Source organism: Vitis vinifera, chromosome 9 (assembly GCF_030704535.1).
Source record: "Vitis vinifera cultivar Pinot Noir 40024 chromosome 9, ASM3070453v1".
Classification (NCBI taxonomy): Eukaryota; Viridiplantae; Streptophyta; class Magnoliopsida; order Vitales; family Vitaceae; genus Vitis; species Vitis vinifera.
Window position 1 is genome coordinate 6,218,682 of NC_081813.1, and position 128,819 is coordinate 6,347,500.

Here is a 128,819-nt window from a genome sequence, read left to right on the forward strand (position 1 = left end):
TTATTTGCATTTGTTTGCCTACAGGCATATCTGTCTCTCTCACCTATCTATCTCTCCACGTGCAGGTATGGGGCCGCACATGAGGGAGGGTGTTAAGGAGTATGTCATATTAACTCCAAATCATGCAAGCTTAAGCTTTTAGAAAAATTGGTAGTTCAATAGTTATCAATGTTGGATTGGAATTATAGACTGTTATCTTGAAGGTTAGCTGAGGACTAAATATTTTGTAGATTCTGTTTGTTTTGAGGAAAGATGGGTAGTTGAAGCTTTAGGAATTCACTTGTGCAAACTAGGAAGTTGTCTAGTGACTGTTTCTCCCTATCAGAATTGGCAGATTTCCAAGAAGCCACTTATTCTATTAAAACAGCAAGTCGGTATCTGAACCTGATACAAAAACCATCTTTGTTGGATAATCCAATGAGAACCTGAATTCAGAGGAGGTTGGACCACAAGAAAGGTGAGGGATTCCTATGAGTTAAGCCTTTGGAAAGACATTAGAAAAGGATGGGAAGAGTTCTTTCTTAGAACTAGTATATGTATTGGAAATGGTAGACGTACAAGATTTTGGTGGGACAGTTGGGTTGGGGAGTCTAAGTTGAAAGATGTTTACCCTACACTTTTTAGGCTACTTCCCACAAAAATGCTACAATGGCAAACTTATGAGGGAGGGAAGGGGGTGGAGGTGGTTGTTGGGAGGTTCATTTTAGAAGACCTTTCCAAGATCGGGAGTTAGAGGAGGTGACTCATTTTTTGGAACACATTTCTTCGTTAAAAGTGCAAGAAGGGGATGACACTTTAATATGGAAAGTTGATGGGAGGGGAAAGTATAGTGTCGAGTCTTATCATAATTCTCTAAGGGCTGAGAACAATTGATTATTCCCAGCTAAAGAGATTTGGTGATCATGTACTCCTCTTAGAACTCGTTGTTTTGCCTAGGAAGCAGTTTGGAGGAAGATATTAACTGTAAACATGTTAATGAAGAAAGGATGGTCCATGGTTAATAGATGTAGTCTTTATAAAGATACCGAAGAATCAGTTGATCATATTTTGATTCATTATGATAAGACAAGGGAGCTTTGGACATTGTTGTTAACAATTTTTGGTTTGGTTTGGGTGTTCCTGACTTCAGTGAGAAATCTTATCCTAGGATGGAAATTCAAGGGGTTAGGGAAGAAGAAAAGAGCAATTTGGCAGTTGCCTCCAATTTGTCTATTTTGGTGTATTTGGGGAGAGCACAACCGAAGGACCTTCGAAGATGAAGAATTATCATACCAAAGTTTGAGGGATCTCTTTATACGTTTGCTTGTAGAGTGGTCCCAACAGTTTTTGGATTCAAAAAATCCCTCTTATCTGAATTTTTTGGATGCTCTTTACTATGGCTAGCCTTGCTCTTTTTTAGGTTTTTTTTTTCTTTTATGGTGCTTGGTTTGGTTTTCTTTGTGTGTATTGCCTATATATGTCAGGTGTGGCCCCTGTTTTTGGCATCTCTTAATACAAGCCTTTGTCTATCAAGAAAAAAAAAAAGAAGGGGCAGACACATCTTAATCTGATGTTTGATAAAAACAGAATTCGTTGTCGTTTTGTTTTATGTAGATCAAGATATATAAGAACACAGGTGTAACTCATGACAATCACAGAAGACTTCCACTAACTTCAGATCACCATTTTGAAATTGACTGGTATATATTCATATCCACTGGAATTCAATCAGATTAGGAATCAAACAAACCTTTATATATCATTTTTGTCTCACTACCTAGCCATTATTCAGTTACTCAAACTTTTAACACATTTGGGCTTGGATAGTGTCGTTCATTCTGTTCAACCTCCAAATCCATGTGGCAGTTGTATGCTGACATGAGAACAATAAAATTTAATAATGTTGAGTAATTACTCTTTTTTCTAACATGGTCAGAAAATCCCAGAACAATACCAACTTATTGAAAACTAAAGCTAGTAATCAACAAACAACAGACACATCTGGAATTTAGTGTCCTGGGGGCATTTGAGTTTTGACTATAGAAACTGTAAAGTACAAATTTTTCTATTCAGCATCAGCCCTTTTTACCTCAAATGAATGCCCTAAGGTTGTAGCATCATGTTTGCATTTATTTTCTTAGCTCTTTGTAACCTATTTTGCAGTATCAACCCTATGATTTTGCTTCAACAACAGGATTGTATATGATGCAAAACACCAATTCAACAGATAAGAAGAATATACATTAGAAATATTGACAAAAAACACAAAGATTTGCACATGATTTAAGGGTACAAAAGCTTCCAGAAGTTGCATTTTCATTAGATTTTCACACATCTTTGCCTACAATATAGCATAAAAAGAGCATTTGTTTCTAAGTTTTACATCTATGGATCACTGGAATCAGAAATTTACATATGCCAGACAAGTAGTTTAGTGAGGCTATTCTCCATTTGCAAGTAACAACACTTGATTTTTCATAGAGATTATCAATATAATAACCTCACTATGTGTACCTTACGAGGCCAGCAAGCAATTGCCATCAATGTGATTCTGAATTCTTGCTAGTCTAAAAAAGATAATCCCTCAAAACAACTGAAGGAGAGATTTCAACTGTTAGGTCAGTCTGTGAGCTCCTCCATCAAGCCCTGTTGACCTCAGACCAGAATAAAAATGTAAGAACTTTTGAGGCCCATGTAATATGCAATGGAAGTTAATTGGTTAGCAAGACATCCTACCTGAGAGATGAACTGCTCAGCATCAATCCGCTTAAGAAAGTGCATTGAGTGGCAAGCAAGGTTGGCTGACTGATCACTAAGCAACACCTCACCAATGTCATCAAGGACTCTCACCTGGATGTAGGGATCTTTGGGCGGCACCATATCCTGGAAAACACAATATAAGGTACTTAAAAAAGTTACTAGTTTGGTTTGGGATGGTCAATCATGTTTTTTCACTGTGTGAACACATGCACTTGCATATATAAATAACTATGGGAATTTCGAGAAGTGGCATGTTTGTATCTAGTTTTTCCATGAAGCACAAGTGAGTGGGTTTCTTACATATGACTAAATCATTCACAACTGAGAAAGCATATAAAAGATATCACCATTAATGCTCAAGTATTAGTAGAATGTCTCAAATTAATCTAATAATTAATGTATTCCTTTTACAAAACAATGTATCACCCATTGTTTCAGTAAATTTCATTATAAACTTGCCAATTTATTATCATATTTACCAATTTCTAATATTTTAAATTATTCTTCACTCAAACTCCCCTACCTAACCTGTTAGATAGTGTACAATTATTTCAATTATTTACTTTTTCTTTTTTTTCCTTTATTGTGAGTCCCACTAATATGTATATATATATATCCAAGTCCAATGTGTATTAATAACAGTTTTTCAATAACAAAAATTAGGGATTCTCCATTTTCTTTCTTTTCACATAGTATCAGAGCCTAGGGAGAAAAAAAAAAACCTAATTATTTTCGATTTATCCGTGAATCAATTTTAGGAAACCTTTCAATGACCGTGTTTCATTCCGGTCACCTTTTCCATCTCCTAAAGCTTTCCGATCAACCGTATCGTCGTCAAAAAACCCTCACCGCCGGCAACTTTTCCGGAGAAGTCATTTTCCGACATCGACCATGCCATCAGGTGCGCAAGGAGGAGATCTTCAAATTTTGTCAAAGCACCGGAGGGAGATTCTTAACCACGTGTCGTCCACGTGCGTTTCTTCTCCGACGGCCTGAATCTCACACGCCGGCGTGTGAACTTTGATGCCAACAATGTTAGTTCAAGAACACAAAGATAAAACAATCACACATACGGTACACGAGGTTTTAACGTAGTTCGGCCAACCATGTCTACGTCCACGAATAAGAGAAAATGATTCCACTATACAATAGAGAATATTATAGAGGACAGAACCAGATACAACTATTGGGTTTCCGAAACATCCCATGTTTCCCCACTCCTTGTATCCACCTCTAGCCTCGCCTAATGCCGTCTAGCTACCCTTCATCTGTGCTTGTGCCATCCGAGCCCTGCAAGTGCATTTTTTAGGGTTTTTTGTCTCCGTCGACCCTCTAAATAGCCTTTCCGATGACTTCCTCTCCACCCCGAGCCCTGCACGTGTCTTAGGAAGTGTTCTTCCACCCTTCCAGTAGTGCCACATTTGTTTTTCTTTACTATTTGGTCTCTCACAACCGCGGATCCTTGGTTTTTTCTTCTTTCAGCAGCGATCTGAAGCCGTATTAGGGCTCTCTTCGATCCAAACATATTTCGTTCTCCAGATAAGTAGATATGGCTACTAAAAGTTCCATTTTTTCCTCTGTCACATCTAGATCTCTTATGATTACTTCGGAGAATTTGGTTAGTAGTGAAAATTATTTGTCCTGGTCTGCCTCTGTGGAGCTTTGGTTCATGGGTCAAGGTTATGAGGATCACCTTGTTACACAGGAGGCGGATATCCCTGAGGTTGACAGAGTATAATGAAGGAAGATAGATGCATAGTTATGTAGTGTGTTATGGCAATCAATTGATCCTAAGATTCTGCTTCATCTTCGAGCCTACAAAACATGTTTTAAATTTTGGAATCAGGCGAAAGGGCTATACACGAATGATATCCAATGTCTTTATAAGGTGGCTTCTTCTATTGTTAATGCTAGACAACAAGACATGGATTTATCTACTTATATTGGCTAGATTGCCTCTCTTAAAGAGGAATTCTTGACCGTGATGCCTCTTACTACTGATGTTGCGGATCAACGAACACAGATTGACAAGTTCTTCATGGTTCTTACGCTTATTGGCCTCCGTCCAGATCTTGAGACCGTCCGCGATCAGATTCTTGGCAGTTCCTTCATTCCATCCTTGGATGATGTGTTTGCTCGCCTCCTCCGTATCTCCTCCACTCAGACTTTGCCATCTAATAACACTTCAGATTCTTTTGTGTTAGTTTCTCAAACTAACTCTCAAGGAGGACGCAGTGGTAACTGAGGTAGAGGCCAACGTCCTCATTGCACCTATTGCAATAAGCTTGGCCACACTCGTGATCGATGTTATCAGTCACATGGGCGGCCTCCCCGCACTGCCCACGTGGCCCAGTCATCTGATCCTCAGCCACCTCAGCCACCTCAGCCTTCCAATTCCTCCACATCTCAGGGTATTTCCCTCACTGACAATGAGCATGATGACTATCTCCGCTATCAGGCCACTAAGTCAGCTTCTGTTGCTTCTGTTGCCCAGACTGGTAATGCTTCTGCTTGTCTTACCCACACATCTTCTCTTGGACCTTGGATTCTAGATTCTGGCTCTTCTGATCACACATCTAGTAATAAGGATCTTTTCTCTTTTAATAATACTACCTCTGCCTTACCTACTATTACTTTAGCTAATGGTTCCCAAACTATGGCTAAAGGTTTTGGTTTAACTCATCCTCTCTCTTCTGTCCTTTATGCCCCTGAGTGTTCTTTTAATCTTATTTCCATCAGTCAAATAACTCGCACTCTTAACTGTTCTATCACTTTCTCTGATAAATTTGTGACCTTGCAGGACCGGAGTACGGGGAAGTCGATTAGCATAGGACGTGAGTCTCAAGGCCTCTATCACCTCACCTCGCCTTCAATTCCTGTAGTTTGCATTTCCACTGATGCTCCCCTCCTCATCCATAGTCACTTATGCCACCCTAGTCTATCCAAGTTCCAGAAAATGGTCCCTCATTTTTCATTTTTGTAGTCACTTGCGTGTGAGTCCTGTCAACTTGAGAAACATACTCGTGTCTTGTTCCTAAAACGTTTGAATAATCAGGCAAAGTATCCTTTTGAACTTGTCCACATTGATGTTTAGGGTCCTTGTCGGACCGCGTCTACTTTAAGATTTCAGTATTTTGTCACTTTCATTGATGACTATTCTCGATGTACTTCGTTATTTTTAATAAAAAATCGAGCTGAGTTATTCTCTATTTTTCAGAAATTTTATGCTGAAATCCAAACTCAGTTCAATATTTCTATTCGTGTGTTACACAATGACAATGCCAGGGAATATTTTTCTGCACCATTTACTTCATTTATGTCCCAACATGGGATCCTTCATCAGTCTTCTTGTGCTCATACTCCTCAACAAAATGGGGTAGCTGAATGTAAGAATCGACATCTTATTGAAACGGCTCGTACTCTCCTTCTTCATGGTAATGTTCCTTTTCGTTTTTGAGGGGACGCTGTTCTTACAGCATGTTATTTGATTAGTTGTATGCCCTCATCTGTATTACACAATTAGATTCCTCATTCTCTTTTTTTCCTTGACCAATCACTTTATTTCATTCCTCCTCGTGTTTTTTATTGTACTTGCTTTGTTTATATTCTCATTCCTGGACAAGACAAACTTTCTGCCAAAGCCACAAAATGCATCTTCTTGGGATATTCCAAACTTCAAAAAGGTTATCGTTGTTGTTCCTCTGAGACTCATCACTACTTTCTCTCCGCTGATGTCACTTTCTTTGAGGACTCACCATTCTTCTCCACCTCTGAGTCTCTTCCTATTTCTGAAGTCTTAACCCTTCCCATTATCTCCCCACCTGATGCAGTGCCTTCTCACCCACTTCAGGTTTATCATCATCGGCATCATGTCGTTGTTCCTCCTTCTTTGGCCGAGGTACCTACTGACTCACTTCCTATCCCTTCGGCTTCTCTTACCCCGGCTCTGCCTCCTTCTGCTAACTTACCCATTGCTCTTCGAAAAGGTAATCGATCTACTTGTAATCCTCATCCCATTTACAATTTTTTGAGTTACCATCGATTATTTTCACCCTATTCTACATTTATTTCTTCTATATCTTCTGTTTCTCTTCCCAAGAGCACCCCTGAGGCTCTTTCCTATCCAGGCTGACGACAGACAATGGTAGATGAAATGGCTGCTTTACACTCCAATGGCACTTGGGATCTTATTGTTTTACCCTCCGATAAATCTACAGTTGGTTGTCGTTGGGTCTACATAGTTAAGGTTGGCCCTGATGGTCAGGTTGTTCGTCTTAAGGCCCACTTAGTCGCTAAAGGCTATACTCAGGTTTATGGTTCTGATTATGGTGACACTTTCTCTCCTGTAGCCAAGATAGCTTCTGTTTGTCTATTGCTCTCCATGGCTGCTATGCATTCTTAGCCTCTTTATTAGTTAGATATTAAAAATGTTTTCCTTCATAGGGATCTTGCTGAGGAATTTTATATGAAGCAACCACCTGGTTTGGTTGCTCAAAAGGAGTCTGGTTTAGTGTGCAGGTTACGTCGTTCTCTATATGGCTTGAAACAATCTTCTCGAGCATGGTTTAGCCGTTTTAGTTCTGTTGTTCAGGAGTTTGGTATGTTCCGCAGTACAGCAGACCATTCCGTTTTCTATCATCATAACTCTTCGAGACAGTGTATTTATCTGTTAGTTTATGTGGACGACTTCGTCATTACAGGCAGTGATCAAAATGGTATTCAAAAACTAAAGCAACACATTTTCACCCACTTACAGACTAAAGACTTGGGGAAACTCAAGTATTTCTTAGGGATTGAGATAGCTCAATCCAGTTCCAGTGTAGTTCTTTCCCAAAGGAAGCACGCTTTAGACATCTTGGAAGAAACCGGTATGTTAGACTGTAAACCGGTAGATACTCTTATGGATCCAAATGTCAAACTTATACCAAGACAAGGGGAGCCTTTAGGAGATCCTGGAAGATATCGGCGACTTATAAGTAAACTAAACTACCTCACCATTACTCGTCCAGACATTTCTTTTCCTATAAGTGTTGTTAGTCAATTCCTACAGTCACCATGTGATAGCCATTAGGATGTTGTAATCCGCATTCTTCAATATATCAAAAGCACACCAGGCCAAAGTGTGTTGTACGAGAACAGAAGTCATACCCAAGTTGTTGATTACACAAATGCAGATTGGGCTGGCTCACCCACAGATAGACGTTCCACTTCCGGGTATTGTGTTTTTATTGGAGGTAACCTAATATCCTGGAAGAGTAAGAAACAAGATGTAGTGGCTAGATCTAGTGCTGAAGCCAAGTATCGAGCTATGGCTCTGGCAACATGTGAACTCATATGGCTGAAACATCTTCTTCAGGAGTTGAGATTTGGAAAGGATGAACAGATGAAGTTCATCTGTGACAACCAAGCCGTTTTGCATATTGCATCCAATCCAGTCTTCCATGAAAGGACCAAACACATTGAAGTTGACTGTCACTTCATTAAAGAGAAGATCGCATCAGGATGTGTGGCGACTAGTTTTGTCAATTCAAATGATCAACTAGCAGATATTTTTACTAAATCTCTTAGAGGTCTTAGAATTCAATACATTTGTAACAAGCTTGGTGCATATAACATATATGCTCCAGCTTGAGGGGGAGTGTTAGATAGTGTACAGTTATTTCAGTTGTTTACTTTTCCTTTTTTTTCCTTATTGTATTGTAGGTCCCACTAACATGTATATAAATACCCAAATCCAATGTGTATTATTAACAGTTTTTCAATAACAAAAATTAGGGATTCTCCCTTTTCTCTCTTTTCACACAACCAATCCTTTCTCTTTGAAAAATATGATACATAGTAGAAAGATAATTTTCCCTCTACTATGGAAACATGATAAAGATGGAAACAGGTAGCTTCTCTTTGGAAAGCAAAGCTACTAGAAGTGAATTAGATGTGCCGCCAACCTGTTGAAGGAAACAATGACCTGCTAAAAAAGAAGAAAGATATTTTCTTCATTTTTTGGAACTATGGGTTTTCTTTTTCATATATATATAGTTTTTAATGCTTTAATTAAGAAAATCAGAGGGAATTCTTTCAAATCAAACCCACAATCTACGTTTCATACAAAAAATGTTAAGGACCACCATTCAAGTTCCCAAATTGAAGAATTGCACTGCGATGTAACCATACTTATTGGCTCTTATTAAAGAGTACAACTCATACAACAGGGAGAAATGGCTTACCACTGTCAAATCAAGCTCCAGTTCTGACATATATGATTCTAGAGCTGTAGAATGATTCTTGAAATACTCCTCCTCTGAGTAGCTAAGCTTCTCATGAATTTCTTGAGGGAGAACAGGCCCTATCTTCCATCTCAAATTTCTAATAATTTCTGCTCGATTATACCTACATAGATACAAAATCATGAACAACCTAACAAGATGATTAATCTCAAACATAAGAACTAGCTAGAAGCAGTTTGCTCAAGGAAACAACAATATCGCTGATGACAGATAATTACACATATGCCATAAGGCAGCGCTTGTTGCGCATTAAAGAAAGATGGTGGATGACCATCCCAAAGTGATCAGCATTTCTAGTTGTTTGAATGTCCATTCCTTCTTCCTGGATTTTCCTGTTATAGCATCAAACATGTCAATCACAAGACAAAATTGATGTAGCAAGCACTCATAACAAAAAAGAGAAAGTGAAATTACTAATGCATTAAATGAAATTCCTAAAGTAAACTAACTAGTGCAATTCAAATAGGTGCCAATGTAGCCTATATGATGATTTGTCTGTCAACCTTGACCATCAAATGCCATATGGCTGGGCATGTCTATGTCCATACGCCAAAAAGTTTTGGTGCGATTTAGTAGACTAGATGGTTCTATACACAGAGGAAGACAAAAAAAAAAAGGATTCAATTGCATGGCTACAGTACAAATAGTTGGAATAAAAGTGTTTACTTGAGTTTAGTTGTATTTTTTATTTATGAAGATGTAATAAAAGCTGAAGAGAAAGATAAGAGATCCTTCCCACAAAAAAACAAAACTTGATCAAAGTAAGATTAGACTCCACTATACAAGGAGAACTATACACATAGGCAGACACAAAATAACTTAGAAAATCGAAATCAACCCCTCTCAAAGTTATCTATACCTTTTGAATTACAAACCGAAAGCCAACTGAGTTGAACAACATTAAGTGGAACTATTCTAAAAGCAACGATACAAGAGGCCCAAAGGGAGGAAGAAAAATGAAGTAGATCTCACAATGTCCCTCCCGTTCTCCACTTTTCTTCAAAAATTCTAGCATTTCTCTCTTGCCACACAATCCAAAGTAGAGTGAGACAAGCTATTTACCAAGGAGTCTTGCCTCTAATTGAGTACCCCAATCCTCTAAATGAAATAATCATCATATCTCTGATACTCCTGGGCGACACCTAAACCATATTGGCTAAATTGAAGAGCTTATATGAAAGCCCCAATGTTATTAGGCAATGTAAAAAAAGATGGTTAATCGATTCTCCACTTCCTATGCATAAAATGCACTAATAAGGATTGAGAGATTTGTAGGGTCTTCTCATCTATAGCAAGCCATTGGTATTTACCTTGTATACCACTAACCAAATGGGCTTTTGATTTCCCAACAAAATTGGCCAAAAAGAACGGCATTGGATTTGGGAGATTGGATAAGACCAAGAAGGAAAATTTTATCCAAAATAAACCCAAGGATGATAAAAACCAAGCCCTTAAATCTACAGTAAAGGGAGACAAGTGCATTGGGGTAAGTGAAAACACAAGTCTTTCAAAAAAATCAATTTCACTATCAATCAAATTGCAGCAAAAGTTAAAAATTCCAAAAAAGCGGGTAGGAATTACCAAAGACAATTGAAATGGCGAGATTTTTCACTAAGATAACTCTATAATGTCCTAAAAATCTTCCCATAATTGAATTCTCTCCCCGTTCCCTACCACAAAGCGTGTGTATGAGGAGAAGTCCTGAAAGACTTGTACAATAGCCTTTCAATGACATCTGTATAACTAACTAACCAAAATGTCAGCATCCCATCCATTAGGATGTCCCATAAATGCTCGCAATAACTTAATGCCATAGACCACAACTTTCCCTAGGGAACCTCCGTATCCACTTTCCTTTAAGAGCACGATTTCTCAAGGCAATATTCCCAAACCCCAAACCTCCATACTCCTTTGGTCTACATACCACATCCCAATTGATAAGATGATCTTTCTTACCATCCCATGTCCTTGACCAAAGGAAGTCCCTTTGCATTTTCTCAATCTTTAAGGCTACTAAAGTTGGGATCTTGAAAAGGGAGGAAATAACTAGGGATGTGAGACAAATATGACTAAATTAAGGTTATCCTCCCCCCCACCCCCAAAAGACAAAAAAGTCTTTTTCCATCCATCCAACCTCCTCAATATTCTATCAGCCACTGAATCTCAAAACCCTGTTGTTTTTGGATTCCCTCCTAAAGAAAGACCTAGATAAGATAGTGACCATTCTGAAACCCCAAAATCAAGCGTTGAGGCCAACCTACATATCAACTCCTGCCTTACATTAGTACCAAAAAGAGTGCCCTTCTCTAAATTAATTTTCAATCCTGATAACTGCCCAAAAACGAAAAGGATCAACTTAAGATTTTGCAGAATTTCCAAAGAGGTTTTAGAGAGAGAAAAAAAATTGCTATATTTTAAACAGGCAAAACCTTTATGAATCTTTAAAAGTTTTCAAATGATAAACAATGATATTGAGTTCAATATTGTTTGGCTTCAGCTTCTAACAAAGCAGCCAAGGATTAATAATCTACCTGATCTTCTTAAGAGTGCATACCTGAAACAATTTGTGGTGCAATGGGTAAGTGTAACTGTGAAACTCAATAAAATGATGGATGAAGAATCAAAATTAGTGGTATCTGACTTTCAGGGTATTTAAAACACCATATTTGACAGATAAAAGGAATTTAAAAAAAAAACAAAAAACAAAAAAATAAAAGGAAGATGTAGCAGTACTAGACCAGACCTAATTGCATCACTTAAACAAAGTTGGTCAATAAAACAAAAACTGTAGCAGTAAAGGGAAAAAGAAGAAATTAAAATGACACATGCTTGGGCCCAAAAATGAGATTGAACAAGAATTCTGCTGCAACACTATACAAGAGAGCATAAATAAGTAACTAAATGAATAACAGGGAAAAAAACATATGGCAATAATAGAAACAGGATTACCTCATCAAAGATTGAAGTTCAAGGTAATGAGTACTGCATTCTTTGACTACTTGATCAAACATGTCACTCTACATGACCATAGAAACAAATGAAACATCATTGGCACCATTATATTAATTAGTAATTACTGCATATTATTGGCAACAGGAACCATAATTGGAGAAAAATAAAAGCAATAGAAATGAGTAATGAATGTATCCAACCAACAAATAGCAGTAAAGAGATTTAGAAAAATGAGAAACAGCAAAGGGAAAAGAAGGCATACATCACATATTCGTAAAAACATGAAAATCAATAACTTCGATAATGGAAAATAGAAATGAGAAATGAACTAAACTATCATTCATGAAAGGCCTCTGAGTCAAGTCTTAAGATTTTAGATTCATTGTAGAAATGCATAAAATGCCTTTAGTTCAAATCTTCGCCATCATTTGTGATTTTGGGTCCACTTATCTGTGATGGGCCCATTTATGATGATAGGTTTTGCCACAAAATTATATTCCAAAATGTGATAGGCCAATCCAATTTCCATCAGACATATAGAGACTCCATACTTCATTTTCTTTTTCTCAAACATTACCAAGAAAGTTGTATCTATATAAACTGTATTCTCAAGTTCAGTTTTCAGTTAGCAAACACATGAAAGACTATGCTTATTCATTATCACATACCCAAGAAAAGATTCACATTTGCAGCATAAAGACACAAAAAGGCAACTTTATAGCACAATAAGAGTTTAATTCAATGTGCAATGAACCTGAACCCAACTGTCATAGGAACAACACAGGCCAAACAGGCACAATTTCACATAAGAACTTGTGCATGTTAGAAGAAAAAAAACATTCTCCATCTGAGTAAATGAATGGAGAAAATGGAACTAATCTAATGCATGGATAACTACATTGCAAAAGGAACTTTGCTAGAGACAAGAACAAGAAAAGAAAAAAAGTTTCTTTTTTTTTTTTTTCTCTTCCAACTATGAAAAAAATTATTTTACCCTGCATAACAAAATTTTGAAAGGCAAAAAATTAAAGATTGATAATTGTTGACCATGGCTAACATCTTAAGCATGAATCTCATCAAAGTAACAGAAAAACAAACATCCCACAAAGTGAATTCCCAAATGCTAACTAAATAAGAATAATCATCATCCTTAACCCATCTCTTGCCAAAACTCTTCATACAATCAGAGATCACACAAAACCATTGAACAATTCATAGTAAGCTGTAAGAGCATCATAAGACAATCACCATCCTTACATTGAAACCAGTGAGCTGCCCTTTTTCAGCAGATGAGAATTCCTTTATCAGCTGACATGCCCTTCTTCCATACATCTCTCTGGCGTTCAAAATGTTCACCCCCCTTTAATCTCCAACTCCAATTTCCCTTTAAACAATTGCATTCTCAAGCATTTTTCAAACATAATAAATAAATCAAACAAATTAATTCAAAATCAAAAAGCTAAAGCTACATGAAAGAACAGCATCATCTTTGAGATTCTTAGCTTCCTCTTTGTGACTACATATGCTAGACCGAGAACAACCATAGTTTTTGCAAAGTTGAGGAAGATAGTTAACAGGTTTTGAGATTGGAATCATAAAGTACCTATTAGATTTTGACGGGAAGAAAAGTAGAGAAAGCGAAGAAAAGTTTGAGATCAAATTGAACCATCTTGTGTTGCTTTTGAGGTTTTGGCAGATAATTTTGCAAATTTTAAAATTAACCACTAAATTTGGTTGTAATAAAGTGTGGCTGGTGATTGTTTACTCCAAACAACCAGAGAGGTGATTGACACGTGACAGCCTGATTTTATCCTCAATTTGGGTCCATGGCTACTTAGTTTTTATTCCTTTTTTTCTTTTTTTAATTTTAAAATAGTGTAATTAAATATTGTCATATGTTTATAATTAATCCACTAAAATTAATTAATTTCTAATTTTAAAATATATTAGCTAATATAATTAGTAGTTTGATAAATAAACAAAATACTCTTATGGTTCTCATTATGAGAGACGTTACCTCACTCTTATGGTATGCAACACAAGCCATTTTGGTGTGTCTTAGCATCTGCACATTCATAGCGCCAACTCATGTTAACTACATCTTTACCCATTGCATGTATATCCATTACTCTTTCCAATTGAATAGTTCAATGATACCCATCGCTCTTACCAATTGAATAGTTCAATGAAGTTTTCAGATTATAATATGCAGTTTGTTCAGTGATAAGATAGAATCTATGCAGATTTTAAGGCATAGTTCACCATCTTTCAGGTTCAACAAGCATGCTCTCACTCAAACCCTTAGAAGATTAAGGTCAGTATAATTCATAATATTATTCATTACCAATTAAGAAATTAAATATGATTTGTGTGTTGTAAATTGCAATTGAACAAATGATGTATAAGAGAATGCAGACACACATTGCAGTTGATATAGGAGTATTGCTTGATATATTGGAAGAACATCCATGTTATACAATTTTTTAAATCATCTTGTAGGTATTTTTAGTTAAGAACTTCATGGGTAAGAAAGAAGAACCTGATAAAGATGTGAAGAAATGTAATTTTTTGTGGGAATCTGCTGAAAATAATGACCAGCCATTATTTGATAATGAGGTTGTGATTGCTTTATTCAAATCAACAACTGATATAGTGATGTATTATGTAATTATTTTTATTAGAAGTATTATGTAATTATTTTTATCAAAAACTAGTGGTATAATTTGTATTGTCCAAACAAAATGATCTGAATTACTAAGAGCCCATTTGGCAGTGTGTCTAGTCAAAGTGGTTTTACTGAAAGTGTTTTTTTCTGTAGAGCTTCTTTGAAAAACTCTTTTATGAGAATCCAGAAAGGTGATTCTAATAGTGTTTTTAATAAGGCATTGCATAATTACAAAAGCACTTTGAATATTAATAAATTACCAAAAAGGATATGAAATTTAATTACCAAAAAGAAATATTATTATAAACCAATAATTTTTCATGACAAAAGAATATAAAAACATCTTTGATAAAAGACTAAATTAGGATAAGCAACAAAAGAGACGGCTCCATTTATGAACATCTATATAACTCAACAGAAATCCTATTTGTTTAAAGTATATATACAATAGATACACAGCCAACAAAATCAAAATGGGGCAAAATATATATAATAGACACTAAAGTAGCCCTTGTTGAATAATCTCTATTGGGCTGTGTCAGTACAGTAATATGTATAATGCAAATGGCAGGGTAAAGAAGACCACTGAATGTCAAGCATTGACTATCCTTTGGAGTTGAATTTTTATTTTTTTTTCATATTCTTACCATTTAGTTGTTCATGTCCACATTAAAAATTCCAAAGTTGAAGAACTCCTCAAATCAAGTAATTTGACTTTTGACCTTCACCACAATTTCTGTGGGCTTATTATCAGGGTATCTAGTAATATAACGTATATGTTTATTGAGCTTCACTAACTGCTCTGAGGGTATTTCATCTGTTCTGCTCTATAAATTATGCAATTCTTTCAGCCTGGTGGCAAATGTTTTCCATACAATATGTGTCCAGTTTCAAAACCAATGGTCTTGTCTACTAGCATTTCTGAATAAATTTCTTTTGTTGGATGTTAATGAAGGGTGAGCAATATGCATCATAATTTAAAATTTTTGTTGGGTAAGTTTGACCCCCTTTTTTTGGTGGATGGGCTAATTTGCCAGTGAAATTAGGTAGATGATATCATGACCAATTTTTCAATAGAAGTTTTAGGTCTCTGCATAAGTAGTTCTCATACCCAATCTGGTAATGGTAGAAGCTGGGCAAGGGCCCTACTTCTTTCAGATGGGATACGTCTTTGCATTAGAAACAAAATTGGACTCGTGAAAAATACCCTCTACAACACAGAAGACTGACTTTTACAACTCTTGGAACATTTAGCAGATAGTGCCACAAAATACTGGTTTGAGCAAATTTGAAACCTTGAGAGGAAGTAGATTCACTTGTGGATCACAATAGCTCAGGACATCTCTTGAACAAAAATTTCCTGAGATTCATGGAACCTAATTATATTTATCAAATTACTCAGTAACCTCTGACTAGGAAACCCTATTTATGGAAATTGGTCTCAACTTGGCAATATCACAAACCAACTCCAAGAGAAACCATGAATACTGGAAAATTTTCACTTCAATTAGAAAATAAACTCCAAATATTTCTATAGCATTGAAATCATTGTATGAAAGAGAGAGAGAGCTGAGCCCCTTTCACAATCATTATTAGAAAAGCAAAACATAAATGCCTAGGATCCAATTCAATAAACACCCACAACTTGTAAAAAGGGATCAGTGGATCAAAACCTCACTGGGACATAATTCTCCAGAACCCGTATGGAAAAAATTAATAATAATAAGAATAAGAATAATAAAGTAAAAAATCACAAAATTTAAGACAAATAACAGCAATGAAACAACACCCATGTCAAATTAAACAACAAGATATTGCCTAGCAAAGTCTTTCTAACTTCAAAAACCACCAAGAGAGAAAATATATCCAAAAAAGGAAGATAAAAGAAAAATTATAACAGAAGAACACAATTAAAAAAAAAAAAAAAAGAAAGAAAGAAAGAAAGAAACGAATGAGTCACCAATAAAACCCCATCAAAGTTACTCCAAATGATTGAAGCAGCACCTGAACTCCAAAACCCTAAACAGCCCAATTGGAGATGCAGACGAGAACAGAGAGAGAGATTGCTTGCAAGATTCATTCTCTAAAACTCTCTGTCGTGACACGGACAAAAATTAAGGTCTGGAAGTGATTCTTGTATAAATGATTTTAGGATTTACAGATTTTATCGATACTCAACGGAACCGGAACCGTTTCATTTTCCAACACTTTCCTCCTAACCAAACAATCCCTAACCCTAACCAACATTTCAAGCCAATCAAACATTAAAAAGAAAGAAGAAGAGAAGAGAGTACCTCGAGTTCAACGATTTTGAATGAGAGAGAGAGAGAGAGAGCTTTCAGACTCGAGTCTCGGAGGGAAAGTGAAGGAGGGAAACGGAAAGGAAAAGGGCGGGTATCACTTGGGCTATTTCCTAAATATTTGAAAATTTTGAAGTGTTTTCTTTTTTTTCAAAGAAACGCCCTCTTTTAAATAATCATTTCTTGTCTTTTAAAATTTTCAAGCTTAAGTCACCATAAATTAGTATTTACACGACTGTTTTTTTACAGGTTTTCAATATTTTATAACAGTTTTTAAAAACGGTTGTCTAATGTTTTATAAAATAAACTGTATATTTAAAAATCTAAAATATTTTTAATATGTTTTAAATGTTTTTAAATATATTTTAAAAATAATTTTTGTATTAAGTGTTTTATTTTTAATCATTTTTTATGTTTGTAAAATTATTTTTTAAAATAATCAGAGAAAATAAGTAAAAATAATTAAAAGATATTCTTTAAAAATATTTTATTTTTTATTTTTTAAAACAAAAAATATAATATAATTTTTTTATTATCAAAAGCGTTCCATTTTTTATTTATTTATTAAACTTTCGTATCTATGACTCAAACCCTTGGGAAATGTTATGTATGGGAAGAATATAAAAATAAAGAAAAAAGTATAGATTCACTATAAAATTTTAATTATTAATTATGTATTGCTTAATTAATAATATATTTACTTAATAAGAAAATTCAAAAAATAGATGTGAATAGAAAAAAATTCATAATATATCATATTTTATCTATTTTTTTATTGATTAGATTCATATTTTAAGTTTTGAATTGTTTTTAAAAATAGTTAATTTATTAATAAATTTAATATAAAGTGTTATTTGATTTGAAGTTTATTTTTTCAGGGAAAAAATTTATAAAAATATAATTATATTCAAAAAAGAAATAACAGTAATTATGAACCAATTTTTATCTATAAATTTTTTTGGTATTAATAGGTTTATTATTTGATTTTCAAAATAATAATAAAATTATATTTTATGTATGTTTTATTCTTCTTATTGAGAAATTGTTTTATTCTCACTTACAGTGTTTCACTAATATCTTATTGGGTTCCAAAATATCAATAGTTAACAGTTAACACCTCATTCTCATTTATTTATTTTTATTTTTTATTTTTTATTTTTTCATCAATTTTGTAAGGGAATATTGGTTTTTGACATATTTATTGGGCTAGGCTTAGGCCCAACTAAAACGGTTAAGGAATTTGCCCATCTACGGCCCATGGCAACTTCACTCTAAACTTGTCATAGAGCCCATATATGTACCTTTCATTTTCACAACAACCAAAATACTTGAAAATCCCCAATTATTTAATTTTTATACAAAAGAATTATAAAATAAATAAAATAAGTTTAAGGTAATATATAAAAATAATTTATTAATTTTAAATTTATTTTATTTTCTTTCCCTTTAAATTCCTACTGTCCTAGAAAATTGGAAAAAAAATAAAAAATAAAAAAATAGATTTAAAATTAATAAATTATTTTTATTTGTTATTTCAAACTTATTTTATTTATATTAATTATTTTATATAAAGATTAAATAAATTTAAAATATATAAATTTTTAATTAATTTAAATTATAATTTATTTTCTTTTAACATTTCTCAGTAACCAAACATGGTCTAAGAATTTTAAATTTTATATATTTTGCATAACCAGGGAGGTCAAATAAATTGGACGACATAAATCCCAGGAAATCCAAAAGAAAAATAATATATAGATGATGGATAATTGCAGTAATCCAAAAGCCCATCATTTAAAATCAGGGTTAATGATGATGGTGATGACAATAAAAAGAATGGGTGTTTGATGATGTTTTCTTGAGTTGGTTACTAAATTCATAGGCCTAATCATTCTCACACTTTAAAGTCGTCCACCATGGATTATTCAAAGCCCTCCAAATGCTCATACTCTTTGACTTCTTTGAGCATACAATTATATCATTAGTTGCCGTGTTTGAAGTTTGAACATGAAGGTGTTGGGTGTTGGGTGTTGGGAGTTTCAAACCTGGAAGGAAAATTTTATGTTTGGATGGAAGGAAAATAAGTTTTTGACTTCCCCATGTTGGGAGAGGCTCAGGATGTTGCATGCATCACCAAATAATAATTATTGGGTCATGGAAGGTGAAGCGTAATTTTGGACTTATTTTGGTAATGTTTTGGAAATTATTCCACTTGTTTGTTTGTTTTTTGTTTTTTAGTTATTTTTTTTCTTAGTATTCTTCAAGATCCAAACACAACCTAATGAAAAATAAAGAAAAACAAAATTCTAAAGAAAAAAAATTTGATATTTAAAAATTTACATAAACAATATATGTAGGAGTTATTAAAGTAATTTCAATTTTAAAATTTTAAATGCATCATTATATGTAATCAAAATTAATTAAAGTAATTTAAATTGTTGATTCAATCTACGATATTAGAGTGCAAAAATATTACTCTTAAATTCGGATGGGTCACCTAAATAATGACTTTTACCAAATACCAATTAATTTTCAAATGAAATGATCAAGATCCGATCTAACGATTGGTATTAAAATCAAAGACCGTGAACTCAAGTCACGAAAGCATCAATATTGTTATTAAACTTAAAAATGAATCACTCAAATGATTATTCATTGAGCATTAATAGGTTTTCAGGTAGTTTTTAAAATTTAAATTAATTTTAAATATCATGTGAAAATAAAAGGAAAAGATAAAAAGTTGGTATAATTGAAATTATGAAATGATCAACCTTTCAAATCATTAAACATGGTGATCCTTGTAAGTCATTATCACACATAGCCTACCTTATACGATAATTTTCCCCTTTTCTCTTCAATTTCTAAGTTCTCCGAAACATTAATAATCCATTTCAATAAACACTAGATTTTTATGAAAATTAGGAAAATAAATTAATATGATATTTTTAAACTTATAAATTTTGTTACCTTGATGGTAAACTTATGTGGAGTGCTTTTCATCCACTTGAAAAAGTGTATTTTAGGAAATTCGAATAATGCTTGATTGCATAAATTTTTATATAATTTTTAATTTATGATGATAAATTTGGTTTTGAATAAATGAATTTCTATTTTTTTTTCAAATAAGGGTAATTTTCCCAAAAAGTTTTCTTCCGCTTCTTGTTGTAAAATTATCAAAAATAATTTGAAAAAAAAAATGTTTTCGTGTATAAAAATAATTACAAAATAAAAAGTCTAAAAAAATAATTCAAATTTTATATACTCGTTGATCAAATATAGTATTTAAAATGATCAAATGTATTACATTTAACAAAAAATAATAATAAAATACTAATTATTTTTAGATAACGTTTAAAATTTATATTTTATAAATTTGAGTTTTTATTTGACAATTTTTTTTATTCATGTGAGTGTATGAAAACATAATTTTCCTTTTAATTTTATATTTTAATAAAAAATAAAATTAAAAATATCAAACATGTTTAATATTTACAAAAACTAAAAATACAATTAAAAATAATTAAAGATAAACATATCCCATCATGTAAGAAAGGGTTTATAAAATAAAAATTTGAAGTATTAATTTTTTTTTTACTATTTTAATATTTAAAAATTTTAAAAAGGAATTTTCAACGAGATGACAGGTGTAATGCGAAAAAGATGCAACATTCAACAACTTGAAGCCGGAATGAGCAGTCTATATTTTGACAGGTCTTATCCAATTATTTTAAAATAAATACAAATTTATTAATTTTTTTAATGACTATCTCCACAATTTGATATATATAGGTAAATAAAAAATGTATTAAAACGAAGAAAAACATATCGCAAAAAGGGACACGAAGATACAAAAATCCGTTATGGCATTTTTCCACAAAGTCTAGTAATAATAAAGAAACATTCTTAATATATAAATTCCACCTAACTGATAGTCGGTATAAAATTTAAAATTTAATAATAATAATTTATTTATTATTATTTAAAAAAATTATTATGATGGTGGGCCCAAATGGAAGAAACCAACAAAAAGGCCAGATTTTAATTAAAAGAAGGCGGCTTAGACTCAACAACACAAATTCATCGCCTATAATATCCACGTCATACAAGAAACAGAATAATTAATTAATTAAATAAATACACGTATGGTTTCCATTTTTGACTTATTCTCATCAAGATGTGAATTATTTTCTATATATATGGAAAATATTATACTGAGAGATCGAAGTGGGAGAAATTTTGAGGGACAGGGAAAGAAAGAGAGGAAGGGAAGCCATGATTGCGTTGCAGAGATCTTCAAATTCATACAGAAAGCAAGGCTCCTCTGGGCGTGTTTGGGAAGATTTGTTCCAGCAAACTACTTCATCTCTGACAGAGGGACAAGAAGATGCAAAAGCTCAATTCAAAGATGGTGTGCTACCAAGAATCAACACCACTAATCGGAGTCGATCCACCAGCGGAGGACAGCCCTTTCGCACCGGAAGGGTGTCGCCGGCGATAGAGCCGCCCTCTCCTAAGGTCTCTGCATGTGGGTTTTGCTCCGGTTTTGGAAAATCGTCGAAGTCTGGGAGAACAAAGCCTAGTAAGCGTAGATGATGGTAGTTGTGCTTTTTCTGGTGGCCGGACATGGTGTTTTCCGGCGAAATGGATGTAAGTCAGGTTTATATATATATATATGATTTATGTTCATCTATGACCATGAAGTTTGTAGGAATTTTGGAAACAAAAAAAACATTTCTGTATTTCTGTTTTTGTTGTTTCCAATCAGATGGAAATGGAATCATGGAAGATGGTAGATGGATATGATTTATTTGTACAGTAATTTTGTTTTGGTTTGAGTTTTCTTAGATTTTTTTTTTTTTTAATGTACAAAACTCCCAATATTAAATAAATTTATTTTATAAAAACAAAAATATTACACATCCCTAAAAAATGTTTTTTAAAAACATTTTTCAACAGCTGGTGGGGGGATGCTGATTTTTATTTTTTAGGCAAAAATAGAGGGTTTTTTAAAATTTATTTTTTTGGTTCTTTTGGGCAAAAAAAATAAGCTATTAATAATAGTCTACGTGTAAAAATGTATAAATCCCAATATGGAAAACAATGCATAAAAGAATAATTGAGTGTCCATTTAGATACATTTTTATTTTTTATTTTAAAATAAGAAAATAATATTAATTTTTATATAAAATCCAAGAATTCTTAAAAAAGTAATTTTTGAAGAGACATAGGAGGTTGTAATTTTTATACAAAATTTGTTACTTTTTATCTTTGACATAATTACTTTCTATTTTTAAAAAATTAAAAATATATCTAAAAGACGATGAGCAATCTAAATCAATCTTTATCTTGGCCTCATCATTACATTAATGTCAAATCCTAATATTGATTAAATGTAAAATAATTATCCATTAAAAACTTTAAATTTGTGAAAAGAGTAAGTTTTTACTCATTAATTTGAAATAAAAAAATAAAAAAAAGAACTTCAACTTTTATAAGTCAATTTTATCTTTATTCATTTAAAAATATATGTGCTTATTTATAAGTCACATAATTATTTTCTGAAATACCATCTTACTTTCTAATATTAAATAAAATTATCAAAAAATTAATTTATTATTTTAATTTGATGAAAGTATTTTACAACTAAATATATTATAAATTTTTTATTATATAATATAAAATACAGATTATTTTGAAAAAATTCTCCAAGATCCTCAAATGACAAATAAAATTTTTCTAATTAATAATGATTTTATATCAAATCTAAGAAAATAAAAACTAATCTTAAAAGAGAAAAACACCCAATAGGGTGAATTGGGTTTTTAAAAAAATTCTTTTTAAACACAACAAATTTAAATACAAAAGAAACAAATATAAAGAGATAAAATTAAAGAAATCAAACTCAGATTTAGTGGTTCGACACTTCCTTACCTACGTCCTCAAGCTTTTAATCGAGTGAATATTCCACTAACTTGAAGTTTTAACCAAACTTTTAATCACCTTTACACTTGGATTCCGACTTCAATGAGCTTTTACACAATCTTTTCAAGTTTCAACTCACTTTAAAATTTTAACACTCAATTAACAAGAATGAATCTTTCAACCTAACTCAACAAAGGCTCAAATACAACTCAAGGCTATAATGAATCACAAAGATGCACTAAATGATATACAAAAGAGGATTTAATGTATTAAGAAATGAATGAGAGCTTTTAAGGCAAGAACAAGTGGGTAGACAAATAAATGATTGTGTTATTTTTCTCATAAATGAAGTGGAGCTATTTATAGATTTTTAACATCGGGAGCCAAGAAAACCAAAAAGTAGTATCTGTTGGAGCATTTAATGTTTGGCAGGTGACCGTTACCCTCGACTAGACCTCGACCGGGAAGAGGGAACCGATCGACCGGTACCCTAATCGATTGAGCCGATTTGGATAGTGCCTTGATCGGTTCACCATTTTTGGAACGAAAATCTATATTTTTATGGTCTTTTTTATCCTAACACTTAGGTAAGGTCTTTAGGTAAAATTATATGTCAATTTTAAAATGTTTTGCCTAAGGTTCATTTGATAGATCTCGGATTTTGATAGAAATGTAACTTTAAAGCATAAACCAAGTTTTTCAAAGATGCATGAAATGATATGTAAATTCTAAGTGCACAAATGCATTCATCTTACATATATTTTCTATGATTAAAGGTCTTCCAAAAGTTTTGATCTTGCATCCATTAAATCCTTTTATGAAATTTCAAATTAATACTTGAAATTATTTATAAATTTCAAATTAATACTTGAAATTATTTATAATTCAAACCAATTAGTAACTAAACTATGGTTTGTTATCATCAAAACATGATTAGGAGAACTTTTGGGCTAACAAATTCCACTCATCTTCTAACTTTTTTTTTTTTTTTAATAAAATTGAATAAAAAATTTGTTAGTTGACATTAACAATAAAATAAGAAATTTTAAAAATTAAAAATAGAATTAAAACTAAAATACTTAAAAATTAAATATAATTAAAACGGAAAAATTTAAAATTAAATACAATTAAAACCAAAACACTTAAAAAAAAATATATTGTACCCCATTTTATTTTCAACTTTTTCTTGAATCTATATTTTTTTACTGGAGTGAAAGTTAATATTTAATTTTTATATTTTTAGATTTAATGTTTTTTAGTTTTAATTCTATTTTTAATTTTTAAAATTTATGATTTTATTTATCTCAAATAAATTTTCACAAAAAAAAATTATCAATTAGCGTTATTAACCTACCAAGTAAAAAATTTATTTTAGAAAATAATTATTTGAGTTGTGAAAAAGTAAATGTATTTAAAAATATTTTTAAATAAATAAAAATAAAACTGATTTATAAAAGTTAATATTCTTTTATATATATATATATATATATATATATTCAATTGAATGAGTAAAACCCCCACTTTTCCCAAAAATTTATTTATCATAATAATTTTTTCATTAAATTCACTAAAATGGCCATTCAAATTGACAATTTGTTTGAGAATTATTCTAATAAAAATATTTTAATAGTGGCGGTCAACACTTACGTGAAAAATAATAAGAATTTTTGAAAAATTCATGACATGGCCCACCATATTTAAATATGATGCCCTCCACGTCAATGATTTTCAATTGTGTGGGCCCAATTTCCAGATTTGAGAATTAAGTTGATGATGGGATCATAATTACCAAAAAGAAAAATGGGGTGAGCTTTTAATTGATAACATAAAGGGGGAAGGTGCTCCACCAAACAAAAATGGTCCCGTTGAGACTTTCAAGGCCCAAAATGACTGGGCCAAGGAGGTGGGCCATTTCTGTGGGACCCCAAATGCTATGATCATTAGAGTACATTTAGTAGTACATTTACAAAACTTCTAATATTTAAAAAAAGAATGCTTTTTTTTTATTTTAAAATCAACAAAATTTCCAAATAATTTTTAAAAAAATTGAAAATTTTAATTCATAAAAACACTAAAAGTATATTTGAAGGTACCAAATATTTTTTAGAAAATAATATAAGTAAATTTTAACAATATAAATTTTTTTTTTAAATTTTATCAAACACTTAATTTTTCTTTAAGAACACTTTTTAGATTAAAAACAAAAACACTATCAAATAGATTCTTAGAATATGCTTTGATAATAATTTTAAGAAGCGTTTCAATTTTTTTAACACTTTTATCCATTACTTTCAAGTGTTACAAACGCTTTTCCGAATCACTTACAAACAAACTCTAATATGTTTTTCCAAACCATTTACAAACAAACTCTTAATAGATGATTATTTAAAAAATATTTCATTAAAAAAAGTCAAACCAAAAATACTTTTAGAAAAAACACTTTGATTAAAAAACACTAAACATTATTAAATGCACTTTAATAATTTAGGTGATTGATGATATTTGATTAGTAGATGTGAATGGTAAGTATATCATCAATATGAACTCAGCCAAATTGGGGCATCTACATTTGTGATGAAAAATACATTCAATTGAAGTGGGTCCCAGCCACATTTCAACAGGTTACAATTTTTCAAGAGCTGGGTGTGGAAGATATTATTGTGGCAGAAAAATTGGACCCATTTTGCAACTACATTTGACTAATTTATTCATTAACTTGTGCCATACATAAATGACATTGGCATGAGGATGGATGGTCTCATCCCATGGAATGCCATTGCAGTAGGTCCAATAATAACAGAAAGTAATATGAATTTGTATGGGAGGAAAGAAAAAAAAAAAGGATAAGATGTAAGATAATAAAAGTACTTAAAAAAAAAAACCAATATTTTTTTTTGTTTTTAAATGTAAAAAGATAAAAATGCAATTTATTTAATATCAGGAGTTCCCGAAAAATAATATTTATGATTTTTTTGTTAAATAATTAGAAAACTTTTATTTTATAAAATCAAAATATCATAAAAACAAAAAAAATTAATTTTATAAAAATAAAAATTATATTTATGACTTTTTCTTAGATAAAAAAAATTTTATAAAATCAAAATATAAGCAAAAAAAAAAATTAATTACTCTTCTCTTTAATGATATGAATGGGTTTTAAGGCTTTTTATCATACTACAATTATATTGCATTGATAATGATATGGATGAATTTTAAGGCTTTTTATCAAGCTACAATAATATTGTTAGTACGTTTTGACTTGCATACCCAATTTTAGGTATTTTAGGTTTCATCTAAAATTGACAGAAAAAAAAAAAACAAAGAAGTTGGTTTTCTAATTAAATTGAATTGATTGACTTAAACCAATTTATTTGATTATTGTTCATGAATCAAATCAAATTGAATGGTTTGGTTCTCGCTTCAAGTTTGGTCAATTTGGTTTTCAATGCATTCAAATTGGCCAGATCAACAAAAACCAAATCAATGAGATAAAATTTTGTCAATTTGGTTTTGAACGCATTCAAATCAGCCAGATCAGCAAAACACATGACTCTTAAAGTCAATTAACAAGTCAAATAGATTTTTTTTTTATTTTTTTTATTTTTATGGATAAACCCATAGAAGATATATTAAAAAAATGGTGCTTAAATGGCAATCGAAGCATATAAGGAATATACATGAGTCACCAAAAAACAAAAATACAAGCACTCACCAACCTCAATAATAACCCAACGTTAATATCCTACTTCTATACTTCTATACTTCTTTTTGACTTTATATATTAAGTCAAATAGAATTGAAATACTCGTCACACTACTATTAAAGTTATTGTCATGTATCTTGAGTGCTTCCAAATATTATGTAGAGAATGAAGACCTTAAGAGGTAGAGAGTGAGACATCATGTGGTTGGATAGTTTTCCACCATACAAAAAAAAAAAAAAAAAAAAACCCACACACAAGAGTCTCGTTGGATAAGACATTGATGAAACCGTACATGGTAAAAGAGAGATTGAAGAAGCTTTGTTAGGAGAAATATCGAATTGACCATGAAACTCATCCTAAAGTTTATAAGCTATATGGGCTTAGGGAGAAAGAGTTGAACAGAACAATAAAAGTAAGAGGAAAATGACGGTTTTCAATGGAAGGCAAAATTGTTTAGAGAAGGTTGTCTTAGTTGTCTTAGAAGAGTCTTTGAAGGTCATTTTTATAATTTCACACCCATTTTGGACAAAACTCATTTGTCAAAATAACCCTTTTGTGTTAATGGTGTCATTGTGTCAGACATTGTGGGATCTGAGTTATCAAGTTTCACACATAAACACAAGCACATATGTCTAATCCAACCAAAGCAGACACCAATTTTGACCGCTTTTCCATTCACACCTCGAGCTCCTCTCTGCCCCACCTATGCCACTCACATCACTATCCATCCCACTCTCTTCATCATCCATTTTCATTGCTTACAAGGTCATATATATAAAAGATGGTATGATTAATGCTTGAGATAAAAGCCGGAGTTGTGTTGTGACTTGTGACATATCAAAACTTCTGTGAAACAGTAAATATTAATTGAGAGAAATACTAAAGGCACCAGCTCATCTCTCCAGCACCCTTCTCTTTTCTGGTCATAAATTATATAGTAAATGAAGCTATTTGAGTTTCTTGGTATCAAGCCTTAAATTAGGCTAAGCTACCAGAGAGACCTTCCTATGTTGGACATACAAAATATATGAGGCAGGCAACCAAGTACTGGACTTAAAACCCAAAAAGGGAGGACCAAACATAAAACACAGATATCCTCAATGTTGAAAAACCGTACAAAAATGTTTCAATCTAGAAAGGGATTCAGAAAGCTCTCTTGAGTCCATGGCTACAGGACACTTGCTAAGAAAGCTAGCATCACCTGCAGCCAAATACACTATTATATAAGATGTGGGTCTCAGAAGGCATGGGGACAAACAGCGGTTACCACAAAGAGGCTTCTAGACACCCATATGGAGACAATGGCAGTGTGAACTTACAAGGAAAGGATCAAGTGGGAACACCTACTTCGATATCTTGGAGACACCTCTTTTCAAGCTTGACTTGAGAGATAGAGGTCATCGTATTCATCACCTGGCTTCTCAACGATATCATAGAGAACATTGCTTATACATTAGATTGTGTGTAAAATGAAGAAATATCATCATTGTAAAGTATGTCACGGATGAAGATGTTGAGAGGGGTCAACCAAGGGGTAAAAAAACGTAAAATAGAACCAATGCATTATTAGAAAATTGCTTGACCATCACTTGCAGACAAAATAGGAAGTTGAGATAAAATAATTCTTCATATACAAATGTCAATTACTTCATAAGTATTTTGTATAAAAGAGCACATATATACAAAAAGAAAAAAAGAAAAAAAAAATCTCATTAAGTGATATATATTTAATACATAAAAGAACAAGAAAGAATCTAATTTAGGCAAGGGCAACCAAGACATGAGGTAGGCTAGAAGGGGTGTTTCAATCTGGAGGAAGGAAAATTGACCAAACAGGATTTCTGAGACCAACAAGAGAGAATCTTGGGAAAAAACACTAGAAATAGTCACTCACTCTTATGATATTATGAAGTTAGCTTGATATTCCTAAATTACCATGAAGTTATACACAAAAATACACAAGTTGCTACATGACAAACCATTATCTACCAAATGGTGGTGCATCAAATCAATTTCCAAATACGTCCATCAATGTACTAACAATTAGGTGATGGAAAGCAGAAGGCCAGGCCAAGTGATTCTTATGCCAATTGAGAACTGTGTATGAATAATAATAAAAGTTTGGTTCTATATGCAATAAGAGTAGTGGAATTGGATATGTGCCACTGCAAACCTCAAATGTCACTATCATGTAACCAAAATCATGTTGAGCACATCCGCCTCCTTGACAACCAAATTAGTGAATTCCAGTAAACCTCCAAACCAAACCAACAAAAAACCCCATAACAACCATCCTGCACCATCAGCTTACCCACCTAAAAAGAAAGAAAGAAAATTTAAGGAAATTGACAAAAGTGCTACCAAGATGCTATGGCTGATGCATGACTATCTTAAAAGTGGTAGAACCTACCCTTGTGATTTTGAGATGCTTTTAAGAAAGTGACCTACAAAATAGAAATCCGAAATCCACAACCCACAGTTCATACTAATATATGTGCCGAGTTAGGAATGATGACTATATCACATTGTTTTGGTATAAAAAGTTAATGCCATACATGGAGTTCTCTAGAAGTTCATGGTGTTTCTTTATTCTATTAAAAAGAGAGAAAAGGGTGAAAAATGCACACTATGATCTCTTTTTGTGGTCATCTATCTTTTTGGTCTACTCTTTTCAATTTTGCATTTTTTAATCTTCCAGACTGAACAGCAAGATTGGCCTCTGGCAAGAAGAAAAAAGGAGGGAAAGTGAAGGAGAGCAGTAGCTTAAATGCAGACTGGTTCTCGATGAAGGAGAAAGAATTTACCTTCAGTAGATAGATTGCGGGGAGCTTTAAGATCATTATATACCATAGACAGGCATTTATCAAAGTGATGTCTTCTAATTCAGTATACATTTATTTATCGTCTATCTTTAAGATAAAAACCACGAATTCATAACTCCCATCAGCAACAATGGTAGTATTTACACTATGGCCTGTAAGGCTTTTTCCATAGTGTGTTTTCACAGCCCTTCTCCTACCCCTGAGTCCTAACCTTAGCAAAACGCATTAACAATGTGCATACATAAGACCCATATTTCAAACCCAAGACAAAGAGAGATGTTGATGTTGATGTGGCAGTGGAAGTAATGGTCGAAAAATTGCATATCCCACAGAGTTTCCTTATTTACTCATTAAACATTTGTGAAGTGGTAATGAGGAATTTATTAAACAATTGGATAGTATGGAAGGAAAGTAATTTGTTAGCATTTGGTAATGAAGAGCTTTCGCTTCAAAGATTGAAAAATTATTTTTGTATGTAACCTTTGGGCTTGGGTTAGGTTGTCTATAGATTTGAGCCCTTTTTCGCTAGTAAGCTTCATTGATTGGTTAGGCTCTAAGTAAGGGCAGGTGATGTTTTTTGTTTTTATCCCTTCCCCTTTGTTTTGAGCCTTTTGGTTCCTTTTGTATACTTCTTGTATATCTGAGGGCACTGTTTTTGGTGTCCCCTCTTTTCTTTATTTACAACTTTTCCTTATCTATCCAAAAAAAAAAAAAAAAAAGTGGCAATTTTGACTATCATTAGAAAGGCTCTTCATTTTTAGTTATTCAATATTATAGGTTTTTAAACCAGCCATTTTTTAACTGAAAAGGACTTCAGAATTTTAAATATGTAAGCAATTGTAATTGTTCAACCAATGTAGAGATTGTCTTGAGAGCCTAAATAAGACAAGCACTAATATGATTTCAAGATTGACTGGTAACTGAGTTGACTCATACAGTGCTGAGCTCAGTCTCATTAAATTAGTTATGAGCTTGAATGAACACAAATACAAACATCAACCTTATTCATGTATGAAGAATAAAATCTGTGGTACCTCTTCAGCACCATAGCTCCAAAACCCAATCAAGAGAATGCTTACAGGTGGCATATTGAGTATTAACAGTTACATTGAATCGTCAAGAACTCAAGATTAATTCTTCTAATCCATGGTCAATATTTGAATATGGTAACAAAGTGGTACCAGGGAATGACCCCAAAAAATATAATATTAGCAGAGAGAAAACATGAGAGGCCAAAATGTCTTATAGTATCACTTGATTTAGATCAATAAAACATCATGTCCAAAGGGAAGAAATCAAAGATTTGGAGAATGCAAGTTGTCCATTTCCTGGATCCTACCTCTGATGAGCTCCCTTTTCCAGCGGGGATCAGGTGGTCTCATAGATATTTTCGTGCAAGGGCTCGAACTTTTGTATCAAAATGTGATGATGTAATGCGAGAACCAGGTAGATAAAGAGGATTGAGAAGAACCTGAAAATTTCCACGCGTCAATGAACACATCAGTGAATAATCATATTGAATAAAGAGAACACGCACAATTTTGTTGGGAGGGTTGCCAAAAAGCAATCACTTGTGCAATGCAGAAAGAAAGCATTTCTGGGATCTAGGACAATTGAATTGATTCAAGTTGGCTTCATTGTCAGCAAATTGTGGTTAGGTAGAATTATCACACACATAATGGAAGGAGAGAGGGACAGAGAGAGGAAGAGGGTTATTTAACGCTCTAAAATTATGTGTTGCATGAATTACAATGACAAACAAAAAGCAACTACACTGCAATGCAGAAAGAAAGCACTTCTGAGATAATGCTATGAGTAAGAAATTGTCTGAACTAATTGGAGATTAAGTGGACAATTGCTAACATACTTATTCTTTCATTGAGGTTAATATTTTTAATCATTTTGAGAATCTAGTAATTTGCCCACATTGAAATTCAACTAGTGAACCTTAAAAACAAACAAACAAACAAACAAATAAATAAGTATTAATAATAATAAATCTCCCTCATTTGCATATCTCATATTTGCCATATTTTCGTATTCCATGGACCCTAGTGAATCATCCAATATCCACGACCTAGTTTGACTTGGTAAAATTCTCTAGACCAACTCCAAAATGAACTTCAGCTAGAAGGTTTGCTTAATTGTGAGAAGGATATCCATTTAATTCACCCATTTTCTCCACCTTAGGATGAAATAGGAGAGGGTCTCATGTTAATACCTAACGTTGCTTAAAATCCTGTCCTTTTAAGAAGTTCAAGGTCATGCTAAGCTCTCTTATCCACACCAATTAATGCACAACATGAGAACTGAAGGACCAATAAAGGGAAGTAGAACACAAAAATGTTTCATTTACTAATGATCTTGATAAGGGATTGGGGGACATGGGTAAGACTGAGACTGACCCTTTCATACAAGAATAAAGGGAGGGTTATCACAGGCAACAACACCATAACAATAAGAACTTTGACCACCCCTATTAGGCATGCACCTTTTATCATTCGCTCAACATTCTCATTATTGTTCAGGTGATATAACCAAGAAGGTCAAAATAGATGCCCCTAGTTACGATTGACAGTGACTCTAATCCTTTTCCTTGGTAGCTAATATTGAGGATTATTTTGAATGGTATTACAAGTTAGATGCCTAGCGCCTTTGTTTCACCAAGAATGAAGCTCATTGGTTCTACAAAGCAGTATTGATAAACTGCCTAGTATAATCTAGAGCATTTAGGTGAGGAACCAATCACCCTTTCGGCTAAAATAAACAAAAATTGAAAGAAAGATATCTCCCTTCATATCATAAGGAAAGTTATTGGGTCAACGGATTTTTAGGAAATTATCCTTGAGAGTGATTGACTACTTAGCTCATTTTAGGAGCTTTAGCTGTGATGTGAAGTGAGGGAGGAAGTTTGGGCAATTTTGGGAATATTTATTAATGGATTGAGACCAGAAACTATCAGAAAGGTAAACCTCCATTCACTTGATACTTCAGAGGAAGTCTATTATAAAGGCTTCGGAGATTAAGAGAATCTTGGAATTCCTAGTTGGAGATATGAAACTTCTTGAGCTTGGGGGGGATCATCTGATGATTACGTAGGAAACACATGAGGATTAGTGGTCGTGTTAAAACTAGTCAAGTTGCTTCATGTTGAGCAACAACATTAGCCATAAGGTTAAAGAATCAGCTTTAATTAATCCTCAGTCCAGTGGTTCTAGCATAGAGTGTCACCGCTTTCATGGTTGGGGTCACATAACTTTATGTTGTCCACTTTACACCATAACCTTAGAACATGAGCTTGATGATGCATGAGAAAGTGAGGCTAGTGAGCAAGTTTATGAACCCCTAAACAGTGCATTTGACTTGAGACTTTAAAGAATGAGTAACTTATTTGTCCTAATTTTGATATTTACCAGGAAATTCAAGATGGGCATTGTCATGATCACACTAATTTATCATTCATGATGGTTACTTGTTTAGAGGGTATAGGTATTACATATTGCATAAAGGAGATCTAGTTGTTCATCTTGGCAGGGATCAAACCATTGCTTTAGTATGGGATAAAACCATCTCAACGGTTTCTCTCCTATTTTGTTAGATAATGCTTGCAAGTACAACTATGAACTTACAAGGTTCCAAAACCTCCACCAGTTCGACAAACATGCAAGGAGAAAATAGAAGATATGCTTGATGAAAGTTATTGGGATCCTCCCATGGTGGGTATCAGCATTATCTTGTCAAATTGAAGGAACACAATTTGTAAACGTAGAGTGTTTTTCCATATCAGAGAGTTGATGGGGGTCAAGATCACCATTTCAAGTTCATTATAGGCCTAGATGTAGGGGACAAAAGGGATTCCTATTCAGATCTAATTAGGATTTCTATTCTTATCAAAATTAGGAGTTTCTGGGGATCAAGATCACCATTTCAAGTTCATTATAGGCTTAGATGTAGGGTACAAAAGGGATTCCTATTCAGATCTAATTAGGATTTCTATTCTTATCAAAATTAGGAGTTTTATTTGTGTATCTTTGTAGCCTGTAGGGTATAAGAGGGTTTCCAATTATATAAAGATTCCAAGTACTATTTTTAATTCCATTTTTATCAAATTAGGAACTTTATTTTCATCATAATGTTAGGAGTTTTATTCTCATGAATTTAATATTTTATTTCATTTAGTAAATTGCCTATAAATAAGATGTAATTTGCCGCTATTATCATTCAGCATTACTAATATAATTTTCAGCTTCCTCATATAAATTTCCTTCTTACTCATATATTTCTCTCCCTCAAAAAAAAAAAAAAAAAAAAAAAAGAAAAAGAAAAAAAGAAGCCTTTTCCATTCTAAATTAATACTGTTTTTTTATTATTTTGAATCTTCGATTTTATGAAGCAGTGAGCAAGAATCTAAGATACTGCATGTTCATACAATAAATGGTCAGATCAAGATCTTAGAGGGATGATTGGGAAGACTAGTCAATATAAGATCTGAAATAAGTGCATTCACAAAGATATAGGAGTATTGGCTCAGTGATAAAATAAGGAAGACAATTATGATGATTTTACATTCTTCAAAGATGTTTGACAGTCATTAGCGAATAAATGATTACAAACTTGCAGATTAATATGATCATATTTAAGCATAAGCATTAAGATTACTACATGCAACATATAACAGAATAACAGCCTAGCTTTGGACATAATATCGAAAAAGGGTTATCATAGAGTCAAATAAAAAATGTACAAGATAGACATCCATTAGCAGGAAATAATTCTGACATTGAAAAATAATTGAGCAGCTATACCAAAGAAATTGATCATGGGATTGAAAAATAATTGATCTACAGAAAAGCGAGAGAAGAAGCATACCTTTATATATAGCTCGTGGACTTCTTGGAAGAAGCTTTTTATTCCATCTTCATTTCGGGAGTCATGAAGTAGCATAAGTCGTGTATGTATGATAGGATTAGTCAAGGAAAATAAAGGAATGAAGCCTGAATATAAATCCAATCTTAAAAGTAAAATTGCTAATAGACTTGACTTGTGAGCGGTTCACAGGAAGGATGGGAAAAGGGATAAGAGGAAGAAACATGGAAATGAAAGGAAAGGGAAAGGAAAAAAAAGATCCATTGACCTCAATAAATTTTTTGGCAGTCTCTGAATTTCCTCACTTTTTTAAACAGAAAACAATGATTTCCAAAATACATAAGTTCCCTGTAGTTTCTTTCATATTTTTCTTTTCCCTTCCTATTTTCCATTACAACCAAACAAGGGAAATTGACTTTCCCTTCCATTTTTTCTGTTTCCTTGCTTTCCATGATCCAAATACAGCCTTAAGAGTTTTGTAATAAATATAAGGTTAACTTGAGATGATTAAGTGAGATATTACGAACAAAAGACATTCATGATTTATTCAAAGATCCAAAGTCGACAGAAAAAATAGTTGTAAAAATATGAAATTGAAACAAACTAAAATGCTTAAAAACACATCTTTATATATAAGAAATGAAATTGCCCAATCTTACGTTCTTACTCCCTTTATATGTCACTTGGGCATTTTGTTAGCCTTTCAATAGATTATCGCTGTTGACATCAGAAGTAGAAAGGAATCCATGATTTAATGGGCCAAATATTTGGTAAAAAAAAAAAAAGTTTGTAACACAACTCAATTTGATGAGAACCATCAAATTCTAAGATTCTTTTTCAACATTTTAGAATTTCTTTACTGCCTAAAGACCTCTCTGAAACTAAAATACTAAAACATTCATATGAAACTAATTTTTTAATATAATTTACTTACAAACAAAAAAAAAAAGTTTGTAACACAACTCAATTTGATGAGAACCATCAAATTCTAAGATTCTTTTTCAACATTTTAGAATTTCTTTACTGCCTAAAGACCTCTCTGAAACTAAAATACTAAAACATTCATATGAAACTAATTTTTTAATATAATTTACTTACAAAATGAACCAGTCTAATGGTGGAAGCAATCTTGTGCTTTGTCCTCTTAAATAAAATTAACTAACATATTTTTTTTTTCCTTTTTGATAGGTAAATTTTTGTCCCCATTGGAACTTAAACCTGGAACTTCCCACAAATCCTCCCCATCCTTTTACCACTTGAGCTAGGCCTCAAGGACTAAATTTGGCTAACATAATGTTCAGCCAAATATATGTAACTAGGCTTCTTATAATTTAAAAACTACAGAGTACTAGCAGAAAGAAAACATGGAAAAAAAGGGGAAAGACACATGAATGCATAGATCCTGCTCAAACTGGTTTGGTTAAAATTAACCAAACCCATGATGGTATCCCAATCCAGTCCAATTTGATTCTCTTTATTTCTCTTTTTCTTGTCAATTTTTAATTTTGGAGAAATCCAACTACCACTTTAAACCCACTGTCAACTGATCCCAACCCAAGTTAAACCAACACACTAGTTTCTATCAGTTGAGCCTAGGTTTGGAGCAGTACAATTTGAAACTCTAGAGCATGATGAGAGAGAGAGGGGGATGGAAATCAAAGAACTCTCAAGAACATAGCATCTTAAATTAAATGCACCTTTTGGTTGAAAAAAACATATAAGTAGTAGGATATGACCAGCAGTAACGTATACTGACACCACTAGATCATTGAATCTGTCAATTGCTTTCAAGAACCTGGATCAAGAATGTGGTAAAATGAAAAATATATGCATATATCTCTAGGTCACATGACAATCAAGCAATAATAGTAACAAGATAAAATTACTAGAGCACAAGTGAAAGAAGAAGACAGAAATAAGCAGTGATACAAACTCACATAGCACTTGTTGTCCATGCCAGATCCTGGACAACATCCAATGCTGCATGTAATATGAACTGGTGCTGCTGTGCAGCATCTTCTTTCTGGCACATGAAAATGGGATCAGGGGATTATTTACTAAACAAAAGCAACTAGGGAAAGTCCTATCATGAAGTGATTAAGAAAACTACAAAGAAGCTGTAAGAATTTTAAATAACTGAAAACATGCATGTGCAGAAAATAATGCTAGTAATGGTCTAAGAAATCAAGGTCTCACCCCTTCAGAGTTGGATAGACATGGGAGAGTGTTATATTCTACCCACTTCTATATGGTGAGATGGATGTGAATAGGGGTTCACCTTCTGACAATAAATTAGGGGGAAAATTTACATTTCAAGCTGTACTAGCAGATCTATCTTACATAAGAAAAATGCTACAGAGACCTTAAAGATCTGTTTTATCACTAAGAAGTGGCAGGAAAGGAAAGGAAGATCCAAAATCTTACAAAAGTAAATCCAAACCCGTCCTTTTAATAGAATCCAAGTTTTACTTTCAATTCCTATGTCTTCTCACTAATCAAACCCGTCCATTTAATAGAATTCACGTTTTACTTTCAATTGCTATGTCTTCTCACCAATCAATGGTGCAAATGAGTCGGTATTGACTTGTGATCAGCACGTTGAAGAGAACTGATTCAGTGATTGGTCAGGCTTGTGATCAGCACATTATAAAGAATTGATTCAGTGATTGGTGAGATACTACATGCCAGCAATCATTCTTGAAATATTATATAATCTACAGAATTAAATTGGGTATGCATTTATTTATTTTTCTCATTCAATTCAGAATTTTCAGTCTCCATGTACATTCCAGAAAACCATAGAAGTTTGGGGATTTCAATTTCACCTACACAAACTTCAATGTCACCTCCAATCACATTGTAAGGAAAACTTACAATAAAAAGAACAATTAAAAATCAGAAATTATAAATGAGAAAGAAGTCATACTTTCACTGCAGAGCCGACTTCAGCTTCATATATAGGAATATCATTTCTGCTGACAATGATAAAACACGCTGTGCTAGCCATAACCCTGATCTACGAGTATTATGCGAAATGCCACCCTTGCACTACAACAGAAGTGTAAAAAAAGGAAAAAATAAAATAAAAATCAAATGATCTGAAAATATAAGATACCGAAGTCACAAACTAGCCCAATTCAGATTACTTTAGCTGGATTATCATTATCGCAAAATAGCATCAAATTATTCAATTACTTCTCTTCTGTTTGGTTGCCAAGAAACTGGAGAAAAATCCGGCCTATGCCGAAAAGAAATAACCGATTGAACTAAAGATGTCTGGCAGCACACAATTGAATTTGATTTGAAATTTCAAAGCTACGAAATTCGAAATCATGCTTTTAATGTAGAATTATTTTTGTAGGTTAATCAAAAGCAGAATAAACTTCTGAATCTTTTTTTGTAGCGGAAGTAGAATGATTATTGGCTGAATAGGGATTCTCATTTTCTCAGGAAATAAGCAACTAAAAAGAAAAACGGAGGGCCTCAAGTTCCTTTTCAATTCCTTTCCTCCGTTTGCCGGGAAAATAAACGAAACCCTAATTTCATAAATCAGAGAGAATGAGATCGTGAGAGATCCGAACCTGAGCTGTTGGGCCTCGCAGTGACAGAGAGAGAGAGCTACACGTAGAGGACGTTTTTTCTTCCTTCTTCTTCTGTGGAAATGGAGAGTGAATAAAAGAAAACAAGTTGGGGAAAATTAATGGGAATTTGGTAATTCCCAGCGAGCAAACATAGGTGGGCTGGGCCTCTGGTCCACTGAAGAGCTTCTTGTAGCACAAGCCCAGTTTTCCCAAAAATATTTTGTAGAACTGTGTACTCTAACTGAAACTTGTATAAAAGAAAAAAAAAAACAACCGTCCATTCAATTCATCTTTTGAAAAGAGTAGTTTAACATTAAATATATATAGATATATATATATATATATATATATATATATATATATATATATATATATTTTATCTTATACTCATTTTTTTTTAAAAGATATATTTAATAGTTTCACATCGAACTTATTTTTTGAGAACAAGAATTCAACATTTTTGCATTCAACTTGTCTTTTTGATAAGATGATTCTACATAAAGCCACCAAATTCGTAATTTTGAAAAGATGAATTCCATATAAAAAATCGATTTACTTTTTATACTAAAACTCGAATTTTGAAATGATGAATCATCATTTTTTTTATGTAGAATTCGTATTTTTAGAAATGTGACGAGTGTAATACATTTATATTCGATTTGTATTTTCAAAAACTAAGTTTAATCTTGTTATATTGGACTTGTTTTTTAAAAAGAGGAATATAAATTTTACATTAAGCTCATTTTTCTTTTTTCTTTCTTTTTTTTTTTTTTTGAAATATTGAATTCCTCTTTTGAAAATATGGTATTAAACTTGAAAGTTTGTGTGAAGTCATGAAGGTGTGTTCATTGCATGATGAGTGAGGCTTCCAACGGGCACTTGAACCATGGTGTGTTAGGTCTCCAAATTTAGGTTTATTCTCTACTAGTTTGGATTCATTTATCCCACTTAAAGCTTGTTTGGTAGTGGTTATAGTCAAAGTGTTTTCTTATTTAGGCTTATTATCTACTAATTTGGATTCATTTATTCCACCTCACTTATAGTTCGTTTGATGGTGCTATTAGTTTGTGTGTACATGGAAAACATTTTTATAAGCATTTGAAAAAATTGATTTTCAATAGTGTTTTTGACGATATGTTACAAAAGTACAAAAATGTTTTTAATATTAATAAATTATAAAAAATGACATACAATTTAATTATAAAAAATAAATATTATAATAAATTAGAAACTTTTCATTATAAAAATATATATAAACATCTATATTAAAAGAATATATAAATATTTATATTATTAAAAAACTAAAAATAATCATTTTTATGATTACGACAAAAATTTAAAAAAAATGGATTAATAAATAAACATCAACCAACCATGATATAACAATAAACAACTTATTTGATTATATATTAGATTAAAAATAATAATTTTTTATCATGGAATGATGAGCGACACCTATCCAAGATTCAAAACATTTTTAAAATTTTCAAATATTCCTAAAATACCCTCCATTTCCCTTTCACTCTTCCCCCTTCATTCTACTCTTCCTTCTAGGGCTGCATTCAAGTGGAGACTCCAAATTATTCTCATTAATATACACATAGGATAAGCATCATAAAGTTACAATTTCAACCATATTTTATAACTCAACCCTCCACTCCTAGGTAGGAATATAATAGGGATAAGAATTAACATTTGGCTCTTCCAATTTTTTTAAATACCTTCTAAGTGCTTTTTTAAAATCACTTTAAGTGTTTTTTTTCTAAATTTTCTAAATTATTTATTAAAATATTGTCAAACACCTATTTTTAACCTTAAAAAAAGTTAAAAGCGTTTTTAAAATTAGAAACACTTTTAAAAAATACTACCAAATGAGATCTTAATCACATTTATCACCTCAAGTCACCTAGATTTCCATACATCACTCTACCATATATCCATCTCTATACCTTAACATTCTGATTTCAAGTTTAGTCTATTTTTCTCCCATGGATTTGAAACCAAGATTATCGAGATTATATCAGAATTATCAATATAAAAGAAATTTTAAAAGACAAGTTTAACATTAAAAAATTAATTTATTTTTTACATTAGACTCATTTTTTTAAAAGATAGATTTAATCATTTTATATTGAACTTATTTTTTTGAAAACATGAATTCAACATTTTTATATTCAACCTGTCTTTTGAAAACAATTCTATGTAAAGCTACCACACTCGTATTTTCAAAATGAGTTAAATATAATCTTGAAAAGATGAATTCCATATAAAAAAAATCAATTTACTTGTATATTGAAACTCATATTTTGAAATGATGAATCGTTTTTTATTTTATTATTTTATTTATATTTAATTAGAACTCTGTTTTTAGAAATGTGACGAGTTTAAGAGTTTGTTTGACAACTGTTTTTAAAAATAATTTTTTAATTATCAAGAACAAAAAAATAAAAAAAAACATATTTAATAAAAAAAAAAATAGAAAACATGTTTCTAGAGAACAATTTTTAGTTATTTTCAATTATTTTGAGAGTTATTTTAAAAAATAATTATGTAAAAATTTAAAATGATTAAAATAAAACTCTATATATAAAAATTATTTTTAAAACATATTTAAAAACATAGAAAATATATTAAAAATATTTCAAGTTTTCAAATAAACATTTATTCCACAAAACATTAGAGAATGGTTTTAAAAAATGGTTATCAAAAATCTATTTTTTAGATATTTAAAAAAAAAAACATAATCTACTATTTTTAAGTTCAACTTATTTTTTCAAAAAGTTGAGTCTTGCTATATTGAACTTGCCTTTTGAAATAGTACTTTTGCATTAAGCTCTAATTTTTTATTTTTTATTTTTTTTAAGTACTGAATTCATCATTTCAAAATATGATATTAAACTTGAATGTTAGCGAAGTCATGACAAGGGGTGATGCAAATGCATGCCATTCCCACAATGTATGATGAGCAAAGCACACAAAGGGCTATTGAACTATGGTATATCCTTCTACATATCTCACATCATTCTTATTCTAGTTTTAGTTTGCTCTTCCCTATGGACTTGAAACCAAGATTATGGGGTTATGAGTACACCTCCATACCATACAATTGAGCAGTACTTGAGCTACATTGCAACACAATGTTGGGAAATTACCATCCTTGCATCCATAAGAGGCAATTTCTACATTTTTTACATAGTTTAACACTAATTCCTCTTTTCAAAACTCCTTTCATTGATAGAGGAGTGAGGTTATAAGATGTTAACACAAGAAGTTATGAAGGTTATGTTTAGTTTTTGAAAAGTATTAAGAGAAGAAAAAAAATATTAAAGAAATGATTTTCTCGTATTTGGTTATTTTATAGAAAATATCAAAGAAAAATAAATATAACTAAAACTAGTTAGATACTTATGCATTTTAAAATTATTTAATCTTTATATCGATCAATTAAAATAAGTAAAATGGGTTTGAAATAGCAAATGAAAATAATTGATTGACTTTAAATATCTTCTTTATTTTCCTTGACTTTTCATTCCTTCTATTTTTCTTCTTTTTATTTTCCTTCCTTTTCATTTTCCTCAAATTTTCTAAGAATCAAATATAGCCTAAGAGCTTCACATCCATAGTGATGCACTACTAAAACAAATACTGATAAGGTCTAATGTTGAATTGTTACCTACTTTACTTATAGAACCATTTGTCCTATATTCATGGTGACATAAGCAATTTTCTAGTCATCTAGTTAGATTTAGAGGAAACGAGATCCTCAAGTCCTTTGCTTTGGCTCACTTTGGTTGGGATTGGATCTATTGAAAATAGGGTTTATAATGAAAAGGGGTTCTCTGTATATTTAACTTAGAGGTTTCTGTTTCGGTTTACATTTGGATTGCTGATTGTTGGCTCTTTGGTTTCTCGTTTGGGGCCAAATGGGAGTGAGACCCATAGATTCTGAATTTTGTGGGACTAATGTCTTTATTTTTTTTTTTTTCTGTGTGTAAATTTTGCTTTAGATGTTGGCTTTAGTCTTCTAAAGATGGAGTGAAAAAGGAAGAAACCGGAGCGATATTCAACTTTCAACCACCTAGTCAAGTGACAATTTGGATCTTTGCAAGTTCTAATATGAGTTTGGAAAAATCTAATTCAAAAAAGTTATTTATACACACACTTTATATTTGGATACATAGGGTTGAGTTTGGGAGATTGGAAGGGTATGAGAGTTGGGCTAAGTTTTTGGCCTTGGACTATTTGTTTGTGGGCTTCCGTTTAGGCCAATTTTTGGTTTATATTTGTGATTTGGATCGGTGCTATTGGGTTTGGTTTTATTTATTTTTATTTTTTTTAAGCTAATTAGAAATATCATTTCCATAGTGGGTTTGGGTCTTGATCCACTTTTGTTTAAGTTGAGTAATAGTCACTTGGTAGGGTGGTTGTCTTTGGATAGGCATAGAGTGCATGTGGCCTATTACGTGTTTTCCTCTCTTCAATTTAATGCACTTGCAACCTTTATTTTTAACTATGCGTGCTCCTTCCTTGCTTATCAAGGAAGTTGTGGATTAAGATAACTGATAGCTATTTAATCCTCCACAATGGACTTACATTCTTTTTGGTGCTTACAAAAAAAAAGTTATTCCTTCTATTCTTTATCGATCCCAAACTTTGGGATTGCTCCATGTTTGTCTTCACTTCTTTCGGTTGTTGCTCCTTCCTTCACTTTTTTCGGTTATTGCTCTATTGATATTTGTGTAATGATTCAAGGTAAAAAATTAGAGAAAAACGAAAAGAAAATACATAGATTTAACTTGATTCAACCGAGTGCCTATGTCTATGGGAATAGGGAAGAATACTTTCACTATATGTCAAATTATGGTTATACAAAAAGGTATTTATATTAACTTTCAGGTAATAAAATTCCAAAAATACCCTTGAACTGTATCGAGGGCGTTCCTCCCTCTCTCTCCCTGCATCTCTCCTAACCTATCGTTTGCCCTTAATAATAAAAATACAAATTTGAATGATAAATACCGTTATTCCACTTTGGCATTTGTCCTTATATTTCCCTCATTCCACTTCGCTCCATTTTGGTATTTGCCCATTTTTCTCCATATATGTCATTCCTTCAATATAAGTCACATACTACAACAATTTATTACTCCTTTTTAAAAATGGATTTCAAAGCTACTCTTACTATTATATTTTGCTTCATAGTCTCTTCTCATAAATAAATAAATAAAAAAAAGGAAAAAAAAAGAAATATGGTAACATGTCAATTATTATTATTATTATTATTTTGAAAAAGTGCATGAAAAAGAATGGAGATAGAGGGCCTATCTTTTGAAGTAATCAACGGTTTTTTGCCAAGAAATCAACATTACATCTTATATCGGCCACCGACATTGCATCTTACATCAACATCTAGGTAAATATCGAAAAAAAACCTATAGCTCTTGTCATTATTTTAGAAAAATGGTTGGAAATATCATTGTTTTTTATTTTTTATTTTTTTATTGCAGGCATTTTCATTTCAAAATTGGAATCAAAGAGATGTTGGAATTGAATCCTACAAGCCCAACCATAGGTAGGAGCACCCCTTTTTCAATACCTCATTTTCTATCACTTTCCATAAAAAACGCAGATGCAAATTTGGGAGCCTGGCGTAAACCCAGGTCCTAAGGCCTGAAAAAACCAACCCCACCACCAAATGGGGTTTTTTTTTTTTTTTTTTTTTGTGGTTATACATAGGTAAATATAACTTTAATTGCAGGTATGATAGATAAACTAATTTTAATTGTCTTATTATGTTTAAAATGAGACAAATATAAAATTATCGACATTTTTAAGCGAAAAATAATTATACATATACCATTATTTTTGAAGGTTAAATACATTTAATATTTCTTTTTTTAACTTTTTACATCTTTTACATTTTTTAGAGTCTACATATCAAATGTCACAAATTATATCATATATATATATATTAATTTTTTTAACAAAATAAATTTAGTAAGTACATTAACGATTCTTTTATTATTTTTTGAAAATTTCTTCAATATTTCTTTGAATTTTAACCATTTTTGTCTCACTAAATATTTTTTCGATATTTTTATAAAATCTAATTGCCCAATGTATTCATAAAAATCAATATTTTTATCGATGCATAATATCATTCATGTAAGATCTACCATATCCAACCAAGTTGATGATTTTTTATTTATTTTTAATTTAAATACATTATTTTAAAAGTAAATAAAAAATACACTATCCTATTAAATATTTACAAAAGTATAACCCCTTAAAAGACAAAAAATAATTTTAAATATATTAATAGTCTTTCAAAATGATATTTTACTACAAACGTATTTATTCAAAAGATGATTTTGATATGAATAATTGTACTAATTCTTTTTTTAAAAAGATCATTTTCATGTGAATAGATAGTTGTATTTGCTCAAAATGCTGTAGACTTTAATTTTTTTTAATTAAAATTATACATGCGTACTGTTCTTGGAGCAACATTTTTCTGAAAAAACGGAAAAAGGAAAGAGAAGTGGAAATTCATGAATTAAAGAATTACGAAACTAGACAAATAAGAATTATTTCCCAAGCAGCAAAGGGTGGTAATAAGTGATGGAAGTAAGGGGCAAAAGCATCAAAACAGTATAATTTAAAATACGTCGGTCCAAACCCAATAACTGGAATCTTCTATGGTTCATAGAGAAGGAAGCAACGTGCCCAAGTTCCTCACCAAGAACTTTACCACTTAAAACGTTGTCGTTTCAATCTTTCAAAGGATGTGATTGTTCTATCCCCACAAATATAAAAAAGAGAGGAAAGAGCCCAGGATACCGTCATCTCATGAATAAATAACTGCAAAATTCTAAACTAAATTCCCTCTGTGACACAGACATGAGCTTCTTCTTCTTCCTTAGACCTTCTTCTTCTTCTTCTTCTTCTTCTCCCCAGTCTCTTTGCTTGATCTGTACTGTTTTTATATTTTTGGTCTTATTTCTCATAAATGTTGAAGGCTTTGAGCCTTTGATACAGCTCCCACATTCTCCAGCAGCTAGGCCCAGGCTCGAGACAAAGATCCTTTATGTCAATCAATTTGGAGCGAAAGGAGATGGTGTTCAGGATGATACTGATGTAATCGTTTCAGCCTTTTTGTGTGTTCATTTATTTATTTATTGAGGAAATGATGCTTTGGTTGCTTTACTTGATTGCTTCAGACTTTGGAATGATTGGTGAGTGATTTTATAATGTGGGTTTGATTTTAGAGTGATATGGATGATGCCCATGTTTTATAATCAGCTCTGAATTAAGTGTGTGTGCGCGTGTGTTTTAAATGATGGATTCATGACTTGATTTCTGCTCGATAGTTTGAATCAAAATTGTGTGGAAACTGCTTTGTATGTTAGTGTCAAGGTATTTGAACAATACCCATGTATTATAATCCATAATCGACATAAATTTGTGGTCAAATGTGAAAATATCAAGTTATAAAGTGTTCTGAAATTCTGTCAGTATGTGTTTAAAGTTTAAACAAGCTCTTTTGATGAAAATTTTCAATCCTTTATGAATCTATCCATGGGTGAGCACCATATTATTAATTTTGTGTATATTGATACAAATTTGTTGAGATGTGTTGTGGATGAAAATTGGGATTCTGATCGTTGCCCTTCATACAAATCTTTGAATGGGTGTTTTTGGGGAATGAAAGCATCTCAAACACTCAGAAAAAATAGCACAATGAAGGAAAATTTGGAATCTTTGATTGCTGGGGTTTGGAATTATTGTGAGATTCCAAATTTTCTTCTCTTTCATGGTCTCTTTCACAATCAAATGCTTTGCAAGAGTGGGTGTGTTTAGGTCTTAGCCTATGTTTTGGATTTATGTGCTTAGTAAAGAATTTGAATCCTGGTTCATTTTTCAGTATACTTACTCGCCAATATTTCTAGTTTAAACCCTTTCTGTGTTAATATATGGTGTGTTAATTGTGAAAAGTGGGACTTATGAGAACTAATAGGCACATCATCCATGTATTCTGGAAAGGAATGGAAAGGATCTTCTGATCTTGTTGTAAATATATGTCTTCAGGCTTTCAGAAATGCTTGGAAGATTGCTTGTGCATCCATCACAAAAGCAAGTATCGTAATTCCACATGACAAGAAGTTTCTGGTCCGACCAATTAGCTTTGGTGGCCCTTGTCGGGCGAAGGTGACTGTGACGGTATGCATTAATAGTTAATTCTTGAAAACACATTTTGCATTATAATGTATCTTTATCTTTGTCTATATAATTGAAATGATTTGTTAGATCATTTGTAAAATAAAATTTACTTTTACTAAATTTTTCCAAACTCGCATTTATTATAGATCTCTGGCACTATCATTGCTCCCAAGGATCCAGATGTTTGGCACGGCTTGAATCCACAAAAATGGCTCTATTTCCATGGGGTGAACCACCTCACTGTGAGAGGAAGTGGCATTATTAACGGGAGGGGACACAAATGGTGGTCTCAGTCTTGCAAGATCAACGCAACAAATGTATTCCCATCTTGTGTCCATGAATCTATTTCTCCTAGTTTCTGTTGATTATTTGTTTCCCAGTATCTGGTATCTAAAACATTCTTCAACCTTGCTTTTTCCTTTGTGCAGCCATGTGAACATGCTCCAACGGTTAGTGCTCTTGGATGAATACATCTAGTTCTATTATTTTCCTTTTCCATATTTGGATTGTACAGTGGTCTAAAGTTGTGACTGTCCTGTTGATTTTCTGGCTTTAATATGTTAAAGTAATTATGCTGCAGGCTATAATCTTTCATAGGTGCAAGAAGTTGAGAGTAAGGGATATTGCATTGATTAATAGTCAAAGAACACACATTGCATTCACTAATTCATTCCGGATTGTGGTGTCTGGTATCAAAATGATAGCTCCTGCTAGTAGCCCAAATACTGATGGACTCCACATTAGCTCTTCCTCTCGTGTCAATATCAAGGATAGTATTATTAGAACAGGTTGGTTGCATCTTTCTTTTTTGCATGAGAAGATGTAACATCTCTATGTTTCTATTTTCATTGTTTTTCTTTCTAAAAGGACATGAGCACTTTCAATCATGATATGGCAACTTTACTAATTATGACAGATTTTGAATGCATCTCTTGAAAAATGACATGGATAGAAGTAGTAAGAAGGATTTATTTCACAGTAGCACATTGGCATCCTTTTTACATAGACTTTATGTTTTGATCTTTAATTCCTGATTTTACTATACTGTTCTGCATCAAGACTTATTTTGTGCTGATTTTTTTTTTTTTTACAAACTGAATATAGGAGATGACTGCATCTCTATTGTTGGCAATTCTTCAATTATCCGAATAAAAAATATTGCCTGTGGTCCGGGCCATGGTATAAGGTACAAAATAGATTTTGGCTTTTGTTGTTTGGAACCATGGGTTTCTTGAAGACCACTGCTAAATTGATCAATATTGATTAGTGTTGGAAGCTTGGGCATGGGAAATTCATGGGCTCAGGTGCATGATGTCATTGTTGATCAAGCATTTCTCGCACATACTAAGAATGGGTTGAGGATCAAAACATGGCAGGTAATCACCTTCACTGGCTCTTGTTTCTCATCATGAACTTGTATGTGGGCATGATCTGTGTTTTTCTAAATCTACCCTTTGTTTTGGTTTATCAGGGAGGTAGAGGTTTTGCCAGCCAAATTACTTTCCAGAATGTCTTGATGGAAAATGTCTCACATCCAATCATTATAGATCAATATTATTGTGATTCTCTTACACCATGTCTGAATCAGGTATGCAGTCTGCTCCTAACCCTGACACTGTAATAGGAGGATAAATAATGATAGTTGAAAGAACTTCTTGCATAAGCCAAAATAGAGCTTCTATAAGAAGCAACATTTTCCTGGCTTCCATAAGAAGCTCTTTTTTAAGCCATTATCTAATGGAATAAATTAATCAAATAGGTACAAAAGTTATTATTTAGCTTAAAAAAGAGCTTTTAGCTTCTTAGAAGTCAATCCAATAAAGGTTTAAATAGGACCCACATTTTAACTATTAGTTTTTATACATTGCAAGTTGATCTCTAGAGTTGGCTCAGAAAAAACAACCCACCCACTTTGTATCATGCATCAATAATAATAGAGTAACATGACTACTTTCATGCTGGTGTTCCTTGTTATGCAAGCATAGGGACACCTATCTTCCTGGTTTTATTTTCCCTTGAATCAAGCAGCCGATACATGCCAGTGAAAGCTAAATTCAACTTATAATCTATTATTAATATATTTTGTAATGGTATCTTAACATCTATTGTCCTGGGAATGCAGACTTTGGCGGTTAAAGTAGCAAATATATCCTATGTGTCCATTAAAGGAACTTCGGCTACAGAGGAATCAGTAAGATTTGCTTGCAGTGATAGCTTTCCATGTGAAAAGTTATATTTAGAAGAAGTTCAACTTTTGTCCTACACCGGGAAAAATACAAGTTCTTTTTGTTGGGAAGCTCAGGGCTTGACTTCCGGTTCGGTAGACCCCCCTGCTTGCTTCTCAAGCAATGGAACCTTTATAGGGCAGAAAGCTGATAGTGGCTCGGCTCTTCAGTCCTTTTAACAATGGTCATGCATCAACAACTGGAGAGCTTTGTTGGATTCAGCCTCAAGTGGCAATGATAAATGGAGTTTTCAGGTGTCCGGCACATTTTGGTGGCTGCACTGAAGGACACCATGGTTAGTTTGATAATTTTTGTATATTCTTTCGCTTTGAATAGACATTGTTTATAGTCTTCACACTGCATGAATTACATTATACGAGTGATATTTAAGCTTCTGCCATTTGGGCTTATTTTCATCAGCTTTTACTTTTTCACCAAAATTGCCAACTAGAAACAATGTGTAAAATCTTATCAATGAGATAGTTCTTATGTTTCCGGTTGAACCCTGGGATGGAGAATATTTGGCACGGAAGTCATTGTCATGGCAAGAATGAAATCTTTCTTGCCTCTTTAATCATTTGCAACAAACAGAACCATAGCCAATTTCTTGTATCATGTCATGGCTCTATTCAGAGCAAATCAAATTAAATGGTTCTATTTCTCAATCTTTTGGACTTGCTTCTATGGAACCAAGGTCAAAAGGATCAAAAGATGAAGGATTCCTCCAAAAATTAAGGACTAGGAATCCCTTTTAGAAATTGAATAGACATGGCCTTACAAAAGCAGAAGGAAGGTAATTAGAAAAGAAAGAGCTCATCTCCCTTTTTTTATCACTTAGGAGCTGTTGGAGATGAAAGTCTCATACAGGGTTTTGAAAGATGGAAAGAAGTGATGAATTCTCTTTTCGACTTTGACACTCACTCGAGTCATGGCTTTTCTCTCTGTGGCACCCAAAAAGAAAAAGAAAAAAAAATGAAGCCATGTCCGAACTTTTGATGAAGTTAATTGGGACTTTGCCAAAACCATTTCCATGATCTACTTTGTCCAAACACCAAAAGAAGCCTAACTGGTTCTGGAAGAAACTCATGAAACAGGAAGAACTGGTTTGTATTGGAAATGAATCTCAATGCCAATTTCATTGAAAACAAGAAAATAACAGTTACAATTGCTCTGAAGCCATCAACATTATCCATCTACTGTTGGAAACATTGTCAAACAAAATCAGTTTCCTCAACATTTGGGAATAAAGAATGTTCATATCCAATGGACGTCACCCAGAAGCATAGAACAGCTCATTTCTATGGAGTCCCATGACAATGGATTTCGAAACTTCTAAGTATTTTAGAGGGAATGTTCAGTTTGGAAACCATGAGCTAGCGGGCACCAAGCTTGGGGCACCCAACAGCAAGGGGTAAGTCGATGTTTTGTACTGTTCTAAACGTTCTTGGAACCATCTTGTCAACATAGAGAGTTCCATCCAAATGATCACACTCATGCTGTAATATGCGCGCCTTCCAGCCTGAAGCATCTACTTTGATGGGCTTTCCATTACGACTCAGACCTGTAACCTCAACCTGTAAGTGTCGCTCCACCACAGCTCTGAATCCATCAACACTGAAGAAATATTACAACAGGAAAACAGTCACAATCCTTGAATAATTTGGTAATATCATGGTCATGTTTCTAACTGAGGTTTCCAAAACTTCAACCACTTCTTTTTGTATTCCTTGGAACTCTAACACTAAGAAAAAAAAAAAAAAAAAAAAAAAACCCCAATATGCTGCATTTTGGATTCTACTACAAATGAAGTTGATGCTTAAGCTCAAACAGAAATTCTTGATTATATTGAAAAGCTACAACAAAAAATGACTTCCATGTCTATTGTAAAGGACCTGCCATTAAAAAGTTGAATCAACATTTCACCACCTAAAGATTTCAACACTTAAACACTGATTATACTCCAACAGCAAAAATGTAGGAAATGGTTTAAAGTGCATCTTTGCACCTTTAAGGGACATTTTTTGACAACTCTTTTTTTTTTGCCTTTTGTTGTTGAAGTTTTTAATGGAGAACTTGGAAGGCACAAATGGTTCCTTAAGGTTATGTTTGGTACTCGGAAATGACTAAGGAAAGAAAAAAAATGTTAAGGAAAATGGTTTTCTCATATTTGATTTCATTATGGAATATGCAAAAGAAAATAAAATATAATTAAAATTTGTTAAAAATTTATGTATTTTTAAATTATTTAATCTTTACATAGGAGTGAAAAAATAAGTAAAATGAGTTTAAATAACATATAAAAATAATTTATAAACTTTAAATTTATTTTTTATTTTCTTTCACTTTTTCTTTTCTTCTACTTATCCTTTCTATTTTCTTTTCCTTGTATTTTCCCTCAATTTTTTTTAGGAACCAAACATAACCTAAGAAGAAATAGGATTCAAACATAGAGGTTGTTAACAAAAATGACACCCAAAAAATGAAAAGAAGGAAACTGCATCATTTCTTGTAATCCTGAAAAGGGTCAGGCATATGTAATGTTGACACATTTTAAAAGCTACTTAAAACAATATTGACTCAGTTAAAATGCAAAGTAAGAGGAGCAGCATCAGTTCATTTTATTGCCCAAATTCCACCTAAACTAATACTACTGGGGAAGCTAAGCCACTTAAGGTTCAAAGTACTGATTGAGTTTGATATGACTGGACCACTTAGTATCCCAGAAGGCCATTGCTGAGATGATTCTCAGACCCGAAACAAGATTTTCTATTGCAATAACAGATCAACCAATACAACTGAGTCATGCCAGTACAGCTGAGTTGTTACTAAGTCATGGCAAATATAGTTAGGTCATGACCTAGTTGCATCATGGTTTCAGCTCTGTTCAAGCTACAAGTCCACATTGGTTCCACATTGTTCAATGTGGAATTGACTATGAAACTATGTGTTTTTAGTAGAAAATAATTATACTTGAAATAGCTGAGTTTCTAATTCTTAATATTATCATAAACCAATCTGAATGCATATTTTTATGATTGTTTGAATAATGCAAAATATGGTAAATGTTTTTTTTATTAATTTGTTGAGTTCATCTAATTGTATTTATTTTCTAGAATTTTTAACCAGTGTACTGTGTGTATCCCATGATATCGATCCAGGATACCTCAACTAACTAGTCTCAGGACCCACTGAATTAGCAACTAATATTACAACTTTGAACTATGAATCCACAATACTTCTGGCGAGGAAAGAATAGAATTAGGAGAGTTGTTCAGTTTTGGTTTTGTTTTTATTTTTTGTTTTTTGGGGCATATGACTCTTTCTTTGTAAGGCCTCTCAATTATATCTATATATTGTAAATTCATAATTGAATCAGTAACAGGGTATATTTTAAAAACTGAATTGCAAGTTCAGCTTGCTTTGGACAACAAATGCTAAACTTTGCTTATTATTTAACAATATATCAATTTTGCGAGTACTTGTTGAAAACCTAAAACTTTTGGGACAAGGAAAACAAATATCTTCTCCTTGCTAACCAGGGATTTACAGATCAAACAATTACAAAATAAAGCACATCCATTCAGGTAATAAGCATAGAGAAGGAACAAGTAAAGTGGAACAAAATAGTCTTCTATGGATCGAGAAACTCCACAATGGAAATAACTGTCTCACCTCAGACACCCTTCGAAAAAGAATGCAGTTCTGTTACCCTTCTTTCTAAGCTTTGGATTCAGGATAACCTGCCTCAAAAGAACTATAAATTGTAATAGTAAAATAAAGGTTTTAGTTGATGCTAAAAGAATGTATCTTGAGAGTTCTCCTTGTTCATATATTAACATACCAGAAGATCAAAAGGGCGTCTCTCTTGTGCTTTAATCACATCCTTTCGGTCATAACTAATATATTCTTTTGTGTCTTCCAAAACGATAATCTGCAGAGCAGAAATGAAAAAACTGTTTATAGCATGGTGTTTCAGGAAGTAGGTTTGTTGTGTTTAGATTTAGTTGGTTTGGAATGAATTCAATCTGCTATTGAACTACAGTAAGGAATTCATTTATTAAACAAACCTGTTGAAAGACACAGTTTAGGAATTGGCATACAAACTAATCACAGAATGGTACTCATCCAAGCGAAATAAAATTAGTTTCCTCATTGGAAATGCCCAGGCTGATCACATATAAAAATAACTTGAATCCCAAAGTTCAACCATTTGTGGATCTCTGGATATTAATTTAATTGATTCTAAGCTGGTTAGTAGACTATATTCAGATGGTTTCCTAGTTTGCCAATTTTCTTGTTTTTGTATAGATTTTTCTCCTTGATTTCTTCATTGTAATTTAAGAAATTTATAGCTGCAAAATTTTCCTTTCTTAGGTTCTTCCCATTGTAGGTATACGTGACCCACTATATAACTTTTAAAACATGAAATAAATATATATTCAGAATTTGGACACCATCGTCATTGAGCTATGGAGTATATTGTCAACAAGTCTTCCAACAGCATAAAATTCATTATCTGCAAACTTGTGATGGTTCCAAGGTCATACACTGACCCTTTTCTATGAAAATATAGAAGAAAGGGGTTCGTTCATACATTGCTATATGTCATTAGGGGCAACTACTTGGACATGGGCAGCTCTTCAAGGTACTTGAGTATTACCAACCTCACTATTGGATTATTGTTATTTGTTGCTTTTTTTAGCATAACTAAATATGTTCGACAAATTAGATAAAAAGGAAAAATGGGATTATGTATTGTACAATGAAAATATTTTAAAAAATATGATTTACGTTTTGGTTTTTGATCCAAAAAAATTTAAACACATTTTATTTCATATGAGGAGTTTAGCCACTTAATATTACATATATAACCTAAAATCTTTTATTTTGGAAAAGTAAAATGTCACATTCAAAAAAAAAAATTGTCTTGTCAGACAACAACTAATTAACAAATGTTAACTACAAAATGCCAAATATGACACCTTAAAATCACAAGTTTTTTCTTCTTTAGTCTTCTCAAAGAACTTTTTTTTTTTCAAATATCCTCAACATAGTTGCCAACAAGTTACATGCACTTTGCTTTTACAAAAATTCTTATCCACTTTAACTTTTTTTTTTTTGCATCAAAACAACCTCATTTTTGCTACTTATGCATTCTGTTTTTGTGGATTTGATCAACCTATTATTAGAATTATTCTTTTTATTTTAATTTTATTTTGTTTGGTTTTCTATGTGGTATCTTTTGTTTTGTAAGTGGTTGGGAGATAATGTTGAGTTTTTTGGTTGTTCAGTAATGTTGATAATGTTGTTTTTTGATTTGCGAATGACTGGGTTTTTTCAGTTTCTCAGGAAACTAACAAGGTTTAATGTTTGTTTTCTATTTTTAATTTTGATTTTGGAAAAATAATGTTGGCTTATGGTTGTGGATATAAATAACTAAAAATAAAATAAAATAAAACATTTTTAAGCATAATTCTATTGAAGTCAACTTTAAATTGAAAAGGGAATTAAAAAAAAAAAAAGAAAAAAAAAGAAATTTTGAATCCAACTGTTATCCAACTGCTTATTATAGGGCTAATTGACAAAAAAAAATGTAATGACTTCAAATCATTAGGCTACATGATATTCAACTGTTAATTGTGGGGTTCTTAGCAAGATACAAGGTGAACCACAGGGACAGTGAGGTGTCAAGGCTTAAGGAGATAGTGGAGCAAATTAAGAGGAGGGTAGGGGAAGTGGCAGGGAAGGAACAAAGAGAGCACTAAGGAAGGGACCTGAGGAGAAAGGTTCAAGAGCCTTTTAGAAGATTAAACACAAGTGATACTAATATTCTTATGATTCTCTACAAATGAACTGTTAAGCCCTCTATGTAGAGGCCTACATAGAGGCCTAAGTTTAAACCTATTGTTCTGTTAGGCCAACCAATGGGAACCTCCCATAGATCTGTACTGCGATCAAGTTTTATACCAGCACCCTGTGCTCATGATTGAATCCATTGCATTCACAGGGAGGCACCTCAAAACAACCCACAGTATTGAATCTATAAGGGTCCTGGGAGTCACTACCATGAGTTGAGGGGAGTGACTTCTCCCCTCCTTCAAACATAGCATTCATGTGGGTATGAACCAATGGAGGATGGCCCCCTTACATCCTCTTGCATAGAGATGAGGAGCAACACTCTACTAAGCAAGTATTCTTTTATCTGGAAGTGGTAGGCACATTTTCTCACCACCACCACCAGCTGGTACCCACTGTGTGGGCATCCATTGCGGGGGTAGGCATCCAGCCTAACTCGGGGCTTATTGGTGCGTGTGTGCATGTGGAGAACCATTTAGCATATATGGCAGCATGTCACTGAAATCCAACATCAGGGACACACAGATGTACATGTAATATGCAAATTTGGACATCAACAACAACCAAATGAAAAGTGGAGTTCATTCTCCAAATAACAAACTACAAGCCAATCTAAATGATACAACTAAAAAACCACATCACAAAATTGACTCCAAATGCCATTTGTATTTGTCTTCAAATGGTTAATTTACAAAAACTCATAACTTTAAAAGGCACAAGACGCACCTTAGGATGCCTACTCCCTCAATGGATGCCCACAAGGAGACAACCACATCTGTGAACACATGTGATCACTGAATTTACTATATGAAGGGATCATAAGGGTGGACACATGTGAGTGGCCAAACTGGTGTTGAACACAGGTACTGTTCTGACAAGTGCTGAACATGCCAATAACCAATTCGGAGGAGTCCTACAAATCATAGCTTATATAGTATTAAGACCATCCCAAACAATATTTATCCAAGGAAAATCTCATCCAGCATTTTACACCTTCCTGGCTTGCCTCTCTTACTTTTTGGCCATTTGACCAACTTCTACACGTCTGAAGCCAAAAATTCAAAGTTGGGTCCAAATTTGCACCCAAAGATTCGGTCTTATAAGTATTACAATTATGAAACATCAATAGAAACAAGATTTTGCTGTCATTAGTCTAATTTAGATGCGAACCAAAGTATCACTCTTACTTTCACTTCAAATCACCAATGCCCCATTGATTATAACATTATAAAATTGGTTTAAGCATCTCCAAACGTGAATATTATCTCTGTCAGACTGTCGCTCTTAGGAAACGTGTCAACATTATACATCAAAGGTCGGGTAATACTTAGCAATGAAACACTATTTTCTGCCAAAAATTCGTAAATATACAAATCAAAAGTTGATAAGGGAGGAGTCAAAGTTTGAACTAACCCTTAAGGGAATTCCAATCTGAGGAGCAGCAAGACCAACCCCAGGTGCCGTTCTCATCGCCTTAATCATATCATCAATAATTTTCTGAATCCTATCCGACCCGATTTCTCCCGGTTCAACTTCCTGCGCTGATTCATGAAGAACTGGGTCGCCAGCCTTTACAATTTCGGGCAATGCGGGCTTCTTATCTCCGAGACCCAGAATCCAACCCGCACTGGCAATTAAAGTAGATGACGAAGAAGAAGGTCTGTAGGTTTTTCTGGTTGAGAAGATGCGATTCGGGTCTGAGGGACCCGGTTTGGAAGTGGGTATGAGGGTTGGATGGAATTGGAGAGATGGGATCAGCCGGAATGGAGAGGTTATCGGGTTTATGAGGCAGTTTTCAGCGAGACATGTCGGGAGGAGACGCTGTGAGAATCGACTAATGCTCTCCATTGCTCTGCTCTACTCCGATTTTGTCCAAGCTAAATTTTGTACCAGCGAGTTTGAGAGGGTTGCGCAATTTACAGGACTGCCACTTTCCACAGATGGGCTTGGGCTTCCGCCAGACTTTAATGTCTTTTTCAACGGGTCAATAGCCCAATACAACTCCATTATATATTAGGGAAAATTAATTAATAGGGGGTGCTGGGAGCATGGATTGAAATTTCAGTTTTTATTGGCGATATTTCGCCTTGATATCGGACCGCCGAAACGATTTTGAGCACCGATTATCAAACGGGAAGAATATCAGAAAAATATCGGGAAAAATTGTCGAAATATCACAATATATCGATTTGATAAATCGGTGATAAAATCGTGAGATTTTTGGGGGGTTTTTTTTTCTGAAAATTTCCATATTTGAATTTTGACCATCCATACCCCAATTTCACTTCTGTTTTTATATTATCATTTTATTTTTAACACTTTTCATATTTATCTCATTCATCCTATTTTTAAAAATTATTATCACTTCACTCTTAAATTTATTTTATATTTATACTTTCAATTTTATTTAAATTTTAAATGTTTTTATTTTAAAATATTAAAAATATAATTTTACCCAAAAAATTGCTATAATATAAAAAATTAAGAAAGTTTTAACATTTTATAAATTAAAATTAATTTTATAAGATAAATTATTAGTAATTTTAATTATTTAAATAAATTAATGTTAATAGAAAAAGTTGTTACCACATGTTTTTAATAAAATTTTAAAAATTAAATTTCAAATAAAATATTTTATATAAATTAATTTAATTTTTCATTTAAAATGTAATAAAATATGTTTTAATAAAAGTATTTTAAAATTTTTAAAATAAATATTGTCTTCAACAAGATAGCTCCCTTCATCTAACAATATGATGGAACCACATCAATTTTCATTTTAGTACTAAAAATTATTGTAATATCATATATATTATATTTATGTATAAATTATTTTTATTCAATAAAATCAAATATTTCTTAACTCAATCATAACTTTAAACACTTCCAAAATTCATATTTATTATTCTTAAAATCCAAGTATCCAATCTATCGATATATCTTTGTCTACCAATATTTTTCTTCTTGATCATATTTATGTCAATTACACCTACAAAATAATTTTAAAATGTGTATTTTTGCCTATTTTATCATTTTTTGGAGTTTTTTCAAGCATTCTTAAGAATTTTGAATAATTTTTGCTCTACCGATATTTGTGAAAAAATATCCACCAATATTTCTCCGATATTTCCAATATCTGCGTAAAATCAAAGTACCAATATATCCGTGATTATCGATATTTTCCTCCTTGGCTGAGAGTGAAAATTACATGGATGTGATAATTTATCTGGACGACCTTTTTAAGTAGGTTTTTTTCTTTTCTAATTTTTTTTATTTGAGATTTTTGTAGAGAAGCTAATAATAAATGAAATTTAATTTTTAATCTCTCTCAAATAAAAACCAAACCCTAATATATATATATATATATGTATATTATTGTTTGTATATATACACTAATATATATATCAAAGAAAAAATAATAAAAAATTATATAATATTTTCTTATCTTATTATAAGAAATTAAATTATTGAAAATGTTTTTTTTTAGTTTTTTTTTTCTTTCAAAATTTGAGATTTTTGTAGAGAATTTAGGAAAAAAAAATGAAATTTAATTTTCAATCTCTCTGGTATAAAAACCAAACCCTAAGGCTATTATGTGGTTTTATGCATGTAATATACTAACAATAACAATTGCTTATAACCAAGTAAAAACTTTGTTACTTTGATGGAATGAAGAGTTAATTTTCATGGGTACTTACCAATTGAATAACATAAAACACAAGTATTCACCTGGTAGTATAATATGTGAAAAAAATATTATTATTATTATTTTTAAATTAGGTTATGTTGTAATGTATCTTAATGTTTAGTGATGATAATAAGACGAGTTTTTCTGGGTACTAGCCCCATCCTACCCCTAATGTGAAAGGTTAGGATAAATATAAATAAATTCGAGGTGGGTTTGAGAAGTTTTTAAAAGCTCGGGATGAGTTTAGGGCGGGTTCGGGTATGACTTTGTCCTATTATTTTTAAATTAAATGGGGTGGATTGGGGTGGGTATGAGAATTTCCTATTCTCACTCCACCTCATTTAATATATCTTTTTTTTTTCTCGGTGGGAATGAGAATGAATGTAAATAAATGGGATGGGGTTCAGACGTGGGTGACTATCCCAAACCCATTTTGTTGCCATCCTTAATAATGTGAGCGTATTTATATTGTAAGTATAATACATTTATATCATACTTATATCTTATGATAAAATTAATTATTTTAGAAATGCTTATTTATATTCTATTGCCATTAATATTACATCATACCAATATATTAACATTATTCACTTAATGTATTGAAATTACTTAATTATTTATATATAAAAAAAACTGCAAGTGTTGTAAATTAGTAATATAAGTATATTAGGGAGTATAACATGATTATGCTAAATTATTAGTTGCATAAAAAAATTCAAAATTTTTCTAATTTGATTTTATTGTAATGCAAGTATATTTATATTATGATTATAATATATTTTTGATCGTATTTGTATTTTATAACGAAAGTAATAGTATTAGAGAAACTTTTTTATACCTCATTGACATCCAATACATCATACTTATTAATGTTGTCCACTTGATGCATTGAAAAAGAGAATATATATATATATCATTTTATTATAAAAAACTAAAAACAACTAAAAATTCTCCATCATTTTCTAATTTTTTTAGACAAGTCAAATGAAAAATTAAACATTTTATTTTCATCAAATTTAATACAAAAACATAATTTATCAATTTAAGGAGATTTTTTCTCAAAGCCTCATTTCATATCTAATTAGTAAAATCTATACTATTAAAGCCATGATCATTTCATTCCTTAAAACAAGTTTTAACTATTTTTTTTTTTCAAAAAAAAATACATTTTTACAACAATGAAAAAAAAATATGTCGTATATATTTTTCACTCAGTAATCATGCGTTTCTTTGATATTATGGGTGGATGAAAAAAAAATTTCTCATTACCCTTGTTGGATTCCTTGTACACACATAAAAGAAGAAGTGTTTTGGAGATTTCGCTTTATAGATTGAGGCATATTTTTCTTCTCATATTCCTTGTTGAAACCACGATATGAAAAAACTTTTGTTTGGGAGGTTTTCACTTCTCGACCTTTTGACTTTTGTTTTTCCTTTTTGGTTGTTAAAGGTATTTTTGACATTTTTAAAAAATAGGCCTTCGGAGGAATTTGACAAACTTTTCCTCATTATCACGAGAGGTGAACCTTTCAAGTAATTTTCACTCCCAATCCATCCTATTTCAAGAATTTTCCCACTAAATTAGTGGGGTTTGGGTTAGGCTCATAATACGCTAATTTAAATGGCTCAAATATTTTTTGAAATTAGAGGCAATGTTGCTTTAGGTGTCACATGTAATAAATTTTAGAGGAAAGGGAATCGTTGGGAGGGTATCAAATAAAGTAAAGAAAATGAATGAAAAGAAAGATACTAAATAAGATGATTGCGTTTGAAGTGTTTAGTAACTCTAAATGAAATGAGTTGAATTACATATTTTTACCATTTTACCTTATACAACTGATTTTTACCATTGACTTTATTCTTGAATAATCCTCATGATGCCGTTTTTCAGAATTCAAAGCAAATTGAATTTTTGGTTGAAGCAATAACGTACTAAACAAAACTACTTGAGGAGAGGGGAGGAAATCGCACATAGCCATGGTTGCACTTTAATTTAAAGCTACTTTCTCAAAAGATCATATGCCCATATTGCAAGAAGCCGAGTCGAATTTGTTTTGTCTTCAACTCATGGCGACGCGCCTTTGTTGGAAAGCTTAGATGGGCTTCCATCGGAAAGTGTTGAAGTGGAATCACTTTGTGTCAGAGCATTCTTTGTTGAAACCCTTGCTTTTGTTAGAAAGACCAAACCAATGAACCAAAAAACCAAGTGTCTTTTTCTTTATTTTATTTCATGGAGATTGCTTTGACCAAACCATTTATAGCACTCATAGTGACAACATAACTAGGAAAGAAAAGGTGAATGATTATGCAAATTACTTCAAATTGTATGTAAGAAAAGTAACATTTCATGATTTGTTGGTAAATATATTTTGATTCTCTATCAATCAATGATGTGGTTCCATCTTTTGAAACTAATATTTTTGATGTTATTTGATGTACAATAATTTCTATATGCTTATTATGGACCTAAACCCCTCGAGACTTTGCAATATTTGATTAATCATAATTTTGTATAGTCCATTTACTATAAAAGTTCTAAGGAAATTCATTAGAGGAATATTTCTGATAAAAATTGTTTGTGCAATATTGTCATCATATCGTAGTATCATAACATTGTCACATTCGGGTTCTTTAAAGGTACATGCAATTACAACTCTAATTACTTCTAATCTTTCTTAAGCACAGAAATAATCAACAAAGGTGAGAACTACTTTTGTTAAGAGACAACATTTGTAGTATACCACATATTTCAGCATACACTAGTTCAAGTGGTTGACTTGACCTTCATGGTCTAGCTCTTCATGATCTAGTCTTCAAAGAATTTCAAAGCAATTTTTAAAGCATGGCTTGAAACAAATAAAATCAAAGAACATTACTTGAATGCTATTATAGGTACATTTGAAGAAATGATCAACAAGGCTATATGCGCTGAATCAATAAAATAAAAAATATTTAAAGAATCCAAATCCTAAATCCAAAGAGTCACATGGGGTTTTTCAAACCATTTTTTGTTTTTATTATTTTCATCTTCTTTAATTATTTTTAACTTCTAATTTTCATGATTCTCATCCGTATAAGACCACTCTATGATAATTGATCATATAAATGAATAGAAAAACTAAAAGGATATTTTAATCTTTACTAACTTGATCTTTGTTGCCCATAACAACAAACATGCATAAACCATTTCATTTTTGGAAGAAATTGAAGAATTTATTAGGAATCTTGTAAGATCTATTCATTCTTTTTTCTCTCTAATAAATGATTAGAACGTCATCTGGTTTCGAACTTTATTGTAAAAAAAAATGCATTATAACAATACGTATCTCCATCAACACCTCGATCCATGTTCAATAAGATACCAAAGTGGATGATTGACTCATTTCATAGTAGAAATAATCATAGGAAATCTTTTGATAACATTTATGATTCATTGAAACAAAAAAGGACCCAAATAGGTATCGACTTATTTAGGCCATGGGAAAAAACAAAAGGCCCTTTTAAACAAACTACCACATATTATGCTTTTGATAGAATTAGATATGTTACTAAAAAGGACGTATGATTCTTTCAGGTTAAGGTTGTAAATGGGGAGAAGCTAGGGAAGATAATGGGATGAGTTTTTTTGGGTACTTGTCTCGTCTTACCCTTATGGGACGAGTTTGAATTTTAACTAAATGAGCTTGGAATGAGTTTGAGAATTTTTTTTAAGACCTGGGACGAGTTCAGGGCGAGTTTGGGTATTACCCCATTCCGCCCCGATTATATATAAAATGAATTTTTAAAATTAAATTAAATTAAAATTTTATTTTACTATTTTAAATATATAAATAATAAAAAATATTTTTTAATAAAATAAGTTACAAAAAATATAATAATCTAATTATTTATCAAATATATTTATTCTAATATAATAAAAAATTTTAAAATTAATTTTTAAAAAAGAATTAAAAAATTCAAAAAAAAAAAAGTTAAAAGGGGCTAGGCGGGGGCGGGTATGAGAATTTTTCATACTCGCCCATCACGTTTAATTTTTTAAATGGGATGGAGATGAAAATTATTTTGAATAAACGGGATGGGAGCAACCCGTCTCGAACCACCTTGTTGCCATACCTAGAAGAAGCAATGTTGGTATTTAGGGAATAAGCATAGACTAGCTTCATGCCAATAGTTGCGACAATACAAACAAATGTCCCATTTTTTATTTCCATTAAAAGAATATATCTTCCTTTTTTGGACTAAAAAATATGCTCAAGTTCTTGCTTTCATTCATTGTTTTGATGTGTCAATATTGGGAGAGGCAAAAGAGAGAATTAGGACTTCAAAATGTTGAAAACATAATAGGCTAGCGTCACTTGCACTTTGCCTTAAACAATAGGGATTGTAAGTTATTTTGTAAGGCATACTTCTTACAGTAGTGCTTTTTGTTTCTTGCCTGCACATAAAGGATGACAAAGAAAGAGAAAGTGATTTTAAAATAAGGTGCCTAAGAGTCGTATTCTTCTTCAATCTTGGTCTTCTCAATGATCCTTGTGGAAATTTGTTATTGGGTTACTCCATTGGATGCTCAGACTCAAATCGAGTTTATATCTTTAGGAACTGACAAACTTCTTACGTATGTCCATTCTTTTCTCTACCAGGGATCCTCAAGAGTAAAAGAAATTGACATTATAGAGAGTATGAGTAATATTTCAATATTTTTTTTTAAAGATTTTCATTAATTTAAATTATGGAATTATTTTCTAAAATCAAAATTTTTTGTTATAATTATGGTTATGAAGAATCCATGATATTTACCCTATTCCTTTTAAATAACTGCTCCAATAGACAAATATTAATTTTAATTTTTGAATATTTATTTTAAAATAATTAAATAATTAAATATTTATTTTATAATATTAAGGATTAATGGGAGGGACATTTAAGTAATTTTGGGATGGAGAAAAATTGATTCCTCAACTCTAGGTATCCATTTCTTTGCTTTTGGACAATACTCTCATCTCTCATATTGAGGAATGAATTTCCTCAAAATTGGTGGGCCTACTCCTACATTTTCATTACCAATAGGGCAAAATGCAAGTAATCAAAGGAAAGTGAATGACTCCTTTCCCTTTGATTCCTAAGTGATGAAGTAAATGAGCCCTTAATTATTTATTTCGTATTTTGAGGGAAAAAAACCTTATGCCTTGTTTACATACACTTTCTATTTTTTGTTTTTAAAAATAAAAAGTAGTAATAACTCATAAATAAAATATAAAATTCTTATATAAATGTTGTATTTAAAATTTATTTTAATTTCTTTTTTAAAATTTGAGACACTAAATTGTTTTTAAGCCTTCAATTTTTTAAAATTATTATTTTTTAATGTAGTGTATGGAACATTGAAGTAGAGAGTGAGAATAGAATTTACCATTCTCATTCACTGACGTTTTGAATTATGTTTTAGAATGAGAATAAGAAAACAAATGATATGGAATTAAATTTCACTCTCTTTTTTATTTTAAGTATTAAGTCAAAAATATTTAACTTATTCTTAATCTCATTTTTTTTGTCTTATTTTTTCACATTTAATGAAAATATATTTAATAATCATAACTCCAAATCTATAACTCATTTGTGGTAAATATTTTAAAGGGAAAAGTGGGTTTTGATTATTTAATTTAAAAAAAAATAGAAAAAACAGCTTTAACTTTTATAAATTAGTTTTATCTTCATTTATTTAAAAATATTTTAAAATATATTCACTTTTTCATAACTTAAATAATTATTTCCTGAAATACCCTTTTACTTAATAATATTACATAAAATTATCCAAAATTAATTTATTATTTTAATTTGATAAAAGTGTTTTACAAATAAATATATTATAATTTTTTATTATATAATATGAGATACAAATTATTGTGAAAAAATTCTTTGGGATTCTTAAGTGATAAATAAAATATTTTTAATCCCTTAATTATTAATGAGTTTATGTGATGTGTTATGTAAATCCCATGGTCTTCTCATTTTATTTAATAAATTTGAATAAAAATTTTGTTAGTTGACATCAATAATAAAATAAGAAATTTTAAAAATTAAAAATACAATTAAAAAATTAAGAAATAAAATATTTACTCTTGTTGTATTTTCAGTTTTTTTCTTGATATTTATATTTTCTACCTAAGTGCTTTAATTAATTGAAAGTTAATATTTTATTTTTATATTTTTAACTTTTAATTTTAATTTTTAAAATTTCTTGTTTTATTAATCTCAAATCAATTCTCATAGTAAAAAAAATTGTTAATTGGTATTATTAACATGTAAAAGAGTTATTTTAGGAAATAATTATTTGAATTATGAAAAAATACATGTGTTTTAAAATATTTTTAAATGGGTGAAGACAAATATGATTTATAAAAGTTTGGATTTTTTTTTTTTTTTTTAGATTTTGTCAAATTAATGAATCAAAACCCACTTTTCCCTATTTTAAAGTTATCTTCCGAATCTGCAATACTTTTAAGTATAGTTGTTTAATAAATAAATTTATTACTTAAGATTAATGAAAATAAAAATTAACTGTTGTAAAACAAGGACAAATATAATGCAAATCAAAGTAGTAGAGATAAAATATATCTTACTTTGATATATAATATGGAAGAAGGAATCAAAGAAGAAAATTGAGAAAGTGAAAGAAAGAGAGAGAGAGAGAGAGAGAGAATGAGAGGAAGAACTTTTCTTTCTTTTTCTTGGGATGCTCTTACATGGGGTGTAAGAAACCTTTTATAGGCTTCATAATATGAACTCTCATTACTCATCTTAAAGATGAGTAAATGGAGTTCATAATGACCATCAATGTGGTCATTCACTACTCTTCATTTACAACACTTCCCCTTGGATGACCACCATATTAAAAGAATATGCCTCATTAAAACCTTGCTAGTAAAAAACCCTATAGGAAAAACCTAGCGAAGGAAAAAGAGTACAATATTCTTTTCTTGATATATTAGGACTGCCTCGTTAAAAACCTTGCTAGTAAAACCCAGTAGGACAAAACCTGGACGAAGGAAAAAAGAGTACAGTACACTAACAACCTTTTACAAGCATACTCCCCCTCATGTCGATATCTTTGAGTTGACACATTCCAATCCTGTGTATTAACTTTTTGAATGTTGAGGTTGGCAATGATTTTGTGAATAAATCTGCTAAATTATCACTTGAGCATATTTGTTGCATATCAATTTCACCACTCTTCTGGAGTTCATGTGTAGAAAAGAATTTTGGTGAAATGTGTTTAGTTCTATCTCCTTTAATATAACCCCCCCTATTATTTGTGCAATGCATACAACATTATCTTCAAATAATATTGTCGAGTCACCTTTGATAAAGGAGAGTCCACATGATTCCCGAATATGCTGGATCATAGATCTTAGCCATATACATTCACGACTTGCTTCATGAATTGCCAGTATTTCTGAATGATTTGATGATGTGGCCACCATTGTTTGTTTGATAGATCTCCATGAAATAGTAGTACCATTGCAATTAAACACATACCCTATTTGTGACCTACCTTTATGTGGATCTGAAAGATATCCTGCATCTGCATATCCAAGCAATTGTTGCTTTGATTCCCTTGAGTAAAATAAACCCATATCAGTTGTTTGGCAAATATAACACAATATATGTTTGATACCATTCTAATGTTTTCGAGTTGGAGCGGAATTGTATCTTGTTAATAAATTGACAGAAAAAGCAATGTCTGGACGTGTACAATTGGCAAGATACATAAGTGCACCAATAGCACTAAGATATGATATTTCAGGACCAAGTAACTCTTCATCCTTTTCGCAAGGACGAAATGGGTCATTTTTCACATCAATTGATCGGACAACCATTGGAGAGCTTAAAGGATGCGCTTTATCCATATAAAAATGCTTCAAAACTTTCTTAATGTATGTTGATTAATGTACTAAAACTCCATTTGGAAAATGCTCGATCTGCAGGCTGAGACAAAATTTTGTTTTTCCAAGATCTTTCATCTCAAATTCTTTTTTCAAGTAATTTGTTGTTTTTGTGAGCTCTTCAGGAGTTCCAACAAGATTTAAGTCATCAACATACACTGCAATAATTGAAAATCTGGTTTTTGATTTCTTAATGAAGATGCATGGGCATATAAGGTTATTCACATACCCTTCTTTTAGCAAGTATTCGCTAAGGCGATTGTACCATATGTGTCCAGATTGCTTTAATCCATACAAGGAACGTTGTAACTTAATTGAGTACATGCTACGAGGCTTTGTATTATTTGCTTCAGGCAATTTAAATCCTTCGGGGATTTTCATGTATATATCATTATCCATGGATCCATATAAATATGCTGTAATAACATCCATGAGACGCATATCCAGTCCTTCTGAGACTGTCAAACTAATTAAGAAACGAAATGTGATTGCGTCCATGACGGGAGAATATGTTTCCTCGTAGTCAATACCAGGTCTCTACGAGAAACCTTATGCTACTAATCGCGCTTTATATCTTATGATCTCATTATTTTCATTGCGCTTTCGTACAAATACCCATTTGTACCCAATAGGCTTTACATCTTCAGGTGTTTGGACTACAGGTCCAAAAACTTCTCGTTTTGTTAGTGAGTTTAATTTTGCTTGTATAGCTTCTTTCCATTTTGGCTAATCATTTCTATGTCGACATTATTCCACATTTCGTGGTTCAGGATCTTCATCATTTCTTATGATATTAGAGGCCACTTGGAAAGCAAAAATATTGTTAATAACAATATTATTTCAATCCCATTTTTCTCCCGTTTGTACATAACCTACTGAGATCTCACAATTTTCAGGTACCTATGCCTTTTTAGGGGCTTATTGTTCAATATGTGCCTCTTCAGGGGCTTTCTGCATTATTTGTGCCTCTTCTAGGGCTATAGATTTATCAATTTTAAACTGATCAGTCATTTTGATGGTCTCTTTTAGAGTGCCAAGTTTTTCTTGGGTTCTCCTCTTTCGGGGAGTTACATCCTTTGAGCCGATAGGTCTACCATACTTCAGGCGTATCTTAGATTCATTTATTAACTGTCCTACAGGGACATCAATCTGTGCTGGAGTATTTGCAGCCGGGATATATGACTTTGTAATGCATCTGGTAATTGATTTGCAAGATTTTGCAAATGAATGATCCTTTGAACTTCTAGTTCACATTGATTTGTACGATTTTCAAGATGGGTCATAGTAGATGCCTTCTAACTAATTTCTCGTCGTTCTTCAGGAATCGACTTTTCTCTCCCTAATGATGGGAAAACACTCTCATTAAAATGACAATCCACAAAGTGGGCTGTAAAAACATCGCTTGTCAAAGGTTCAAGATATCTTATGATAGATGGAGAATCAAAACCTACATAAACCCTAAGTCTTCGTTGGGGACCCATTTTAGTGCGTTGTGTAGGTGCAATTGGTACATATACTGCACAACCAAAGATTCGTAAGTGAGAGATATTTGGTTGTTTTCCAAGCACAAGTTGTGAAGGAGAGTATTCATGGTAAGTTGTAGGTCGAATACGGACTAAAGCTGCAGCATACATAATAGCATGTCCCCAGGCGGAAATAGGTAATTTGGTTTTCATTAGTAATGATCGAACTATTAATTGGAGACGTTTGATGAAGGATTCTGCTAAACCATTTTGGGTATGAGTATGAGCAACAGGATGCTCAATATTTATCCCTACTGACATGCAATAGTCAATGAATGTTTGAGAAGTAAATTCGTCAGCATTATCAAGATGTATTGTCTTAATTGGATAATCTGGAAATTGTGCTCGTAATCTGATTATTTGTGCAAGGAGTCTAGCAAAGGCTACGTTACGTGTAGAAAGGAAACAAACATGTGACCACCTAGTAGAAGCATCTATTAAGATCATAAAATAACGGAATGGTCCACATAGTGGATGGATAGGCCCACATATGTCCCCATGTATTCTTTCTAAAAAGATTGGTGACTCAGATATGACTTTAGTAAAAGATGGTCTGATTATCAATTTACCTTGTGAGCAGGCAGCACATGAGTATTTATTGGGTGAAAGAATCTTCTGGTTCTTTAGTGGATGCCCATGTGAGTGTTCGATTATTCGACGCATCATTGAAGACTCTGGGTGACCTAGCCTATCATGCCAAAAGACAAAAACTTTTGGGTAGTTGAACTTCTGGTTCACGACAACATATGATTCAATAGGCTTTATAGTTGTATGATACAACCTAGAGGAGAAAGCCGGGAGTTTTTCCATTATAAGCTTCTGGCCAGATATAATGGAAGTAATGTAAAGATATTCTACATTATCTTCATTCATAGTTTCAATATGATATCCATTTCTACGGATATCTTTAAAATTGAGTAAATTTCTTCTGGATTTGCTAGAATATAATGCGTCATTTATATGGAATCTAGTTCCATTTGGCAACGTTATGTTTGCTCTTCCAGAGCCTTCAACTAAGTTTGTAGTACCGGATATGGTACTTACATTAGCTTTTATTAATGTCAATTCGAGGAAATATCTTTTATCTCGAAGAATTGTGTGCGTGGTTGCACAGTCTGCGAGACATATATCATCCTCATTCATCTTGAGACCAAATAACACATGGATTTCAGATATAACAAAAAAAAAAAAAAAAACAAGGCATAATGTAAATAACAAAGTAAATCAGATGTAAATATAAGACATAATAATATGTTATTTCATATATAAAGTAACATCAATCAATGCTAATTTTCTCATCATTTATCAAATGGTCTATTTTTTCATTGGGACCTCCAAAGAAATCAATGTCATAGTAGGTTAGGTCAAATCCATCACCATCGGTAAAGTTCATCTCTATCTCTTTTCCTTTAGCTTTTATTAATGCTTGGTAAAGGTCGACCAAATGTTTGGGCGTACGATAGGTACGCGACCAATGCCCCTTCATACCACATCTATAACAATTATTCTTATGGTTCTTAGGAGGTTTATCTTGTAAACGCTTCCCATTTTCTTGTATTGTCTCAGTATTGTTCCATTTCTGGTGGTGCAATGAGGCTTTCATTTTCTGACAATTATTACTATAAGAACCATGGTATTGGGGATTTCTTCCACGACCACGACCACGTCCTCGTCCTCGTCCACGTCCACGAGTTTGGGACAATATTGCATTCACTTTAGGGAATGGTTCAGATCCAGTTGGACGAGACTGGTGATTTCTCATCAAAAGCTCATTATTTTGTTCAGCAACAAGAAGATATGATATTAATTCAGAATATTTTGTAAATCTACGTTCTCGATATTGCTGTTGCAGGAGCACATTTGAGGCATGAAACGTAGTAAAAGTTTTCTCTAACATGTCTTCCTTTGTGATTTTTTCTCCACACAACTTTAATTGAGAGCTGATTTTGAAAAGTGCAGAGTTGTATTCACTAACAGTTTTAAAATCTTGCAACCTTAGGTGCATCCAATTATATTGAGCTTTTGGGAGAATCATAGTTTTCTGGTGGTCATATATTTCCTTCAAATTACTCTATAAAGTAAAAGAGTCCTTTACCGTAAGATACTCATTTTTTAAACCTTCATGGAGGTGATGGCGAAGGAAAATCAATGCTTTTGCGCGATCCTGCGGGGATGCTTGATTTCCTTGTTTGATAGTAGCTCCAAGGTTCATTGCATCAAGATGTAATTCAGCATCAAAGATCCAAGATAGATAGTTCTTTCCCGAAATGTCAAGTGCCACAAATTCGAGTTTTGTGATATTCGACATTGTCAAATAACTTCATATTTATGACAAAACAATATTATTAGAATCAGTTATAATAACTTGATAACATTGGTATAACTTTGATTATAAACAAAATCAAATAATTTGTTTATAACTTTTAACAATATGTAATAAAACAAATCAACAATAATATAAATATGTAAAATTTTATTCTATATAAATAACTTCAAGTTTAAGATATGAGAATTACCTTCAGAGCAATTCGTGCTAATAACGTGTTGTAAAACAAGGACAAATATAATGCAAATCAAAGTAGTAGAGATAAAATACATCTTACTTTGATATATAATATGGAAAAGGGAATCAAAGAAGAGAATTGAGAAAGTGAAAGAAAGAAAGAGAGAGAGAGAGAGAGAGAGAGAGAGAGAGAGAGAGAGAGAATGAGAGGAATAACTTTTCTTTCTTTTTCTCGGGATGCTCTTACATGGGGTGTAAGAAACCTTTTATAGGCTTCATAATATGAACTCTCATGACTCATCTTAAAGATGAGTAAATGGAGTTCATAATGACCACCAATGTGGTCATTCACTACTCTTCATTTACAACATTAACTAATTTTTTTTAATAATAAACATTAATTACAATTAATGAGGTAAATATGTCAATTCAATAACTTAAAATAAATTTTAAGTTAATTTTACCAAAACAACTGTTATACTTAAAGTAAAAAAAATAAATAATAAGTTTTAAGTTAATAATTCAAGAGTTTTAAATTAACAACTTAAAAATTATTTAACTTAAAAGTTAACTTAAGTCATTAAATAATACGTATTAAATTTTAATCAACAATCACAAAGTTTATGATTAATATTTCAATCTAACTTGTTTATGACTTAAATTTAAAATAAGTAAAATATGAGTTAAATAGTTTATAATTTTAATTAGGTTTATATGATTATTAAATGAATCAATTCAAGTCAAATTCGTATAATACAACTTGATACAAAAACTATCTATTTATTAAACGGGTTATACAAGTCTGACACTTTAATTCAAACAAGATTATACTTAATCTAAACCTATGAAAAATGTGTTAAATTCAAGTTGTATTGACAAATTGCATCAAACAAATTACATCAAACTTTGTGACCCTTACATTTGATTAAACCTTAATATACAAGTCATTAGACATTATTGAATGATGGTTGTAGGTACAATTCTAAATTATTAAATAAAAATATCCGAAAAGATAATTTTAAAGATGTAATCACCACATAAGTAGATTAGTTGGATAAAAAATGTAGCAATTAACATACCACTTACAATAATTGATGCAATATTCTCATTTCAAGGGCTATAACCAAAAGAGAAAAACATCTAAGAGAACCTCTCTTTATTCTCATTTTGATTACAAAGAATAATCTCTTCCACATAGTTACGTGCTTCAAACTCAAAACTTTTTTATTTGTCTCATTATTATTATTATTATTCTTATATTTAAATATATTAAATATAATACTAAAATTAAATATATTAAATATATCATATAATTATTATTTAATCATAAATATCATTAACAAATAATATAAATTTTACTTAGTAAACTTTAAATTATACGATGATTTTCAAATAATATCGAACATGAAGAGATTTTATATATTTTTTAATGGTAAATGCTGTGATGCAATATGATTTTTATTTAAAAAATATTAATCTCAAAATATATATATATATATATATATATATATATTTACGCATTGTTCATATTTTTAGTACTTTAATTATATTCTACTTATAATATTTTAAAAAATTTTAAAAGCAAAAAGTAGAGTGAGGGAGGGGATGCCCAAAAGGAAGTTTTCTTCTTTTTCTTCTACTTTTTTATTTTTTAATTCATGCACCGTTAATATTGAATATTAGAATCCAATTCATGTGTACTTCAGATTTTTATTTTTATTTTTTTGTAAAAATAAAAAGTTTTAATATTTATGCTAAATTAGAAATCAAAGTAATTAATACTTTCATTTAAATGTGATTAGAATATAATAGAAGCAATCCCCACCACAACATCTACCAATAATTTAAGACCCAAAAGTCAATTAAGCAATGATAGCTAAATTGAAGGAAGTTGTCGGCAACTCTCACATGAAATGAATTGAAATAATACCAACAAATTATAAAATTCGCCAATCTTTTCATTTTGGCGTCACTTGATACTGCACCTGAATTCTTTGGCCCACCCTCTAGGTCGCCCCATATGGCTGACAGCTTGTCCACACCTTTCATTCAATGCCAAACACGTGGCGTGTCCTATTTGACTTCCTTTTTCCATTTTCCATGAGGCATATTATCATGCAGTCTACCCACCAAGTCTCAGACCGTTAGGTATTTGATGCCATACTCCTCTTTAAGTCTAATCCTTTAACCTCCTACCATACCTAAACTATGTGCTAAACTTGTGATAACCCGAGATCAATATCGTCACGATTTTACAAAAGTCTAGAAACAATGTCTTTATTGTGTTCACAAGATTATGGATCGAGATCATATCTTATATTATTTTAATAATGATTGACTTTTTAATTAAAAATGATAATAAAACGAGTTTTTTTGATACTTGTCCTTACCCCATCTTTAATGGGATGGTGTTGGGATTAATGTAAAAGGGTTTAGGAGTTCATTTTAAAACCCGTGTTTGAGTATAACTTTATCTTATCTCACCTTGATTATATATAATACTAAATAAAAATTTTATTTTAATTGATATTTTTAATATATACAAACTATTATTTTTCATAAAAATAAATTACAAATATTTATAATATTTATTTGGTTATAAATTATATTTATTTTTAATAGAATTTAATATTTTAAAAGTAAAAAAATGAAAAAAATAAAAAAGAATGAAAAGAAAATAATCATGGTGGGTTGAGGAGCATATGAGAATTTTTTATACTTGCCTTGCACCGTTTAAATTTTTTATTTTATTAACAGGGATGAGAATTGATTTAAATAAATAAGATGGGTTAGGATGGGATGACTTGTCTTGAACTTGACCCATTGCTACCATGCTTCTAATCATGTAAGTATTGTATGCTCTGAGCTAAATATATCATCACGATATTAATACTCGTTACATGATTAAAAATAGTCTATATATATATATATATATATATTATATTATATTATATATCGGTAATTTTTTTTATGAGATGTCACAAAAAACATAAAAAAAATCCCTTATTCATGAGTATAAGTACGTTAATAGTAGAATCAACTTTTAGCCCTAATCCATGTCTTAATCTGCAAGTTTTGACTCCATTTCATATACTTGCAAGAAAATCAACACTTAGGTCTCTCTTTGTCAAAGTCTTAAAAGGCGGCCAAGCTCCATTCTTTACTTAGTCTATAAACAATTAGAAATCATTTTTTTCTTTTACATTTCCAGTCATACTAGCAACGTCCCAAAATGGTGCCAAAAGCATATGCATTTTTTCAGGTAGTAGGAAGCATCTCACCTCACCTTTCCAAATTATATTTGACCACTCCATTAGCCATTTCGTCATGAAATATCAAGTTGGTCTCTCCTATAAATACACGCCTATAGATGAGGTCTCATTCCATCTTACCTAGACAAGTCTTCCCGGTTAGAAAAGAAGGCAAGCCACAATGAACAAGGCCTCCGCGTCTCATCCCCACCGCAGCCAGAGAGCTTCAGAAGAAGAACAAGAGAAGAGAGCTGGAAATTTTCAAGAAAAGAGAGCCGTGAGGTCTCATGCCATGGAGAAAAGCCCAGTAACCGAAGTGCAGGGGCTGGAGAGGAAGCCATCGGAGGACATAAACGCAAGCGCGGATGCTTTCATCAAGAGATTCAGGCAGCATCTGCTGATCCAACGCCTGGAGTCGATCGAGAATTATGAACAAATGTTAGAAAGAGGGCTCTGAAATTCTCTGCTTCATAGTATTACTGTTTGCGTCAGTTCATTATTGAATTGTTATGTTAATTTGCTGTGATTTGTTTCTATGCTTTAATGAAATTGCAATTATTATGTGGGGTGTTAAATTAAATCATACATATATAGAAGTACTATTTGATATGCCCTTCAAGCTTTTCTTTTCAGCAAGGTAAAGAATGACCAGATTTTTGTTACGAGCAAAGCATCCATCTACTTGCTCACATTAATCCGGCGATGAAGATGCCTTAATCCAAGGGAAAGATGCCAAGGAAATATTAGAATTATGTAACATTTTTGTTTTCTAATACACATACTGGGATATTGGAATCTGCCAGCCTCTCAAGGGGAAGATAAATAAGTCTATAACTTGTATGTTTGAAACCCTATTATTATTATTATTATTATTTGGTAAGCCACATCACACTGGATCAGGCACAGCCCATTGCTTCATGGGCATGGCTGCAGGTTGGCTGTCTTGTCTGTCAAGTTTCGATCCCAAAGCCCTAATAATTTATCATTAAAGTTTAACTACTTCATTTTTAGTATTAGCAAATACCCTTTGAGTCATAATTAAGAATTTTATATAATCAAGTTTCATTAATCCTAATCCTGATCAGCGGATTGATACATGAACTTAGGATAAGGGATATATAAGACCTGTTTAAAAACGAGTTTGAAAATATTTTTATTGGAAATATTTTTAATGAAAGTTTTTTTAAAAGTATTTTAAAGATAATTCCTTATTAAATGTTTTTTCAAAACTACTATAAATATTTTTTTTAAAATTTTTTCGAAGTGTTTTTAGAAGAATTACCTATCAAATGTTTTTTACAAAACATAAGTGATTTTTTAGATTGTTAAAACTGTTTTTAAATTTTATCAAATACCTAATTTAAAAAAAAGTTTAATAAAAATATTTTCTAAAATCACTATAAGACGGATTTGTTTTCTCTAAAAGTGTTTTTAAAATAATCACTTATCAAGTGTTTCTTCAAAAAACTTTATAAGTGATTTTTTTTAATATTATAAGTAATTTTTAAAATTTTTAAAAGTATTTTGTAAATTTTAGCAAACATTTAATTTTTTTTTTCAAATGTATTTTTTAAACTAAAAACACTTCCGAAAATTACTACCAAACCAACTCTAAATATACTTTTTTATTCACCTTGTAATTATAAAGCTTGATTATCCTAAATTCTCATTTATATTTTTAGAATGGTGGTATCTCATCATCTCATACGTTTACAACGAAAAGAAATCACCCTTGCCAAATAAAGTTGTTTTCAGCAGGACGTCTGAAACAAATGTAAAATTTTTCATATTATAACCTCAAAATTTTACATAAATACAATATGAGAAAAGCAGAATTTAAATATAAATGTTAATCGAGATCTTACAATTTCATGAATTTCATAAGCCTACAAATAAGGGGGATAGACTTGAAAGCATTTCCAAAAAAGAAAAAAGAAAAAAGCCCCAAAGAAACTCAAGCTTTTATTCTTGATTAATAGAAAGAAAAAGTGAGTTTTCACGCATTCACATGAAAATAATCATAAAATATGAACTTTTTAAAAATAATTCTAGTTTTATACACTCACGGATCAAATATAGTACTTAAAATAGTTAAATCTAGTATCTATATTATTAAAATGTGATACCTAAATGGTCAAAGATAATACTTTTAATCAAAAAGTACATGAAATGTTAATTATTTTTAAATATATTTTACAAATTTGAGTTTCTATTTTATGGTTTTTTTTTTTAATTTTATGAGCGTATGAAAACACACTTTTCCCTCGAAAGAATAACACGCAATGTTATGAGAGGGAAAGAAGACCAATTTTCTTAAAAAATAAGAAAAGAAATTAGAATTTCAAAATTCATTTTATTTTTATATCAAAGTGAAATAATCTAGCAAACCATTTACTTCTCGAACATATCAATATGAATTAATTACTTAGTAATGATATTAAATCATCCAACATAATTCCAATAAATCAAATAATTATTTTTACTCAAACATGGGTGGCATCAAACATATTTTTATACATTGGTGGAGTCTGAAATGTGAGGAAAGGGGGAGTCCAACTTCAAAAAAATTTGTTTCAGGTATGTCTTCAACATGCAAATTTTACATCGACCATAACATATGTCATAGTTAAGTAAAAAAGGTAAATATAATGGGAGAGTTGTGTTTACAGGCTGTTATATGGGAAATATATGGTTTTGGAAACCCATATAACTGAAATATGAGATTTACTTGGTAATGAGAAAAATATTATGTGTTTCATGCACTATATACTGTTTGTATTTGTATTTTCGAAATTTCCTCTCCATACCTCCCTGTCAGCAACCATCACTAGTCAAGCCCACTGTCACACGCAACATGTTTCACATTACCCCTTGTTTCTTTCCTTCTTTAACCCACCCCACCTCATTTGTTTTTATTTTTTCTATTTTTTTGTTTTACACTTTTAAGTTAAAAAAAAAAAAAAAATAGGGGGGAAAAATATTTGTCTTAAAATAAAATAATTGGAAGATAAAACAAAAAGAGAAAAAAAATAAAATTCTAAGAAATAAACTAAAAAGATAAAAAAAAAAAATGAATTCTAAGAAAGAATTTGACACTAGGATTTATATATTATTGTTTTTATAATTTAATTTTAATAAATATAGATATAAATATCTATGGAAAAAATAAATTATTTTTAATTATTTTATTTTTAAATTTCATTTAATTGGTTGTTAAAAATAAATAAAAAATTATAAATCGAGATGCAATATGTGTATCATCATTTATTTTATATCATTGAATATATTTGAATTAAATATATTATAATTTTAATATTAAATATATCTTTAAGTTGAAAATATTATTACCATATGTTATAATATTATTGTCGAATAATATTTAATGTACTTTAATAATTAATGTATACTTATAAAATTCATATTTTTTTTACTCATATACGTGATATTATTGTTGAATATATCAATAAAACAATTTTAAAATGTTGATTATTACTTTTTATATCATTTAAAAAAAATTTCTCCAAAATTTTGTCTCAACTATATTTTGTGTCAAAATATTTCTCGATATATCTATAAAATTGAGTTATCGATATATTCACCAAAATCGATATTTTCATTATTGGTTAGATTTTATAATGATTTTATTTTCAATCATGCTACCTAGTTAAGATTATTTATTTATTTTCAATGGTAAATGATTTATTTTATTTATTATCATTTATATTATGAATATAATGAATTTAAATTGGTATAATATTAAGATCTATTATTAGATAAGATTTTATAATTTTATTTTTATTTAAAAAAAATCTAAAACATTATCTAAGGGATTTCCTTTATTGTCAATTAAATTTGTCTTATATATATATATATATATATATATTTGAAACTTATATGACTTATTCTACAATTTTTTGAAATTCTTATGACCAAAATTTATGTGAAAAAATATGTTATAGTTTGAAGTTAGGCAATTTTTATTTTTACATTTTGTTGCAATAAAATCATGTAAAATAATTTATGAAGCGAAAGCTATGAAAATGAATAATAGATATCATTTACATATTTTTATAATAAAAAACATTAATATTTTGTATATCTATGGTCGAAAGTTGTACATAACAATATTTTACAATTATACAGCTAAAAGCAATATAAAAAAATATTTCAAAATCTAAAAATATGCAAATATTCCATTTGACTGTAATAAAAAAAAAATTATATAATTAGAAGTTATGAGAAAATTATTCTCTTTTATTTTTATTATTAATTTATATTATGGGATTTTAGTATTACTTTTATTTTTAGTTTAGTTTTTTTTTTTTTATGCAATTATAATTAAATAATATATGTAGAATTATATAAACAATAAATTCTCTTACCTTGTAACTTAGAGAACAATATAATTAGAATAAGTTTTTAAAACTTGAAGCTATTATCTTATATATTCGTATAAATTTTTTTGTACAACTCCTAGTTTAAAGCTATATAAATTTTATATATTTTCATAACATGAAATTATGAAAAAATTATGTGAAACTTTCGTTTTTGAATCGAATTACTGAAAATTTTAATTTGTTATAATTCAAATTTGATTTGATTGTCAGCTCATTATTATCTTTAAGTTATAGAATTTGAAACTTCTAAAATTGTACATTCCATATTATGAAAAAATTATTACTTTTTTTTTATTTAAAAAATATATGCATATCTCGTAATTATTAGTTTTGTGCTTATAATATAAAGTAGATTTATTTTAAAATATTTGTCTCATATATTGTATGATATATACATAACGGGCGATGGTAATATAGCTCAAGTAAATTTGATTGCAAACTCTTAAAGAGATAAAATTAGTGACGGTAAATTTATGTCACTAATGATATAAAATTTCTTGTGCATGACATTTTATATTCTATCAGATTCAAAAGAGTTTGACATGATGAACATGATTCATAAAGTAAATAATAACATATCAACACATTATAAGTCATGTAGATATATATTATAAAATCAGAAATTTTTATTTAATGACTTATTTGTTTATAAATGTGAAGGGTATTATGACGTGTTGTACAAATTATTATTTTGATGAGACAAATTTTTTCATCATTAGAGGGAGGAAGCCAATTACAAGAGAACGATGCGTATTTTGTATTATGTTTTTTTTTTTTGTTAAACCTTGATAAAAATTTTTATATTATAAACTTTTATTATTTTATCTTTTTAATATTTTTCAAAAGATGTATTAAACGGTATGTATTAAATTAATTAAAATAATAAAAATATATTTAATCATATAGCTACATCAAATTGTGACCCTTAGACCATGCCATTATGTGATTCTTTTGTGTGGTCAAATGGTTTACCTTTGATTTTTTTGGACTGTACCTTAGGTACTACCTTAATAGCCCTTTGGTACCACCTTAATCCACCTTAGGTACTACCTTAAGGGACCTTAGGTACTACCTTAGTTAAAGTTGGGTTCTACTTTTCCCAAGCCTCAGAACTTCCTTTGTGACCCTTAGACCATTTCATTATGTGATTCTCTTGTGTGGTCAAGTAGTTCACCTTTGGTTTTTTGGGACTATACCTTAGGTACTACCTTAAGGGACCTTAGGTACTACTTTAGTTAAAGTTGGGGTTTACATTTCCTAATCCTCGGACCTTCCTTTGTGACCCTTAGACCATGCCATTATGTGATTCTCTTGTGTGGTCAAATGGTTCACCTTTGGTTTTTTGGGATTGTACTTTAGGTACTACCTTAATAGCCCTTAGGTACTACCTTAATGTACCTTAGGTACTACCTTAAGGGACCTTAGGTACTGCCTTAGTTAAAGTTGGGTACTACCTTAGTTAAAGTTGGGTTCTACCTTTCCCAAGCCTCGAACCTTCCTTTGTGACCATTATACCATGCCATTATGTGATTCTCTAATGTGGTCAAGTCGTTTACCTTTGGTTTTTTGGGATTGTACCTTAGATACTACCTTAATGTACCTTAGGTATTACCTTAAGAGACCTTAGGTACTACCTTAGTTAAAGTTGGGTTCTACCTTTTCCAAGCCTCAGACCTTCCTTTGTGACCATTAGACCATGTCATTATGTGATTCTCTTGTGTGGTCAAGTCGTTCACCTTTGGTTTTGGGACTATACCTTAGGTACTACCTTAGTTAAAGTTGGGGTCTACATTTCCCAATCCTTGGACCTTCCTTTATGACCTTGAGACCATGCCATTATGTGATTCTCTTGTGTGGTCAAGTGGTTCACCTTTGGTTCTTTGGGACTGTACCTTAGGTACTACCTTAATAGCCCTTAGGTACTACCTTAATGTACCTTAGGTACTACCTTAGTTCAAGTTGGGTTCTACATTTCCCAAGTCTCAGACCTTCCTTTGTGACCCTTAGACCATGTCATTATGTGATTCTCTTGTGTGGTCAAATAGTTCACCTTTGGTTTTTTGGGACTGTGCCTTAGGTACTACCTTAATAGCCCTTATGTACTACCTTAATGTACCTTAGGTACTACCTTAAGGGACTTTAGGTGCTATCTTAGTTAAAGTTGGGGTCTACATTTCCCAAGCCTCGGATCTTCCTTTGTGAGCATTAGACCATGCCATTATGTGATTCTCTTGTGTGGTCAAGCGGTTCACCTTTGGTTTTTTGGGACTGTACCTTATGTACTATCTTAATAGCCCTTAGGTACTACCTTAATGTACCTTAGGTACTACCTTAAGGGACCTTAGGTACTACCTTAGTTAAAGTTGGGTTCTTCCTTTTCCAAGCCTCAGACTTTCCTTTGTGACCCTTAGACTATGCCATTATGTGATTCTCTTATGTGGTCAAGTAGTTCACCTTTGGTTTTTTGGGGACTGTATCATAGGTACTACCTTAACTTACCTTAAGTATTACCTTAGTTGAAGTGACAATTGAACACAGTCCCCAAAAAACTAAAGTGGAACCAATTGAACACACTTGAAAACCACATCATGACATGCCCTAAGTGGAACCAATTGGGGACTATGTTCAATTGAAATTGAACTTTAGGTAGTACATAAGGTAGGTTAAGGTGGCACTTAAGGGCTATTAAGGTAGTACCTAAGGTACAGTCCCAAAAAACCAAAGGTGAACCACTTGACCACACAAGAGAATCACATAATGACATGGTCTAAGGGTCACAAAGGAAGGTCCGAGGATTGGGAAATGACATGGTCTAAGGGTCACAATTTGATGTAGCTATATGATTAAATATATTTTTATTATTTTAATTAATTTAATATATTCTGTTTAATACATCTTTTGAAAAATATTAAAAAGATAAAATAATAAAAGTTTATAATATAAATTTTTTTTTATCAAGGTTTAAAAAAAAACATATAATACAAAATATGCACCGTTCTCTTGTAATTGGCTTCCTCCCTCTAATGACGAAAAAATTTGCCTCATCAAAATAATAATTTGTACAACACGTCATAATACCCTTCACATTTATAAACAAATAAGTTATTAAATAAAATTTTTTGATTTTATAATATATATCTACATGACTTATAATGTGTTGATATGTTATTATTTACTTTATGAATCATGTTCGTCATGTCAAACTCTTTTGGATCTGATAGAATATAAAATCTCATTCACATGAAATTTTATATCACTAGTAACATAAATTTACCGTAACTAATTTTTATCTCTTTAAGAGTTTGCAATCAAATTTACTTGAGCTATATTAGCATCGTTTGTTATGTATATATCATAGAATATATGAGACAAATATTTTAAAATAAATCTATTTTATATTATAATCACAAAACTAATAATTACGAGATATGCATATATTTTTTAAATAAAAAAAGTAATATTTTTTAAATAAAAAAAGTAATATTTTTTTCATAATATGGAATGTACAATTTTAGAAGTTTCAAAATTCTATAACTTAAAGATAATAATGAGCTGACAATCAAATCAAATTTGAATTATAACAAATTAAAATTTTCAGTAATTCGATTCAAAAACGAAAGTTTCACATAATTTTTTCATAATTTCATGTTATGAAAATATATAAAATTTATATAGCTTTAAACTAGGAGTTGTACAAAAAAATTTATACGAATATATAAGATAATAGCTTCAAGTTTTGAAAATTTATTCTAATTATATTGTTCTCTAAGTTACAAGGTAAGAGAATTTATTGTTTATATAATTCTACATATATTATTTAATTATAATTGCATAAAAAAAACTAAACTAAAAATAAAAGTAATACTAAAATCCCATAATATAAATTAATAATAAAAATAAAAGAGAATAATTTTCTCATAACTTCTAATTATATAATTTTTTATTACAATCAAATGGAATATTTGCATATTTTTAGATTTTGAAATATTTTTTTATATTGCTTTTAGCTGTATAATTGTAAAATATTGTCATGTACAACTTTTGACCATAGATAAACAAAATATTAATGTTTTTTATTATAAAAATATGTAAATGATATCTATTATTCATTTTCATAGCTTTCACTCCATAAATTATTTTACATGATTTTATTGGAACAAAATGTACGTATATATATATATATCTATATAAGACAAATTTAATTGACAATAAAGGAAATCCCTTTAGATAAAGTTTTAGATTTTTTTTAAATAAAAATAAAATTATAAAATCTTATCTAATAATATATCTTAATATTATACCGATTTAAATTCATTATATTCATAATATAAATGATAATAAATAAAATAAATCATTTACCATTGAAAATAAATAAATAATCTTACCTAGGTAGCATGATTGAAAATAAAATCATTATAAAATCTAACCAATAATGAAAATATCGATTTTGATGAATATATTGATAACTCAATTTTATAGATATATCGAGAAATATTTTGACACAAAATTTTGGATAATTTTTTTTTAAAATGATATAAAAAGTAATAATCAACATTTTAAAATTGTTTTATTGATATATTCAATAATAATATCATGTATATGAATAAAAAAAATATGAATTTTATAAGTATACATTAATTATAAAAGTACATTAAATATTATTCGACAATAATATTATAACATATGGTAATAATATTTTCAACTTGAAGATATATTTAATATTAAAATTATAATATATTTAATTCAAATATATTCAATGATATGAAATAAATGATGATACACTTATTGCATTTCGATTTATAATTTTTTATTTATTTTTAACAACCTATTAAATGAAATTTATAAATAAAATAATTTATTTTTTCCATAGATATTTATATCTATATTTATTAAAATTAAATTATAAAAACAATAATATATAAATCCTAGTGTAAGATTCTTTCTTAGAATTTTTTTTAATCTTTTTAGTTTATTTCTTAGAATTTTATTTTTTTTTATTTTTTTCTTTTTTTCTTCCAATTATTTTATTTTAAGGGTATGATAGTCATTTCATATCTCAAATCTAAATACTCAAAATGCAAATGACTCAAACAATAGATGATAAATTGTTTACAATTGGTTCATGGATTTATACAATCCCATAAAGATTGTAGTGTATTATCGTTTAATTAGAGGAATGACTTGTCTTGACCATAAGGATGGTGTTGTCACGATGAGTGCACTAGTATGTATGGTTACACATTAGATAACACTTATAGTGAATCTAGACGTAAGGTTTTCGGGTTGTCATAATTCATTAAACTATTATGTTGCATGAACTCTCAACCCAAAGAGGATATTGAGCCTGTGTTGGAATCAACATGAGGCTTTGACTTATGGGTGAGAACCTAAAGTGGTCATATATTCCATACGAATTGGGTCACTATTGATAGAAGCTAGTGACAATAAGCATTCTCAATATAGACATCATTATATCTCATAGGATTGAGATAAATTGTCTCATTGGGTGATCTAAATGACACATGATAATAAAATTTATGGTAACAATAATTTCGTAAGTGGAATTTGACATATACTCTTTATGAGCTAAAGTATGCTAGTTGATCATATAATAGGAGGATCTATAACTTAAAGATTAGAGAGATCATCTTGATAGATTGATGCAACTATCATGTTAGATTACAAACACCACTTCATGGGGAGTTTACATGCAATGAATAATAAGTTACAGACCCAAGCTTTAGCTTATTGTAATGTCATAGGATACTGGAGTATAATTGACTCTTTTTTGGTGGAGTATTAAATCAACTTCATAATTAGATTCTAAGGAAGCCAATATTTTCCTATGGGTCCTAGTGGTCCTCGCTCTAGCTTCTATTTCATGGTGACATGCTATATTTGAGGAATTTGGGTTTGTAGTTCATATGTGTGACGACACTTTAGTAAAAATGCAAGGTTGCATTAAATCTTATGAACAATGATTTTGAATTAGTGGTTTGGGCTAATTAATTAATTGAAGCCTATAGGACTAATTAATTAATTAAGACTTAAGTAGACTGGATTAGCTCAATCAAACTCAATTTGGGTTTAAGTCACTTAAGCATTAGGAGAACCCTATATAAACCTCCTTAGAGATTTAAGGTTTAAGCTTTTTTTTTGTGCATTTTCCATGGGAGAGAGAGAAACCCACCATTCTTTGTTGTCAAGATAATGGAGGGAGAAATCATGTGGAAGACCTTTAGGTAGACGAGTTCTACAATAACTATGTGGTTTCAACTTCTTCGTTGGATGGGATTCGATTTGGAAACATCCAAATCATATGTATGACACTTTAACCTCTAAATTTAGATCATAATATTATTTTTGATATCGTATGATTCTATTATGTTTGATCTAGAGAAGCTTAGGATATAATATATGCACCATGTGAGATTTAAGACAAGGGAACAAAGTAATCTTAGGTTTTTAACAATTGATATTAGAGCCCTATGTTAGGTTCATACATACTAGATCTTTTCTAAGATGTGCTCACATCCATTTTGCAAGGTTTTTCATTTTCATTCTATTGCCTAATGAGATCTATGAATGATGTTTATTTGTTCTTATGAATGAATATAGATAGATGTGATATTTGTTTTTCATTCTCCGAATAAGGTTGTAAGCTCTGCATTTAGGAAAATAGAATTTTTATATTTGTATGTAAAAATCATTTTTGTTTATAGATGGATTGTAAGCTCCGTTTTGGTGGAGTATAGTATTCTTCATTGTAAAAATCAGATTTTTGTCCCTTTGATGACCTAAGAAATAGAAGATTACCATCCAAAGTGTTCAAAAACATCCTTGGTGGAGAAACCCATCCAAAAAAAATAAGTTTTTCAATGGAACTAGAAAAAATGGAAGTGCTCAAGCACTTATATTAGCCCTCACACAACCTGCAACCTTCACATGCTTAAAGGTGTCAGAAAATTTGGGTGTTTGAGCACTAGAGATGGCTTATTAGCATTTAGCGTAATATTTTTTAGGTTTTTTTTTCTAACCCCATATTTGGTTGCAAGTATTTTTGGTAATTTTTGTGATTTGTATTTTATCCAAATTTATTACTAATTATGCAACAAGGGCCCTGAGAAAATATTTATTTAATTATTTTCTTGTTTATTTTTATGCTATATATGTTTTTGGTTGATGTTTAGCATAAATTGGATATTTTGGTATTCTTAAGAAAATAAACTTTCATGCAATTTTTTCAAAATAGATGAGAATGTATATGATTAGAAAATCTTTTATTTTAGAAAAAGATGAGTTGGAAAAGGATTAAGAACTCTCTTTCCTTTTTAAAATTAATTCATAGAGATTCAAATTTTATTTAAAATTTTCTCAAATCTTGGAGATTTCTAAAAATAAAATTATTCCTTAAGGAATAACTCTCAATTTTTCAAATGTATAAAATAAGATTTTATTTTATTTTATTTTGCACAAGATTCCTATTTAAAGAAAATAAGTTAATTATAGGAAATATATGATAGATAATTTATAATTACTAAGGTTACCAAAATAAGTATTATAAAATAAAGTATTATTTATTCTTAATAATTTTTCATGAGAAGTAGGGGTGTAATCAAAACTGAAAAAACCGACAAATTGATCCAAACCAATCAAAATCAGTCATATTGATTCAATTTTCAAAAATAAAAAAGGTTGGTTCAGTTTGAGAATTTTGAAAATTGATCTTGTTGATTTGGTTTTCGATTTTCTTGTCTCATAATCGATAAAAACCGAACCAAATTGATATTCTAAAACTTATATATAATTGTTTGATATTTGATTTTTTTTTTATATTAGATTCTATTAAAGCAATTCATTATCTTTATATTATAATCAAATTAATTCTAAATGCATTTAATATATTTTTAACATCAAATCCAAGTTGATTTCAATTAATTTTAAGAACAAATTAGACTTAGGGCTTATATAAACTCAAATTAATGGGATTTAAGCTTAAAACAAACACAAATCTATAATTAAGTTTAGGACGAAAAAATGTTATTAAGTTGGGTCAAAATTGATCCATGAAAACCGAACCAAACTGACCTCAAAAGGCTTGGTTTGATTTAGTTTTTTCATTCAAAATCTGGTTGGTTCAATTTTTATTACATATAAAGCCAACTATATTGATTTAGTTCATTTTTTAATCTATAAACTGATCAGATCGACCTTATTTACACCCCTAATGAGAATTATGTTTTCGAATATTATTTATCTAGAAGTGGATATTTCTATTTTTGGGTTGCTATTTGCTTTTGAAACTTTCCTATTGTCATGAGATAGGTTGTTCTCTAGGCTTTCCCCTCAAGAGAAGGAGAACAATACCTATGGTAGCCTTCTAGGTTCTTCTTCCTCATAAAAGAAGGATAGTATCAACTCCTTTAAGCTCTCCCTTGATAGAAGAATGACTATGTTTAGATAAGGAAAATTCAAGGACAAGGAAATTTAGAGCAATTTTCATTTAGAACAAGCGTTCTAATTTATGTAATAAATAAAAATTTTGGAAAATCTCATGATAGAGAATTTATGATAAGAAGGGTTACCAAAATATTTTTTTATTTTTTATTAGTAATTTAATGGAAATAAAATATATTAAAAGTACCATCCAAAACATAGTCAAATAAATATTTTTGGAATTTTTTCATAAATAATATTTTATCTATTAAGGAATTAATAAATATTATATTCTTGGTAACTTTAATAGAATAAATTATTATAAAAATGAGATTTTATAAGAAGATTTATTAAATTGAAAAGTTATAAGAATAATGAAAGTAATTGTTATGAGGATTTTTTAATATGAAAAATTAAATGATAAGGTGCTCTTAAGATTTTGAAAGTCCCACAAATTGGTAATTTCCTTATTACACTAAAGTTTCCAATTTGAAAAATAGATACTATGGAATTTTCATTAGAGATAGGTATTATCAAAATACTTAATAATTTGATGGAAATAAATTTATTTGAAAATATTTCCTAAATAAAATATTTATTGATTGGAATTGTTTAAGATAAAGAGATTTTTATTTATTTATTTATGAAAATAGATTTTAAAATTTGATAGTAGATATTCTATCGAAATTTATTTTTGGAATAAAATGCTATAATAGAAATTTTAAAATTTTTAGATCACATTATCCTATTATACTAAATTTTCAATTAGGAAATTAATATATTTGAAAATTCTCAAAGAAGATAATTTATTCATCAAGGTAATTACTAACGTTTTAAAAGGCTTAATTGATTTAAAATATTAAATGAGAGAGGGCCCTAGGAAAGGTCGCAACCTTTGTTGTTGAACCCATCTTGATTTGGGTTCATCACCACCCCACTGATGGGGTCTTCACTTGGTGACATTGATGTTAAGGTCAAGGGTTATTCACTTAACTTAGATATGAAGTGATTGAATCACCCATCGCTAATTCCACTTGCATAGTCTAAGGGCCAAACTTTAAGGTATGTTGATATTTCATTAAAAACTTTCCATGGTTATGATAGAAAGATCATTTTGAGTAGGTTTATAACTAGTAATAAGGTCATAACCTACCTACTGTACGCTTGATTCTTATGATACTAGAATACTTTGCAAAAAGATATGTAGTGCTAAGAGCATTACATTGATTCTTATGATACTAGAAAACCTTGTAAAAAGATATGTAGTCTTAAGAGCCCTACATTTTTTGCTAAACTATTGTTTGTCTTGAATGCTCAATTATATTAAATCCATGGTTGTTCTCTTTTCTATAGATATCATGTCTATTTGTTATCACTTTCTTTCTCACATTGAACTACACCCAACTATTCTTTTGAACTGAACAACTATTTTGGATTTAGTAACTAATACCATAGAAGCTAATTGAAGTGAAACTAGCTATTCCTTATGAACAAACCTAGTAGGAAGAAAGAGTGGTATATTAAATGTGATATAAGATGGATAAGAGAACCAAGTCTCTCATATTTAGATCTTTGGATAATGTGTTGTGATAACAACATGTATCATTACCAAGGATTTTGAATTCTCTTTTTATTTTTTAAGGTTTATTTGGTGCTAAGGGCAAGTTAGCTTTGATAAGTTGTCTTATGGATTATTATGAACACTAAGTTTTATATGATCATAGAGAACTTATTAGATTCCTTCGAGATGGTTAAGAGGATTCTTAAAGATTATGAAAATATTTATATGAGAGTCAAGGGTTCTACAGGTTCTCCTATCAAGAAAAAGAAGAACATCAAATTAAGAAAGTTTAGGAGAAGAAATAAGAAAACAAGCTAAGAGGTAAGCAGTTTCTTTGTGCCCTTCTAGGACACCAGAAAGGGAGTGCCTAGTTTAACTAAAGAAAAAGGAAAGTACACATTCTCATTGTTGAATATACGGTGGTGGATTTCACCAATTATTGTGGATAGATTCTAGGCCACCTATTTGTAATTCTTTATAGGTCTTTTTAATAAGTGAGAAGGTTGCATGTTGAGATTGTACTTACCTTAGTTTTAGTTGCAAGGTTAGTTGTGCAGATATTATTATTATTATTATTATTGTGACTATTATCACTTTGCCAAGTAATGAGAATAGTCAAATCTCACTAAAGGAATGAATTTAGCACCAATCAAACATAGCTTCTAACGTGTAGGGGGCATTTTGATTAAAGGATATTTCAACCTATGAATCTTGTGTAGGTGGTAAAATGAAACATTGCTCTTAAACAAGTGAAAACCTTCATTCCCAAGTTTAAAAGGGAAGCTAACAATGTTAGGTTTTGGCAAAGAAATTAAATTGTGGGAAACTAACCACTTCTAGTAGGACTTTGTCTTGACTTCCCTCTAAGACAAAGTTTTCATTTGGTTTTATGGTTTAGATCATAAGGAATTCTTTTCCTTTTGAACAATGTCATACAAAATTGACAATCTTTGTAATGATACTTTAGTTTCTTATAAACTAACATTTATCATTCTTATATTCCTTCTTTTCAACTTTAAAAGACTCATTGATGACTTACATGATGAACTAAATGAGAACGTTGTTGATGCAACCTTCTTTTGCACAAACATACTAGTCAATTTATTAATATTCCACTTAGATAATTCATTTGAAGTAATCGATATTATTTTGGAAGCAATGAATTGAGTATGAATTGTGATAGAAAACACTCATGCACTTTCATCCTTGAATCCTTAGCGTTGTTGCTAGGTTTGTTGTCTCAAGGATGTGCTCATGTATGCCACGTGAACTATCAAATTTCATGTTGGTAAACTTGGCCATATATCTTAGCAAGAGACTTATAATTAGTTTAGAATGTTTTTTGAAATTTTTTATAAATTCCTTACCACTTTCAATTTTAGGAAGAGTAGTCTTGATATTTGGTACAAAATCACTAGCATAAAAATTAAACTTAATGTGTTTGAGTTTTCGTAAACCTTATGGAAGACCCTTTCTCCACTTCTAGCTTTCAATCAACAATAGCAATAACTTTCTTAGTTGGATGAAACTAGATTTGTTCACATTAGTATTAGAAATTTAAGTTATTAAATAAGGAAATAGAAGAAACACCTATGAGGAGAAACAATATTGATAGGTACCGTAAATTACAACAAAATATATTAAATTTATGGTTTGGGTGCCAACTTTAAAACATAAAACCATAAATTAGATCCAAGGCATACATCAAAAGAAAAAAAATAAAAATAAAAATACATAGAGCTCCACTTTGGATGATAATGCAACACACAACATTAAGTATTGTGATACAAATTTTGTTCTACTTCATTTGATAACTAAATGCACATTCGGCAGACATGTTTGCTATCTTAAGATATACAAAACAAATCTAATAGGGTAATATCAATACTTTACTAATGTTTATTATTTATAGAAATAATTGGTCTATGTTGGCCAATCTTTAAACATCTTCTAAATAATCAACTTTAGTATACCAATGATACATTATGTCTTTTTCATTTATAACTATTAACAATTCATGGGCAACCCAATATTTTAAATGTAAAAGCTTGATGTCTATGAATTTTTCGGGTTTGGTCACTTTGATGACTAACAAACTAACTAATTCTTGTTAACTATAGTCTATAGCCAATTCACCGGTAATATATACTTTTGAATTTAATTTTTCTTAGCCATGGATGAGTCATGGGTTAACAAGATAAAGCAAATATATATACATACATACATACATATAAGCACACTATAACAAAATGGAACTTAAGGATAGATGTTAATCTAAATCTTAGGACTTTATGATTTTTACAAACCTAAAAAATAAAGGTAGTATACGTACCTTGATCCATAGGTATAGACTTGGAAACACAATTTTCTAGAAGCCAAATGAAGAAATTGTATCTCTCTCTCTTCCATGCCCCTGAGCTGCTTTTTATAGCATGAAGAAAGGGCCAATTTTCTTCAATAATTAAAATTCTACTTTCCATCAAAATGCAATTATTTATCAAACACTTCACTTACACTAAAGGATCAACAACACCAGAAACACCCAATATTCATCTATGATATGCAAGAATGGGAAAATGATATATGCAAGAAGATTTTCAAAATCCCATAAACTGGTAATTTCCTTATTACACTAAAGTTTCCATTTTGAAAAATAAATACAATGGAATTTTCATTAGAGATAGTTTATCATTAAAAGGTATTATCAAAATACTTAATAATTTGATGGAAATAAATTTATTTGAAAATGTTTCCCACATAAAATATTTATTGATTGGAGTTGTTTAAGATAAGGAGAATTTTTTTTTGTATGAAAATAGATTTTAAAATTTGATAGTAGATATTCTATCAAAATTTATTTTTGGAATAAAATACTATAATAGAAAATTTAAAAATTTCAGGATCACATTATCCTATTATACTAAATTTTCAATTAAGAAATTAATATATTTAAAAAATTTCAAAGAAAATAATTTATTTATCAAGGTAATTACTAACGTTTTAAAAGACTTAATTCATGCACTCAAAATATTAAGTGGGAGAAGGCCTTTGGAAAGGTCACAACCTTTGTTGTTGAACCCATCTTGATTTGGATTCATCACCATCCCACTGATGGGTTGTACCCTATGGTGGAAGCAACCACCCCACGGATGGGGTCTTCACTTGGTGACATTGATGTCAAGGTCAAGGGTTATACACTTAACTTGGATATGAAGTGGTTGAATCACTCATCGCTAGTCCCACTTGCATAGTCTAAGGACCAAACTTTAAGGTATGTTGATTTTTTGCTAAACTATTGTTTGTCTTGAATGCTCAATTATATTAAATGCATGGTTGTTTTCTTTTTATAGATATCATGCTTGTTTGTTATCACTTTCTTTCTCACATTGAACTAAACCCAACTATTCTTTTGGACTAAACAAATATTTTGGATTTAGTAAATAATACCATAGAAGCTAATTGAAGTGAAGCTACCTATTCCTTATGAACAAACCTAGTAGGAAGAAAGAGTGGTATATTAAATGTGATATAAGACGAATAAGAAAACCAAGTCTTTCATACTTGGATCTTTGGATAATGTGTTGTCATAACAACACATATCATTACCAAGGATTTTGAATTATCTTTTTATTTTGTAAGGTTTATTTGGTGCTAAGGGCAAGTTAGCTTCGATAAGCTACCCCAAAGACTATTATGAACACTAAGTTTTATATGATCATAGAGAAGTTATCAAATTCCTTCGAGATGGTTAAGATGATTCTCAAAGATTATATATGAAGATGTTTATATGAGAGTCAAGGGTTCTTCAGGTTCTCCTATCAAGAAAAAGAAGAACATCAAATTAAGAAAGTTTAGGAGAATGAATAAAAAAACAAGCTTATAGGTGTAAGTGATTTCTTTATGCCCTTCTAGGACACTAGAAAGGGAGTGCCTAGTTTAACTATGGAAAAAAGAAAGTACACATTCTCATTGTTGAATGTACAACGATGGATTTCACCAATTAGGGTGGATAGATTCTAGGAGAAGGTTGCATGCTGAGATTGTACTTACCTTAGTTTTAGTTGCAAAGTTAGTTGTGCAGATATTATTATTATTATTATTATTATTATTATTATGACTCTATTATCACTTTGCCAAGTAATGAGAATAGTCATATCTCACTAAAAGAATGAATTTAGCACCAATCAAACATCTAGCTTCTAAAGTGTAGGGGGCATTTTGATTAAAGGATATTTCAACCTATGAATCTTGTGTAGGTGGTAAAATGAAACATTGCTCTTAAACAAGTGAAAACTTTCATTCCCTAGTTTAAAAGGGAAGCTAACAATGTTAGGTTTTGGCAAAGAAATTAAATTGTGAGAAACTAACCACTTCTAGTAGGACTTTGTCTTGACTTCCCTCTAAGACAAAGTTTTCATTTGGTTTTATGGTTTAGATCATAAGGAATCCTTTTCCTTTTGAACAATGTCATACAAAATTGATAATCTTTGTAATGATACTTTAGTTTCTTATAAACTAACATTTATCATTCTTATATTCCTTCTTTTCAACTTTAAAAGACTCATTGATGACTTACATGATGAACTAAATGAGAACGTTGTTGATGCAACCTTCTTTTGCACAAACATACTAGTCAATTTATTAATATTCCACTTAGATAATTCATTTGAAGTAATCGATATTATTTTGGAAGCAATGAATTGAGTATGAATTGTGATAGAAAACACTCATGCACTTTCATCCTTGAATTCTTAGCGCTTTTGCTAGGTTTGTTGTTTCAAGGATGTGCTCATATATGCCACGTGAACTATCAAATTTCATGTTGGTAAATTTGGCCATATATCTTAGCAAGAGACTTATAATTAGTTTAGAATGTTTTTTGAAAATTTTTATCAATTCCTTACCACTTTCAATTTTAGGAAGAGTAGTCTTGATATTTGGTACAAAATCACTAGCATAAAAATTAAACTTAATGTGTTTGAGTTTTCGTAAACCTTATGGAAGACCCTTTCTCCACTTCTAGCTTTCAATCAACAATAGCAATAACTTTCTTAGTTGGATGAAACTAGATTTGTTCACATTAGTATTAGAAATTTAAGTTATTAAATAAGGAAATAGAAGAAACACCTATGAGGAGAAACAATATTGATAGGTACCGTAAATTACAACAAAATATATTAAATTTATGGTTTGGGTGCCAACTTTAAAACATAAAACCATAAATTAGATCCAAGGCATAAATCAAAAGAAAAAAAATAAAAATAAAAATACATAGAGCTCCACTTTGGATGATAATGCAACACACAACATTAAGCATTGCGATACAAATTTTGTTCTACTTCATTTGATAACTAAATGCACATTCGGCAGACATGTTTGCTATCTTAAGATATACAAAACAAATCTAATAGGGTAATATCAATACTTTACTAATGTTTATTATTTATAGAAATAATTGGTCTATGTTGGCCAATCTTTAAACATCTTCTAAATAATCAACTTTAGTATACCAATGATACATTATGTCTTTTTCATTTATAACTGTTAACAATTCATGGGCAACCCAATATTTTATATGTAAAAGCTTGATGTCCATGAATTTTTCGGGTTTGGTCACTTTGATGACTAACAAACTAACTAATTCTTGTTAACTATAGTCTATAGCCAATTCACCGGTAATATATACTTTTGAATTTAATTTTTCTTAGCCATGGATGAGTCATGGGTTAACAAGATAAAGCAAATATATATACATACATACATACATATAAGCACACTATAACAAAATGGAACTTAAGGATAGATGTTAATCTAAATCTTAGGACTTTATGATTTTTATAAACCTAAAAAATAAAGGTAGTATACGTACCTTGATCCATAGGTATAGACTTGGAAACACAATTTTCTAGAAGCCAAATGAAGAAATTGTATCTCTCTCTCTTCCATGCCACTAAGCTGCTAATAGCATGGAGAAAGGGCCAATTTTCTTCAATAATTAAAGTTCTACTTTCCATCAAAATGCAATTATTTATCAAACACTTCACTTACACTAAAGGATCAACAACACCAGAAACACCCAATATTCATCTATGATATGCAAGAATGGGAAAATGATATATGCAAGAAGATTTTCAAAATCCCATAAACTTGTAATTTCCTTATTACACTAAAGTTTCCATTTTGAAAAATAAATACAATGGAATTTTCATTAGAGATAGTTTATCATTAAAAGGTATTATCAAAATACTTAATAATTTGATGGAAATAAATTTATTTGAAAATGTTTCCCACATAAAATATTTATTGATTGGAGTTGTTTAAGATAAGGAGAATTTTTTTTGTATGAAAATAGATTTTAAAATTTGATAGTAGATATTCTATCAAAATTTATTTTTGGAATACAATACTATAATAGAAAATTTAAAAATTTCAGGATCACATTATCCTATTATACTAAATTTTCAATTAAGAAATTAATATATTTAAAAAATTTCAAAGAAAATAATTTATTTATCAAGGCAATTATTAACGTTTTAAAAGACTTAATTCATGCACTCAAAATATTAAGTGGGAGAAGGCCTTAGGAAAGGTCACAACCTTTGTTGTTGAACCCATCTTGATTTGGATTCATCACCACCCCACTGATGGGTTGTACCCTATAGTGGAAGCATCCACCCCACTGATGGGGTCTTCACTTGGTGACATTGATGTCAAGGTCAAGGGTTATACACTTAACTTGGATATGAAGTGGTTGAATCGCTCATCGCTAGTCCCACTTGCATAGTCTAAGGGCCAAACTTTAAGGTATGTTGATTTTTTGCTAAACTATTGTTTGTCTTGAATGCTCAATTATATTAAATGCATGGTTGTTTTCTTTTTATAGATATCATGCTTGTTTGTTATCACTTTCTTTCTCACATTGAACTAAACCCAACTATTCTTTTGGACTAAACAAATATTTTGGATTTAGTAAATAATACCATAGAAGCTAATTGAAGTGAAGCTACCTATTCCTTATGAACAAACCTAGTAGGAAGAAAGAGTGGTATATTAAATGTGATATAAGACGAATAAGAAAACCAAGTCTTTCATACTTGGATCTTTGGATAATGTGTTGTCATAACAACACATATCATTACCAAGGATTTTGAATTATCTTTTTATTTTGTAAGGTTTATTTGGTGCTAAGGGCAAGTTAGCTTCGATAAGCTACCCTAAAGACTATTATGAACAATAAGTTTTATATGATCATAGAGAAGTTATCAAATTCCTTCGAGATGGTTAAGAGGATTCTCAAAGATTATGAAGATGTTTATATGAGAGTCAAGGGTTCTTCAGGTTCTCCTATCAAGAAAAAGAAGAACATCAAATTAAGAAAGTTTAGGAGAATGAATAAAAAAACAAGCTTATAGGTGTAAGTGATTTCTTTATGCCCTTCTAGGACACTAGAAAGGGAGTGCCTAGTTTAACTATGGAAAAAAGAAAGTACACATTCTCATTGTTGAATGTACAATGGTGGATTTCACCAATTAGGGTGGATAGATTCTAGGAGAAGGTTGCATGTTGAGATTGTACTTACCTTAGTTTTAGTTGCAAAGTTAGTTGTGCAGATATTATTATTATTATTATTATTATTATGACTCTATTATCACTTTGCCAAGTAATGAGAATAGTCATATCTCACTAAAGGAATGAATTTAGCACCAATCAAACATCTAGCTTCTAAAGTGTAGGGGGCATTTTGATTAAAGGATATTTCAACCTATGAATCTTGTGTAGGTGGTAAAATGAAACATTGCTCTTAAACAAGTGAAAACCTTCATTCCCAAGTTTAAAAGGGAAGCTAACAATGTTAGGTTTTGGCAAAGAAATTAAATTGTGAGAAACTAACCACTTCTAGTAGGACTTTGTCTTGACTTCCCTCTAAGACAAAGTTTTCATTTGGTTTTATGGTTTAGATCATAAGGAATCCTTTTCCTTTTGAACAATGTCATACAAAATTGATAATCTTTGTAATGATACTTTAGTTTCTTATAAACTAACATTTATCATTCTTATATTCCTTCTTTTCAACTTTAAAAGACTCATTGATGACTTACATGATGAACTAAATGAGAACGTTGTTGATGCAGCCTCCTTTTGCACAAACATACTAGTCAATTTATTAATATTCCACTTAGATAATTCATTTGAAGTAATCGATATTATTTTGGAAGCAATGAATTGAGTATGAATTGTGATAGAAAACACTCATGCACTTTCATCCTTGAATTCTTAGCGCTTTTGCTAGGTTTGTTGTCTCAAGGATGTGCTCATGTATGCCACGTGAACTATCAAATTTCATGTTGGTAAATTTGGCCATATATCTTAGCAAGAGACTTATAATTAGTTTAGAATGTTTTTTGAAAAATTTTATCAATTCCTTACCACTTTCAATTTTAGGAAGAGTAGTCTTGATATTTGGTACAAAATCACTAGCATAAAAATTAAACTTAATGTGTTTGAGTTTTCGTAAACCTTATGGAAGACCCTTTCTCCACTTCTAGCTTTCAATCAACAATAGCAATAACTTTCTTAGTTGGATGAAACTAGATTTGTTCACATTAGTATTAGAAATTTAAGTTATTAAATAAGGAAATAGAAGAAACACCTATGAGGAGAAACAATATTGATAGGTACCGTAAATTACAACAAAATATATTAAATTTATGGTTTGGGTGCCAACTTTAAAACATAAAACCATAAATTAGATCCAAGGCATAAATCAAAAGAAAAAGTAAATAAATAAAAATACATAGAGCTCCACTTTGGATGATAATGCAACACACAACATTAAGCATTGCAATACAAATTTTGTTCTACTGCATTTGATAACTAAATGCACATTCGGCAGACATGTTTGCTATCTTAAGATATACAAAACAAATCTAATAGGGTAATATCAATAATTTACTAATGTTTATTATTTATAGAAATAATTGGTATGTGTTGGCCAATCTTTAAACATCTTCTAAATAATCAACTTTAGTATACCAATGATACATTATGTCTTTTTCATTTATAACTATTAACAATTCATGGGCAACCCAATATTTTATATATAAAAGCTATCACATGAATTTTTCAGGTTTGGTCACTTTGATGACTAACAAACTAACTAATTCTTGTTAACTACAGTCTATAGCCAGTTCACCAGTAATATATATTTTCGAATTTAATTTTTCTTAGCCATGGATGAGTCATGGGTTAACAAAATAAAGCAAATATACATACATACATGCATATAAGCACACTATAACAAAATGGAACTTAAGGATAGATGTTAATCTAGATCTTAGGACTTTATAATTTTTACAAACTTAAAAAATAAAGGTAGTGTACGTACCTTGATCCATAGGTACAGACTTGGAAACACAATTTTCTAGAAGCCCCTGAGCTTCTCTTTATAGCATGGAGAAAGGGCCAATTTTCTTCAATAATTAAAATTCTACTTTCCATCAAAATGCAATTATTTATAAAACACTTCACTTACACTAAAGGATCAGCAACACCAGAAACACCCAATATTCATCTATGATATGCAAGAATGGGAAAATTATATATTAGCAAGGGTGAAAGAGTACCATATTTACCTTCACAATCTCTTGTTGGAAAGCGCCTTTCTTTTGATGCATAGCATTATATAACTAAATGAGACAAAGAGAGACATTTAGTATAGTTAAGTTTTGATCTCATGGTGTAGCCATTTGTATGTGTTTCTCTTTTCACTTGGTTCAACCATGTTAAAACCTTGTATCATATTCTGTTTTTATTTCCAATCCCCAAATTTCATTCACAAAGAATTTGTAGAGCCTCTGGATAGGGATGGCAACGGACTATCTCAGGATTAGTCACCCTATTTGGACCCAAGCCTATTTCTGTTCCCATCTAGGATTGGACGATGGGATTGGACAAAATAAGGCATACCAAACTCGCCCAATCGAGGATTGGACGATGGGATTGGATGAAATAAGGCATACCAATCCCGCCCAATCTATATGTATAAAAGTTAAAGCAAGAAATATAGGGTGCAGTGGAATTGAAGACAAATTAAATTTTCCTGTGACATGGAGAGAGAAGGAATGAATTGAAAATGTACCCATCCGCAGGTACTTCAATTCCTTCGTTCTGTTCCACGTTCTCCCATTGTCACCTGTTTAAAAAATAAGCCTCAGGTCAAGGGTTTACAGGTACTGCATCTCAAAGCAAACATAGCCATTGAATTCAATGAGGAGAATGTCCAGAACTTGGCATTACAATACTTCAAAAATAAGAAAGGGAAAAAAAGCGTCCACACACACAACAAACAAACAAAACAAACTAAAGTCTCAGTGCTGTTTTATTTAGATACGGCACTATACCTAATGCCTACTGCTGCTACTTTATTTTATTTGCAATTTGAGACTTCACCTAGTGCGTGCGTGCTTTCATCTGCTGCTAATGATGATGAAGAGACTACGACGCCAAGGAGGACGAGGATGATATTCATGGCCGCACCACTTTGATCTGTTGCGGCTGCATCATCTGGAGATTCACCCGAGAGCATGAACAGATGTCCAGAGGGACGATCGGAATGTTGTCACAGTTGCATATCTCAATCATGAAGCCGTCTGGGTCGTGGAAGAAGAGCTGATCAACTTCGAATCCGCCTTCGGTCACCTTTTTCCTCACGTAATGAATTTCCATTTCCTTGAGATTCTTCTCCACCGCATCTATGCTCTCACACTGCCAGGTATCAAAACTTTTCGTCATTTTCCCAAAAATGGTTTTTTTATCGGTTGGTTAGGAAACAAAAAGATCTGATAAAAGGAAAGTATTTTGAATTTGAAAATAATTCAGATTTCAATTTAGGTATTAGAAAAAATGTTGAAATTTTCCTTTTCAGTAGGTAACTGATTAAAGTAAATGGATTTTGGATGAGATAATAGATTATGGATGGAAAAGTTTTTACCATTTCCTTAAAAAAGATTCATTAGAACTTCAAAAAATTTCTTCATGGCGATTTTGATGGAAAATGGAGATTCCACAAGAAAAAAAAATTGGAAAATGAAAAGAGAATCAAACAAACAGAAATCACCTGAAAAGAAATATGATTATCCTTGGGATTGATTTCCGTTTTCTTAGGCATGTTTTCTGGATCTTCTGACTGCAGAAGATGTATTCCCAATCCATAGCTGAATAACCTATATACCAAAAACAACATTAATCAATAAATCGAAAGAAAAAAAAGTTCTTTTAATTTATCTCTCTAAAAAGGAAAACGAAAATCTCTATCTTTCTTCCTCGAAAGAAAATATTCCAAGTAGGTTTCCCTGAAATTACCAGGCTCCATCAAAATCGAACGATCCGGGCCTCCTGATAGGCACGAATCCGAGAGTATTCTGATAGAAATCAATGGACTCGGGAACTGATTTGCACACAAGCGAGATGTGATTCAATGAAGTAAGATGCAAAGGATTTCCCAGATCTCCCTTCATTTTCAGATCTCCCTTGATTTTCCCGAGAAAACTGAATTTTTGAAGCCCCAAAGATCAAACCAAGAATAAGGGATATTTGTTGAACGGAAGAGAAGAGGGAGAGCGATATTGCATGGGAAGACGGGAAGTGGTTGGTTATATAGAGGAAAAATATGAGGCCTATGCGGGCCACTTTTGAATCATTCTCCTTGCATCTGTATTTTTGTTAAAATATCTATTAATATTTTCAATATATCAATTCATAAAATTTAAATACCGATATATTTATATTTACGAATTCTCATAATTAGCCCTTAACTGAATCTATTAAAAGAGAAATATGTTCAATTTGGAATAAAAATAACTGAAAGCTAACATAGAATATTTACATTAAAATAGAATATTTTATACAAAAATATATTTTTCTTTTTGTAATCACATAAACTTCTGCTTTATTTTTTAAAATAAAAATATCATTAATTTTTTGTTATAATTTTTTCCTTTTGGTTTTGAAAAATAAAAATAAGAAATTTTAATCATGCATATTTTATGAAAAGGATATTTTCTATTTCTTAAAATTCTATAGGAGTCTTTTGCCATCTTGAGAAGAGTAAACTTTGAAAAATCCAATTTTAGGCAAAAATAAAGTAAAATAAAATAAAAAAAAAACATAAAACAAAAACAATTCGTATCAATTTTGAAAAAAAAATAAAATAAAACATAGTGAAAAGCAGGTTTTGCATCATTAAAAAAATCCTAATTTTTATAAATCAATTTTATCTTTTATCAGTTTAAAAATATTTCAAAATATATGTCATTTTTCATAAATCATATAATTATTTTTTAACATAATATAAAAAAAATTAATTTATCATTTTAAGTTAATAAAAATATTTAATAAATAAATATATTAAAAATGTTTTATAAATAAATGTATTATAATTTTTTATTATATAATATGTGATACAAATCTATGAAATTTTTTTATAAGATTTATAAGTAATAAAAAAGTTAAAAATATAAAAATATATTTTAATTAAAAATATATAATAGGAGTTAATATTTTATTTTAAAATTTTTTGTTTTAATTATAATTAATGTTTAAATATTATCATCCAATATTTGATATATGTTTCTAAAGAGAGAACAAAAATATTAAATCAAGTAACATTATTTTTAAAACTAATTATGTGAAAAAAATTAAAAATACATGTATTTTAAAATATTTTTAAATAGATAAAAATAAACTAGGGATAACCCACTTTTCTTATCGTTTATCAAACAACCAAACATGTCCCAAGTACCATTTTATTTTTATTTTTTAAATGCTGTCATGTTTTATCTAATTGATAATATATGATCTTATTTTTAATTAAGGAAAGCATGGTCATAGAAAAAAAATGCTAAGATTAGTATATTAGAGGCAATGGCCCACAGTACTCAGCATTCAAATGAGGCACGTATCTTTTGGATTCCATTTTAGCAAGAGCCTCTCCTCCATTAAAGCCTAGAGCTTACTAGGAAAGATTACAGACAATCAAAAGGATAAAGTTTCTGACATTATCTTTGATGATGAGAGGAGAGTGTAGGCAGTGGGTGGTGGGTTTTAGAGCTTCACCACCGGCATGGGCTGCTGCTGCTGCATCTGGAGATTGAGTCTGGAGCAGGTTCGGACCATCTGACCGGCGAGTGGGATGACAGGGAGGTTGTCGCAGTTGCAGATCTCGACCATGAAACCATCTGGGTCGTGGAAGAACAGCTGATCTACCTCGATTCCTCCTTCCACCACCTTCTGCCGCGTGTACTCCATTCCCATTTCCTTCAGCTTCTTCTCCACTGCACCCATGCTCTCACACTGCCATTTTCGTCATTTCAATTTTCCGATTATTCTCAGCCTCTTTTTCCATTTTTTTAAAAAAATTAAAAAAAAAAAAAAAAAAACTATGGGGAAGGCACGTGATTACATGGCCACGTGTTTCTCGAATTAACATAAAATATAAAATAAGTAAATTTAAAATAGAAAAACGGAACGAGGAACAGAAACCACCTGAAAAGAAATGTGATTGTCCTTGGGATTAATCTCCTTTTTCTTAGGCATTTTTTCTGGGTTATCTGACTGCAGCAGGTGTATTCCTATTCCATAGCTGAATAGCCTGCACCAACACCCAAACAACTTTATCGCAAAAGGAAAATCAGTCATCTGTGCTTTTTTTTTTTTTTTTTCTACTTTTTTTTCGTGCTTTAATGCCCTAATTAATATTCCATATATATGGGTCTTGGATTCTCCATTGAACTCAGATTTCCCAAGTGGTTTCAAGGAAATTACCATGCTCCATTAAAATCGAAGGAGTCAGGCCTCCTGATCGGCACGAACCCAAGAACATTCTGGTAGAAATTGATGGACTCCTCAACTGAACTACATACAAGCGAAATGTGATTCAAGGAAGTAAGATGCAGAGGATTTCCCACAATTTCCTTCATTTTCCCGAGAAAATTCAACCACCAAAACACTTAAAAATTTGAGAAACCAATCACCCCAGAATGTAGAATTTCAGATGACCGCAAGGAAAGAGCGATGACAAGAGAAACAGAGGAGCTCACGGCACCGACGTGGGGGACGTTGGCATTTATAGAAAATTGCACCGGCCTCTTTCAGCTGCCACGTGGGCTGCATGCGTGTCACATTCTCGAAATACTTCTGGCCCGTTACGTTTGGTGACTATACATCGCGGTCACGGTTAGTAAATTTTTTGGTCAATGTGGTTGGACTTTTCTCAATAGTACAGTAGTTTAAAAAAGTTATGCTTAAATTATTGTAGTAGAAGAAGTTATTACAAATATATGGTAGTTTTTGCCACATAGGAGAGAGGAGAGAGGAGAGAGGGTGAGAGAGGAGAGAGGAGAGAGGGTGAGAGAGAGGAGAGAGGAGATAGGAGATAGGAGATAGGGTGAACGGATATTAAAAAAGGGAACTCGTCTCTTGAAGAGACGAGTTCCATGAAAAAAAATATATATATTTTTTTAAAAAAATTCCCATTTACTCAAGGGAAGTTCCATGAAAAAAGACAAGGGAAAGACAAGTTCCCAGGGAAAAAAATATTTTTTTTTATTTAAAAAAAATCCCAAATTAAATAAAAAAAAAATTTCCTAAAGGGAACTCGTCTCTTTGGGAAATTTTTTTTTTTTAAATATATTTTTTATTTAAAAAAAATCCCAAATTAAAAAAAAAAAAAATTCTTAAAGGGAACTCGTCTCTTCAAGAGACGAGTTCCCATGTAAAAAAAAATATATTTTTTTAAAAAATATATATATTAAAAAAAAAAAATTCCTAAAGGAAACTCGTCTCTTCAAGAGACGAGTTTCATGGGAAAAAAATTATTATTTTTTTTTAAATATATTTTTTGTTTAAAAAAAAATCCCAAAAAAAAAAAATTTCCTAAAGGGAACTCGTCTCTTGAAGAGACGAGTTCCCATAGGAAAAACAATATTTTTTTTTAAAATATATTTTTTATTTAAAAAAAATCCCAAATTAAAAAAAAAAGAAAAAAAACAATTTTTTTTTTTTAAAATATAATTTTTTTACATGGGAACTCGTCTCTTGAAGAGACGAGTTCCCTTTAGGAATTGGTTTTTTTTTTTTTTTTTTTTTTAATTATTATTATTATATATATATTTAAAAAAAAAAAAATTTTTACATGGGAACTCGTCTCTTGAAGAGACGAGTTCCCTTTGGAATTGGTTTTTTTTTTTTTTTTTTTTTTTAATTTGGGATTTTTTTAAATAAAAAATATATTAAAAAAAAAAAAAATTCCTGGGAACTCGTCTTAAAGGGAAATTTTTTTTTTTAAATATATATATTTTAAAAAAAATATATTTTTTTTACATGGGAATTTGTCTGACGAGTTACCTTGAGGAATTGATTTTTTTTTTTTTAATATATATATTTTAAAAAAAAAATATTTTTTTTACATGGGAACTCAAAAAATATTTTTTTTACATGGGAACTCGTCTCTTCAAGAGACAAGTTCCCTTTGGAATTGTTTTTTTTTTTTTTTAAATTTGAGATTTTTTTAAAATAAAAAATATATTTTAAAAAAAATATTTTTATTTAATATATATATATTTAAATTTTTTTTTTTTTTTACATGGGAACTCGTCTCTTCAAGAGACGAGTTCCCATGTAAAAAAAATATTTTTTTTTAAAAATATATATATTAAAAAAAAAAAAATCAATTCCTCAAGGTAACTCGTCAGACAAATTCCCATGTAAAAAAAAAAATATTTTTTTTTAAAATATATATATTTTAAAAAAAAAATTTCCCTTTAAGACGAGTTCCCAGGAAATTTTTTTTTTTTTAAATATATTTTTTATTTAAAAAAATCCCAAATTTAAAAAAAAAAAAAAAAAAAAAAAACCAATTCCAAAGGGAACTCGTCTCTTCAAGAGACGAGTTCCCATGTAATTTTTTTTTTTTTAAATATATATATAATAATAATAATTAAAAAAAAAAAAAAAAAAAAAAAAAAAAAAAAAAAAAAACAATTCCTAAAGGGAACTCGTCTCTTCAAGAGACGAGTTCCCATGTAAAAAAATTATATTTAAAAAAAAAAATTGTTTTTTTTCTTTTTTTTTTAATTTGGGATTTTTTTTAAATAAAAAATATATTTAAAAAAAAAATATTGTTTTTCCGAAACTCGTCTCTTCAAGAGACGAGTTCCTTTAGGAAATTTTTTTTTTTGGGATTTTTTTTTAAACAAAAAATATATTTAAAAAATAATAATAAATTTTTTCCCATGAAACTCGTCTCTTGAAGAGACGAGTTTCCTTTAGGAAATTTTTTTTTTTAATATATATATTTTTTTAAAAAATATATTTTTTTTTACATGGGAACTCGTCTCTTGAAGAGACGAGTTCCCTTTAAGAATTTTTTTTTTTTTTTAATTTGGGATTTTTTTTAAATAAAAAATATATTTAAAAAAAAAAAAATTTCCCAAAGAGACGAGTTCCCTTTTTAGGAAAATTTTTTTTTATTTAATTTGGGATTTTTTTTAAATAAAAAAAATATTTTTTTCCCTGGGAACTCGTCTTTCCCTTGTCTTTTTTCATGGAACTCATCTCTTGAAGAGACGAGTTCCCTTAAGTAAATGGGAATTTTTTTAAAAAAAAAATATATATTTTTTTTCATGGAACTCGTCTCTTCAAGAGACGAGTTCCCTTTTTTAATATCCGGTCACCCTATCTCCTATCTCCTCTCTCCTCTCTCTCACCCTCTCTCCTCTCTCCTCTCTCACCCTCTCTCCTCTCTCCTCTCTCCTATGTGGCAAAAACTACCATATATTTGTAATAACTTCTACTACTACAATAATTTAAGCATAACTTTTTTAAACTACTGTACTATTGAGAAAAGTCCCAATGTGGTTTTGATACACGAAAAAGTTACACAAATATTAAAATTCAGAAAAAATTAATTTAACTAACATATTATTTTAGGATATTATGTTTTTTTGGTATCTGACTGTTTCACTTTTAATGTCTTTTTTGGTGCCTCACTCATACTATTTGCCCTTCCTAGTTAATTATTTTAGGTCAAATTTTACAATTTCCGGAAAGGCTTAGTTTCATTGACCTCCCCTAAAGTTTTGGCTAAATACATCTAACTCTCATAGTTGAAATTTCATTAAGGGAGTGTTTGGTATATAGGAATAAAAAATGAAAATGAATATTTTATTTCCATACTTATTTTTTGATAAATGGAAATGAATTTGATGATTCTATTTTTAATGTTTGGATGAGCCTAAAAATTCAAGATTGGAATAATTATTTGTTTTCATTTTAATTTTTGATAATATTAAGAATAAGAATGAAAAAGATATAACTTGACAATAATATCCTTACACATAGTTTAAAATATTTTTTTTTATTTTCATTTTTTTAAAAGTAAATTTTTAGAGTTTTTTTTTTCTTTTTTTTTGTTACTAGATAATAAGACTAAAAAATAGCTTTATTATGAGTTGAAAAGACATTGGGTCTTGATGAATGAAATTTAAGGGTAATATAGTAATTTTAGATTATTTTATATTTTCTTTCTTACTTGTGAGAAATTAAAATCCAACTTATAAATGAGATTTGATTTTAGTTAAAATCATTTTTTATTCCATTCATATCTTCATAAAACTTATCTAAACATGAGAACGAGGACGAGGGAGGTAATGAATGAGATATTTATTCCCACTATAAGTTCCCAGTGCCAAACACCCCCTAAATGTCTTTTTTATTATTTTCATTTTATATTTTCACTCATCTTCCCTCTAATTTAAAATAAAGAAAATAATATTTAACGAATTTTCAAATCAATGAAAGTAGTAATATATATTATATTATATTATATTATAATTAATCAATTACAGATATTTAGCCAAATTCCTCAAAGCGTAAAGAAACACACACTAGAACCAAAAATAAAATGTCAGGAAAAAACAAAGGATAGGCATGAAAATATAATGAGCAATTTGTACACGTCACCGATAAGTGAACTCTCTAGAAGGCTCTCGGCTAGTCGCTTTCGCTTGACTCGCTCCTTCCGCTCAACTCGTTCCTTCCGCTCAACTCGTTCCTTCCACTCTTTATTTTCACCAAAATCTCGTGATAAATTGCTATTTATCCCTGGTATTTTATTAATACTCACCTTACCTTCATATAAAGTATTATTCATTTTGAAAAAGGATTAATTTCAACTACCTCCCTTAAGGTATTAACTAAAAAAAATTATTATCTCAAATTTTAAAATTTTTTTAAGTGATTATTAAAAATATATTAAGTGGGTATTTGATAAACCAATTTAATAACTTAAAATCACTTAATAAATTAATTTAAATCAAGTATATTTAGTAAAATAACTTAATAATATACTTAATCTTAAAACCTTGATCATTATTGGCTAGATGCTTTAAAAATAGGTTATCGAGGGATTATTAAGAAAAAGGATTGTTAGAGATCAATTTAGTTTGTCGTAAGTTTCCAAATAAAATTAAGGATAAAAAACAATTACAACATTAAAAAGCCTTAATTATATTTTGGATTTTTTACTAAATTATAACATAATAAAAAAAGAAATTTTAAATATTATTTTATTATTTCAAAATGTATAATAAAAAACTAAAGGTGAATAGGCATTAGTGTTCTTATTTTCCTAGGCCACCCTTTTGGATAATTTCCCAAAAAAAAAAAAAAAAAAAATTTATAAGTTATTGTACATTCAAATTAAGATAATTATGAATCAACCAAAAAAAAAAAATCAAATTGTGACTAATTAAAAGTTGACATATGACATAAATTTTTATCAATAAAATAATGCCATGTGTAGTGTGACCCCTACAAAAACAAGACAAGTTATCTTCCGTTTTAAGAAAAATATGTATTTGGAATAATTAAAATATAATTATTAAAATGTGTAAGATATACTATGTTCTAGAGCTAAATACGAAAGATATTTGCACATAACTATTATGCACGTAACTTTTTTTGGAAGATAGAAAGGTGAAACAATTGACCTATTAATATTAGAAGTATCATTTCTAGTCCAATGAAATTTAGAGTCAATTGATAATAATTTTGAAAAATGTTTTTAGTTTTTTTTTTTTTAATATTTGAAAGATGAAAATTTTTGAAATATTAGAAAATATAGAAATGTTTTCTAAAATCACTGCTAAACGCATTTTTATAGATGTAAAATCAATGGATAAGCCCACATATTATGGTTCTACATATGAATTGTACCATTGTTTATTAGCCGAGTATCTTTTCATAAAAGGAAACATATTACAGTCACAAAGTTACTCTAATTTCTTTTGCATGATCTAAAAAATTAATCAGTTAGGATTAAAACAATTAATTGATTCAAGTCTTGATGGATTTAAGTTACTTAAACCCAATGAACAATCCTATAAATACCTTTTTATGAGTTAGAATTTCCTAATAATTTTGTTTTCCACCTATAGAAAAAAAGAGAACAAAGATATTTTCCTTTCCAAAGCCCATACTTTGAAGTATCAAAATCGTAGTTCGAGTCATTGGATGAAAGATTTTGAGTGTATAAGACTTTCAAATTCATTGTTCTTCATTTTCATCAAACGATAATGATTTGAGAATATCCAAATCATAGATAAAGTGCTCTAATAACTTTCCTCTTGATCTAAAATAAAAAAAAAAAAATTATTTTCTTTCCTTCCATTGCATAGGATTTAGAGGGTTAGGGTAGTTTTGCATTCACCTATATGATTCAAGATAAGGGAATAGAGAAATTCGGATTCCTAGCAACTTAAGGTTTTTAAATGCTTCTCTAACTAATTTTCTTAGAATATACTTTGTTGAATTTTATTTATGGAGTATTTTAGAATTAATTAAACTAGAGAAATTTTTGGATAAGTTCTTCCGTGAATAATACTCTTTCTAATCCCTAAAGATGCAACTTAAAAATTCTATTCAAACATGTCATCCATAAAAAATTGGTTTCAACCTTGTAACATTTAGAAATGGAACAAGTTTTTCAATTTCGATCTTATTTCAATGGAGAATTAAATGATTACCTATCAATGTAGACCTTTTATATGACGTGCCAAACATATAGGGTGTGTTTGTTTGGAGGTAGGCTAAGATTTAAAAACTCTAAGTATGGATGTTGATAGAATGGGAGAAGAATCTAGATATGTTTCCATTCCCTACTAATGAAATTTGGATCTCTTTCAATTAGGTGGGATATACATATTCATGAGATAGTATGAGTGTAAAACACGTTTCAATCTTTCTTTTTCTAATTATGTTTTTCAATACCATCTTTATTTCGCCAAACAACCAAAAAAAATAATATAAATATTGTATTTTCAATAAAAAAAAAAGATATTTCAATTTTATTTTTACATTATATTTATTTACGTGGATCAAAGACAACCTTTGATGGAAAATAAAGCTTTTGGGTTATCTTTTGAGATGCCTAAAAATGTCTATTGATTGTTTTACTGACCAATTTTCTCACTCTAAATCATAAATAAAATTACGAATACAAGAATCATATTATTTTCATAATACAAATGTCTTGACCTTCATTTTTATAAAGAAAATATAGAAAAAAAATGCTTCAAGAGAGAGGATTTTTATTTTTTCGGAAAGAAAAATTATATCTTTTCAGATTTTAGGGAAAGAGAAAGAAAACGTATTCTTTCTTAGATCTTTTCGAGAGAGAAATTCTATTTTTTTATCATGATAATTTTTAGATAATTATAAAACACTCAAAAACTACTTCTCCACTTTTATTTATTTGGAGCAAAAAATACAACTAGCCACACACAACATGATTTCACTTTTACAAGTCTTTGAAAAGAAAAGATGGAGCAAAAAATTTTATTATTTACTATAAAAAAATTATAAAATAATAACCACTCTTGCTAGAGATCACATGTAAAAGATATAAGAAATTGATGTCATCCTCCCATGCCCCTTATAATTGAGACATCTCTAAACTAGTATTGTTTTGCGCGCTTACAATGCCTTTCTTTTTAACATGCAGGTCCTACTCAATATGCACTACATCTTACACCGTAGGAAATCCACCAAGGCATACAATAAATGCACGTGAATTTGATATATTTTATTCAAAAAAAAAATATATTCTTTAAGCTTGAACAGAAGGGAAATCAAACTTGAATACATGCACTTGGTGGAGGAAGTCACTGTCAGTGCATGTCGGAGGTGTAAGTGAAAGATCGAGGAAGCCACATATGTCACTTTTCAAATATTTTAGAGTTTGTTTTATCATTGATTTAAAAATAATTTTTAGCTTTTAAAAACTTAAGTGTTTTTAAATTTTTCTAAAAGGGTTGTTTTTTAAAAATAATTTTTAAAAATAAAATGAAATAAAGAACAAATTTTAAAGAGTCAATAAAAGTTATTTTTACCAATTTTTAAAATCAAAAGAAAAACATGAATCTACTTGACTATGTTTTTTTAAACTTATTTTTAAAATTTATTTTTTATTTTTTAACTTAAAAACAATTTAAAAAAATAAGTTTTAAAAAGTATAATCAAACGGAGACTTAATTTGAACGGTAGATTCGAAGTACTTAAAAAGATGATGAAGTAGGAAATTTTGTGACTGATTGTTCCACTAGTTTACTTGTATGATAAGTAAATTCAAGTTAGTTGTTCCAAAACTTTTAACATCAATGAGACACTTGCTTTGTTCAAGTAATAATTTGAATGAAAAAAATTGCTTTTTATTTCAAATTATATTGATTGAATTCTTTGCTTTTAGAATTTAGGGACTGAAAAAAATTAGGAACGGATTTTATATCTTATGTGGAAGTTTACTTCTCTATATTTAAAAACAAAAGAGACAAGGATATAAGATAATATTGCAATAATCATGAGCAGGGCTTGGCCCATTTGAGTTGTTGGGATAGAGATGATGTGGAATTTCCAATGAGAGGCTTCATTTTGTAATTGAATTTGGAATTGGACTTAGCAACAAGTAATAGATGCCCTTAGGGCTTTATGTAATTGTTCAAATATTAGAGAATTATCTTAAGTCTTCGCAAAGAAGCTTAAATAAAACCATCACTAAAACAAAATAAATCCTAGAAGAGGTATTTTCTAAGAAAGACATTTTGATGATTTAGTCTTCTCTAAGAAAGTTTTCCTTTCATTGATACCTATGCTTACCAAACTTCCAAAGTTGAACCCTAGAGAATCCACTAGAATGGATGCAAAATTCAAGTTTTAGATGATCGTCAAATGAAGCTTATTTGCAAGGAATTACAAATAAGAATGAGAATGAAGGAATTCTATATTGAGGAGTTCTATGTTATTGAGATTTGCGTATTACTAGATGAAGTGGGTTGTGATACCTCATTTCAGATAGTAAAAAGAGTTTCAAACACTATATATATATATATATATATATATATGAGTTTTTATTAATAATATAAATATATTTTAAAGTTGTTAGGACCCTTTAATTTAAAATGGATAATATCTATATGATTAAGAATGAGATTCAAATAACAAGGCTTCATCACACAAGTAGAGGATTATGATGCTTTAGGCTTTAAGTTGCCAAGTTTCACAACTATTAGGATTGGTGCCATCATTGCATTGTTTCAATGTTAAAAAGTGAGTGATATATATCGAGTCACACTTTTGTTACCATTAGTACCTTAGAATTTTTTTTCTTTTCCAGCTGTAGAGAGCTTTTCTTTCTCTTGATTGTTGGGATTCTCCTCTATTTGTCCTTTGTTCAGGTGTTAGGCCTACTTTTCTTTTGGCTACTTCTACTTAACTCTTTGATCTTTCCTTCTTTCCAGTTCCATATTATTTAGTATGTATTTATTTGGTCCTCATTTAGATATGTTTTGTTTGATGGGGTTGTAGCCTACTATAGAAGCCCAATAGATTTTAGGGTTTTATTGTTGTCAATTGTTTAGGTGATTCCATTCCTTGTCCTTAATGCCTAGGGTTTTTGTTTACTTTCTATGGAGAACGTTGGGACTTCATCTTCATCCATAGAGGAGAGGCCAGGGCGGCCAGAGAGGTACCGTTTGGAGTATACATAGACCAGTACCTTCATCTCCTAATGCTACCTTAGGTGATCATGAGTATGACTTGGTAATGGAATGTAAGAAGCAGGGAATCCTATCGATTCTTCGAGTCCAATGTTTCTTAATTTGGGTTAAGTTTGGGTTAGTTGTAAACCCCATTCAACCCGTCCTAGTCACAACCTTAGAGGATTCTAGAGAATCGTGCAATCTCAGGTTTAAAAAATCAAAGAAAGAAATATTTAAAATTTTATTCCAAGTTGTTCTAGAATATAAATTGCTGTGGAAACCACTTAAACCTCTTGCATCAAACACGCAAATTATAGCAATACAGACTCAATACATTCAAATTTATTAAATTCATCAAGGTCAGACAAGGCATACAATTAGCCACAGAGTGGAGTCTTGGCAAAGTGAGTCAAATCCCTTGGGTCATGTCATGGTCTCTTCTCCAACCATCTCCCAATCAAAGCTAAACTAGTAAACCCTCAAACCATTTATTTCAATAACAATACCATCATATGCATACTATGATCATAACATATGAACCTAATTGATTTAAATTTGTGAAAGAAGGTTCACCAAGGCTGGACGAGTGCTACACTTAACCAACAAGGGATGAGCCCTAGGCAAAGTGAGTCCAGTCCCTTCACTCATGTCCACCATCCCCCACCAACCATCTCCCAATCAAAGCACTGAATCAATGACCCCAATCCCAATCCAAGCATCCTAATGACTAAAACCTCCCCAGGGCACCCCCTCCTCCCTGATCCAAATGGCATAAGCTTGAGCCCGTGTTTCTCCCATTCCAAGCCTTCAAACCTCTCTGGATTGAATTTTCTTGGCTCCTCCCAGACTTTAAGAAAGCACAAATGGATTGCGCAGCGAAAGTGACATTGCCCATTCTAGTGTTGTGGATGTAGTGTCGGTTCCAGCACTTCATAGAGCCTGCATATAAAAAAAGAAATTACAAATTAGGTTTGCTTACTCGGAGATATGATCATATATAATGGAAAATATATGTTGTGATAAATGTTCTATAGCTTAATATAATGGGTGAGATATTCATTATAGAATAGGTGGATAAGTTTGATTATGTATACTTAAGACCTGTTTGATAACTATTTTCAAAAACCATTTTTTGTTCTCTAAAAAGAAAAAAAAGAAAAAGTTTGATTATGTATACTTAGGACCGTTTGATAACTGTGTTCGAGAACAACTTTTTGTTCTCTAAAAAGGAAAAAAAAAAAACATATTTGACAATTAAAAATTATTTTCTGTTTTCTATTCTTAAAAACATAAAATAAAGTGTTTTCATAAAATATTTATTATTTGTTTTATATTGTTTTCACTTATTTCTTAAGGACTGTTTTAGAAAATAATTATACAAACGTGTAGAATAATTAAAAATAAAGTACTACATATAAAATTTGCTTTTAAAATATATTAAAAATAAGTTAAAAATATTTTAGATTTTCAAACAAAATTTTATTCTACAAAACATTAGAGAATAGTTTTAAAAAATAATTATAAAAAACATTTTTTGAGCTATTTATGTTTTGTAAACATATGTATGTTTAAATATCTAAAATATTTTTGACATATTTTCCATGTTTTTCTATATGTTTTAAAAATAATTTTCATATATAATATTTTATTTTAATCATTCTTTATATTTTTAAAAACAATTTGTTTTTAAAATGATCCTCAAAAAACAAATGAAAACAACAAAAAAAATTTTAAATTTTTTTTTCCTAAAAACACCATATTTTATGTTTTAAAAAACATAAAATTATTTGGTATATTGTCATTGAGAACAGAAAATTGCTTTCAAAATTTTATCTTCTTTTTTTGTGATGTCCCACATTGGATAGGGGGGCATTTGTGATGTCCCACATCGGATGAGGAAGAAAGTTTCTAGCGTTATATATGTAGAGACTCTTCTTAATCAAGTAGACGCGTTTTAAGGCTGTGAGGACCCTATTGAGTCCAAAACGGACAATACCAACACGGTTGGGAGTGGACCATTACAAATGGTATCAGAGTCGATCTCCGATCTAGGTGTAGGGGTTTGTTTGTTTGTTTGGTCCTATAATCCCATGGGACACAACGAGGACGTTATGTCTATGGACTCTTTTTAATCCTGTAGACGCGTTTTAAAACCGTGAGGGTCGCGAGGGCCCCGTTGGGTCCAAAATGGATAATATCTACACGGTTAGGAGTGAACCATTACAAATGGTATCAGAGCCGATCTTCGATCTCGGTGTGGGGGTTTGTTTGGCCCCGTAGAGGGTGTTTGTCTATTTGACCTTGTAATCCCATGGAACACAACAAGAACGTTGTGTCTATGGACTCTTCTTAACTCTGTAGACGAGTTTTAAAACTGTGAGGGCTCTTTTAGATCTATACGGTTGGGAGCGAGTCATTACAATATATATATATATATATTCACATTTTGATTAATTTTATTATGAATTCGAGTCAGAAAGATATTTAAAAGAACTCTCGCTTATTCAAAGTTGAATTATTGTTGATCATAGCTGGTGTAACTGGGGAAGGTCTATGTAATTTGAAGAAAATTTCAGAGTACAGTGAAGCTAAGGTTGTTGAATCTTATCTTTACTGATGATCAAGTCCATGTAAAGAAATTTTTACAATGCATGGAAGCCAAAGGCCACTGAATCTTACCATGACTTATACTGTTTAAAAGAAATAATTTTTAAGAATAATTGTACGATGTTTCTTAATATAAAAGTCTATTTAAAACTTGAAATATTTTCGAACTTGAGAAAATAAAGGCTATGCTTAATCAAGAAAAACACTCAAAAGGGGGGGTGAATTGGGTTTTTTAAAAACTTTTCCAACACAACAAGTTCAAGCACAATATAAACAAAAATAAAGAGATAGAGTTAGAGAATCCAAACTCGGGTTTTATAGTGGTACGACACTTCCTTGCCTACATCCACTCTCCTCAATCTCTTAACCGAGTGAGGGTTCCATTAACTTGAAGCTTCAACTAACCTTCCAATCTTCTTACACTTGGATTCCGGCTCCAATGGGCTCTTATACAATCTTTTTAAGATTCAAACCTCTTGAAAGCTTTAACACTCAATTTTTACAAGAATGAATCCTTCAACTTAGCTTAAAGATAGCTCAAATACAAAACAAAATTAGGATGACTCACAAGGGTGTACTAAAGGATATGCAAGTGATGATTTAATGCACTAAGAAAGAAATGAGAGTTTTTAGGCCAATAACATGTAGGTAGACAATTGATTGCAAGTGTTCTCTATTTAATAAATGAAGTGGAGCTCTCAATTTATAGGTTTCTAAACTCGGGAGCCAAAAACAGCAAAAGACAGCCTTGATTGGTCGAGCTAGGGGTCGACCGGTTCATTAGCAGTTGGAGCATTTAATGCTTTGGTAGGTTATCATTGCCTCGATCGGACCTCGATCGAACCTCGACTGGGAAGAGGTGAACCTCAATCAAGAAAAGGAAGTTACTAGAAGAGAGAGAGTGTTTTAGGCACTCCTCGACCTGACCTCAACCGGACAAAGGCAACCGGTTGACCGATTCCGCAACCTATTGAGCCGATTGGCCAGAGCCTCGACCGGTTCAGCCATTTGGCCCCGAAAACCTATCTTTTTCAATTCCTTTCTTTTCTAACACTTAGGCAAGGTCTTTAGGTGAATTAATATGTCAATTTTAAAATGTTTTATCTAAGGTACATTTGATAAAACTTGAGTTTTAATGAAATCGAAGTTTTAAAGGATAAACCGAGTTTTCTAAGATGCATGAAACGGTATGAAAATCCTAAGTGCACCCATGCATTCATCTTACATTCGTTTCCTATGATCAAAAGTCTTCCAAAGGTCTTGATCTTGTATCCATTTGGTCATTTGATGAATTTCCGAATTGATACCTAAGATTCTTTACCATTCAAATCAATTAGTCACTTAATCATGGTTTGTTATCATCAAAACCCGATTAGGAGAACCCTTGGGTTACTAGAACTGTTTTCTATGTTTTTAAATATTTTCATTTTTATCAGTAATGTTTTATGTTCAATCATTTTCTATATTTTTACGAATGTTATTTTAAAATAATCATTTGAAAACATTTAAAAATAAATGAAAACAATTAAAATCGATTCCAAAAAAATACTTTGAAATTTATTTTTAAAATACGATCTCAAAAAATTGTTTCCTATCAAAAAGTTATCAAGTATGTTTTGAGTCAACTACATTCATTATTATATTAGAAAACTATGATCTTGAATTGTGAAAAAGATGAACATACACATAGTTCATCCAATACTACATATATATAGTGAAGGAAAATGCATGGTAATTGTGCTCATAAAAAAATCAAACTTGGGAAAGACTTTGGTGATTTTGAATTACAATATGGTTGCTTCCTGTTGAGGATATGTGTTAGGAAACTTGTCTTCCATGTTTTTGTAATTGAAGTGATATTTTTTGTTAGTTGTTACGAGGGTGGTCAGCAATGAGAAAGAGATTTACCATAACCTATGACCCAAAACTCGATTCATGCTTCTAAGTCAAAGGTTTGATCCTAAGAATTTGACTTGGATCCTAAGAATTATTAAACTAAAAATTCAATTAAATGATTTTTTTTTCCCTTCCATTAACTTTTACTAGCTTATAAGTGTTATTCATATTGAACTAAGATAATCATCACAGTTTTTATAACTATTTCTAAATCAAATATTCACACAGTTTGTTTACAATAAATGAAAGTATAATTAAATTATATGTACCCAAATTTACCAAATGAATACATTTTCAAAAGTTTAACACAAGTGAACACCAACATTTTTAATCAAAGGTTAAAATATATTAAACCCTCTGGACATTTTGAAACCCTCCCTAATCCATCCATGAGTTTTCCTACATCTAAAAAGAAAAGAAAATAAAATAAAATGGATGGACATTTCCAAATTGCTCAATAGTTTGCCTTACGTTCGAGAGGGTTAACATATAATAATCAAATGTTAAAATATATTAAAATAAACATTCAAACATTAATCTAAATATTTCTTTTATAGTAATTAAAATAAAATGCAATCGGAGATAGAACATCCAATCATATAATTCACTATTATTATTGGACTTTTATTGAAAGTAACACGTTTGTACCCAAATGCATTATCTATTAAAACCTTTCCAAAGTAAATTATTGTATCTTTCACACTAGGGATCTTGTGTCTTTCTTAATTCATCATTTTTTTCCCATTACATACCTCCTTTCATCATTATATATACAATTATGATGCGAATGCAATATACAATAGCATCATAGTAAAACTATTTTTTTTCATAATACATTTTTATTTCAACGGTCTCAAAATTCAATACAAATAATTTTTCTTTAATTTTCGTAAACTAAATTATCATCTAATGATAATTTCATTAATTAACATCGAGAAAATAAAATTTAAACAACACTCATATACCAAATCAGGCAGACATTATAGATATAAATAGATCTATCTTACCACAATAATATAGATAATTTCTTTCAAAATATATTAAATAAAATTTTTAGGATAAACCACCTTACCAAAAACCAAAAATCTAATTATTAACTTTGAAATCAAATTCCATAAAGATATTTTTCATGAAAAATAGAATATCCACTTAAAATTTCATGCAAAATGAATCACATTTAGCATGTCAAACAACCTTCCGAAGAATAAAATTTAACTTTAAATAATAAGATAAAACAATTAATAATTTTAAAAATAATTAAAATATATAACTATTAAAATATAAAAAACTTTAAATAATAAAATCCTATTTTATAAAAATAATTATAAGTTAAATATATTTAATAAAATTAAAAATATTGAAATTTTAATAAATTTTCATGCTACCCTTATTATAGTCCAATATATTGATATTAATGATATCAAACGTGTTTAAAATCTTTAATTTTATATTTAAATTTTTTAATAATATATAAATTATATTTTTATGATGTAGTCAATTCGTGAACTATGAAATAATAATTTTTTTAATTTGATGATCGGTCCATTTTGAAAACATTATTTCAAAGTTATTATGTTATTTTCCTATGGAAGAAATTGATTACTAGACAGCTGGTAATGGCAGTACCAACAATTTTGGTACAACCATCATGAGTTGGGCTGGAATAGCAGTTATTGGTCTGGGCTTAGGTGAAAAAATTGAATGACCTTTAATTCAGTTGGATTAATTGGACCTGACCACTACTTTGACATCTCTGGTCACAGCCCATCAACAGGCCACAAGATGAGTTTCACATGCTAATAATCATAGCCCATGTTGCTCGCCTATGTTAGATTTGATATATATATTTTTTAATTGCATGTAACAAAAAATAAATAAATAAAAAAGTATAAAATTTTATTGAAGTTGACTAAGAAAAGGAGTATACAAGCCCTCAAAGTCTTATTCTAAATATATATCAAAGCACATACATTAATAACAGTGTAAACCTAGCTCATTGAGTCAGATTTGTGAAAGAAGGTTGATCAAGGCCGGGCGAGGCCTACACTTAGCCAACAAAGGCTGAGCCCTAGGCAAAGTGAGTCCAATCCCTTCACTCATGTCCACCTTTCCTTCACCAACCCTCTTCCAATCAAAGCACTGAATCAATGACCCCAACACCAACCCAACCATTCGAATGGCTAAGCCCTCCCCAGGGCACCCCCTCCTGCCTGAACCAAATGGCATCAACCTCAACCCATGTCCTTCTCCTTCTAGCCCTACTTCAAACCTCTCTGGTAAGAATTTTCTCGGCTCCTTCCAAACTTCAGGGTCATTTTGTATGCCCCATATGTTGACAAGTAACATTGTGCCACGAGGTATGTGATAGCCCCCTACCATGCACTCCTTTGATGACTCGTGAGGAACTATTGGCCCTGCTGGGTACATGCGCTGTGTCTCCCTTATGATGCAATGAAGGTAAGGGAGTTGGCTTAGATCCGATTCTTCAATGAGATGGTTGGGTCCCAGCTGATTGTCCATCTCCATTTGGGCCTTCTTTAGGACTTCTGGGTTGTTCAGCAAAAGTGACATTGCCCATTCCAGAGTTGCAGAGGTGGTGTCGATTCCAGCTCCTAAGAGAGCCTGAAAATTTAAAGGAGATTTGTAAATTGAATTTGTTTATTTAGAAGACCTGATGATTGAAAAATTCATAATGGATTTAAAACATTCTCACTGTAACCATGCATTATAAGATTCATGATTTTATTTTAAATTATTGAATCAAGTTGCTGAGGCATGCAACAATGAAATTTGTGGCCAGTGAGTATGATGTATAGTAAAACTCACCAGCATGAGGCCTCTGATGATCTCGTCTGTGTAGTACTCAGCTTCCTTCTCCTGCAAGGATAGCAGAACTTCGATCATCGTCTTCTTCTTTTCTCCGGCTCTACAAGATGAAGAAGAATATGACTCTTTCGCCATTCTTGTTCTATGCTCTTCTATCAAACCCTGCATGAACCTATCTCTCTTCCTCTGCAACTCCCTCAACCCCTTCTCCTTCCCCTTCACCCCCAACCACCTCAACACCGGCAAATAATCTCCGATATTCGTTGTATCTCCCAACCGAAATGTATCCTCTATTATCTCCTGAAACTTAGCCGTTTCCTCCACCTCCACCACGTTCCCGCCATAGTACCTCTTCCCGGCGATCATCCTCATCATCACGTTCATCGTCACCTCAAAAAAGGTCGTCTTCATGTCCACCGTCTCCGTCCCATTCTCCAAAAGTCGGAGAAGTAGGGACCGGACTTCATCCGAACGGATGCCGGAGAGCATTTGGATACGGCTGGTGGAAAGAATTTCAAGGGCAGAGATTCGGCGGAGGTTTCGCCAGTGGTCGCCGTAGTTAGCCCAGGCCATGCTGGTGTAGTTGTAGCCGATGTATTTCCCGGCCAGCAGTTGAGGGCGGTTGGCGAAAACGACATCGTTCTTGGACAGGCATTCCTCAGCAGCAGAAGGTGAAGAAACAAGGAGGGTCTGGCGTGAGCCGAGACGGAGGAAGACTATGGGGCCGTAGCGGGCGGAAAGATCAGCCAACGTTCGGTGCAATGGCTTCTTTAAGAGGTAGAGATGGCCAATTATGGGGAAAGTGAGAAATGGAGATGGTGGAAGATTTTTGAGCTTTTGAAGCCAGTGTCTAGTGAATAAATACAAAGCCAAGAAAAAAGGCAAGCACAAGTAGATTGCTTCCATCTCTGTGATTTTTGTTTGTGGGCTCGAGAGCTATATGGGTCCTCTATATATGCATGGTTTATAATATTTGTCAGCCACTTTTTATTGCTTGGCCGGCTAGCTTGACATTTGAACCCATAAAAACATAATAATAATGAAGTTGTTGACTTTAAAATGAGGAAGAAGTCTTATTTTGCGTTTGAATCATTTTAAAAAATGTTTTTAATTTTTTTTTAACATTTGAATAAGATTGAAAGCGTTTTTTAAAGTTACTAGACTCTTAAAATATGTTTGAAAATAATTTTAAAAAACGTTTTTAATTATTTTAATATTTGAATAATAGAATTTTTTTTAAGTATTAAAAATATTATATACACTTCTTATGTCGAATAGGGTAAAGTGTGTTTGATAATGATTTTAAAAAATATTTTAATCATTCTAATATTTAAATGATCAAAATTTTCAATTATTAAAAATATTAGAAATGTTTTCTAGAATCATTGTCAAATGGACTCTTAGAGTATATTTGACGGTGATTTTAGAAAGTGTTTCTACCATTTCTAATATTTGAAATTTTTTATTTTTTAAGTATTAGAAATATTAAAGATACTTTCTAAAATCATTGTCAAACACACTGTTAGATTGTGTTTCAAAGTGATTTTAGGAAATAATTTTAGTTTTTAAAACACTTGAAAATTTTTATTTTTTAAGTATTATAATTGCTAAAAACACTTTCTAAAATCACTATTAAACATATTATTAGAGTCCGTTTAATAATAATTCTATAAAATATTTTTAGCCTAAAAAATGTTTTTGAAAAATAATCGATGTTTGACAAATTTTAGGAAATATTTTTAAAAAATCTGAAAAATTATTTATAATGTTAAAAAATCACTTATAATATTTTCTTAAAAAATATTTGATAGTTGATTCTCTTCAAAACATTTGGAATAGAAATGTTATTATGCACACGCAACAAGCATTGGTGATGGCATCATGAAATAACTTTTAATTACAAATTTAATTTTAGAGCCTGTCATTCTAAAAAGGAATCTTTGAAGGGATATTTTATTTAATAAAAGGTTAGAAATGGTGTTAATATATTTACTAAAAAAATTAATTAAATAATATAATTGACTGAAAAAATAAGTTATAGAATTTAGTTATACCATATCTTAGGGTGACTTGCACGCTTTCGCTCGTTAATTAATCAACAATACACGCATGTAGCTCAAAGTTGCCTATATTTGAAAGTCTCACCCGCTTCCTGGTCTTCTACATATGGTTCGTCCCCAATATTCATTCCTTTTTTAAGTTTTCACTGAGGCCGACTCATCTGAATATCCCCCCACCAACCATCTCCCAATCAAAGCACTGAATCAATGACCCCAATCCCAATCCATGCATCTGATACGTGCCACTTTGGATACATATCTGGCGCACACACCAGAGTACAGCAGTAGCACGTTAGAAGTGGCTACGTGGTCTAGTTTGTTTAGAATAAGTTAGTGGTTGCTATTTCTTCTCCTATTCTTCAGCATTTCCTTGCATTATGGTTATTTACTTTCCGTTGTGTGGCTATAAATAAAGCCTGAAATAGTTCAATAAAGTATGCAGTTTTATTTGACCAGTAACCTTCCTCTCTTCCTCTTCTCCTTAAGGTTCCTTTTCCTCTTTTATTTAGCTTCGTTCATATCAGTGGTATCAGAGCCGGTTCCGACCATGGACACTCGCGGCAAAACCAATGCAGAATTCCGTAACGATGTCAATGAAATCTTAGCACGACACGAGTCAAGCTTCGATCAAGTGAACGCTGCCTTACAAGCAGTGTTAACCGAGCTGCAAACTCTTCGAGCCTCCCGTAGCCAAAACACTAGCCCTTCTGAAACCAACCCATTTGCACGTGATGAATCCTCACACCCACATACTGCTCGTTCTAACACTATCAATGACCACCCTCATCAACACCTTAAGTTGTCCTTCCCAAAATTTAACGGAGATGACCCAACTGGCTGGATTTACAAAGCAGAACAATACTTTGATTTCAAGAACATCACACCAGGCCAACAAGTTCAGCTGGCCTCCTTCCATTTAGAAGGCATCGCCTTGCAATGGCACAGGTGGTTGACAAAATTTCGTGGACCACTCACATGGGATGAGTTCACCAAGGCTGTACAACTTCGATTTGGTCCAACCGACTACGAAGACCCGTCAGAAGCTCTGACTCGCCTTAAACAAACCACAACCGTAGCAGCTTATCAAGAAGCTTTTGAAAAGCTTTCTCACCGAGTTGATGGCCTACCCGAAAATTTTCTCATCGGTTGTTTTATTGCAGGACTTCGAGATGAAATTCGCATAGATGTAAAAATTAAACAACCCCGAACCTTGGCGGATACAATAGGAGTGGCTAGGCTGATCGAGGAACGAAACCAACTGCAGAGGAAGCTAGCCCAGAAAACTCGTTTCCAACCAGCCTCAGTGACACCAAAGGCATCACCCAACCCCACAGCTGGTGTGCTAGGACCTCCACCAACCCAGCGTATGAACCAGAGCTCGAATGCTCAACCAGCAACATTCCGCCGAATCACCAATCAAGAGGCACGCGAACAACGAGAGAAGGGATTATGTTATTATTGTGACGAGAAGTTCGTTGCTGGCCATCGCTGTGAACGACCGCAGTTATTCATGATCGAGGACTCACCTCATATGAACACCGAGGATGTCGAGGGCGCTCACCCGGAACAAGAACATCATGAAGTTATACCAGAAATTTCTTTTCATGCAATTGCGGGTACCGAACACCCACAAACCATACGCGTTATGGGCAAGCTGAAAAACAAGAATGTTATGGTTTTAATAGACGGTGGTAGTACGCACAACTTCATTGATCAGGCTATAGTCTTTAAGTTTGGGTTACCAATGATCCGGGATAGGAAATTTGAAGTAATGGTGGCTAACCGTGAGAAGATAGAATGTGCTGGACAATGTCGCAGTCTCACCCTCACCATTCAAGGATATTCCGTCACCGCCGACTACTACATTCTTCCGGTCGCGGCATGCCAACTAGTCTTAGGAGTACAATGGCTGGAGACTCTTGGACCCATTGAGATGGACTACAAGCGGCTCACCATGAACTTCAAAATGGAAGGAACCTCCCACACCTTCCAAGGATTGGGGCGAACTGGCATTGAAGCCTTGTCTAACAAGGAATCCAATGGGTTACAGGGCACTGGATTATTTTTCCAAATAATTCCTTCCAGCAGCAGCAGCAGTGAACCAAATTCATACCCATCTAAGATAGGCCAACTCCTAGCAAAATTCTCCCATGTATTTGAATCACCCACCACCTTGCCTCCAAGACGGTCACATGACCACAAGATTCCATTGCAGCCGAGCGCAGGACCAGTGAGTGTGCAGCCATATCGATACCCTTATTACCAGAAAACGGAGATAGAGAAGATGGTAAAGAAGCTTTTGCAATCTGGTTTGATACGGCCAAGTAACAGCCCGTTCTCTTCACCAGTTCTGTTAGTAAAGAAAGCAGATGGTGCTTGGCGGTTTTGTGTGGATTATCGAGCTCTGAACGACATCACAATTAAAGATAAATATCCAATTCCTGTTATCGATGAGCTATTAGATGAACTCCACGGAGCCAAATTCTACTCTAAATTGGACTTACGGTCTGGATATCATCAAATACGAGTGCACGAAGCTGACATTCCTAAAACAGCATTCCGGACACACGAAGGCCATTATGAATTTATAGTGATGCCATTTGGCCTCACTAATGCACCAGCAACCTTCCAAAGTCTCATGAACGATCTCTTTCGTCCTTATCTCCGGAAATTTATTTTGGTTTTTTTTTATGACATTCTAATATATTCAAGATCATGGGAAGACCATCTCACACATCTACAAATTGTTCTCCAAATCCTATCAGCTAACAGTTTGTTTGCAAAAGAGTCGAAATGTCGATTTGGTGTTTTACAGGTTGAGTACTTGGGTCACATTATTTCGGAGCAAGGCGTGTCAGTTGACACAACCAAAATCCAAGCTATCATCGAATGGCCAACACCAACAACAGCTAAAGGAGTCCGTGGGTTCCTCGGATTAGCAGGCTACTACCGGAAGTTTATTCGTAATTTTGGATGTATAGCATCCCCTTTGACCCGCCTCTTGAGCAAAGAAGGATTTCACTGGAATGAGGCAGCAGAGATGGCCTTCAAACAATTGAAAGAGGCACTGACTTCCCCACCAATTCTATGCCTTCCTGATTTTTCTCAACCATTCGTGATTGAATGTGATGCTAGCGGACTTGGAATTGGCGCAATTCTGACCCAACAAAATCAACCAGTGGCATATTTTAGTGAAGCATTGAAAGGTTCAGCCCTGGCATTATCCACCTACGAGAAGGAAATGTTGGCCATCATCAAAGCAATCAAGAAGTGGCGTCCATATCTGCTGGGGAAACCATTTACTGTCCGCACCGACCACAAAAGTCTCAAGTACCTATTGGAGCAACGGATTACTACACCGGCACAGACGCGTTGGCTGCCAAAACTACTTGGTTATGATTACAAAATTGAATATAAACGTGGGCCTGAAAATCAAGGTGCAGATTCCTTGTCACGTGTAGTTGAATTCCAATTTTTATCACTTTCTATGCCACATGCAGATTGGTGGTCAATACTACAAAAAGAAATCCAACAGGACTCATTTTATGAAAAAATGATAGAGAAAAGCACCTCCCAATCGGGCCACAAGCTGCTTCAACATGATGGAGTATGGTTCAAAAGAGACAAAGTTTATTTGAGCCCCACCTCCAGCTTGATTCCAAAGATACTTGCTGACTGCCATTCATCTTCTATTGGTGGGCATTTTGGATTTCATAAGACACTCTCTCGTATCAAGCATAGCTTTGTTTGGCCTAGCATGCGTCGAATGGTGAAGGAATTTCTGCAGCAATGTGATGTTTGTCAGAGGTTCAAAACTGATTGTATGAAGCCGGCAGGGTTGCTTCAGCCGCTGCCAGTCCCTCACCAAATGTGGACCGATGTCTCAATGGACTTTATTGAGGGGTTACCATCTTCTAATGGATACTCTACCATCATGGTCGTTGTCGATCGTCTAACAAAATATGCCCACTTCATCGCCTTGAAACACCCCTTTACTGCTGTAACTGTTGCCAAGGCATTTGTCGCCAACGTGGTTCGCCTACATGGTATTCCGACATCAATTGTTAGTGACCGAGACAAGGTGTTCCTCAGCTCCTTTTGGCAAACATTGTTTCAGCTGCAAGGAACCAAGTTGTGTATGGGCTCCAGTTACCACCCTCAGTCTGACGGACAAACCGAAGTTGTAAATCGAACTTTGGAGCAGTATTTACGATGTTTTGCTGGTGATCAGCCACGAAAATGGCTCGAATGGATTCCCTGGGCCGAGTTTAGCTACAATACCTCCATTCATTCCTCTACCAAGATGACTCCCTTCGAAGCAGTTTACGGCATTTTGCCTCCAAGACTACTGGCCTATGTACCAGGCACTTCCCGTGTCCACGCTGTGGATGAGTATCTGCGTGACCGAGATGCCATTCTGCGTGAGCTGCGATACAACCTCCTGCAGGCTCAAAATCGGATGAAATGTCAAGCGGACCAACATCGGCGCGATGCCTCGTTTGCTGTGGGAGATTATGTGTATTTGAAACTACAACCTTATAGACAAACTTCTGTAGCTTTTCGGGGCTCCATGAAGCTCGCACCACGTTTCTTTGGACCATATCAGGTCATTGAAAAGGTGGGTTCCGTGGCTTACAAATTGGCTTTGCCTCCTGGTTCTCAAATTCACAATGTGTTTCATGTCAGTTTGTTACGTAGACATTTGGGGTCAATTACTCCTACTTCTACCCAACTTCCCCCTGTCTCAGATACTTCAATCATCCTTCCACAACCTGAAGCCGTCTTAGATCGGCGTGTGATCAGCAAGGGGAAATATCGTCCAAAGTCTGAAATCTTGGTGAAATGGGTAGGTGCACCTGCAGCAGACGCGACCTGGGAAAATGAGTGGCGCTTTACCAAGTCCTATCCTGATTTTATCCTTGTGGACAAGGATCCTTAAGTGGGGAGGAATGATACGTGCCACTTTGGATACATATCTGGCGCACACACCAGAGTACAGTAGTAGCACGTTAGAAGTGGCTACGTGGTCTAGTTTGTTTAGAATAAGTTAGTGGTTGCTATTTCTTCTCCTATTCTTCAGCATTTCCTTGCATTATGGTTATTTACTTTCCGTTGTGTGGCTATAAATAAAGCCTGAAATAGTTCAATAAAGTATGCAGTTTTATTTGACCAGTAACCTTCCTCTCTTCCTCTTCTCCTTAAGGTTCCTTTTCCTCTTTTATTTAGCTTCGTTCATATCAGCATCCTAATGGCTAAAGCCTCCCCGGGTCACCCCCTTCCTCCCTGATCCAAATGGCATAAGCTTGAGCCCGTGTTTCTCCCATTCCAAGCCTTCAAACCTCTCTGGATTGAATTTTCTTGGCTCCTCCCAGACTTTAGGGTCATTCTGCACAGCACATATGTTAAGAAGTAGCATTGTGCCACAGGGTATTCGAAAACCACCTGCCACACAGTCATCCGATGATTCATGAGGTATTATGGGGCCTGCTGGGTACATGCGTTCCGTTTCTTTTATGATGGACTGGAGGTATGGAAGCTGGTTTAGATCTGATTCTTCAAGTTGTGGCCTAGTTGATTGTCCATCTCCATTTGTGCCTTCTTAAGGATATGTGGATTGCGCAGCGAAAGTGACATCGCCCATTCTAGTGTTGTGGATGTAGTATCGGTTCCAGCACTTCATAGAGCCTGCATATAAAAAAAGAAATTACAAATTAGGTTTGCTTGCTCAGAGATATGATCATATATAATGGAAAATTTTTGTTATGATAAATGTTCTATAGCTTAATATAATGGGTGAGATATTCATTATAGAATAGGTGGATAAGTTTGATTATGTATACTTAATACCTATTTGATAACTATTTTCAAGAACCATTTTTTGTTCTCTAAAAAGAAAAAAAAAAAAAAAAAGTTTGATTATGTATACTTAAGACTTGTTTGACAACAGTTTTCGAGAACAACTTTTTGTTCTTTAAAAAGGAAAAAAAAATATATATTTGACAATTAAAAATTATTCTCTGTTTTCTATCCTTAAAAACATAAAATAAAGTGTTTTCATAAAATATTTTTTATTTGTTTTATGTTGTTTTCACTTATTTCTTAAGGATTGTTTTAGAAAATAATTATACAAACATGTAAAATAATTAAAAATAAAGTACTACATATAAAATTTATTTTTAAAATATATTTAAAAATATTAAAAATATTTCAGATTTTCAAACAAATTTTTATTCTACAAAACATTAGAGATTAGTTTTAAAAAATAATTATAAAAAATATTTTTTGAGCTATTTATGTTTTGTAAACATATGTATGTTTAAATATCTAAAATATTTTTGACATATTTTCTATGTTTTTCTATATGTTTTAAAAATAATTTTTATATATAATATTTTATTTTAATCATTCTTTATATTTTTAAAAATAATTTGTTTTCAAAATGATCCTCAAAAAACAAATGAAAACAACAAAAAAAATTTAAAAAAATATTTTCTAAAAACACCATATTTTATGTTTTAAAAAACATAAAATTATTTTGTATATTGTTATTGAGAACAAAAAATTGCTTTCAAAATTTTATCTTCTTTTTTTGTGATGTCCCACATTGGATAGGGGGTGTTTGTGATGTCCCACATCGGATGGGGAAGAAAGTTTCTAACACTATATATGTAGAGGCTCTTCTTAACCAAGTAGGCGCGTTTTAAAGTTGTGAGGGCCCTATTGGGTCCAAAACGGACAATACCAACACGGTTGGGAGTGGACCATTACAAATGGTATCAGAGTCGATCTCCGATCTCGGTGTGGGGTTTTGTTTGTTTGGTCTTGTAATCCCATGGGACACAACGAGGACGTTGTGTCTATGGACTCTTTTTAACCCTATAGATGCATTTTAAAGCCGTGAGGGCCGCGAGGGCCCTGTTGGGTCCAAAACGGATAATATCTACACAGTTGGGAGTAAACCATTACAAATGGTATCAAAGCCGATCTTCGATCTCGGTGTGGGGGTTTGTTTGGCCCCGTAGAGGGTGTTTGTCAATTTGGCCTTGTAATCCCATGGGACACAACGAAGACGTTGTGTCTATGAACTCTTCTTAACTCTGTAGACGTGTTTTAAAACTGTGAGGACCCTTTTGGATCTACACAGTTGGGAGTGAGTCGTTATATATATATATATATATATATATTCACATTTTGATTAATTTTATTATGAATTCGAGTCAGAAAGATATTTAAAAGAACTCTCGCTTATTCAAAGTTGAATTCTTGTTGATCATAGCTAGTGTAACTGGGAAAGGTATATGTAATTTGAAGAAAATTTCAGAGTACAGTGAAGCTAAGGCTGTTGAATCTTATCTTACTGATGATCAAGTCCATGTAAAGAAATTTTTACAATGCATGGAAGCCAAAGGCCACTGAATCTTACCATGACTTATACTGTTTTAAAAAAATAATTGTACGATGTTTCTTAATATAAAAGTCTATTTAAAACTTGAAATATTTTCGAACTTGAGAAAATAAAGGCTATGCTTAATTAAGAAAAACACCCAAAAGAGGGGGGAGGGGGGAGGGGGGGGGGGGGGGGGGGGTGAATTGGGTTTTTTAAAAACTTTTCCAACACAACAAGTTCAAGCACAATATAAAAATAAATAAAGAGATAGAGTTAGAGAATTCAAAGTCGGGTTTTATAGTGGTTCAACACTTCCTTGCCTACGTCCACTCTCCTCAATCTCCTAACCGAGTGAGGGTTCCATTAACTTGAAGCTTCAACCAAGCTTCCGATCTTCTTACACTTGGATTCCGACTCCAATGGGCTCTTACACAATCTTTTCAAGATTCAAACCTCTTGAAAGCTTTAACACTCAGTTTTTACAAGAATGAATCCCTCAACCTAGCTCAAAGATAGCTCAAATACAAAACAAAGTTAAGATGACTCACAAGGGTGCACTAAAGGATATGCAAGTGATGATTTAATGCACTAAGAAAGAAATGAGAGTTTTTAGGCCAAGAACAGGTAGGTAGACAATTGATTGCAAGTGTTCTCTATTTAATAAATGAAGTGGAGCTCTCAATTTATAGGTTTCTAAGGTCGGGAGCCAAAAACAACAAAAGACAACCTCAATTGGTTGAGCTAAGGGTCGATCGGTTCACTAGCAGTTGGAACATTTAATACTTTGGCAGGTTATCGTTGCCTCGATTGGACCTCGACTGGAAATGGGTGAACCTCAATCGGGAAGAGGAAGTTACTAGAAGAGAGAGAGTGTTCTAGGCACTCCTCGACCTGACCTCAACCGGACAAGGGCAACCGGTTGATCGATTCCGCAAGTTGTTAAGCCGGTTGGCCAAAGCCTCGACCGGTTCAGCCTTTTGGCCCCGAAAACCTATCTTTTTCAATTCTTTTTTTTTTTCTAACACTTGGGCAAGGTCTTTAGGTGAATTAATATGTCAATTTTAAAATGTTTTGTCTAAGGTACATTTGATAAAACTTGAGTTTTAATGAAATCGAAATTTTAAAGGATAAACCAAGTTTTCTAAGATGCATGAAACGGTATGAAAATCCTAAGTGCACCCATGCATTCATCTTACATTCGTTTCCTATGATCAAAAGTCTTCCAAAGGTCTTGATCTTATATCCATTTGGTCATTTGATGAATTTCCGAATTGATACCTGAGATTCTTTACCATTTAAATCAATTAGTCACTTAATTATGGTTTGTTATCATCAAAACCCGATTAGGAGAACCCTTGGGCTACTAGAACTGTTTTCTATGTTTTTAAATATTTTCATTTTTATTAGTAATGTTTTATGTTCAATCATTTTCTATATTTTTACGATTGTTATTTTAAAATAATCATTTGAAAACATTTGAAAATAAATGAAAACAATTAAAATCGATTCCAAAAAA

At 31.3% G+C, this 128,819-nt stretch overlaps 9 protein-coding genes across 15 annotated transcripts; 3 read left to right on the forward strand and 6 right to left on the reverse strand.

The window, feature by feature from the left end:
* Positions 1 to 2,261: 2,261 nt before the first annotated feature.
* On the reverse strand, positions 2,262 to 17,099 carry LOC100256728 (uncharacterized). Of its 3 annotated transcripts, none has more exons than XM_010656461.3 (7): positions 16,935 to 17,099; positions 13,233 to 13,359; positions 11,973 to 12,040; positions 9,242 to 9,355; positions 8,964 to 9,126; positions 2,716 to 2,862; positions 2,262 to 2,625 (listed from the first exon to the last, which is right to left on the reverse strand). In XM_010656461.3, the coding sequence occupies exons 2-7, from the start codon at positions 13,305 to 13,307 to the stop codon at positions 2,599 to 2,601; spliced, it is 594 nt and encodes a 197-aa protein (XP_010654763.1). In that variant the 5' UTR covers positions 13,308 to 13,359; positions 16,935 to 17,099; the 3' UTR covers positions 2,262 to 2,598. The 3 variants fall into 3 exon arrangements, with proteins under 3 accessions (XP_010654763.1, XP_003632756.1, XP_019077899.1); XM_003632708.4 differs by having other exon boundaries at positions 13,233 to 13,311; positions 16,935 to 17,071; XM_019222354.2 differs by lacking the exon at positions 13,233 to 13,359 and having other exon boundaries at positions 16,935 to 17,080.
* A 4,007-nt stretch (positions 17,100 to 21,106) lies between these two features.
* On the forward strand, positions 21,107 to 21,740 carry LOC104880258 (uncharacterized protein At1g15400). Its single transcript, XM_010656462.3, has one exon. It carries the CDS (start codon positions 21,213 to 21,215, stop codon positions 21,531 to 21,533), a length of 321 nt encoding a protein of 106 aa, XP_010654764.1. The 5' UTR covers positions 21,107 to 21,212; the 3' UTR covers positions 21,534 to 21,740.
* Positions 21,741 to 27,593: 5,853 nt separating this feature from the next.
* Positions 27,594 to 37,943, reverse strand: LOC100241146 (uncharacterized). 5 transcript variants are annotated; one of them, XR_009466549.1, is made up of 8 exons: positions 37,835 to 37,943; positions 37,180 to 37,301; positions 36,191 to 36,276; positions 35,984 to 36,048; positions 34,257 to 34,339; positions 30,727 to 30,858; positions 27,885 to 27,982; positions 27,594 to 27,766 (listed from the first exon to the last, which is right to left on the reverse strand). XR_009466549.1 is itself a non-coding variant. In XM_059739539.1 (7 exons), the coding sequence occupies exons 2-6, from the start codon at positions 37,258 to 37,260 to the stop codon at positions 30,766 to 30,768; spliced, it is 408 nt and encodes a 135-aa protein (XP_059595522.1). In that variant the 5' UTR covers positions 37,261 to 37,301; positions 37,835 to 37,943; the 3' UTR covers positions 27,594 to 27,978; positions 30,727 to 30,765. The 5 variants fall into 5 exon arrangements, 4 of the variants coding, with proteins under 4 accessions (XP_059595522.1, XP_059595521.1, XP_059595520.1 ...); XM_059739539.1 differs by having other exon boundaries at positions 27,594 to 27,978; XM_059739538.1 differs by having other exon boundaries at positions 27,594 to 27,982.
* A 6,679-nt stretch (positions 37,944 to 44,622) lies between these two features.
* LOC100263423 (probable polygalacturonase At1g80170) lies at positions 44,623 to 48,782 on the forward strand. Its single transcript, XM_002281791.5, has 9 exons — positions 44,623 to 44,971; positions 45,923 to 46,054; positions 46,201 to 46,371; positions 46,483 to 46,503; positions 46,635 to 46,842; positions 47,159 to 47,240; positions 47,322 to 47,430; positions 47,526 to 47,642; positions 48,177 to 48,782. The coding sequence occupies exons 1-9, from the start codon at positions 44,735 to 44,737 to the stop codon at positions 48,456 to 48,458; spliced, it is 1,359 nt and encodes a 452-aa protein (XP_002281827.2). The 5' UTR covers positions 44,623 to 44,734; the 3' UTR covers positions 48,459 to 48,782.
* Positions 48,783 to 49,396: 614 nt separating this feature from the next.
* On the reverse strand, positions 49,397 to 56,028 carry LOC100258283 (peptide deformylase 1A, chloroplastic/mitochondrial). Its single transcript, XM_002281798.4, has 4 exons — positions 55,549 to 56,028; positions 52,121 to 52,210; positions 51,952 to 52,019; positions 49,397 to 49,893 (listed from the first exon to the last, which is right to left on the reverse strand). The coding sequence occupies exons 1-4, from the start codon at positions 55,981 to 55,983 to the stop codon at positions 49,653 to 49,655; spliced, it is 834 nt and encodes a 277-aa protein (XP_002281834.1). The 5' UTR covers positions 55,984 to 56,028; the 3' UTR covers positions 49,397 to 49,652.
* Positions 56,029 to 73,034: 17,006 nt separating this feature from the next.
* LOC104880259 (uncharacterized) lies at positions 73,035 to 73,604 on the forward strand. Its single transcript, XM_010656464.3, has one exon. It carries the CDS (start codon positions 73,225 to 73,227, stop codon positions 73,498 to 73,500), a length of 276 nt encoding a protein of 91 aa, XP_010654766.1. The 5' UTR covers positions 73,035 to 73,224; the 3' UTR covers positions 73,501 to 73,604.
* Positions 73,605 to 97,670: 24,066 nt separating this feature from the next.
* LOC100242353 (glyoxylase I 4) lies at positions 97,671 to 99,352 on the reverse strand. The gene is made up of 3 exons (XM_002270437.5): positions 98,799 to 99,352; positions 98,554 to 98,659; positions 97,671 to 98,201 (listed from the first exon to the last, which is right to left on the reverse strand). The coding sequence occupies exons 1-3, from the start codon at positions 98,951 to 98,953 to the stop codon at positions 97,962 to 97,964; spliced, it is 501 nt and encodes a 166-aa protein (XP_002270473.1). The 5' UTR covers positions 98,954 to 99,352; the 3' UTR covers positions 97,671 to 97,961.
* Positions 99,353 to 100,322: 970 nt separating this feature from the next.
* LOC100247488 (glyoxylase I 4) lies at positions 100,323 to 101,540 on the reverse strand. Its single transcript, XM_002270359.4, has 3 exons — positions 101,259 to 101,540; positions 100,980 to 101,085; positions 100,323 to 100,787 (listed from the first exon to the last, which is right to left on the reverse strand). Exons 1-3 carry the CDS (start codon positions 101,411 to 101,413, stop codon positions 100,539 to 100,541), a joined length of 510 nt encoding a protein of 169 aa, XP_002270395.1. The 5' UTR covers positions 101,414 to 101,540; the 3' UTR covers positions 100,323 to 100,538.
* Positions 101,541 to 117,031: 15,491 nt separating this feature from the next.
* LOC100268125 (cytochrome P450 81Q32-like) lies at positions 117,032 to 118,762 on the reverse strand. The gene is made up of 2 exons (XM_002267563.3): positions 117,857 to 118,762; positions 117,032 to 117,652 (listed from the first exon to the last, which is right to left on the reverse strand). The coding sequence occupies exons 1-2, from the start codon at positions 118,760 to 118,762 to the stop codon at positions 117,032 to 117,034; spliced, it is 1,527 nt and encodes a 508-aa protein (XP_002267599.3).
* Positions 118,763 to 128,819: the final 10,057 nt, after the last annotated feature.

Excerpts from the sequence above, each read along its gene's own strand:
- LOC100258283 (XM_002281798.4), bottom strand. The coding sequence starts at position 55,983 with ATGGAGAGCATTAGTCGATTCTCACAGCGTCTCCTCCCGACATGTCTC. Across the intron at positions 52,020-52,120 it reads GACGCCCTTTTGATCTTCTG|GTTATCCTGAATCCAAAGCT; the intron begins GTATGTTAATAT and ends CTTTTGAGGCAG. Across the intron at positions 49,894-51,951 it reads TTTTTCGAAGGGTGTCTGAG|TGTTGATGGATTCAGAGCTG; the intron begins GTGAGACAGTTA and ends ATATTTCTTCAG.
- LOC100263423 (XM_002281791.5), top strand. The coding sequence starts at position 44,735 with ATGAGCTTCTTCTTCTTCCTTAGACCTTCTTCTTCTTCTTCTTCTTCT. Across the intron at positions 44,972-45,922 it reads GTGTTCAGGATGATACTGAT|GCTTTCAGAAATGCTTGGAA; the intron begins GTAATCGTTTCA and ends ATATGTCTTCAG. Across the intron at positions 47,431-47,525 it reads TGAGGATCAAAACATGGCAG|GGAGGTAGAGGTTTTGCCAG; the intron begins GTAATCACCTTC and ends TTGGTTTATCAG.
- LOC104880258 (XM_010656462.3), top strand. The coding sequence starts at position 21,213 with ATGATTGCGTTGCAGAGATCTTCAAATTCATACAGAAAGCAAGGCTCC.
- LOC104880259 (XM_010656464.3), top strand. The coding sequence starts at position 73,225 with ATGAACAAGGCCTCCGCGTCTCATCCCCACCGCAGCCAGAGAGCTTCA.
- LOC100242353 (XM_002270437.5), bottom strand. The coding sequence starts at position 98,953 with ATGAAGGGAGATCTGGGAAATCCTTTGCATCTTACTTCATTGAATCAC. Across the intron at positions 98,660-98,798 it reads TTCGATTTTGATGGAGCCTG|GTTATTCAGCTATGGATTGG; the intron begins GTAATTTCAGGG and ends TTTGGTATATAG. Across the intron at positions 98,202-98,553 it reads ATAATCATATTTCTTTTCAG|TGTGAGAGCATAGATGCGGT; the intron begins GTGATTTCTGTT and ends GATACCTGGCAG.
- LOC100256728 (XM_010656461.3), bottom strand. The coding sequence starts at position 13,307 with ATGTATGGAAGAAGGGCATGTCAGCTGATAAAGGAATTCTCATCTGCT. Across the intron at positions 12,041-13,232 it reads GGCAGCTCACTGGTTTCAAT|AGTGACATGTTTGATCAAGT; the intron begins GTAAGGATGGTG and ends ATGGTCATGTAG. Across the intron at positions 9,127-9,241 it reads CGCTGCCTTATGGCATATGT|GTATAATCGAGCAGAAATTA; the intron begins GTAATTATCTGT and ends GTATCTATGTAG.
- LOC100241146 (XM_059739539.1), bottom strand. The coding sequence starts at position 37,260 with ATGGCTAGCACAGCGTGTTTTATCATTGTCAGCAGAAATGATATTCCT. Across the intron at positions 36,277-37,179 it reads AAGTCGGCTCTGCAGTGAAA|AAAGAAGATGCTGCACAGCA; the intron begins GTATGACTTCTT and ends TTCATGTGCCAG. Across the intron at positions 30,859-34,256 it reads TCCACGAGCTATATATAAAG|GTTCTTCTCAATCCTCTTTA; the intron begins GTATGCTTCTTC and ends GGAAATTTTCAG.
- LOC100247488 (XM_002270359.4), bottom strand. The coding sequence starts at position 101,413 with ATGAAGGAAATTGTGGGAAATCCTCTGCATCTTACTTCCTTGAATCAC. Across the intron at positions 101,086-101,258 it reads TTCGATTTTAATGGAGCATG|GCTATTCAGCTATGGAATAG; the intron begins GTAATTTCCTTG and ends GTGTTGGTGCAG. Across the intron at positions 100,788-100,979 it reads ACAATCACATTTCTTTTCAG|TGTGAGAGCATGGGTGCAGT; the intron begins GTGGTTTCTGTT and ends CGAAAATGGCAG.
- LOC100268125 (XM_002267563.3), bottom strand. The coding sequence starts at position 118,762 with ATGGAAGCAATCTACTTGTGCTTGCCTTTTTTCTTGGCTTTGTATTTA. Across the intron at positions 117,653-117,856 it reads TCATCAGAGGCCTCATGCTG|GCTCTCTTAGGAGCTGGAAT; the intron begins GTGAGTTTTACT and ends TTAAATTTTCAG.